This window comes from Macrosteles quadrilineatus, unplaced genomic scaffold (assembly GCF_028750875.1).
Source record: "Macrosteles quadrilineatus isolate MER2022 unplaced genomic scaffold, UCM_ALF_1.0 Scaffold_2__2_contigs__length_208266976, whole genome shotgun sequence".
Taxonomy (NCBI): Eukaryota; Metazoa; Arthropoda; class Insecta; order Hemiptera; family Cicadellidae; genus Macrosteles; species Macrosteles quadrilineatus.
This window is the reverse complement of record NW_026542595.1, coordinates 42,385,923-42,530,101: the sequence shown is the minus strand read 5'-3', so window position 1 is coordinate 42,530,101 and position 144,179 is coordinate 42,385,923. Positions and strand designations below refer to the sequence as shown.

General features: G+C 32.8%; 1 protein-coding gene and 1 long non-coding RNA gene across 2 annotated transcripts; both read right to left on the bottom strand.

Annotated features, from left to right (window-relative positions):
* Nucleotides 1-60,931: 60,931 nt before the first annotated feature.
* LOC128985590 (uncharacterized) lies at nucleotides 60,932-63,098 on the bottom strand. Its single transcript, XR_008490045.1, has 3 exons — nucleotides 62,993-63,098; nucleotides 61,505-61,607; nucleotides 60,932-61,030 (listed from the first exon to the last, which is right to left on the bottom strand). It is a non-coding gene; the product is annotated as an uncharacterized LOC128985590 (long non-coding RNA).
* Nucleotides 63,099-76,249: 13,151 nt separating this feature from the next.
* LOC128986679 (octopamine receptor beta-3R-like) lies at nucleotides 76,250-141,911 on the bottom strand. The gene is made up of 5 exons (XM_054407166.1): nucleotides 141,739-141,911; nucleotides 116,015-116,737; nucleotides 85,776-86,008; nucleotides 80,724-80,835; nucleotides 76,250-79,275 (listed from the first exon to the last, which is right to left on the bottom strand). Exons 2-5 carry the CDS (start codon nucleotides 116,674-116,676, stop codon nucleotides 79,056-79,058), a joined length of 1,227 nt encoding a protein of 408 aa, XP_054263141.1. The 5' UTR covers nucleotides 116,677-116,737; nucleotides 141,739-141,911; the 3' UTR covers nucleotides 76,250-79,055.
* Nucleotides 141,912-144,179: the final 2,268 nt, after the last annotated feature.

The following is a 144,179-nucleotide window of genomic DNA, read 5'->3' as shown; positions in this document are numbered from 1 at the left end:
TTTGATATGATAATCAGGAACATTTTTGTAAAGAAGGCGGCTAATGTTACCCACAATGTGTCCACGTTGCAGTGAGCTGGCGACCTTGAACAATAAATACCAGGTCTCAAGGTCGTGTCAAGAGCTAGGCACAAACAATACCTGATTTGATATGATAATCAGGAACATTTTTGTAAAGAAGGCGGCTAATGTTACCCACAATGTGTCCACGTTGCAGTGAGCTGGCGACCTTCCACAATAAATAGCAGGTCTCAAGGTCGTGTCAAGAGCTAGGCACAAACAATACCTGATTTGATATGATAATCAGGAACATTTTTGTAAAGAAGGTGGTTAATGTTACCGACAATGTGTCCACGTTGCAGTGAGCTGGCGACCTTCCACAATCAATAGCAGGTCTCAAGGTCGTGTAAAAGCTAGGCACAAACAATACCTGTTTTAATTTGTTAATCAGCAACATTGTAGTGAAGGAGGTGGCTAATGTTACCGACAATGTGTCCACGGTGCAGTGAGCTGGCGACCTTCCACAATCAATAGCAGGTCTCAAGGTCGTGTAAAAGCTAGGCACAAACAATACCTGTTTTAATTTGTTAATCAGCAACATTGTTGCGAAGGAGGGGGCTAATGTTACCCACAATGTGTCCACGTTGCAGTGAGCTGGCGACCTTCCACAATCAATAGCAGGTCTCAAGGTCGTGTCAACAGCTAGGCACAAACAATACCTGTTTTAATTTGTTAATCAGCAACATTGTTGCGAAGGAGGCGGCTAATGTTACCCACAATGTGTCTACGGTGTAGTGAGCTGGCGACCTTCCACAATCAATAGCAGGTCTCAAGGTAATGTCAATAGCTAGGCACCAACAATCCTGATTTGATATGTTATTCAGGAACATTGTTGTCAAGGAGGCGGCTAATGTTACCGACAATTGTACCGTATTTTTTTTTTACCCTACCGGTATAAATTTAGACTTAGAAAATTAAATTAAATGACATCCCAAGTGAAAAATTAATTTTTTAGAGAATCAAAAGTAAAACTAAACATCCTTCTGAACAAGACTTTTCACTTCATTATACCCTTTACAATTGAAGAAAAATATAAAACAATGTCTTACCTTATTAAATAATTGGAAATTGAGGATAGGATATTAAAAAAGGTATTGTTTCCTTCATTCTACTTGGAGACATCAGCCCTAATAACAAAACACAGTCTTCGCTGTAGAATTACATTTAAATTTAATTTTTTATGAAATTATACCGTTGAATGCCAAACAAAATTTATCTTTTACTATTACTCTAAACAGAACCTGCAAACCAAATAAGAATGTTAATATCATTTCTATATATTATTCTAATTCAATAAGATTATTACAGTACCTTCATGTGAAGGGAAGAGTTTTTCTGACCGTTTAAACAGGGAGCCGCCATAGGAATGAGAACGGGCCTCTCTGTGCTCAGCAGTGGAAGGGTTTACCCCCATCACGTTACATTTTTGAATTATTATGTCAACAACTGACTCATCGGTCCTTAACTTGTCCCTACAGGTTTCCTTCGTATATGTAACATATGACACCTTCTACTCAAACCAGGACCATGCAAGATCTGGGCCCTTCATTGAAGAAGATTCGTCTAGGTGAACCGAAACCCGAGCTCCAACAACAGCTTAGGATAGAGACCAGACAGGAACCTGCCCCAGCATACAATCCGCAAGTAGAAGCGAATTCCCCCACAGGGCCATCGGATAATGTCGTTGAAGACGCTAACTTTCGCTCCACCAAGGACGATCTCCTGCAGCAGATTAGCAAAGTCGACCGTGAGATCAGTAAGACAGAGTCTGCCATCCTCAAATTGAAGAAGAAGGAGCAGGAGTTGGCTGAGGCGGCCTGTCAGCCTGATGAGAAGAAGGACGAGGAGGAAGATCGGTGTAGGAAATAAACTTGGATGCTATTAAAATCGTGTTTTCCCTACTATTACAATAACTACAAGAATAAATATGTTACTGATACAATACTGCAATCTTTTCATAATCTGAATAAAAACTGTTTACAAAATTCTCACTATGTACAAAAGCAACTGATCCAGAACAATAGCAAATTCAAGATCAGCTGTCTGTAAAAAGGCAAAAGGCAAAATGAACCAACTACTGATTCCAACAATCGGTCTCAGCAGCCGAAGCATCAGTCCTTGGCTCAGAAAATCTACGCGGAAAATCGGAGAAAAGCCCAGAAAGCTCATCTGGAAATGGAAAAATTAGGCCCAAAAGTGGATTTGCCACTCTATACCCATGAAAATAAGAGAAGACACGCCGCATTCAGGAAGAGGCTGTTAGATCATCTGCGTACTACAAAAGAGGAGAAGGAAACTAGAGAGAAAAACCTCACTCAAACTTACTCAAGAATGATGCAAGAATGTCATCGAAAGATTGAGAAAATTTAAAACTCGGCAAAGAGAAAGCCGAAGGATGCCATAAATCGGGAATTCTTTGAGAAGGTGTTACCTGAGCTGAGGAAGCAGAGAGAAGATCAGGAGAGAGTCAATAGAGTCGGAAACAGAATAACGAGCGAGAGTCAATAGAGTCGGAAACAGGATAAAGAGCGAGAGTCAATAGAGTCGGAAACAGGATAAAGAGCGAGTCTGACCTGGAGGAAATCATGGACGGGCTTCAGGAACAAGAGATGGAGGACACAAAGATGAAATCCTACGCTGTGGTCTCCCCTCTACTTTTTGATGCCCGTCAACGTCGCTACGGCTACATCGATGACAATGGAAGAATCGAAGACCTAGCCGCAGAGTATAAAGAACATCAATTGTCGAATGTGTGGACAAAAGAAGAAAAAGAAATCTTCAAAGAATAGTTCCTCCAACATCCTAAAAACTTTGGTGTGATCGCGTCTTACCTAGACAGCACAAGTGCTTGTGAATGTGTCCAATATTATTACCACAGTAAAAAAGAGGAAAAATACGAACGCCTACGAACAAGGTCGAGTCGCAATCCCCACGGGAAAGTGAACAACGCGAGTGGAGCAGGAGCTAGCAGAGTAACGCATTTTTTGTACCGTATTTTTGTTTTTTCCCTACCGGTACAAATTTAGACTTAGGAAATTAAATTAAATGACATCCCAAGTGAAAAATTAATTAATTAGAGAAACAAAACTAAAACATAACATCCTTCAGAACAAGACGTTTCACTTCATTATACCCTTTACAATTGAAGAAAAATATTAAACAATTTCATACCCTATTAAAAACTTGGAAATTAAGGATAAGATATAAAAAAAAGTATTGTCTTTCTTCATTCTACTTGGAGACATAAGCCCTAATAACAAAACACAGTCTTTGCTGTAGAATTACATTTAAATTTAATTTTTTATAAAATTATACCGTTGAATGCCAAACAAAATTTATCTTTTATTATTACTCTAAACAGAACCTGCAAACCAAATAAGAACATTAATATCATTTCTATATATAATTCTAATTTAATAAGAATATTACATTACCTTCATGTGAAGGGAAGAGTTTTGCTGACCGTTTAAACAGGGAGCCGCCATAGGAATGAGAACGGGCCTCTCTGTCTCGGCAGCTCACGTTACATTTTTTAATTATTATGTCAACATTTGACTCATCGCTCCTTAACTTGTCCTTGCAGGTTTCCTTCATATATGTAACATGGTTATTCGTGGTAATATAATAAAAGATTGGAAAATTATACAGACGAACAAAATAATATGGTACACAATGTGTCCAAGGTGCGGTGATCTGGCGACCTTCCACAATCAATAGCAGGTCTCAAGGTAATGTTAACAGCTAGGCACAAACAATACCTGATTTGATATGTTAATCAGGAACATTGTTGTCAAGGAGGTGGCTAATGTTACCGACAATGTGTAATTTTACTGCTCAATTTATTCCAACATCATGATATAATACAGTCCACTATTTAAACTACGTAACTAATTCAATTCTCAAACAATCCACAACATGATTTTAAAAAAATCCTAAAATTATAGTACACAATAAATTTACAAATTACTAATAGAAAATTAAGAACCACAATCGAACATAGTTCCTGTAATCTATTATTATTGATGAACGTGAATACTTAGTCAAATGTCATATTTGTTCGATTACAAGAAACTCTATGACTTGTCAATCAATGCACGTGAGGGAATAACGTCCTCCTTGTCGTTACTCTGATGCAGATTAATGGAAATCTGATCTTACTTTGTGATAACGTTAACATTTTAAGCTTTTCTGGAAACATTATCACAAAATATTTTCGAAATGACGAAATTTCCATGTAGTTGGCATACACATTATGTATTTTAGGTTCCTCAGCAGACTTTTTGTCCTAAGATTGATAATTAATTAATATGATCTGTACATCTGTCAATTTTTTTTTTATTATTTAATAATAGATATATCCGTGTGGATTTGGTAAAGTAATACACTGCTTGGTGCTGCTTAACTACTTGGTCTCCATTGTTGTCACTGCGAGTCACATCTGTGACTTCCTCAGTTCACCACAGAACATTATTTGCAACAATCTCGCCACTCCACCCCAAATGTTCAATAATAAGTGTGCTAAATTTATTTTCCCAACTTTGGGTTTTACGACTTTTATAATAATTGATGGTAACACGTGTAACCAAATACAGACTTGAGTTTACCAACACAATAACTAATTATATCATCTTAATTTGTATATTTAGTTTTAAGAGTTTGCTATATTTTCTTTGCATTTGCGCCTGATTATTGAATTTTTTTACGTTGGCCACAGAGACCTAATCGTGGAACGTATCTAGCAAAGCAAGGTGTGAGCATGTACAGTACAAGGGGGAATTGTACTGATAAAAGGTAGTGACGGTACCAGGATCCGAACCAATGACATCACTGCCTTAGACCCGAAGCCCGTGGTGCTACTGACTGAGCCAACAACTCACCATGTAAATAAATTAAATAAATTAATCATAATTATGCATTTAGACATACATACTTGATGTAATAAGGCATTTCTTACAGTTAACGGATAAACGTTATGACAATTTCAGTGTTTTTTCAATAATACCAATAATTAAAACTAGCCAGGCACTATTCGCTGTTCATGTTGAATAGGTTTTTAATTAATGTATGAAAGAAGTACCATTTAAACCCTTATCATCAATTTTATTACCCTCTATTTTCATAAAATAAAATTCAAATACAGAAAACTCTCCGCTCTAAAAAGATTACAAGTGGGTTTCCATCCTGAACAACTTGAACTTTGTTTGTTATTCAACGGCTAATTCCTCCACAATTATTTTAATTATTACTATTTGTAAAATTTTTCAGCCTAAACAGCTAATTTTCATACATAAATTGTTATGTAATCGTAGTATGTACTTACCAAAGTTTACTTTTTGATTAATGCATTCAACTTTTCTAAAGCATATTATTATGTAATAAATGGAAATAAAGTAATATCATTAACTAAAGGGATGGGTTGACCTAGAGTCATGTTAAACGCCTTGTCGTTTGCGAGATGAACATATTATAACAAAAACCATTCACTTAACTGAGTTCTTCAGCTCAAGTAATACTTTTAAAAGTTAGCCGCTTATTAAATTAACACGTTTACAAAATTTCATTACTATTATATTGTCATAATTAATGGTCTTCAAATAATTGAGTACAATTTACTCATGTCGAGGTTAATGTATCTGAGTGGATTGTATTTACAATTTTCTAGGTAGAGTGTTATATTGTCAGTATTCTCCTGAATCTGGTTTCAATCAATAGTTGACAGTGTGAAGTACACTCGGCCTCCGATGTCTAGGACTTGTTGAGTCTCTTCACCTGACCTCTCCAACACTCGCCTTCTTGTCTACACAATAACACTCCTCGCATACATCAATACATCCATTTTTTTTGTTTCTGATATCATTTCATCAAAACAACTAGATGTATAATCAAATTAACATCAGCTTTCTAAACCTCCAGGTTCGATATGGCAAGGGTATTGGTCAAAAGTTGATACAGAGATAAAGGTGGGTTCCTAACTATCCAGTTGGATATTCTTACATATTACGAACAAACAAAACAAAACTAATGTTAGTTGAGAAATTTAGACCAAGTGTATTCAAATGTGCTGAGATGGTTAGATGATGTTAGTGTATTATTATTTAATTATCTTGTCATCAACACGCCAAACAAATTAAATCCGTATTGAAAACGGAAAAATTTAACTTACATCTTTAATGATTTTCAAATGATAGGCTCGATATTTTTATCTTACATTTGCTAACAATTGTAATCATAAATCAGTTTTAATAATATTAACCAGGGATACAGTAACCAGCTGCAAAATAAAGATTGTTTTAAGAACAGAAAATGTATTTCTCCAAACCCTCCTTTTGTTGGGATACAAAAGCACAGTGGACCGTTCTTACTACATCTCTCTTCGTCATTTGGCCTCCTAAAACATATTTACCTCATGTTACACTTTGTTGCTAGTTAACTACTTTAATGAAAAGTATGCATTACATTGATGAAAACAACATTAAAAATTATTATACCTTTACATATGACGAATAAAGATTAATCGTACGCACGTGGTCATGACGACACATATTTAGAAAGTCTTTTGCAATAAATAAATATGGGTTTAAAACATGACATTTATGAAATAACCAATAACTTTAATGAATTAAGTAAATAGAGCTTTACGCGTTTGAATGGAAGTCAAAGTAATTTGAAGATGGTTTAAAGACTGCGTGGGATCCAAGCAGCAGATTGCACCTTTCTCCAACTAAGGCAATTCAATCAATGGAATATTTACTTCGTTGGTAAATAAAAATAACACAATTTAATCCTTAAATTAACTGCAAAATAAACATAAATTCCTGATACATAAAACACTGTTGTAAATAAATATAATGAAATGTTATACTGAAAATGTTTTTGGTACTCAAAATGTAAACTTTTTAAAATATTTTTATAGATTAACCTTTTCTATGGCCAAAATATAAACGCTACAATGGTCTGGTTACCATACCGATATTACGAATGCTATGTTTCCTTTTGGTTCGTCACTTTTTATGAGTAAGTGATGCTGAAAAACTAGACGCAAGCGTAAGCTGATGAAAAATGAATACATGAAATGGAGTTTGAGGGGAAGAGTACCTTAGTTAAGGGGGGGGGGGCAACGTTGTTTAGTGGTAAGTGTCCTCTAGACTCTAGAGGACAAGGTATCTTTGTACAATGTCGACTTAATATAAATAGAATATAATAGGAAAAACTGTAGAGGGAACACAATTTTAAAATTGTTTTAATGTACCTGAATCAAAAAACCTAAAAAAAAATTAACAAAAAATAAATAAAAAAAGTGGGTTGAATAGAGCAAACGCAGTAATGGGTTGCTAAAGTTTAAATATCCTTACTAGGCAGCTGCCATTTTCAATCAGCCTGCGGTCTCTTCCGTAAAACAAAATATTCATAGAAGAAACTCATTTCACCACCTGTATATATATATATATATATACACACACATATATATATATATATATATATATATATATATTTGCTATATACCGCATTTATCATTTGATAAAAGTCTACCATAATATAAAATCTGTATATTTTATAACTAACTAGGTTATGATTTATGAACCTAATAGTTCAAATCAGTCTATAATAGTGTCATGGTAAACTAACTGTCATATTGAAAATTGTAGGCGAATTACTTAGATGGGATTCTTATAAAACTGGGTACTTAAATCACTGGACTACTTACGAATAGTTGGTACTTTCCTGTTAAAGGGAACATTCATTATTATCGATGATTTTTTCTCGGTATATCGATATTAACAAATTGAAACATATCAGCTGACAAACTACGATAAATAAATATTGTTCAGAATCAACAAGCAATAAATTTAAAAAAAATATATTTAAATGAAACTGTTCCAAACTAAACTTACAAAACTAAACAAACTTGCTGTAACATTTAAAAACTCCGCTTAATATTCTCCAATCGAATTTTTGTTATCAAACGGATTTTTTTAATGGAATAGCAAGTTTGGTTGGTTATGTTAGGTTAGCTTAGAACAGTTTCATTTCTTAATCCATATAATAGACTGTATTTTAGCTTAAAGATCAGCTGTAAATTTGTAATGTATCGTAAAGGAAAAGTAAAATATCGATACATCGAGAAAAAAAATCATCGATAATAATGAATGTTCACTTTACCAGGAAAGTACCATTCTAGTATTACCTCTAAAATACAAACAATGAATATATTGATGTATGCAAGGAGTGTTATTGTGTAGACAATAAGGCGAGTGTTGGAGAGGTCAGGTGAAGAGACTCAACAAGTCCTAGACATTGGAGGCCGAGTGTACTTCACACTGTCAACTATTGATTGAAACCAGATTCAGGAGAATATTGTCAATATAACCTACATAGTAAAAATGTAAATATAATCTACTAAGCATACATATAGCTACATAGTTAATACATAAGTGGTTGTTGCGATTAATAGACTGTAAACTTATGGTGTGGTTTCAGCTTTACGTTACATGTGAAAAATATAAAATGACAACTAAAGTGAATTAGCTCAGTATACTCACTTGGCAAAATAGTGAGAATTGGTGTAGCTACATAGCTACATAGTGGAGTTGGTGGCATTGGTTGTTAGTGAAGAAAATTAATACAAATAATGGCAGAGTTGATATCTTTATTACCTCGCATTAGCAGTGTAAAAAGTCTGTAAATAAATAACAAAAAATAAATTTTATTTTAGACATGGCTTGGTAAATATGGGTTTGAAATTCCTGGTTTCCTGTCAGACAATATGCGATTTTTACAAATGTATCCATAACTCCATAAATCCATTACTACATACTTACTACATAATTACTAAAGGTTCATAATATTATTACAGTATTTTATATGTTAGGAGTATTTAATATGTTATAAGGAGCTGTGTGGAATTGTGATTTAGACATTGACAGTTTGCTCTTTGCTGCCATGGAGACCAATCGGTATTTACTTTTAAAACTCTCCCTCAGACTCCTAGGTCAATATCGAAATCAAAGCGATATATTTTTACAAAAGTCCCTCAAAATCCCCCCGGTGCTATCCTCCCACCCCCCCCCCTCAAAGTCAGAAATTGCACGGTTTTACTAAAACGCGGTTAGTTTACGTACGAGTTGTCTAATTTAGTAAGATAATAGTATTTTACTGTATTTTATCAGTATTGTAGTATTTTATCCAACTGTCATTTTGGATTTTATACTGTTTTTTTTTTGGGGGCACTAAAAAATAAGTTATCTATAGGTTGTAGAGCGTTTTCTTTCGAACAGGATTCTGATGTAAATGTGGGCGGTAATGTAAATAGACGATAGTCAGAGCGCTCGTCGGACGACACCGCAGAGCCGCGCCACATGACCGTCGAGTATTTTTATATCAATAAATGTGGACAAACGCGATTACATGTTTGGGTTTATTTATTTATTTCATACGGAAACACCATTATTACAATGATATACAATGGCAGATTGCACTGCTTTGCATGACAATATAATACCAATAACAAAAAGATTGGAAAAAATAGCATTATACAATAACAACAAGAATAACAACAACAAACATAACGAGAATCAACAAGAACAAGAACAATGAGGTGAAAGTTTAACAGGTAATTATGCAGATGCAAGAATTGACTTTGGCAACAGATTAATTTAACATGGTAATCTGCAAGGGGTAGCGGATTTTTATCCCCCTGGAATTCTACCCCCTTGGCAAACGTGACGTCACAAACCAGGGGGTAAAATTCCGGCCGCGAACTTTTGAGTTTCGCGATATCAGCTCGATGGATTAAAAGCGGAATTAAACATATATTTTCACGGTTGTGAGTTTAATCAGAACACATCAAATTATAAAATCCTAGAATGTACGGCCCAGATTTTTACCCCCGGAATTTTACCCCCGGAATTTTACCCCCGGAATATTACCCCCAGAATTTTACCCCCGGAATTTTACCCCCCGGAATTTTACCCCCCGGATTTTTACCCCCAGAGTTTTGCCCCCTGGCTAGATATACAGGGTGATTGATATAAGTGTGCCAGCCGTTTTATTCGAAAACTATAAGAGATATCAAAAAAAGTTAAAAGGTAAGTGCCTTGGATTTTTTATTTAAAAAATTATAGTCAAGTCAAAAAAATTATTTTAGCCGCCATTTTTCCAATATGGCCACCAACTTAGATTTTTCTTATGGAATACCCTGTATTTTATGATGTATTCTGGTAGAAAAAGTAATTTTAAGACGATTTTATTCTTGTGACTTTTTTCATAAACCTAACCGTTTCAAAGATAATAATGGTTAAAGTTTTGAAATTTCTGCATGAGAAAGAGTTTCGATTAAGGCCTAAGCAAGCATGCCAGCTGTTTTGTTCGAAAACCATTCAAAATTTCACAACTTAAACCATTATTATCTTTGAAACGGTTAGGTTTATGAAAAAAATCACAAGAATAAAATCGTCTTAAAATTACTTTTTCTACCAGAATACATCATAAAATACAGGGTGTTCCATAAGAAAAATCTAAGTTGGCGGCCATATTGGAAAAATGGCGGCTAAAATAATTTTTTTGACTTGACTATAATTTTTTAAATAAAAAATCCAAGGCACTTACCATTTAACTTTTTTTGATATCTCTTATAGTTTTCGAATAAAACGGCTGGCACACTTATATCAATCACCCTGTATAAATTAGTGAAAATGATTAATTATCGTCATTCAGTTTTAATTTAATGGTAAAGATTTTATTATTAAGTAGCCTATTTTAATTTATATGTAACATTAACTAATCGAACAGGGTTTTAAAATTAATTTGGAGATTCGAGTGTCAGGATTCGATCTTTGAAGCCAACTAATGGTTAATATGATCAAAATAAAACAGCGAATTCTGTTTACTTAGTTGAGATTACAAAATAAATAAATAAAGATAGGTTACTAAATAATGAAATGTTTACAATTAATTTAAAACAGAAATGAGAAAATCAATCATTCAATTTCTAAAATCAGCCAGGGGGTAAAATTCCGGGGGGTAAAAATCCGGTTACGTGGCGCGAGCGCCGAGTGGTCCGAGCGCCGGGTGGCGCGGGCGCCGCGTGGATTACCTGCTACGTTGTGACAGATTTGACAGCGCTAATCAAGTATACTGTACACTTATAATCGCCAAATTATCCATTTTGTAGATTAATTGTGTCCGTATATGCGAGCTTTTGAAACCTTTTTTTAAACTTAGTGTTTTTAGAGCGTTCTTATTCCTAATTATAATAGCATAAACGTTTGCTATCAACCTAACCTAACCTAACCTAACCTAACCTAACCAAACCTAACATAACAGCTGGCTCTCCGAACTTGGACATGTGCCGCGGGGAACCCGAAGTGACCACCGCTCGGAGTTAGGATAAGCCCTTCCACAAAGGTTCGAGTTAACCTCGTCACTTCTGCTTCATTGATTAGTCCCTTACAAGATTTATGACTTCGGCGCTCGCACCACTAATTTAGCCGCGGCGCTCGCGCCACCCGGCGCTCGAAGCACGACACCAAAAATCCGGGGTTAAAATTCCGGGGGTAAAATTCCGGGGGGTAAAAATCCGGGGGTAAAATTCTGGGGGTAAAAATCCGGCCCGTACATCTTCAGTTGTCTAAACGCTAGTTATATGGACAGGGGGTAAAATTCCGGTTTTTATCGCTAATCTAATTAATCACGCTCTGACTATTTTCATTAGACTTCCAAATCCGCGGGGGTAAAATTCCGGCCGCGAACAAACTTTTGGCCACTCAGGTTACTACGTCATAGTGACGTCAGCTTTGCCCAGGGGGTAAAATTCCAGGGGGATAAAATTCCGGCGACCCATATGCAATAACAATAATAGAGTGGCAAAGAATAAATAACAACATATAAATAACAGCTTATAAATAACATGACGACAAGGAAGCTACAAGACACATAACAATGATAAATAGGGAACATAAGTATGTAATAACATAATAGTGTAATTTGAAAAAAAAACCTACGATCACTGATGAGATTGGCAATTGCAGTGGCGAAGGATAATATGCATATTCCACTCAAAAACATCTTTTGTGGCCCTTTAAAGGCACCACCTAACTCTCCACTGACACTACACCAGTTAAACACCTTCTAAATGAAGATGGGGAGCCGTGGAAGAAGCCTACCCTGGAAGCCACCTCGCTGCCACTCCTGAGAAGCCTGGAAATACCACTGTTGAGGGCATAGCTTGTAGGTCTGTAGCATCTTTGGAATGTTGAACATGAGCGCGTCCCACGGGGTACAGTGAAGTCTATGTCCTCAAGTAGGCTGGGGCAGTCAATATAACCATTTACAAGCTTGAAGAGAAAATGGAGGTCACTGACCTTTCTCCTCCAAAGAAGTGGTTGAAGTCCAAAAGCTTTTTCCACCTCAGATGTGGGTGTTTCAAAGTATGGATAGTTCAGTCTTACTCCAAGCATCCTCACAAAGCGCAATTGAATTCTTTCAAGCTTTTGAATGTCTCCAAGTTTGTACGGTGCCCAGATTACAGTGCCATACTCAACGACTGGTCGTACAAGTGTCTTGTAGAGTGTGACAAGAGTTAGTGGCGACTTAAGCTCTTTAGCTGTTCTAAATACAAACCCTAGCAGTGACCTGGCCTTAGAAGTTATGTGATCAATGTGTGGACGAGGGTCTAGGGAGGATTCCATAATGATTCCAAGGTCTCTAATCTTGTCGACTCTTCCTAGAACACTGCCTGCAATTTCATAGCCAAAGCTGAGCCCGGCAGTAAGACCTCTCTTGAATGACATTGCACTGCACTTGGTAATGTTGAGATTCATTGCATTTGCTTCACACCAATCTGCGATGTTATTCAGGCAATGTTGAATATTCAACTGATCCTCCAATGACCTTACACGAGCAAACACCTTCATATCATCGGCGAACATCAGGAACTTGGAGCTGATTACACTTTTTATATCATTCACGAAGAGATTAAACAGTAATGGGCCCAAGTGAGACCCCTGTGGCACACCAGATACTGCAGGGAAAGGAGATGAAGTGGCACCATCAAACTTAACAATAAGGCTTCTATCACAGAGGTAGCTTTGTAGAAAATTAAGAAGAGTGCCTGAAATTCCGTAACCTTTGGGGCCCAAGGGGCCGATGATTGATTCTGTCGAATGCCTTGGAATAGTCGAGATAGATACAGTGAACTTGTGATGAGGTGGTAAAAGAAGACATAACAAATTCATGAAGCAGCAAAAGGTTTGTGACAGTAGAACGTCCCCTGGTAAATCCATGTTGTTCATCACAAATACTGTTTTTAAGTTGAAAAATTAGATTATCCAGAACCAGACTTTCGAAGAGCTTTGCCAAGGAGGGTTGAATGACGATAGGACGATAGTTTGAAACATTTTTTTTGTACCTGACTTGAAAATCGGGACTACGAAACTTTTTTTGAGAGAGGATGGAAATACTCCTGCTTGTAATAGCTTCCTAAATAATATTGCAAGATGAGGAGCAAGAACTGGTGCACAAAATCTTAGTACGAGTGGGGGTATGTGGTCAGGACCAGCTCCCTTTGAAGAATCCAATGAAGTAAGCTTGTCGTGAACGCTTGTAGCACCGATCACGCAACTTGAGATTGTCTGATTGTGGCCAAAATCAAAGTCAGGTACAGTCACGTCTGCACTCTTGTAGACTGAAGAAAAGAAACTGGAGAACAGCTCACATTTCCCACTTGGAGTTGAAGAGTCCCTCTGATCAAAGTACATTCTGTCAGGAGCCACGGAGCTTGATTTTCTTGAGTTAACGTGCGACCAAAATGCCTTGATATTGTGAGGGATGTTCAGCTCAACATTTCTAAGGTAAACAGAGTAGCAGATGTTCGCAACAGCCTTGCATTCCCGTCTGAGACCCTTAAAAAGTTCATAATCCATTATTTCTCGAGTACGTTTATAACGTGCATGTTGACCTTTTTTTGCAATGGTGAGTGCTCTGAGTTCATTTGAGAACCACGGAGGAAAATTAGAACCACCAATTTTCCCAATTTTTGGGTTGATGGATTAATTTATGTTATTTGTGACGCTATAATATCTTTATTTGCAATCCTTGCATTCAAATGCGATCCCTTACTGTTCAATGAACTTAATAAGTAACCACAATTTAATGTTTTAAGAAAGCTGTATCGTGCAAAACGGAATGACAAGTTTGCCAGTTTTGGTTTGGGGGAGTTTCACTCCTACCCCTTGACAGGGTTTTTCATTATCCACCACCTAGGTACCCGCCGTGTCCCGGTCTAGCAAAATCGGTAGTTATGAATAAGTTGTTAATTTTTTATCTAATATTAACAAAATTCATAGCATCACGAACCACCCTCCCAGCCTTTAATGTACATATTATTATAGTGAATCAAAAACAAAACAAAAGAAAACAAAACAAAAACAACCTTAAGTTTTGTTACCAAATTATGAATAACCTAGATAAAAGACAAAAATCGCATACTAAATAGTTTAACCAAATAGATTTCATATTTTCTTCACTCATTACTGATTGACAAAAGTCCATGTATGTAATGAATGACAAACAAAGAGACCCAAATAGTGCAGAACGTAAATAGGCTATGGTTAAACAAACTGACCGAGCAATGAATGACCTGCTGTCAGTAATGACCAGGTAATGACATGGTAATGACTGGCTATTCTGACGTCACCGCTTATGACAAACTCCATCGACCGAAGTAATTATGTCATAGAAACTCTGTATGAGCGTTATCACATGTGTTTGTTATTAATTTGATTTGTGTATACAGCAATGAAATGAACCTTCCTTTATTCCTTTATTGAATGCCTTTATATTCAGTTTTTTTTTTATACCTTCACGAATCATAGAGTAAATGATTGCATTACTCTAGTTTATTCATAAGTTCATAAACATAAATTCATAAGTTAAACATTCGTATGAACCAACGACGAAGATAAATAAGTAATTATTTATACTAAAACTAAATAATCGGTTGCACAAAATTAGTTGTAAGTACAAAACATACGTCAAATAACACTTGTAATAATTTATCTACACTTATACTGTTTACTCACAAGATGGCAAATATATAAAAAGGTGGTAAGTGGTGATCGATTTCGATTGGACACTCCAATCATCATTAAACCCAATAGACGAATTCGAATGATAACTGGAGTGTTCAATCGAAATCACAACTTACCACTTTTTATATGTATTTGATTGAACAGTATAAGTGTAAATATATTTTTACACGTGTTATTTGTTTAGTACTTTCAGGTAATATAATAGCACTTACGATGCTGATCAAGAGTTTGCTTACAAAATTAGTGTACTTGTATAATAATTTTGCATACTAGTTAATAAGATTGTTTTCGGGGCAGTGGTTAATATTTTCAACAATGTGTCCACGGTGAAGCGAGCTGGTGACTCACAATTAAAAGCAGATCTCAAAACCATGTCATCAGCAAGTACTTAGAACACCTGATTTGATAGGCCTATAGTTACCACAAATTTAGACTTGTTTCCCAAAATGAAGTGGCTTCGACATGCAACGAAGTAAAATGAGTCAGCTTCACTACGAGATTTACTTTAATATAACGGCTTTTGCATATAAAAGTTAGTATTCGAAATAAAGTTGAACCCTAATATGCAATTATAGAATTGTATATATACCTAAAATTCAAGAGTAATTATATATTCTTAATAGATGAGATTACAAAGAACTCATTCACTTGACATGTGAATCCTTGCGCGTTAACTTGGATTCCGCTGCAATGGTTTTGAATTATCAATAATCCGTTTGTGATATGGATATATCTCAGCACATTTTAAGAGGATCTTTAATGAAATATGTAAGAATGACTGTAAGGAAACGAGAACTTGCAATCGCTAGCTTTCCCCGAGGGAACAAGATTGTTTCAGAAATATTTGAATATGCAGGCAGAGTACAAGTTAGGTTTCCAGCATTTGCAGGCAATTGAAAATCTGGCAGACATATTCTAGGAAGATTAACCTCATGCCAAAATCCCAATATTGATATAGAACTTTTGTTTCTATAAAAATCCATCTTTTCATTATTTCCAATATATTGTCAAATGTCAATTTATTACATCGATATGACGCGACTTGCAAAACATCGATTGTTTGATAATATAAAATTAATATTTGGTTAATATTAACACGTTTTCCCATGTTTAGGTTTCATAACAATATCTCCCATTATTACATTAATTCTAAAAATCTAGGTTATATTTTCACTGACTTTCTAAGATAATTTAAATCCAGCCGAAGGTTGAAATACATAAATCATATTTCCAAACATTTCCTTAAAAATATAACATGTCCATAACACATATGGCATGAATCCAACGTAGAAAGTTTCCCTTTAACTAAAATAGTTCTTTAATATGTACAATATATAATTTGCAGTAATTTATAACCCGGCACGATAAAAAATGAAATATTATACCCGAAACAAAAAAAAATACTCCAAAAGTATATAATTTGTGACAAACTTGAATATTTTATGAGAAGCTTCGGAAAGGTTTAAGAAAAACACGTGAGAGATGTCGAACCTTTTTATTATTAAGGAGCAACATCCTAATAGAAATTTGAGCATTCTTCATGATTATATGAACAATTTGAGCTTATTTCAGAAATATGAATCAAACAAGTTATTTGAGTAACAAGGTTATTTGAGTGAAATTACTGTTTTTTATGTGTATCAGGAATAACAATTTCTAAACCCGATTATTTTGGTCGTGACATGTAGTCTTTCCAAACGGACCAAATATTATGTCATGGAAATCCCATTGTATTTAAAATATGGTTAGCAGGATAATAATATTAAATACTTCCCACTGTAATTATTTTTATAAATATTTTAAGTGTTTTCTATAATTAAAATCAGTTAGTAAATCAGCGTAATTATCAACGGCATGCAACGAAGTTTAATGCTATAAATTATTTATTTAAATATAATTAAAAAAATATTTGGTTATAGGTAAACTGAAATCAAATAGAGCTAAACTTTTCGCTCTCAAATGAGAATACAAGTGGGTTTCTTTCCTGATCCACTTGAGTTTTGTTTAGTTATTCATCAGCTAACAAATCCTCTAACAGATAAATTCTCTCGGACTTTTTTATATTTTTTACTCATTATATTTGCCTTGTATTATACAGCTTATCATCAGTTGTTCATACGTGAATGACTTTTCAAGCCACTCCACTGTTTATATCATACATCACATTTATTAGACACGACACACTGTCAATTAAATTTAATTTGTTTGTAATTATGATTAGTAATAAAGTAATGCCGAAAACTAAAAAAAAAAAACATGTTGTTTGTTGTCCGTCGCATTTTTCTTTGTGTGAATGGTCTATTTTAATGAAAATAAACTTATTTATTCGAGTACTTATATATAAAATATTTCCAGGTATTCTCTTAGTAATAAAATGTAACGTTTAAAAATCTAATAATTTGTATGTTTTTAAATGATATATTTTTTAAAACTTTCAGAATTGTATTAATATTTATAAAACATATAAATATTATATATTCTATTATATAGATTAAAGAATGTTAACACTTATTTAGTATTGTTCTTCATCCTAGCAAAACATTACGTGAAAAAATTGCTAATTATTTTGGTTGTAGATCGAATTATAATATTCCTCCAATAAAAAGTATATTAAAAAATACGAGTAACTCAATAGATCAATCAATAAAAACTCATACTTGCTGGCTTGCGTGATTTTCCGGACCTTAATTCAATTGGATTTCAAATTTAACAATGCTATTGCTAAAAAGTACCTACTGCAAACAAATTTTCGTAGCTATAATAAAAACAATGATAATTCTCAAACATGAAAAGGCCAAGAGCCACTATATTAAGGCGAGGCTTTGGCCATGGCTAGTTTTAAATTTGAAATAAAAAAGCTCCTTCGTTAGGTCTATACTAAGTCGTTGAGTTTAAGCTTGGTCTATAAATAGCCTATTTCAAACTTTGTATCCCTATGATTGTCTGGCATTTGCATCTTATCTGACTACGAAATACAGTACCATATAAAAACCATGCAATAATATGTCTACGATAGGTTTGTCAAAAGACTACGTAATCTAATTTTTCAAGCCGCATGACTATTTTGAGTTTGGATTCCATTAAAAAGCTTGATCTTATTGACTTAGAAGGAATTGTCGTAAATACTTAATAAGTAGGTTATGACTTGATACGAGTCATATTTAAGTAAAATGGGCCGCACATGGATGGAGACATTTGTAATATTTTGGTATTTTTTCATAGGTAATTTTCACTCTGGTGAAACTAAGCACAAAGCCTCAAATCTTAGAAGATTAACTAAGACTTAAAGATATCATGTTTCTACTATCAGTATTTACATTAATAATTAAAACAAAGTAAAATGGCATGATTAATTACAAACATGATGAAAACCTCAAGTATCAAAAACATAGTTCAATGTCAAGGTACTTATATGTATACTACTATATCAAGGCGCCAGCTCAAAATTTTCCTTGATTTATGAATTAAGAGTTTTCAAAAAAAATTTCAAATTGTTTCGAAAAAAATTTCGAAAGCAGATAGTATGTCATAAAATGTTCCCCGGTGACATTAGTTTATTATTGTAAACACATTTGGAGTTGTAGAATACACAACCAGGCGAGTCTATTGTGAGCGCTTTTAGTATAACAGAAAATGTATTCCTCCAAACCTTCCGTTCCCTGGAATACAAAAGCACAGTAGAGTATTCTTACGACTTCACTCATTTTCTTCTAACCTGGGAAAACATGTTTTAGGCTGTATTACGCATGAATAATATATATTCAATGTGATGGCAATTAAAGATAATTATACATGACTAGCAACAGAGCCCGTTGTGGTTAAATACAACGGCCTCTAGTAAAATAATGGTTGTGAAATCCATACACCACTTTACTCACTATATGGTACAGATTAAGCACATAACATTAGAACTGCTTACTTAACATAAAGAACTCACTTTAACACAAATGCAAATTGTTAACAAAAACATTTAATCAAAGAAAAATCAATTAAATAACAATATAACAATAAGCTGTTAAATTATTAACACATGTTTCGTATGTTTAGAATGTCTTGGTCTTATAATACTTCTAAGGCTTTTACTTGAGATATTGATAGTTTTAATCAGTTAAGTTAAAGATATCCTGAATCGCATATATTTACTCAATTCTAATTACGTTATACTATTTGTTTTGACCTAAGAACATTCAGTGAAATACCAGCTTCCCTTTCAATTATTGATTATTAAGATCGGGCGTACCTAAAGCACACTGCTAAATCACGAACAACCCAAGTTTAAAAAAAATGGAGTTCTTTATCGTTGATTTATAGTCAAACGGTCTTGCTTGCAACCTCAACAGCAACTGTCAGACTTTGACGGGTTTCACTTAGTAAATAAAAACAAATAAAACTTTCATAACTTTTTGCAAATCTACACGAATTAGGCTTTCCAATGACCTATTATTTAATAAAATAACATCGGTTCAGTAGAGTTGTAATTGTACAAAATCTTTAGTTCAGTATTTTCTTACCATTATAAACTGGGAGTTGCTTAACGTTTTTGAAAATAACTTTGAAATGGTGAGAAAATCGACCAAAGTGGAAGGTGATATTCTGATAGAGAATAAAATGTCCTACAAATTACTATTATGTATTTCTGGAAAATACTCAATAAAGGCAGCCTAAAGTTGGCTACAAATATAAACTTGGAAATATAAACTTGGAAAAAAGGCGTTTTAAATGTAATATTGTTTATTTTTATTGTTTTACCTCAAGTATGTAATAAAATCAAACTTTTATAATTATTTGCAAACCTACACGAATTAGGCTTTCCAACGACCTATTAAGTAACAAAATCGGTCCGGTAGAAGTCTAGATTTAGTTGTACAAAGTTTAACAAAAATATATCTAATTCAGTATTTTTTAATTAACAGCTATAAATTTGGAGATCACTTAGATTATTGCCAATATCTTTTAAATGGAGGGGAAATCGACCAAAGTGGATGTGATATTCTGAAAGAGAATAAAATATACTACAAATAACCACTATGCACTTCTTGAAAATGCTTAATAAAGGCAGCCAAAAGCTGACTACAAATAGAAACTTGTAAACAGAAACTTGAAAAAAGCAGTTTTTAATGTATTTTTGTTATTTTTACTTTTTTACCTCAAAGATTTAATAAAACCACACTTTCATAATTATTTGCAAATCTACATGAGTTGGGCTTTCCAATGACTCATTAATTAACAAAATCGGTCCAGTAGAACTCTAGATTTAGTTGTACAAAGTTTAACAAAAATATCCCTAACTCTGTATTTTCTCATTACTATAAATTTGGAGGTTGCTTAGCTTTTTTGCAAATAACTTTTAAATGGTGAGGAAATCGACCAAAGTGGAAGGTGATATTCTGAAAGAGAATAAAATTTCCTACAAATTGATACCATATACTTCTTAACACTCAAAAAGACAGCCAAAAGTCCCACCCAAATAAAAAGTGTGAAAATACCGTTTTCAATGTATTTCTTATGGAAAACATGTTTTTTTGAAATTTTTCACCATAAATCATAACAAAAACCAACTTTCATAATTAATTGCAAATCTACACGAATTAAGCTTTTAAACGACCCATTAATTAATAAAATAGATCCAGTAGAACTCTAGATTTAGTTGTACAAAAATTTTCAAAACTGAATTATATATAGATAAGATTTAAAAGTTTATTTGAAGAGGAAGTTTTTGATAATACTTGATATTTTTATCAGATTCCCGCAACATAGTAATATGGATTTTAATACTTATTAAGTTGTTGTCTTCGTTACACATTTTAACTTTTACAATGAAACTTAAGTAGAATCTCATCAACGACCTAATGGTTATGTATTACTTGAATTGTAAATTTTATGAGGAGTAAAAAAACTACCTTTATTGTAACAATTCGTGTCTTTCTAACATAGTAATATAAGTTTTTCCCATAAAAACTATCATTATTAAAATAAATCTTAATTTATTTTTTATTCCTTTTTATTCCTTTTTTAAAACTTTGCTAGGACACACAATTACAGTCACTGTTAAATACAATTTTTACAAACACACACAAAACCCACCACATCAGAAACACAGTACAAAATACAACTATTAGGGAAGAAAATATCAAAGAAAGCTTCTCAAACATATTAGTTTTTTTTTATTTTTTTCTCCGCTTTTGTGTAAATAAATGCCTGCATGGGCATAACTTTTCTTAGTGAGAGGTTATGTCTCAATTCATCAAATTTTCAGGAAACAAGAAACAAACGACAAACAAACGAATACTTTTTTTTCTCCAGTTAGACACTGCCTCTTCAATATTTAGAAACCCCTGGTCTATGAACCAGGAGAACAAAGACTTCAGAATGAAGCATTGATTATAGTTTAGCAATTTTTTCAAGCCATATTAGAATTTTACATTTCTGCTGCCATTATTATGTACAACTTAGATAGGTGCCTGCCACAAACCGCCATGGAATTAGTAGTGCTAGAAATAATTATATTTTGTTAAAAAGAAAAAAGAAAAAAAAATGTAAATTCTGTTTGTTAAATTTTTGTGAATCAATTGGACCTCGCCGACAAGTTTTGCAAACTTGGCGAGGCCAAGATTTTGTATGATCGCAAATAGATATATTTGAATTTGAATTTGAATTCCTTTACCGTTGCAGTTGGGAATCTCAAATATATTCAATCACCGGTATGATGTAGTTTGACATGTCATTTCATTTAACACTTATGACCCGACACCCTGTATTAATATTTAAAAGCTTATAAAATAAGTAATAGCTCAAATACTCAAGTAAATGGAGTTTTGCATGGTTGAATGGAATTCAAAGTAATTTGAGGAAAGTTTACAGACTGCGTGGGATACAAGCCACAGAGAACGCCTTTCTCCAACTTATTAAATTCTATTACTAAGTTGTTTACTAAATTGGCAATAACTTTTACAAGTTTATGTTGAAAATCGTATACATTTCAATGAATTCGTTGAATCAATATATTATACAGTATGCAAAAAAACATTAGGCAATCTAGTTTGTCATTTTATTTAACTGAATTATATAATCAAATAGTTACGAATTTAGCTTAGTGTGATATTAAAGTAAATAAGTTAATTAATCACAACAACTGTCACATTTCAGTAATATTTTATTTTGGATAAACATCGAGATTAAAAGAAGAGTCAGCATGTCATGTTTTAACTCCGATGAAAAAGAACGCAATTAATGTCTGCCAGCGCCAGTGGGTACGTCCATTGTGCCAATTATATACCGCTCAACATGTTAAAACGTTTTGACTGAATTGCAGATTGTCAGACCTTTTCCTTTGATATCATTAATTCATAATCGCACTTTAGTAAAAACTATCTAGTATCTAAAAAGTGAAGAACTTTATGCCTATAGTTCAACAGGGTTGTTATGAATGAGAAGTGTCTCCTCATAAGAAGCCTCGGAAAGGTTTCATCAATACACGTGGGGAGATGGCGAACCTTTTTATTATTAAGGAGCAACATCCTAATAGAAATTCGAGCATTCTTCATGATTAGCTGAACAATTTGAGCTTATTTTAGAAATATGAATCTAACAATTTCTTTGAGTAACAAGGTAATATTAGTGAAATTACTCTTTTTGTTATGTGAATCAGGAATAACAATTTCTAAGCCCGATTCTTTTGGTCGTGACATGTAGTCTTTCCAAACGAATCAAATAGAATGCCATGGTAATCCATTGTATTTAAAATATGGTTAGCAGGGTAACAATAGTAGTATCCTATTTTTGAAAGACGTGTTTTTAGGCGAGGTTTATTATACTGTATTGATCAGTTTGTGGGCTTCACTCACCTTAATTTGTTAATCCAGGACTCGTCAGAATGTAACACAACGAAGACACACAACACACACAGTCGTGTGTGTGCACATAGTCGTGGATAGGCGTTCAGCTTGTGTACGCGAGAAAAATAAAGTTTTAATTCCCTGAGGAAGCGGGACGTTATCTTTGGTCCCGCGAAACGTCGGAGTAAATCCAAAGACGATTTTTTATGTGCGTGTATGTGTGTGTGTTGTGTGTCTTCGTTGTGTTACATTCTGACGAGTCCTGGATTAACAAATTAAGGTGAGTGAAGCCCACAAACTGATCTATACAGAATAGTAGAATCGTTTTTACGACTGACCTGATTTTAAAGCTATGAACCTTTATCAAACGAAGTGGTACGGTTGAATTATGTTGCAAAAGTATTGACGGATGTGTAAATAAAAAAAAAAATAGATGAAAGATGGAATGCTTCCATTTCGCATCCTCTTCCCGTTGTAAAGCACGTGTACAACAGCTAGTTGTAATATAATTACTTGCATATCGTATTTTAGGACTCTTAGTTACAACCATATTACTACCTTTTTACTTTATGTATGTAGTTAAGTAAACTCAGTTGAATATTTTATTTTGTTTTTTACATAGAGTTTTTATACTCCTTACAAAAATCTTACCTCCTAAAACAATACTGTGCTCAAAATTTCTCTCGCCAACACGAGTTTTGATAATTTTATTATAATTAAACAATAATAAATAACTCAATTTCAAATAATATACTAACGTTAAGTTCCTAATTCTGTCAAAAGTTAACAGGAACGGTGCGTAACCGGCTTGTATTTTAATGTCGTCACTTCAATCAGCCGAAATGTAAGGTTGGCCACAGAAGACTAATTATTGCAATTTTAAATATTATTTTCCCTTCTGATGAGATTTAAGACAGAAATATTATCTCAAGAGGCGAGATCGTAATTTGCATAATTGCTGGAGGAAACCTGTTGCAAGGATACACACGTTATCTCGATAACACCTGAGCTCCACTCTGTAATATTTCACCTCGGTTTGAATTTTAGCTTACAGAATATTTTCCCGACACAAAATGTAGTTTTATCGTTGTAAATAGAAGTCTTAAAAAATTTAACAATCTTTAGAGATTTAGTATGAATTTGCAGAATAAGCACACAATATACATACGAATGGTTTCAATCGTAGTGTTTGTCAGGAAAAATGTTAATCGTATGATTGAATATTGTATGTACTGATTACGTCTGCTTATGTACTTTTCTTGGTGCTCAAAAAGTATGAAAATAAGATTAGATGGTTAATGAGACTATTTTTAAAGTTGCGTTATAGCAGTTCATACTAAGTCGTTTCAAATAGGAACTCTTAGCTGTAAAACAAATTAAAACACTGAAAGTAATTAATAAATAATTAATTTAATTTTACAACTTAGAATAATCTTAAAATCAATTTCATAGCCTTTTCATTTTGTTTATAGGACGGAGATGCATAAATTGTACCTCTAATCTGGCCTCAAATTGTATTCAGGTGTGATTTCTTGGAGCAAATCAATTATCGTTTTATCGGTGTCAAAACATTGTCAACAATCATTCGTAATTAATTGTAATAGCCTACACAAATGAAGATATTTTCATATTATAGGTTGAATGACATATTAAATACTTTGCCTTCATATTATGTTCGGAAATATAGTTCTTGGCATGGGTATAGTACATTAAAACGAAGACTGTTTTGTGCTAAACAATCTTTATTGTTAAGTATAAAACTGAATTTCTTGTGCCTTTTTTGTTCACTAACGAGAGGCGACAAACAAAGAGTCTCTTGACTAACAATGGTCCACCCGACTCTAACTCTGCCCTCTTATAGTATATAATTACAACTGCTGCACATTTCATTTGCTTAACTGCTGTGTCGAGAAGCACTTGAAAATCTTGCATGAACTTACCATTAACACTATTGATTTCACATATTCATAATAATTGTTATATTTCATAAATTGTAACCTATGAACCTCTAACAAGAACGCTTTAAATCTGATTCTTCACTCCAATAGCATAAAATGTATTTGTTTTCATTATTTCAATCTTATTCCAATTATTCTAAACAAGTAAATCCAAATTTATGTATTAATGTTAATTTTTAAAGTTTATCATTATTACAGTTTAAATTACAACTCTTTTTCAATATTACAAATTATCATATGTTAATAAATACTATTCTTTTATATCACATTTATAACTTAAAGAAATTTTCATTATTAACATCGAATACCATTCATGTAAACAGTTTAGTTAAAGAATCCTCTAGAATAATTATTTACAATGAAACATTTTTAAAACAACCCATGTGACCGTGAAGATGTAAAGCCAAAATGAAGAACCACAAAGAAAAGTGTAACTCAAAATCAAGGCAAGAAAATTATTATAAATTGTGCATTTAACTTCCAAGAAGATATCTATAAATAGCAAGTGATTCATTTTATTATTGTAAAGGATGTATTTCAACAAATGCTCATTTTGGTTCAGACAATGTCATCTTGATCCTTTAATGTAAACAAAATTCAACAGTAAAAAGTTACAGTTTACCTATTTCAAAGTATTAATCCTTTTTCCCTTATGTATTTTAGTTATTGAGCAACTAGGTAATTTTTGTTACTTTAATCTAATTGAAAATATAATAGAATCAAATTTTACTGTATCGCAAAAATCAGTGTTTTTTTTTAATTTCAATTATATTTTTAAAAACTAATTAACGTTCTTCAATAGAGGAGAAGAACATCAAAGTAAAAATGTAGATATTTAAATCTATAGTAGGAAACAGTTAATTGTTTAATACTAATCCACAAAACTGCTGCTCTAATTTAATTGCTCTAATCCTTTAAAGGGTAGTGTTAGTTACATTTATATATTTATTTGTATATCTACCAGGTAAGCCTAGTTAGCAAGAAACATTATTTGTACATTTCACATTTCAGTAAGGGGTGGACAAGAAATACGACCTCAATATTTAAGAGTTATGGACCACCTTTCACAGACAGGTGCAATTCTGAAACACGTTACCTGCCTTATACTCTGTTGCGGCAAACATCGCTAAACGTTACCTGCCTTATACTCTGTTGCGGCAAACATCGCTAAACGTTACCTGCCTTATACTCTGCTGTGGCAAACATCGCTAAACGTTACCTGCCTTATACTCTGTTGCGGCAAACATCGCTAAACGTTACCTGCCTTATACTCTGTTGCGGCAAACATCGCTAAACGTTACCTGCCTTATACTCTGCTGTGGCAAACATAGCTAGACGTTACCTGCCTTATACTCTGTTGCGGCAAACATCGCTAAACGTTACATGCCTTATACTCTGTTGCGGCAAACATAGCTAGAGGTTACCTGCCTTATACTCTGTTGCGGCAAACATCGCTAAACGTTACATGCCTTATACTCTGTTGCGGCAAACATAGCTAGACGTTACATGCCTTATACTCTGTTGCGGCAAACATCGCTAAACGTTACCTGCCTTATACTCTGTTGCGGCAAACATCGCTAAGCGTTACATGCCTTATACTCTGTTGCGGCAAATATAGCTAGACGTTACCTGCCTTATACTCTGTTGCGGCAAACATAGCTAGACGTTACATGCCTTATACTCTGTTACGGCAAACATCGCTAAGCGTTACATGCCTTATATTCTGTTGCGGCAAATATAGCTAGACGTTACCTGCCTTATACTCTGTTGCGGCAAACATCGCTAAACGTCATATGCCTTATACTCTGTTGAGGCAAACATCGCTAGTAGCCCTTCTTTAGATTTTAGTGAAAAAACAAAATCAATAAAAACACAATTTAAATGGCGAGAAAAAATCCAATAGATTCTGATCAATGGTAATAGTCAATAGTACTGGTAATTTTTGATGAGTTAATATTTATTTTTTTTACAAAAAGAATATGCAATGCTGTTTCATCGCAGTGTGTGTAAGTATATAGTATAGCTAATGCAATATGTACTTCAATGCGTTCCGCACGAATGTGCCGTTTTATTTCAATTGAATACTCTCAATGGTTTAAGGATGCTGCAAAACTACCCAGGATCGTCAGATGATGAAACAGGTTTGCAAGGAGAATGTGACGGAGTAACATCGACGGACGGAGTAAGATCGAGAGCAATGCTGTTTAGTGGTAACTGGCCTCTAGAGAACATAGTCCGTTTCTTTCCTCCGTACCTTCCGCATGGGGACGTAGCAAACATTGAGTTGTCTGATTTATACGCAAACCTTTATGGTAGAAACTTCAATTAGACACTGATGAAGACAGACATGCCATTGACTATTGGATTGGTGTATCACTAGTCAAAGGACGTACCTAACGGATAAAAAAAAATGCTGTTATTTTAAATTAAGATTTAATTTAATTCTAATTAGGGTAAGACCAGAACAAAGGTTATTAAAATGGTTGAGAGATTTAAACGTGATAAACTTATTTTTATGCAATATTTATAGGATTTTTCTGTAGTATTAGAAAATTGTTAAAGTGATGAAGGGGAGAATGATATTTTTGGAAACATATATACACGATTTTCTTCATACTATGAATACAACATAATACTTATAATTTAAGTGTCGTAAAAATAAATGTATAAGCTAAAATAGAGAGGAATAGATTTGATTACGCACACTTACCATCTACGGTTAGAGCTTTCGGGACAGCTGTCACTTTCAATTAGTAGTTGGTCCCTCCCGTGAAACTAAATATAGCAACATGAAACCCATTTCGCCACCGAAAATAGTAGATATTTACATTTTAATGAAGGGCTATCTGAATAAAGAATAGTTCGAAAAGGTTTTAAATTGGCCCTATCAGTTTATGTTCTATCAGTTGTTATATCGTCTTTGTAGTGTCAAATCACAAATTATAGATATATTAATTAAGTAATTGTTTTTATCATCAATGTAATGTGTTAAGTCTGTAAAACTTACCCATTTTAATGCTTATACATCTCTTATATGCAACTAAAAAACCAAAACAATGGATGTATTGATGTGTGCAAGGAGTGTTATTGTGTGGACAAGAAGGCGAGTGTTGGAGAGGTCAGGTGAAGAGACTCAACAAGTGCTAGACATTGAAGGCCGAGTGTACTTCACACTTGTCAAATGTAAATCTAAGCTACAGTAATGGTACATATTCAGTATCTATACAGTATTGGATTTTAATGAAAAAATTGTAAATTAAAGGATATATATTTTGCTTCGTTGTAAAAACGGGAATATGAATCTAAGCAGTAAATATTGAAATTATTTGTAAGATTGAAGGGTTGACATAAAACGTAATTCACAGTAACATAACAATTGTAAATCTTCGCACCACTCAAGTCTGTGTGGAACAAGAGATCTGCTTTCTTCTTAAATAATTAATATTTGTGCTGGATTATCAACTACGTTTCTAGGTGGCTAGAAATATAATTAAATATAACGAGGTGTTAGCCCGTCCTACGTACGGGAGTAAGTCAGTTAAAACGGCGTAGGCCTATAATTCAGAACAGCTAGTTTACACGTATAAAAACAAATTTTATTGCAGCCTACAGTAGAAAGAGTAATTATCAATTGAGAAGTGTATAGGCCTAGTCAATGATATCACCTTCCATTGCATACCTACCTTTTACATAATCAATATCACCACAATACAATTACTTATACTATACACAATTTCCAGTAAGTCTGAATTGAAACACCCTAAAATAAAACGAAAACACCCAATAAAATTTACAGTACACATAATATTACAACGTTGGTGTCCTGACATCATTAAACGAATCGTCCACACACATCCTTATGCCAATTTCACTGCATCAATTGCTAAATTAATAAGTGTAAACAAAGAAAAGTAAACACAACAACATATTAGTTTGTTTTGTAAACAGCTGAGTCAAAAATAATATTCATTTGAACAAAATGGTCACATGTTGAAGGAATTTAAAAAGTAAAAACGCTAGTACAGCTAGTGACGTAATTAATTGTCTATGTTTATTATCCATTCCGTTATCAGTTCCAATATCCTTGATAATTAAACTCCTCATTGAATCAATGTACAACGGAATTCCCCATATTCATTTATTTAAACTATAAAATATTCAGCGCCTCCAAACGTAACCACAACTAAAAACACGCCAAACAACTTTTTTAGATTTCATAAAAGGATGGTTAGTCTAATTGCAGTATCCTAGGTCAATGATGACGTTGTGTTCAATCTATCTCATTCATCTGTATATCTTTGGATAACACCCGTCTGAGGTTGTGGCGGTAATTTAAAATCGTATTCCTGAGGATTCTTCATCTTCATCTTTATGACATCAATATTTCCGGGCCTAATCCAAACAAAGTTCAAGCATTCAAAAACATTGATTGTAAACAAAAAGCTGCCAAGATGAATTAAAACATATAAAAATTGTGATTTTCCTACCCTTTCCAAAAAAGTTGAGCAGTAAAATCATTTGCATATCTTTTTTATTTAACTCGTGTACAGAGCCTCGACTTGTACACATCGATGGTGTTACTTATCTCGGTGGTCTACTAATCTTACTTATTTCCTATAATCAATGACAAAATCAGAGTAAATAACCTCATAGTTCTATAGGGCATTTTTATAACTAACCAGCTGTTAGTTAAAACCAATTATATTGCTCTAAAACAAATCGAAGATTACAAAGATTGCTTTAAAAAATAATTTGAACATCCTAGTATTTTACTATGTGTATTAAATTAATCTGTCATCCTCTTACAGAAGAATTGAACTTATCATTGATTAGCATTACACATAGTATAAATAAGTCAACCCTAAGTATGTCTTCACATTTTTATCCAAATGCTGAATTTGTAACACAAAAGCTGAACGTTTACAGCTGTTATGTTAAGCAAATTATTTTATGCCAAAAGCTACTTTGGAATCTTAACGTCGGCTGCTAGACTTTTTAAAAATTAAAACCTAATTTCTAAAAAACTGGGGCCCTAAACTAAAATTATGGCTTCGACATTCCCTAGTTCTCAAAATTAGCTTTCTTTCAACACAAAAATCATGAAAATCCGTTGAGTGGTTGATTCAGAATCGTGAAATAAAAAAAACACTGTTTCGTTTTAATATTATAGATTATTATCAAGTATTAAACAATTATGGAGCTGGTGTATCTGGAATGTACCCGAATTAGTTTTTAATTGATATTAGGCCTACCTCGTTTAGTATTCATTAGTTCTAAGTGGCTTAACATAATTTCTTGCACGAGACTCATATTTATCAACACTTGTAATCAACTTTTATTATTTTTTTATCATAATAACTATTTAAAAAGTCTTGGGAAAAAGTAAGTTATTATTTGTAAAAAAAAAAAAAACAAAAAAAACACGCAACCTGAATTTATTGAATGATAGAACAAACAGTGACAAAAGTCCATGTGCAACCAAAAATATTTGGTTAATCTTGGTTAATCCACGTTTTTTTTGTATTTTGAAATTTGTATTATTGACGAAGATTTTACCATAAAACTTATATAATAACAAAAGAAATGCATTAAACAAAAACTGCTTGAATGATTTTGATCAAAATTTCAAATTTGAAACAAATTCAACCAATTGCTGGAATAATTATGGTTTCAAATTGACATAAGCTTTTGTGATTTCCCCCCTAAAATATCATAGTAACTCCAACTGCTAAGGGTTATTGACAAGCTAATGAGAGATTTTGCTAATACGAGCTTGGATGCCAGTGCATTCCACTAGAAATATTTATATTCAAGCCAAATCAATAGCCAAAATCAAGTTTTTCAGATTTTGCAAAGGTATAATTTCTTTACCTAATCAAAAGCACACCCAATACATATTTTGTTAGCTAAACATGTTGAATTAAAAGGGAATTATAAAGAATAAATTGTAAAAACTATGATATCGAACCATTTTCGAACAAGCCGGGGTTTTTCTAAAATAATTACTTTTGAAATAATGAAACTTGAGAGAAAACCACGTAATCAATGTCAAGAGACTGCCAGAACGTTAAAGAGCTTTGGGATTTATTATCCTTACACCGGAGAGAAAAAGGGTGACGGGTTTTGTTTGTCCCTCCTTGCACCGCTATCCTTAGTATCAGATTTTATGAGCTACGCTACTAGAATAATATTAATAATCGCAGTTTCCACGGTAAAAAAATGGTTCGGGAAGTTAAATATTTGTCCAATGGTTTAATCCTATTTGAATTAAGTTTTGACGTAATATCTCAGTAAACGTTTTACCTGCTACATCATATGGTTAAAGAATACAATTTCTATTTTGCCTTAAATCTTTTCGACCTACAAATTTAGATTTTACAATCGTGATTGCAAACCTTGTTAGACCAATACATATTATTTTGTTATGCTTTCTTAGACTTGAACGATAGTCCATAAACCAAAGTTCAAAGTAACAAGTTTGTTTACCTTTGACAAAGCAGTTGAGATTTGGAGGAGGATCGGTGGAGGATAACCTTATGAATAAATAAGGCGAACGAGAAAACTCCATCTGACAATGAATATTTGAGACCAAACACGCTTACACCTACCCTACTTGGAAAAGGGACAAACATATTCATATCAAAGTTTTCAAAAATAATTTGTTTTTAATAGTCTGTTCAATGATGGATTGATAACTTGGAGATTTAAATAATACGGACACCGACTGTTTAGCTTGTCATTTTTGCGAATATAATGATACATAATTAAATTAAAATAATATTAGGTAAATTGTTTTTCCAATACATATTATTGTTCAAAGCAACCCTTGCTTCTTATATGAACCGGAAAGTTTCGGTTTTTTACCTATTGTTTAGTCGATGCTGCTTATGCAGAGTTCATTTCCCCATTTTCCCCCATTAATACTGGGAAATTGTTCGCCTCATTTTAATGATCTTTTGGTGTATCCGGCTAAGGTATGTATGTAACAGCTCCGAAGGTGTTGTATTTGTAAATTCTAGCCACAGTAATTTATATTTCGTAAGTCCGTATGATTAATTACCAAGACCAGTATAGCATGAAACAAAATGGAACATTTTTATTTTTTAAATATCGCCTGCCTAGACCCAATAATATTTCAATCCAGTTAAGATTTGAATGCATAGATTAAATTTCTCTGTAATATTGAACGTTTTTTGCATTCCAATATTGGAGATTAAGTATGAATTCAAATTCATAACTGCTGGTTTGTATTATTCCAGGGACCAAAATACAAACGAATCTATCTGGCTGAGAACAAAATCAGAATACAGAGTACCTATTATCTTGATAAAGTAATAAAGGTTTTCCAATGTATTTATAATATCTAATAATATTTATTTCCCTACTTTAACTTATTTAGAAGTTGTGGTATAGTTGCTCTGAAACACTATTTTAATACTCTACTATCGCTTAAAATGTTTATCTTTACTACATTTCCTAAACAAAAAGGAACATATTGTAGAAATATTTAAGAATTCTTCATGCAATTCCCTATCTAACGATACTAAGTTCAAAAAGATCGAATAAGAAATAGCTGAAATATTCGATCTTTTTGAGCTTGGAACCTACTTAGGCTATCTTTTTATCATTGACTTCCAATACTGCAACTATTCGGATGTTTCCATTTAGATCTTGTTTTTGCATTGGTAAGATGTTCTAATATTAGTTTAAACAAGATTTTGAATTGATTAAACCCAAATGGTGGTTTCCATTACTTACCTGAATTAAAAGCCACACAGTCTTATCAAATAATGAAGTGGAACGGCTGAATTTTGTTTCGAAAACCGTTGTGGATGTGGTGGATGTGTTGGCCTAATTAATTTATACACTAGATGAAAAAACTAATTCTTCTCTCTCACGTCCTCTTACCGTTGCAAAGCATGGGTACAGCAGCTAGTATATACTTATTTCACTTGGACTCATTGCATGGGATCTTTCTCTCTATATTTTTCTCAATGACAAGTACTAGGGAACAAAGGTGAACTCATTATTATTTCGTGATTATGGGCAACTCTTACCGAATCAAGTTATGCAAGTGAAATTCCTTCTGCCACATTATAAAATGGTTATGTGTTGGCCATGTCAGGATATAATCATTTTCTTGATATTTCCTTATTCAATCTACATTTTTTCTTTTGGCTCTTTTGTTTATTTAAGTTTGTATCGCTGCTTTGTAGACCAATCACTATATTCTTTTAAAATATGCTTTCGCAATGTCTTTATTTTTTAGTGGATGAATTTCCAGCAAAGGGAATAACTTTAAGAAACATGTAATCAATTTATTACAACTGTTAATGACGAACTAAGCTAACTCTTGTGTAATTTTTATGGTATATCCTCTGGATCACTCGTTTTTACAATAAAAGATTTAAATTACCTGTATCCGTCAAGTGATCCTGGTATGTAGTTAGTTGACTACATCTGTTTCGTGTTGTTATAAACACATCTTCAGGTCAAACGTTGCATGGATTTATTCGATGGAATGGTCGTCATAAGGTTTAAAGTTCACAAAAATAACACATACGCGTACGCGAAACATGAAACATTAATTGGCCAAAACACAAATACGAAAAACGCGTAATAGACATCGGAAACGTACGGCGCCGGTAGAAGGTAGGTCATAACTGCCCTTTTCTTGCAGTCATGCGTTTTTTTTTTATTTGTGTTTTGGCCAATTAATGTTTAATGTTTCGTGTACGTGTATGTGTTATTTTTGTGAACTTTAAACCTTATGACGACCAGTCCATGGAATAAATCAATGCAACGTTTGACCTGAAAATGTGTTTATAACATCACGAAACAGCTGTAGTCAACTGACTACAAACCAGGATCACTTGACGGATACAGGTAACTTAAACCTTTTGTTGTACCTCTGGTGTTCAACCAAATGTAGACAAAATAAAATACATAACATAAATGGTACACTTACCACGATGCAAATAAATAAGCGAAAGTAAATCCTCTGTTACGGTTTTTTGTTATTTAAAGAGTCAAACAAAAGCTGCAGTGAGGCCGTCACGAACTGTCAGTCAAGAGTATTTATGGAACAACAATCAGTCTTGTATGACACGCGGATGGTATCGTGTTCCCACCGTATACTGCTAGTGCTACTGCAAGACTGTTATAGTAAAGGAGGACGTTCAGAGTATATATCCGGGACAGTTTCCGTAATGTTGGTGTTCCTCACGACAACAACATGTATTTCATTTACATCATCTTTAATTGAATTCAAAAAATGAAACAAACTCCTTGTCATAGTGCAACTAAAACGGTTTTTAAAGAGTCAGCAATATTCGAGTACATTACAGTACATTTTCCAACTTTAAAGTTATTCTGATGATTAGCCAGCCGATAGTAGCCCAAGGAAATAGCTCTGATGAATTTAAATGTTATCGTATAGAATTATTTTGCAACAATCATGGTGTCTCATTGTATATTCTTCTTCAATGTAAACCCTTTTATCGATATTCAGACTGATTAAAATTATGCAAATAGAGTTTCAGTAATTTTAATGTGAGTTTCTTATTGATTTTTCCAATCAGTATGTTACTTTAAGGTAGGTTTATGAAACCTATACTAAGGTTTGAACGTGTAAGGGAATTATAACAACATTCTTTGCATTTTTAATATTATATTTGTACATAAAACAGTTTACAAACGTATCAGATTTTCAGCAATTTCTGTGTAGGTTCTATGGTTAAAACAGAAGTTTGGTAGCTTAACTTGATGCTAAGTAGCCTACTAACGATTGTTAGCGGACCAACTGAGTGTCTATGTTGCTATTGAAAGCTATATTGTATTTTGTTGTATACTGTAGGTTTTTAAAATATCTATATATAATAAGATATGTTCTGACAATGAAAATAACTGAGTGATTTGGATGTGATTACTGTGGATATTTAATGTGTACTGAAAGTTCCACTTTAAAAATATTAAGTATCTATCAATACCATTAATACTAAAATGCTAAATTTTAATATTAAAACGAAACAGTGTTTTTTTTTATTTCACGATTCTGAATCAACCACTCGACGGATTTTCATGATTTTTGTGTTGAAAGAAAGATAATTTTGGGAACTAGGGAATGTCGAAGCCATAATTTTAGTTTAGGGTCCCAGTTTTTTTTTTTTTTATAAAGTTTTAATTTTTAAAAAGTCTAGCAGCCGACGCTAAGATTCTAAACTAGCTTTTGGCATAAAATAATTTGTTTAACATAACAGCTGTAAACATTCAGCTCTATATATAATAAGATATGTTCTGACAATTATAATAACTGAGAGATTTGGATGTGATTACTGTGGATATTTAATGTGTACTGAAAGTTCCACTTTAAAAATATTAAGTATTTATTAATACCATTAATACGAAAATGCTAAATCTATCTATAAAATTAAAACGAAACAGTGTTTTTTTATTTCACGTTTCTGAATCAACCACTCGACGGATTTTCATGATTTTTGTGTTGAAAGAAAGATAATTTTGAGAACTAGGGAATGTCGAAGCCATAATTTTAGTTTAGGGTCCCAGTTTTTTAAATTAAGTTTTAATTTTTAAAAAGTCTAGTAGCCGACGCTAAGATTCTAAACTAGCTTTTGGCATAAAATAATTTGTTTAACATAACAGCTGTAAACATTCAGCTTTTGTGTCACGAATTCAGCATTTGGATAAAAATGTAAAGACATACTTAGGGTTGACTTATTTAAAAGTCCTAACTTGATGGTTAACAAATCGTATACTTACATGATCTATTAATCAAATTGCAATGTTTGAAAATATAAGTAAATTTAAAGACTTAAAAATCTTGATTGTAAAATAAAAATCCTAACTTGATGTTAGCAAATTTTATACTTACTTGAGCTTCATAGACGTCTGGTGCTTCTTGGAGTGTGGATGTTACATCTTGTCCTACATTCTGTTCCAGAGACATTCTTTCTGTGTCTGCTAGAACTTCCAATTCCAACAGTTCCGTGTTCAAATTCGGTGCTTGTTGGGGAGACAAATACTCTCCCCCAACTGACGTAAAATTTCCCACTATATTTTCTTTGCGACACATTATTTCTGTGTCTCTCTGAAGTTCAAGGTCAAAAAATTGTGTTTTCCAATTTAGGGGTCCAAGGAGTCGCATACTCTCTCCCAAAAGTTATGAAAAATCTTGTGTCTTAATGGTCTTTTCGTTACACGTTTTAGCGGTGTCCCCCAAGGGTTCCAGGTCAAATAACTCTGTGTCCAGATTGGTGCATTTGGGAGTGACACGTTCTTTTTCCCAAAAACTGCTGTAAAAGGAAAAAAAACATATCTTGATGGATAACCTAAAATTGAGACGTATTTAAAATCCTCATTGAAACGAAGTGAAATTTAATTCAGTGAAAATGTTTATAACAATATTAGCACATACTTTATCCAAAACCCACTAACTCGTGAAATTAGGAAAAATAGAAGTTGTAGTTTTCTCTAATGTGATAACGTAATAGTCGAGTTAGTTTTTTGATTATAATACACCAAAGTAGATTGTTTTAAACCAGGTTTTTACATGTACACAAAGATTATCTGAGGATTCTAGGGGTTTCTGGTAAATTACAACAATGTTGTTTTTATTTTCCTTTAATATCTATTGCAAGAATTGTAATAGTGGTTTTCGCAACAAACAATTGTAAAATAAAGTATTTACGACACAAGTATACTTCAGGTTCAATCATCTCAATCACTTCATCAGCAACAAATAGTTGTTGAATATCAAAGTTTTCATCATCTGTGGAATCTTTAAAGGAAAAGTTATCATTATTACCGTCACTTTATGAACTGCCATATACATTTCTTAATTTGTATCGCTGCTTTGTAGACCAATCGCTATATTCACTTATTTAGCCATGTCTTTATTTTTTAGTGGATGAAGTTCCGGCAAAGGGAATAACTTTAAGAAACATGTAATCAATTTATTACAACTGTTAATGACGAACTAAGCTAACTCTTGTGTCATTTTTATGGTATATCCTCTGGATCACTCGTTTTTACAATAAAAGATTTAAATTACCTGTATCCGTCAAGTGATCCTGGTTTGTAGTTAGTTGACTACATCAGTTTCGTGTTGTTATGAACACATCTTCAGGTCAAACGTTGCATTGATTTATTCGATGGAATGGTCGTCATAAGGTTTAAAGTTCACAAAAAAAAACACATACACGTACGCGAAACATGAAACATTAATTGGCCAAAACACAAATACGAAAAACGCGTAATAGACATCGGACACGTACGGCGCCGGTAGAAGGTAGGCCATGACTGCCCTTCTCTTGCAGTCATGCGTTTTTTGTATTTGTGTTTTGGCCAATTAATGTTTAATGTTTTGTGTACGTGTATGTGTTATTTTTGTGAACCTTATGACAGAACCTCAGGACCTGAAAATGTGTTTATAACAACACGAAACAGCTGTAGTTAACTAACTATAAACCAGGATCACTTGACGGATACAGACAATTTAAACCTTTTATTGTAACTCTAGTGTTCAACCAAATGCAGACAAAATAAAATACATAACATAAATGGTACACTTACCACGATGCAAATAAACAAGCGAAAGTAAATCCTCTGTTACGGATTTTTTTTATTCAAAGAGTCAAAAAATAGCTGCAGTGAGGATGTCACGAACTGTCAGTCAAGAGTATTTATGGAACAACAATCACTCTTGTATGGCACGCGGATGGTATCATGTTCCCGCCGTATACTGCTAGTACTACTGCACTGCAAGACTGTTATAGTAAAGGAGTACGTTCAGAGTATATACCCGGGACAGTTTACGTAATGTTGGTGTTGCTCACGACAACAACATGTATTTCATTTACATCATCTTTAATTAAATACATAAAATGAAACAAACTCCTTGTCATAATGCAACTAAAACGGGGTTTAAAGAGTCAGTAATATTCGAGTATATTACAGTACATTTTCCAACTTTAAAGTTCTTCTAGCCCAAAATAGCCGATAGTAGCCCAAGAAAATAGCTCTGATGAATTTAAATGTTATCGTATAGAATTATTTTGCAACAATCATGGTGTCTCATTGTATATTCTTCTTCAATGTATACCCTTTTATCGATATCCAGACTGATTAAAATGATGCAAATAGAGTTTCAGTAATTTTAATGTGAGTTTCTTATTGATTTTACAATCAGTGTGTTACTTTAAGTTAGGTTTATGAAACCTATACCAAGGTTTGAACGTGTAAGGGAATTATAACAACATTCTTTGCATTTTTAATATTATATTTGTACATAAAACAGTATACAAACGTATCACATTTTCAGCAATTTCTGTGTAGGTTCTATGGTTAAAACAGAAGTTTGGTAGCTTAAGTTGATGCTAAGTAGACTACTAACGATTGTTAGCGGACCAACTGAGTGTCTATGTTGCTATTGAAAGCTATATTGTCTTTTGTTGTATACTGTAGGTTTTTAAAATATCTATATATAATAAGATATGTTCTGACAATGAAAATAACTGAGTGATTTGGATGTGATTACTGTGGATATTTAATGTGTACTGAAAGTTCCACTTTAAAAATATTAAGTATCTATTAATACCATTAATACCAAAATGCTAAATCTATAATATTAAAACGAAACAGTGTTTTTTTTTTATTTCACGATTCTGAATCAACCACTCGACGGATTTTCATGATTTTTGTGTTGAAAGAAAGATAATTTTGGGAACTAGGGAATGTCGAAGCCATAATTTTAGTTTAGGGTCCCAGTTTTTTTTTTTTTTTTTTTTTTTTTTTTTTTAATAAAGTTTTAATTTTTAAAAAGTCTAGCAGCCGACGCTAAGATTCTAAACTAGCTTTTGGCATAAAATAATTTGTTTAACATAACAGCTGTAAACATTCAGCTCTATATATAATAAGATATGTTCTGACAATGATAATAACTGAGAGATTTGGATGTGATTACTGTGGATATTTAATGTGTACTGAAAGTTCCACTTTAAAAATATTAAGTATTTATTAATACCATTAATACGAAAATGCTAAATCTATCTATAAAATTAAAACGAAACAGTGTTTTTTTATTTCACGTTTCTGAATCAACCACTCGACGGATTTTCATGATTTTTGTGTTGAAAGAAAGATAATTTTGAGAACTAGGGAATGTCGAAGCCATAATTTTAGTTTAGGGTCCCAGTTTTTTAAATTAAGTTTTAATTTTTAAAAAGTCTAGCAGCCGACGCTAAGATTCTAAACTAGCTTTTGGCATAAAATAATTTGTTTAACATAACAGCTGTAAACATTCAGCTTTTGTGTCACGAATTCAGCATTTGGATAAAAATGTAAAGACATACTTAGGGTTGACTTATTTAAAAGTCCTAACTTGATGGTTAACAAATCGTAAACTTACATGATCTATTAATCAAATTGCAATGTTTGAAAATATAAGTAAATTTAAAGACTTAAAAATCTTGATTGTAAAATAAAAATCCTAACTTGATGTTAGCAAATTTTATACTTACATGAGCTTCATAGACGTCTGGTGCTTCTTGGAGTGTGGATGTTACATCTTGTCCTACATTCTGTTCCATAGACATTCTTTCTGTGTCTGCTAGAACTTCCAATTCCAACAGTTCCGTGTTCAAATTCGGTGCTTGTTGGGGAGACAAATACTCTCCCCCAACTGACGTAAAATTTCCCACTATATTTTCTTTGCGACACATTATTTCTGTGTCTCTCTGAAGTTCAAGGTCAAAAAATTGTGTTTTCCAATTTAGGGGTCCAAGGAGTCGCATACTCTCTCCCAAAAGTTATGAAAAATCTTGTGTCTTAATGGTCTTTTCGTTACACGTTTTAGCGGTGTCCCCCAAGGGTTCCAGGTCAAATAACTCTGTGTCCAGATTGGTGCATTTGGGAGTGACACGTTCTTTCTCCCAAAAACTGCTGTAAAAGGAAAAAAACATATCTTGATGGATAACCTAAAATTGAGACGTATTTAAAATCCTCATTGAAACGAAGTGAAATTTAATTCAGTGAAAATGTTTATAACAATATTAGCACATACTTTATCCAAAACCCACTAACTCGTGAAATTAGGAAAAATAGAAGATGTAGTTTTCTCTAATGTGATAACGTAATAGTCGAGTTAGTCTTTTGATTATAATACACCAAAGTAGATTGTTTTAAAACAGGTTTTTACATGTACACAAAGATTATCTGAGGATTCTAGGGGTTTCTGGTAAATTACAACAATGTTGTTTTTATTTTCCTTTAATATCTATTGCAAGAATTGTAATAGTGGTTTTCGCAACAAACAATTGTAAAATAAAGTATTTACGACACAGGTATACTTCAGGTTCAATCATCTCAATCACTTCATCAGCAACAAATAGTTGTTGAATATCAAAGTTTTCATCATCTGTGGAATCTTTAAAGGAAAAGTTATCATTATTACCGTCACTTTATGAACTGCCATATACATTTCTTAATTTGTATCGCTGCTTTGTAGACCAATCGCTATATTCACTTATTTAGCCATGTCTTTATTTTTTAGTGGATGAATTTCCGGCAAAGGGAATAACTTTAAGAAACATGTAATCAATTTATTACAACTGTTAATGACGAACTAAGCTAACTCTTGTGTCATTTTTATGGTATATCCTCTGGATCACTCGTTTTTACAATAAAAGATTTAAATTACCTGTATCCGTCAAGTGATCCTGGTTTGTAGTTAGTTGACTACATCAGTTTCGTGTTGTTATGAACACATCTTCAGGTCAAACGTTGCATTGATTTATTCGATGGAATGGTCTTCATAAGGTTTAAAGTTCACAAAAAAAAAAAAAAAAACACATACACGTACGCGAAACATGAAACATTAATTGGCCAAAACACAAATACGAAAAACGCGTAATAGACATCGGACACGTACGGCGCCGGTAGAAGGTAGGCCATGACTGCCCTTCTCTTGCAGTCATGCGTTTTTTGTATTTGTGTTTTGGCCAATTAATGTTTAATGTTTCGTGTACGTGTATGTGTTATTTTTGTGAACTTTAAACCTTATGACGACCAGTCCATGGAATAAATCAATGCAACGTTTGACCTGAAAATGTGTTTATAACATCACGAAACAGCTGTAGTCAACTGACTACAAACCAGGATCACTTGACGGATACAGGTAACTTAAACCTTTTGTTGTACCTCTGGTGTTCAACCAAATGTAGACAAAATAAAATACATAACATAAATGGTACACTTACCACGATGCAAATAAATAAGCGAAAGTAAATCCTCTGTTACGGTTTTTTGTTATTTAAAGAGTCCAACAAAAGCTGCAGTGAGGCCGTCACGAACTGTCAGTCAAGAGTATTTATGGAACAACAATCAGTCTTGTATGACACGCGGATGGTATCGTGTTCCCACCGTATACTGCTAGTGCTACTGCAAGACTGTTATAGTAAAGGAGGACGTTCAGAGTATATATCCGGGACAGTTTCCGTAATGTTGGTGTTCCTCACGACAACAACATGTATTTCATTTACATCATCTTTAATTGAATTCAAAAAATGAAACAAACTCCTTGTCATAGTGCAACTAAAACGGTTTTTAAAGAGTCAGCAATATTCGAGTACATTACAGTACATTTTCCAACTTTAAAGTTATTCTGATGATTAGCCAGCCGATAGTAGCCCAAGGAAATAGCTCTGATGAATTTAAATGTTATCGTATAGAATTATTTTGCAACAATCATGGTGTCTCATTGTATATTCTTCTTCAATGTAAACCCTTTTATCGATATTCAGACTGATTAAAATTATGCAAATAGAGTTTCAGTAATTTTAATGTGAGTTTCTTATTGATTTTTCCAATCAGTATGTTACTTTAAGGTAGGTTTATGAAACCTATACTAAGGTTTGAACGTGTAAGGGAATTATAACAACATTCTTTGCATTTTTAATATTATATTTGTACATAAAACAGTTTACAAACGTATCAGATTTTCAGCAATTTCTGTGTAGGTTCTATGGTTAAAACAGAAGTTTGGTAGCTTAACTTGATGCTAAGTAGCCTACTAACGATTGTTAGCGGACCAACTGAGTGTCTATGTTGCTATTGAAAGCTATATTGTCTTTTGTTGTATACTGTAGGTTTTTAAAATATCTATATATAATAAGATATGTTCTGACAATGAAAATAACTGAGTGATTTGGATGTGATTACTGTGGATATTTAATGTGTACTGAAAGTTCCACTTTAAAAATATTAAGTATCTATCAATACCATTAATACTAAAATGCTAAATTTTAATATTAAAACGAAACAGTGTTTTTTTTTATTTCACGATTCTGAATCAACCACTCGACGGATTTTCATGATTTTTGTGTTGAAAGAAAGATAATTTTGGGAACTAGGGAATGTCGAAGCCATAATTTTAGTTTAGGGTCCCAGTTTTTTTTTTTTTTTAATAAAGTTTTAATTTTTAAAAAGTCTAGCAGCCGACGCTAAGATTCTAAACTAGCTTTTGGCATAAAATAATTTGTTTAACATAACAGCTGTAAACATTCAGCTCTATATATAATAAGATATGTTCTGACAATTATAATAACTGAGAGATTTGGATGTGATTACTGTGGATATTTAATGTGTACTGAAAGTTCCACTTTAAAAATATTAAGTATTTATTAATACCATTAATACGAAAATGCTAAATCTATCTATAAAATTAAAACGAAACAGTGTTTTTTTATTTCACGTTTCTGAATCAACCACTCGACGGATTTTCATGATTTTTGTGTTGAAAGAAAGATAATTTTGAGAACTAGGGAATGTCGAAGCCATAATTTTAGTTTAGGGTCCCAGTTTTTTAAATTAAGTTTTAATTTTTAAAAAGTCTAGTAGCCGACGCTAAGATTCTAAACTAGCTTTTGGCATAAAATAATTTGTTTAACATAACAGCTGTAAACATTCAGCTTTTGTGTCACGAATTCAGCATTTGGATAAAAATGTAAAGACATACTTAGGGTTGACTTATTTAAAAGTCCTAACTTGATGGTTAACAAATCGTATACTTACATGATCTATTAATCAAATTGCAATGTTTGAAAATATAAGTAAATTTAAAGACTTAAAAATCTTGATTGTAAAATAAAAATCCTAACTTGATGTTAGCAAATTTTATACTTACTTGAGCTTCATAGACGTCTGGTGCTTCTTGGAGTGTGGATGTTACATCTTGTCCTACATTCTGTTCCAGAGACATTCTTTCTGTGTCTGCTAGAACTTCCAATTCCAACAGTTCCGTGTTCAAATTCGGTGCTTGTTGGGGAGACAAATACTCTCCCCCAACTGACGTAAAATTTCCCACTATATTTTCTTTGCGACACATTATTTCTGTGTCTCTCTGAAGTTCAAGGTCAAAAAATTGTGTTTTCCAATTTAGGGGTCCAAGGAGTCGCATACTCTCTCCCAAAAGTTATGAAAAATCTTGTGTCTTAATGGTCTTTTCGTTACACGTTTTAGCGGTGTCCCCCAAGGGTTCCAGGTCAAATAACTCTGTGTCCAGATTGGTGCATTTGGGAGTGACACGTTCTTTTTCCCAAAAACTGCTGTAAAAGGAAAAAAACATATCTTGATGGATAACCTAAAATTGAGACGTATTTAAAATCCTCATTGAAACGAAGTGAAATTTAATTCAGTGAAAATGTTTATAACAATATTAGCACATACTTTATCCAAAACCCACTAACTCGTGAAATTAGGAAAAATAGAAGTTGTAGTTTTCTCTAATGTGATAACGTAATAGTCGAGTTAGTTTTTTGATTATAATACACCAAAGTAGATTGTTTTAAAACAGGTTTTTACATGTACACAAAGATTATCTGAGGATTCTAGGGGTTTCTGGTAAATTACAACAATGTTGTTTTTATTTTCCTTTAATATCTATTGCAAGAATTGTAATAGTGGTTTTCGCAACAAACAATTGTAAAATAAAGTATTTACGACACAAGTATACTTCAGGTTCAATCATCTCAATCACTTCATCAGCAACAAATAGTTGTTGAATATCAAAGTTTTCATCATCTGTGGAATCTTTAAAGGAAAAGTTATCATTATTACCGTCACTTTATGAACTGCCATATACATTTCTTAATTTGTATCGCTGCTTTGTAGACCAATCGCTATATTCACTTATTTAGCCATGTCTTTATTTTTTAGTGGATGAATTTCCGGCAAAGGGAATAACTTTAAGAAACATGTAATCAATTTATTACAACTGTTAATGACGAACTAAGCTAACTCTTGTGTCATTTTTATGGTATATCCTCTGGATCACTCGTTTTTACAATAAAAGATTTAAATTACCTGTATCCGTCAAGTGATCCTGGTTTGTAGTTAGTTGACTACATCAGTTTCGTGTTGTTATGAACACATCTTCAGGTCAAACGTTGCATTGATTTATTCGATGGAATGGTCGTCATAAGGTTTAAAGTTCACAAAAAAAAAACACATACACGTACGCGAAACATGAAACATTAATTGGCCAAAACACAAATACGAAAAACGCGTAATAGACATCGGACACGTACGGCGCCGGTAGAAGGTAGGCCATGACTGCCCTTCTCTTGCAGTCATGCGTTTTTTGTATTTGTGTTTTGGCCAATTAATGTTTAATGTTTTGTGTACGTGTATGTGTTATTTTTGTGAACCTTATGACAGAACCTCAGGACCTGAAAATGTGTTTATAACAACACGAAACAGCTGTAGTTAACTAACTATAAACCAGGATCACTTGACGGATACAGACAATTTAAACCTTTTATTGTAACTCTAGTGTTCAACCAAATGCAGACAAAATAAAATACATAACATAAATGGTACACTTACCACGATGCAAATAAACAAGCGAAAGTAAATCCTCTGTTACGGATTTTTTTTATTCAAAGAGTCAAAAAATAGCTGCAGTGAGGATGTCACGAACTGTCAGTCAAGAGTATTTATGGAACAACAATCACTCTTGTATGGCACGCGGATGGTATCATGTTCCCGCCGTATACTGCTAGTGCTACTGCACTGCAAGACTGTTATAGTAAAGGAGTACGTTCAGAGTATATACCCGGGACAGTTTACGTAATGTTGGTGTTGCTCACGACAACAACATGTATTTCATTTACATCATCTTTAATTAAATACAAAAAATGAAACAAACTCCTTGTCATAATGCAACTAAAACGGGGTTTAAAGAGTCAGTAATATTCGAGTATATTACAGTACATTTTCCAACTTTAAAGTTCTTCTAGCCCAAAATAGCCGATAGTAGCCCAAGAAAATAGCTCTGATGAATTTAAATGTTATCGTATAGAATTATTTTGCAACAATCATGGTGTCTCATTGTATATTCTTCTTCAATGTATACCCTTTTATCGATATCCAGACTGATTAAAATGATGCAAATAGAGTTTCAGTAATTTTAATGTGAGTTTCTTATTGATTTTACAATCAGTGTGTTACTTTAAGTTAGGTTTATGAAACCTATACCAAGGTTTGAACGTGTAAGGGAATTATAACAACATTCTTTGCATTTTTAATATTATATTTGTACATAAAACAGTATACAAACGTATCACATTTTCAGCAATTTCTGTGTAGGTTCTATGGTTAAAACAGAAGTTTGGTAGCTTAAGTTGATGCTAAGTAGACTACTAACGATTGTTAGCGGACCAACTGAGTGTCTATGTTGCTATTGAAAGCTATATTGTCTTTTGTTGTATACTGTAGGTTTTTAAAATATCTATATATAATAAGATATGTTCTGACAATGAAAATAACTGAGTGATTTGGATGTGATTACTGTGGATATTTAATGTGTACTGAAAGTTCCACTTTAAAAATATTAAGTATCTATTAATACCATTAATACCAAAATGCTAAATCTATAATATTAAAACGAAACAGTGTTTTTTTTTTATTTCACGATTCTGAATCAACCACTCGACGGATTTTCATGATTTTTGTGTTGAAAGAAAGATAATTTTGGGAACTAGGGAATGTCGAAGCCATAATTTTAGTTTAGGGTCCCAGTTTTTTTTTTTTTTTTTTTTTTTTTTTTTTTTTTTTTTAATAAAGTTTTAATTTTTAAAAAGTCTAGCAGCCGACGCTAAGATTCTAAACTAGCTTTTGGCATAAAATAATTTGTTTAACATAACAGCTGTAAACATTCAGCTCTATATATAATAAGATATGTTCTGACAATGATAATAACTGAGAGATTTGGATGTGATTACTGTGGATATTTAATGTGTACTGAAAGTTCCACTTTAAAAATATTAAGTATTTATTAATACCATTAATACGAAAATGCTAAATCTATCTATAAAATTAAAACGAAACAGTGTTTTTTTATTTCACGTTTCTGAATCAACCACTCGACGGATTTTCATGATTTTTGTGTTGAAAGAAAGATAATTTTGAGAACTAGGGAATGTCGAAGCCATAATTTTAGTTTAGGGTCCCAGTTTTTTAAATTAAGTTTTAATTTTTAAAAAGTCTAGCAGCCGACGCTAAGATTCTAAACTAGCTTTTGGCATAAAATAATTTGTTTAACATAACAGCTGTAAACATTCAGCTTTTGTGTCACGAATTCAGCATTTGGATAAAAATGTAAAGACATACTTAGGGTTGACTTATTTAAAAGTCCTAACTTGATGGTTAACAAATCGTAAACTTACATGATCTATTAATCAAATTGCAATGTTTGAAAATATAAGTAAATTTAAAGACTTAAAAATCTTGATTGTAAAATAAAAATCCTAACTTGATGTTAGCAAATTTTATACTTACATGAGCTTCATAGACGTCTGGTGCTTCTTGGAGTGTGGATGTTACATCTTGTCCTACATTCTGTTCCATAGACATTCTTTCTGTGTCTGCTAGAACTTCCAATTCCAACAGTTCCGTGTTCAAATTCGGTGCTTGTTGGGGAGACAAATACTCTCCCCCAACTGACGTAAAATTTCCCACTATATTTTCTTTGCGACACATTATTTCTGTGTCTCTCTGAAGTTCAAGGTCAAAAAATTGTGTTTTCCAATTTAGGGGTCCAAGGAGTCGCATACTCTCTCCCAAAAGTTATGAAAAATCTTGTGTCTTAATGGTCTTTTCGTTACACGTTTTAGCGGTGTCCCCCAAGGGTTCCAGGTCAAATAACTCTGTGTCCAGATTGGTGCATTTGGGAGTGACACGTTCTTTCTCCCAAAAACTGCTGTAAAAGGAAAAAAAAACATATCTTGATGGATAACCTAAAATTGAGACGTATTTAAAATCCTCATTGAAACGAAGTGAAATTTAATTCAGTGAAAATGTTTATAACAATATTAGCACATACTTTATCCAAAACCCACTAACTCGTGAAATTAGGAAAAATAGAAGATGTAGTTTTCTCTAATGTGATAACGTAATAGTCGAGTTAGTCTTTTGATTATAATACACCAAAGTAGATTGTTTTAAAACAGGTTTTTACATGTACACAAAGATTATCTGAGGATTCTAGGGGTTTCTGGTAAATTACAACAATGTTGTTTTTATTTTCCTTTAATATCTATTGCAAGAATTGTAATAGTGGTTTTCGCAACAAACAATTGTAAAATAAAGTATTTACGACACAGGTATACTTCAGGTTCAATCATCTCAATCACTTCATCAGCAACAAATAGTTGTTGAATATCAAAGTTTTCATCATCTGTGGAATCTTTAAAGGAAAAGTTATCATTATTACCGTCACTTTATGAACTGCCATATACATTTCTTAATTTGTATCGCTGCTTTGTAGACCAATCGCTATATTCACTTATTTAGCCATGTCTTTATTTTTTAGTGGATGAATTTCCGGCAAAGGGAATAACTTTAAGAAACATGTAATCAATTTATTACAACTGTTAATGACGAACTAAGCTAACTCTTGTGTCATTTTTATGGTATATCCTCTGGATCACTCGTTTTTACAATAAAAGATTTAAATTACCTGTATCCGTCAAGTGATCCTGGTTTGTAGTTAGTTGACTACATCAGTTTCGTGTTGTTATGAACACATCTTCAGGTCAAACGTTGCATTGATTTATTCGATGGAATGGTCGTCATAAGGTTTAAAGTTCACAAAAAAAAAAAAAAAAAAACACATACACGTACGCGAAACATGAAACATTAATTGGCCAAAACACAAATACGAAAAACGCGTAATAGACATCGGACACGTACGGCGCCGGTAGAAGGTAGGCCATGACTGCCCTTCTCTTGCAGTCATGCGTTTTTTGTATTTGTGTTTTGGCCAATTAATGTTTAATGTTTCGTGTACGTGTATGTGTTATTTTTGTGAACCTTATGACAGAACCTCAGGACCTGAAAATGTGTTTATAACAACACGAAACAGCTTTAGTTAACTAACTACAAACCAGGATCACTTGACGGATACAGACAATTTAAACCTTTTATTGTAACTCTAGTGTTCAACCAAATGCAGACAAAATAAAATACATAACATAAATGGTACACTTACCACGATGCAAATAAACAAGCGAAAGTAAATCCTCTGTTACGGATTTTTTTTATTCAAAGAGTCAAAAAATAGCTGCAGTGAGGATGTCACGAACTGTATGTCAAGAGTATTTATGGAACAACAATCACTCTTGTATGGCACGCGGATGGTATCATGTTCCCGCCGTATACTGCTAGTGCTACTGCACTGCAAGACTGTTATAGTAAAGGAGTACGTTCAGAGTATATACCCGGGACAGTTTACGTAATGTTGGTGTTGCTCACGACAACAACATGTATTTCATTTACATCATCTTTAATTTAATACAAAAAATGAAACAAACTCCTTGTCATAATGCAACTAAAACGGGGTTTAAAGAGTCAGTAATATTCGAGTATATTACAGTACATTTTCCAACTTTAAAGTTCTTCTAGCCCAAAATAGCAGATAGTAGCCCAAGAAAATAGCTCTGATGAATTTAAATGTTATCGTATAGAATTATTTTACAACAATCATGGTGTCTCATTGTATATTCTTCTTCAATGTAAACCCTTTTATCGATATCCAGACTGATTAAAATGATGCAAATAGAGTTTCAGTAATTTTAATGTGAGTTTCTTATTGATTTTACAATCAGTGTGTTACTTTAAGTTAGGTTTATGAAACCTATGCCAAGGTTTGAACGTGTAAGGGAATTATAACAACATTCTTTGCATTTTTAATATTATATTTGTACATAAAACAGTATACAAACGTATCACATTTTCAGCAATTTCTGTGTAGGTTCTATGGTTAAAACAGAAGTTTGGTAGCTTAAGTTGATGCTAAGTAGACTACTAACGATTGTTAGCGGACCAACTGAGTGTCTATGTTGCTATTGAAAGCTATATTGTCTTTTGTTGTATACTGTAGGTTTTTAAAATATCTATATATAATAAGATATGTTCTGACAATGAAAATAACTGAGTGATTTGGATGTGATTACTGTGGATATTTAATGTGTACTGAAAGTTCCACTTTAAAAATATTAAGTATCTATTAATACCATTAATACCAAAATGCTAAATCTATAATATTAAAACGAAACAGTGTTTTTTTTATTTCACGATTCTGAATCAACCACTCGACGGATTTTCATGATTTTTGTGTTGAAAGAAAGATAATTTTGGGAACTAGGGAATGTCGAAGCCATAATTTTAGTTTAGGGTCCCAGTTTTTTTTTTTTTTTTTTGTTTTAATAAAGTTTTAATTTTTAAAAAGTCTAGCAGCCGACGCTAAGATTCTAAACTAGCTTTTGGCATAAAATAATTTGTTTAACATAACAGCTGTAAACATTCAGCTCTATATATAATAAGATATGTTCTGACAATGATAATAACTGAGAGATTTGGATGTGATTACTGTGGATATTTAATGTGTACTGAAAGTTCCACTTTAAAAATATTAAGTATTTATTAATACCATTAATACGAAAATGCTAAATCTATCTATAAAATTAAAACGAAACAGTGTTTTTTTATTTCACGTTTCTGAATCAACCACTCGACGGATTTTCATGATTTTTGTGTTGAAAGAAAGATAATTTTGAGAACTAGGGAATGTCGAAGCCATAATTTTAGTTTAGGGTCCCAGTTTTTTAAATTAAGTTTTAATTTTTAAAAAGTCTAGCAGCCGACGCTAAGATTCTAAACTAGCTTTTGGCATAAAATAATTTGTTTAACATAACAGCTGTAAACATTCAGCTTTTGTGTCACGAATTCAGCATTTGGATAAAAATGTAAAGACATACTTAGGGTTGACTTATTTAAAAGTCCTAACTTGATGGTTAACAAATCGTAAACTTACATGATATATTAATCAAATTGCAATGTTTGAAAATATAAGTAAATTTAAAGACTTAAAAATCTTGATTGTAAAATAAAAATCCTAACTTGATGTTAGCAAATTTTATACTTACTTGAGCTTCATAGACGTCTGGTGCTTCTTGGAGTGTGGATGTTACATCTTGTCCTACATTCTGTTCCAGAGACATTCTTTCTGTGTCTGCTAGAACTTCCAATTCCAACAGTTCCGTGTTCAAATTCGGTGCTTGTTGGGGAGACAAATACTCTCCCCCAACTGACGTAAAATTTCCCACTATATTTTCTTTGCGACACATTATTTCTGTGTCTCTCTGAAGTTCAAGGTCAAAAAATTGTGTTTTCCAATTTAGGGGTCCAAGGAGTCGCATACTCTCTCCCAAAAGTTATGAAAAATCTTGTGTCTTAATGGTCTTTTCGTTACACGTTTTAGCGGTGTCCCCCAAGGGTTCCAGGTCAAATAACTCTGTGTCCAGATTGGTGAATTTGGGAGTGACACGTTCTTTTTCCCAAAAACTGCTGTAAAAGGAAAAAAACATATCTTGATGGATAACCTAAAATTGAGACATATTTAAAATCCTCATTGAAACGAAGTGAAATTTAATTCAGTGAAAATGTTTATAACAATATTAGCACATACTTTATCCAAAACCCACTAACTCGTGAAATTAGGAAAAATAGAAGTTGTAGTTTTCTCTAATGTGATAACGTAATAGTCGAGTTAGTTTTTTGATTATAATACACCAAAGTAGATTGTTTTAAAACAGGTTTTTACATGTACACAAAGATTATCTGAGGATTCTAGGGGTTTCTGGTAAATTACAACAATGTTGTTTTTATTTGCCTTTAATATCTATTGCAAGAATTGTAATAGTGGTTTTCGCAACAAACAATTGTAAAATAAAGTATTTACGACACAAGTATACTTCAGGTTCAATCATCTCAATCACTTCATCAGCAACAAATAGTTGTTGAATATCAAAGTTTTCATCATCTGTGGAATCTTTAAAGGAAAAGTTATCATTATTACCGTCACTTTATGAACTGCCATATACATTTCTTAATTTGTATCGCTGCTTTGTAGACCAATCGCTATATTCACTTATTTAGCCATGTCTTTATTTTTTAGTGGATGAATTTCCGGCAAAGGGAATAACTTTAAGAAACATGTAATCAATTTATTACAACTATTAATGACGAACTAAGCTAACTCTTGTGTCATTTTTATGGTATATCCTCTGGATCACTCGTTTTTACAATAAAAGATTTAAATTACCTGTATCCGTCAAGTGATCCTGGTTTGTAGTTAGTTGACTACATCAGTTTCGTGTTGTTATGAACACATCTTCAGGTCAAACGTTGCATTGATTTATTCGATGGAATGGTCGTCATAAGGTTTAAAGTTCACAAAAAAAAAACACATACACGTACGCGAAACATGAAACATTAATTGGCCAAAACACAAATACGAAAAACGCGTAATAGACATCGGACACGTACGGCGCCGGTAGAAGGTAGGCCATGACTGCCCTTCTCTTGCAGTCATGCGTTTTTTGTATTTGTGTTTTGGCCAATTAATGTTTAATGTTTTGTGTACGTGTATGTGTTATTTTTGTGAACCTTATGACAGAACCTCAGGACCTGAAAATGTGTTTATAACAACACGAAACAGCTGTAGTTAACTAACTATAAACCAGGATCACTTGACGGATACAGACAATTTAAACCTTTTATTGTAACTCTAGTGTTCAACCAAATGCAGACAAAATAAAATACATAACATAAATGGTACACTTACCACGATGCAAATAAACAAGCGCAAGTAAATCCTCTGTTACGGATTTTTTTTAATCAAAGAGTCAAAAAATAGCTGCAGTGAGGATGTCACGAACTGTCAGTCAAGAGTATTTATGGAACAACAATCACTCTTGTATGGCACGCGGATGGTATCATGTTCCCGCCGTATACTGCTAGTGCTACTGCACTGCAAGACTGTTATAGTAAAGGAGTACGTTCAGAGTATATACCCGGGACAGTTTACGTAATGTTGGTGTTGCTCACGACAACAACATGTATTTCATTTACATCATCTTTAATTAAATACAAAAAATGAAACAAACTCCTTGTCATAATGCAACTAAAACGGGGTTTAAAGAGTCAGTAATATTCGAGTATATTACAGTACATTTTCCAACTTTAAAGTTCTTCTAGCCCAAAATAGCCGATAGTAGCCCAAGAAAATAGCTCTGATGAATTTAAATGTTATCGTATAGAATTTTTTTGCAACAATCATGGTGTCTCATTGTATATTCTTCTTCAATGTATACCCTTTTATCGATATCCAGACTGATTAAAATGATCCAAATAGAGTTTCAGTAATTTTAATGTGAGTTTCTTATTGATTTTACAATCAGTGTGTTACTTTAAGTTAGGTTTATGAAACCTATACCAAGGTTTGAACGTGTAAGGGAATTATAACAACATTCTTTGCATTTTTAATATTATATTTGTACATAAAACAGTATACAAACGTATCACATTTTCAGCAATTTCTGTGTAGGTTCTATGGTTAAAACAGAAGTTTGGTAGCTTAAGTTGATGCTAAGTAGACTACTAACGATTGTTAGCGGACCAACTGAGTGTCTATGTTGCTATTGAAAGCTATATTGTCTTTTGTTGTATACTGTAGGTTTTTAAAATATCTATATAATAAGATATGTTCTGACAATGAAAATAACTGAGTGATTTGGATGTGATTACTGTGGATATTTAATGTGTACTGAAAGTTCCACTTTAAAAATATTAAGTATCTATTAATACCATTAATACCAAAATGCTAAATCTATAATATTAAAACGAAACAGTGTTTTTTTTTTATTTCACGATTCTGAATCAACCACTCGACGGATTTTCATGATTTTTGTGTTGAAAGAAAGATAATTTTGGGAACTAGGGAATGTCGAAGCCATAATTTTAGTTTAGGGTCCCAGTTTTTTTTTTTTTGTTTAAATAAAGTTTTAATTTTTAAAAAGTCTAGCAGCCGACGCTAAGATTCTAAACTAGCTTTTGGCATAAAATAATTTGTTTAACATAACAGCTGTAAACATTCAGCTCTATATATAATAAGATATGTTCTGACAATGATAATAACTGTGAGATTTGGATGTGATTACTGTGGATATTTAATGTGTACTGAAAGTTCCACTTTAAAAATATTAAGTATTTATTAATACCATTAATACGAAAATGCTAAATCTATCTATAAAATTAAAACGAAACAGTGTTTTTTTATTTCACGTTTCTGAATCAACCACTCGACGGATTTTCATGATTTTTGTGTTGAAAGAAAGATAATTTTGGGAACTAGGGAATGTCGAAGCCATAATTTTAGTTTAGGGTCCCAGTTTTTTTTTTTTTTTTTAAATAAAGTTTTAATTTTTAAAAAGTCTAGCAGCCGACGCTAAGATTCTAAACTAGCTTTTGGCATAAAATAATTTGTTTAACATAACAGCTGTAAACATTCAGCTTTTGTGTCACGAATTCAGCATTTGGATAAAAATGTAAAGACATACTTAGGGTTGACTTATTTAAAAGTCCTAACTTGATGGTTAACAAATCGTAAACTTACATGATCTATTAATCAAATTGCAATGTTTGAAAATATAAGTAAATTTAAAGACTTAAAAATCTTGATTGTAAAATAAAAATCCTAACTTGATGTTAGCAAATTTTATACTTACATGAGCTTCATAGACGTCTGGTGCTTCTTGGAGTGTGGATGTTACATCTTGTCCTACATTCTGTTCCATAGACATTCTTTCTGTGTCTGCTAGAACTTCCAATTCCAACAGTTCCGTGTTCAAATTCGGTGCTTGTTGGGGAGACAAATACTCTCCCCCAACTGACGTAAAATTTCCCACTATATTTTCTTTGCGACACATTATTTCTGTGTCTCTCTGAAGTTCAAGGTCAAAAAATTGTGTTTTCCAATTTAGGGGTCCAAGGAGTCGCATACTCTCTCCCAAAAGTTATGAAAAATCTTGTGTCTTAATGGTCTTTTCGTTACACGTTTTAGCGGTGTCCCCCAAGGGTTCCAGGTCAAATAACTCTGTGTCCAGATTGGTGCATTTGGGAGTGACACGTTCTTTCTCCCAAAAACTGCTGTAAAAGGAAAAAAAAACATATCTTGATGGATAACCTAAAATTGAGACGTATTTAAAATCCTCATTGAAACGAAGTGAAATTTAATTCAGTGAAAATGTTTATAACAATATTAGCACATACTTTATCCAAAACCCACTAACTCGTGAAATTAGGAAAAATAGAAGATGTAGTTTTCTCTAATGTGATAACGTAATAGTCGAGTTAGTCTTTTGATTATAATACACCAAAGTAGATTGTTTTAAAACAGGTTTTTACATGTACACAAAGATTATCTGAGGATTCTAGGGGTTTCTGGTAAATTACAACAATGTTGTTTTTATTTTCCTTTAATATCTATTGCAAGAATTGTAATAGTGGTTTTCGCAACAAACAATTGTAAAATAAAGTATTTACGACACAGGTATACTTCAGGTTCAATCATCTCAATCACTTCATCAGCAACAAATAGTTGTTGAATATCAAAGTTTTCATCATCTGTGGAATCTTTAAAGGAAAAGTTATCATTATTACCGTCACTTTATGAACTGCCATATACATTTCTTAATTTGTATCGCTGCTTTGTAGACCAATCGCTATATTCACTTATTTAGCCATGTCTTTATTTTTTAGTGGATGAATTTCCGGCAAAGGGAATAACTTTAAGAAACATGTAATCAATTTATTACAACTGTTAATGACGAACTAAGCTAACTCTTGTGTCATTTTTATGGTATATCCTCTGGATCACTCGTTTTTACAATAAAAGATTTAAATTACCTGTATCCGTCAAGTGATCCTGGTTTGTAGTTAGTTGACTACATCAGTTTCGTGTTGTTATGAACACATCTTCAGGTCAAACGTTGCATTGATTTATTCGATGGAATGGTCGTCATAAGGTTTAAAGTTCACAAAAAAAAAAAAAAAAAAACACATACACGTACGCGAAACATGAAACATTAATTGGCCAAAACACAAATACGAAAAACGCGTAATAGACATCGGACACGTACGGCGCCGGTAGAAGGTAGGCCATGACTGCCCTTCTCTTGCAGTCATGCGTTTTTTGTATTTGTGTTTTGGCCAATTAATGTTTAATGTTTCGTGTACGTGTATGTGTTATTTTTGTGAACCTTATGACAGAACCTCAGGACCTGAAAATGTGTTTATAACAACACGAAACAGCTTTAGTTAACTAACTACAAACCAGGATCACTTGACGGATACAGACAATTTAAACCTTTTATTGTAACTCTAGTGTTCAACCAAATGCAGACAAAATAAAATACATAACATAAATGGTACACTTACCACGATGCAAATAAACAAGCGAAAGTAAATCCTCTGTTACGGATTTTTTTTATTCAAAGAGTCAAAAAATAGCTGCAGTGAGGATGTCACGAACTGTCAGTCAAGAGTATTTATGGAACAACAATCACTCTTGTATGGCACGCGGATGGTATCATGTTCCCGCCGTATACTGCTAGTGCTACTGCACTGCAAGACTGTTATAGTAAAGGAGTACGTTCAGAGTATATACCCGGGACAGTTTACGTAATGTTGGTGTTGCTCACGACAACAACATGTATTTCATTTACATCATCTTTAATTAAATACAAAAAATGAAACAAACTCCTTGTCATAATGCAACTAAAACGGGGTTTAAAGAGTCAGTAATATTCGAGTATATTACAGTACATTTTCCAACTTTAAAGTTCTTCTAGCCCAAAATAGCCGATAGTAGCCCAAGAAAATAGCTCTGATGAATTTAAATGTTATCGTATAGAATTTTTTTGCAACAATCATGGTGTCTCATTGTATATTCTTCTTCAATGTATACCCTTTTATCGATATCCAGACTGATTAAAATGATGCAAATAGAGTTTCAGTAATTTTAATGTGAGTTTCTTATTGATTTTACAATCAGTGTGTTACTTTAAGTTAGGTTTATGAAACCTATACCAAGGTTTGAACGTGTAAGGGAATTATAACAACATTCTTTGCATTTTTAATATTATATTTGTACATAAAACAGTATACAAACGTATCACATTTTCAGCAATTTCTGTGTAGGTTCTATGGTTAAAACAGAAGTTTGGTAGCTTAAGTTGATGCTAAGTAGACTACTAACGATTGTTAGCGGACCAACTGAGTGTCTATGTTGCTATTGAAAGCTATATTGTCTTTTGTTGTATACTGTAGGTTTTTAAAATATCTATATAATAAGATATGTTCTGACAATGAAAATAACTGAGTGATTTGGATGTGATTACTGTGGATATTTAATGTGTACTGAAAGTTCCACTTTAAAAATATTAAGTATCTATTAATACCATTAATACCAAAATGCTAAATCTATAATATTAAAACGAAACAGTGTTTTTTTTTTATTTCACGATTCTGAATCAACCACTCGACGGATTTTCATGATTTTTGTGTTGAAAGAAAGATAATTTTGGGAACTAGGGAATGTCGAAGCCATAATTTTAGTTTAGGGTCCCAGTTTTTTTTTTTTTTTTAAATAAAGTTTTAATTTTTAAAAAGTCTAGCAGCCGACGCTAAGATTCTAAACTAGCTTTTGGCATAAAATAATTTGTTTAACATAACAGCTGTAAACATTCAGCTCTATATATAATAAGATATGTTCTGACAATGATAATAACTGTGAGATTTGGATGTGATTACTGTAGATATTTAATGTGTACTGAAAGTTCCACTTTAAAAATATTAAGTATTTATTAATACCATTAATACGAAAATGCTAAATCTATCTATAAAATTAAAACGAAACAGTGTTTTTTTATTTCACGTTTCTGAATCAACCACTCGACGGATTTTCATGATTTTTGTGTTGAAAGAAAGATAATTTTGAGAACTAGGGAATGTCGAAGCCATAATTTTAGTTTAGGGTCCCAGTTTTTTAAATTAAGTTTTAATTTTTAAAAAGTCTAGCAGCCGACGCTAAGATTCTAAACTAGCTTTTGGCATAAAATAATTTGTTTAACATAACAGCTGTAAACATTCAGCTTTTGTGTCACGAATTCAGCATTTGGATAAAAATGTAAAGACATACTTAGGGTTGACTTATTTAAAAGTCCTAACTTGATGGTTAACAAATCGTAAACTTACATGATCTATTAATCAAATTGCAATGTTTGAAAATATAAGTAAATTTAAAGACTTAAAAATCTTGATTGTAAAATAAAAATCCTAACTTGATGTTAGCAAATTTTATACTTACATGAGCTTCATAGACGTCTGGTGCTTCTTGGAGTGTGGATGTTACATCTTGTCCTACATTCTGTTCCATAGACATTCTTTCTGTGTCTGCTAGAACTTCCAATTCCAACAGTTCCGTGTTCAAATTCGGTGCTTGTTGGGGAGACAAATACTCTCCCCCAACTGACGTAAAATTTCCCACTATATTTTCTTTGCGACACATTATTTCTGTGTCTCTCTGAAGTTCAAGGTCAAAAAATTGTGTTTTCCAATTTAGGGGTCCAAGGAGTCGCATACTCTCTCCCAAAAGTTATGAAAAATCTTGTGTCTTAATGGTCTTTTCGTTACACGTTTTAGCGGTGTCCCCCAAGGGTTCCAGGTCAAATAACTCTGTGTCCAGATTGGTGCATTTGGGAGTGACACGTTCTTTCTCCCAAAAACTGCTGTAAAAGGAAAAAAAACATATCTTGATGGATAACCTGAAATTGAGACGTATTTAAAATCCTCATTGAAACGAAGTGAAATTTAATTCAGTGAAAATGTTTATAACAATATTAGCACATACTTTATCCAAAACCCACTAACTCGTGAAATTAGGAAAAATAGAAGTTGTAGTTTTCTCTAATGTGATAACGTAATAGTCGAGTTAGTCTTTTGATTATAATACACCAAAGTAGATTGTTTTAAAACAGGTTTTTACATGTACACAAAGATTATCTGAGGATTCTAGGGGTTTCTGGTAAATTACAACAATGTTGTTTTTATTTTCCTTTAATATCTATTGCAAGAATTGTAATAGTGGTTTTCGCAACAAACAATTGTAAAATAAAGTATTTACGACACAGGTATACTTCAGGTTCAATCATCTCAATCACTTCATCAGCAACAAATAGTTGTTGAATATCAAAGTTTTCATCATCTGTGGAATCTTTAAAGGAAAAGTTATCATTATTACCGTCACTTTATGAACTGCCATATACATTTCTTAATTTGTATCGCTGCTTTGTAGACCAATCGCTATATTCACTTATTTAGCCATGTCTTTATTTTTTAGTGGATGAATTTCCGGCAAAGGGAATAACTTTAAGAAACATGTAATCAATTTATTACAACTGTTAATGACGAACTAAGCTAACTCTTGTGTCATTTTTATGGTATATCCTCTGGATCACTCGTTTTTACAATAAAAGATTTAAATTACCTGTATCCGTCAAGTGATCCTGGTTTGTAGTTAGTTGACTACATCAGTTTCGTGTTGTTATGAACACATCTTCAGGTCAAACGTTGCATTGATTTATTCGATGGAATGGTCGTCATAAGGTTTAAAGTTCACAAAAAAAAAAAACACATACACGTACGCGAAACATGAAACATTAATTGGCCAAAACACAAATACGAAAAACGCGTAATAGACATCGGACACGTACGGCGCCGGTAGAAGGTAGGCCATGACTGCCCTTCTCTTGCAGTCATGCGTTTTTTGTATTTGTGTTTTGGCCAATTAATGTTTAATGTTTCGTGTACGTGTATGTGTTATTTTTGTGAACCTTATGACAGAACCTCAGGACCTGAAAATGTGTTTATAACAACACGAAACAGCTTTAGTTAACTAACTACAAACCAGGATCACTTGACGGATACAGACAATTTAAACCTTTTATTGTAACTCTAGTGTTCAACCAAATGCAGACAAAATAAAATACATAACATAAATGGTACACTTACCACGATGCAAATAAACAAGCGAAAGTAAATCCTCTGTTACGGATTTTTTTTATTCAAAGAGTCAAAAAATAGCTGCAGTGAGGATGTCACGAACTGTCAGTCAAGAGTATTTATGGAACAACAATCACTCTTGTATGGCACGCGGATGGTATCATGTTCCCGCCGTATCCCAGTCAGCATAAAAATTGTTGGAAAAGAAAATAAATTGTTTTAAAATTGTTTCAAAATTGTTTCGAAATTGTTTTAAAATTGTTTCAAAATTGACAAATTTGGAATTTTGTCTATATTAAAATAAGTTTAAAATTGTTGTACAACAATTTTAAAATTGTTATAAAATATTTTTGAAGTTGTTTTAAAGTTTTAAAATTGTTGTACAACAATTTTGAAGTTGTTTGGAAATTGTTTTAAAATAGACAAATTTGGAACTTTGTTAGGGTTAATTTCTATTTGAGTTCATAATAAGTACGCCTATAGCAACTAATTAAATATAACATTAATTGATTAGTTTACTATAAAAAACAATGGTGAATAAATAAAAAGAAATAAGTATACTGAAATTCTTCTATTTGAAGTAAACAATAATTAAAAAAGTAGAGAAATAATAAAAACACAGTCTACTACATTCTGGATTAACAAAGTAGAAATGGATGCATGGATATAAAAATAAAATATTCATGGACACAACTAAGTAACAAACAATGAGGTTATAATAGCAGCAAATTATCATCATTCTAGTTTATAAGATTTAGATTGCTTAAAGCATACAACACAATAAATAAATATGGGGAACAAAAAAATAATGAAACCCAAACAGCCAACAATATAAGTAAAAGATACATAAAATGCAAGGACATGATTTTTTGAGACCAAGTAGGCCTGTGTGATGATAAAAAATTAATGCAAACAACAATGCTCGTGGTTTTGTCAATTGAAAGATAAAATGTCCATAAAAAAAGATTTAACTTATAAAATAACACTGTATATTAATTCGAAGTTTAATATGAAACCGTAAACAGTTTTTAAAGGAGTAGGCAACAGCCAGCGGCAAATTGAATCTTCAAGATGAAAGTACAAAAGAAGTTAAATTTAACAGCTAATATAAAACTATTATTTCCATGATCAAATAGGTTTGGGATCTAATGATAATTACCCTAGTAATAAATAAATAAGTTGCCAAGGAATGACAGTGATACAACTTTTATGAGCTTTGCTACTGAGTCATAAGTTTTTTGAAGTACTTGACTTGATGTGATTGTCAAGATAAAATATTTATGGCTTTGAGACTGCTAATGTGGTTTCTATTGCATAATTACTCTATAGTGATAAATGATGAAAATGTAAGCAAACATTTGATAAAAAACCTTTTATGTTCCTAACAAATTTTTATGTCATACTTAAAATGGTCCACACAACTATTTAAGGACAATTACCACTAAAAACTACCCATATTTACTAAAAATAGTAAATTTCAGTAAAAAAATAAGTTCATTCCCGGATTTCCCGGTTCGTAGACACCCTGACAATACATTATTTACACATCATTCAAGCGTCGGCGGCTTCATGATCCTCATCTTCCTGTTCTTCAGGTGCTCTTTGACACCCTGCCCTAAAATTATAACACACAGATTAATATTATATTTCGTTACTAGGGACCCCTGAATGTTTACAGCTGTTACGTTAAGCAAATGGCATTATAGCAAAAGCTAGTCTAGAATGTTGACGTCGGCTGCTTGACTTAAAAAAATGAAAACTTAATTTCTAAACTGAAACCCTAAACTAAAATTGTGCCTTTGACATTCCCTAGTTCTCAAAATTATCTTTCTTTCGACACAAAAATGGTGAAAATCCATCAAGTGGTAGATTCAGAATCGTGAAATAAAAAAACCCTGTCAAGTATTAATGATTGTTGCAGTATTTGTCTGAGATAAAGAAAATCACCTGAGCTTTAGTATAACAATATACTATCGAAACTGAAGCATCCGGAATGAAGAGAGAAAGCTAGTAGCACATTGTTTTGTTAGCCTATGTTTTTAACCTCACTAAGTGAATTTTGTAATACAAATTATCACACTATACATACCCTTTCTAAGTCTTTGATTTTAATTGTGTCTGTGCCAGCCATGAAGCAACTGATTTCTCTATTTTGCTTTGTTCAATGTTGGCCCATCTCTTCTTCGTCATTTCTTCAAAAAACAAAATGCATTTAATAGAACATTGCAAAAAAAATTCTGCAATTTTTGTGGGGTTAACATTTCTCAAAAATTATATAATAAATGAATAGCCTAACATGTATGTTTGCGCTCAATATTTTTTTTTATAAAGTCTACAAATATTTTAAAATAGCCACTTTGTTCTAAATTTTATAAGGATTACAAAAATATAATAATATAAGGAAGTAAATTTGCAAATAAATAAGTTACGGGTGAAAAACAGATTTCGTACATTAAGCGTTAGTTAAGAATGCATAGCCTAACCATAGCTAGGAATCTGGCCGATAATTTACATCAATATCACTACCGGACTACCGGGTTACTTCTTCAGGATCATCAACCAGCCCTTCTAAATCACTTAAATCTTCTTATAATGCACCACGTAGGCTATAACTTATCACTACTTTTTATTTTTAACACTAAAACAATAGAAACGTTTAATAAAACACATCAGTCATCGGTACGAGGTTAACCAAGTTGTTTACAAATACGCAAGTCAGCTGTCTGCTAAAATATTTTCGGAACTAAAATGAAAAGCCTATAGAAACAGACATCAGGAGAAAGCTTAGAATCTGCTGAAAACGATGCCAATCTCGATCCAGTTCAATATGATTAAGGCAGTCCCAGAGCCTTCGCCATAAACAATGTTTGTGTGTCGCAAAAGCGACGCATAACACCACGGCGGGTGTGTTGTGCGTCGATTACGCGACGCTTAACACTCGGAGGGTTAAATTTTGAGTTAACCAAGTTTCAAGGTCTAGTAAGTTAACATATTTGTAAACTTAACTTAATAGAGTTTAAAAACCCCTGCAGCCCTTAACACAACAAGTTTAAAAATAGGCTAACTTAACTTAAAAATCAATCCCTAGCTGATGTAACTTAGCTAGGCCTAAGCCTAAATACCTAGTCATATTACTTTTAAGCAGTTACCGCATTAGGCGACAGGCCCTACAATGTCATTTTCTACTTGAGTTGGGGACGCCACCTAAGTGAGTAATTCAATTCAATTATGAGTTTATAAACTTAATGTTAGATGCCTTGTGTAAGTTAGGTCTGAGTTATTTTAGTTTAAGTTACTGTAAATCCAACTGTATCATTTAGCAACGACCATTTACTAAAAACCCAACAGTAACTTACAGTTTCAGTAACATAGCCTGTTATATTTATGAGAAACAAAAGGAAATTAATTAGAGTTTGCTCACATAGGCTAGGCCAATTCCAGAGATGGGCCATAATCATGTTACCTACCAAATACCTATCAAAGTTATTGGTTAACTTAGACCAGGAACTATTGGTCTATTTCTATAACTATTGGAACTATTTCATTTCAAGTTAGGCCTAAGTAAGTTATAGCTCACCTTGTTTGCTGCTTAAGAAGCTATGTAGGATAAAATCAGTAAACTTAATGCACCTAATAACTTTTCAAACAATCAAACATAAACAAAATGCCGTGATGCCGTCAGCCTGTGATCAAAATCAAATCAACAGACTGGAGACTGCTGTAGTCAGTGAACTGCGAAACTCTGGTAGAGTCTAGAGTAGATGATACTTGTAAGAATGTTAAAACTGATCCAGTATACTTATACAATTACAAATAATAAATAATTTATTTTCACGACTGTTAACCTGTTGTTATTAACCATTAAACTTATACAGGTTCCGCTTTAACTTGAGTTTGGCAGTCTGCCCCTCCTCCATGACTCTTTCACTTGATTTTACCACTATCGTACTGTACTCTAATCAAAATCGCGGGGAGCTGTCGTTGCATTGGCACATACACACAGCACGACACACTGACTATTATCATGATTTATCTATGCTATTATCCTACAAGTATAAGTGTCCCATAAGGAAAAATAGAAAAAATGCGCGAAAGATTTAAAATTTGGGCGAAAAAACACGAAAATCTTTTTACAAAACAGACCATTTCAAGATTATGGATGGCCATTGTAATTTTTGTAACTTATATTACTGAAAGGAAAGCCGCTTTCATAAATATAATATCCAGAACATTTTGGTTTTATAACATTAATTATTATTTTAATGATTGTTAGAAGTTGCATTTAAATTGGTTTAAAACAATTTTAAGATTGTTGTAAACTTATATCAATACAATTGTGATACGTGTTTTCGAAACATTATTAAAATTGTTTCAAAACAATTTTAAAACTGTTGCAAACTTATATCAAAACAATTTTGATATGTGTTTTCGAAATAGTATTAAAATTGTTTCCAAACAATTTTAAAACTGTTGTAAACTTATATCAAAACAATTTTGATATGTGTTTTCGAAATAGTATTAAAATTGTTTTAAAACAATTTTAAAATTGTTGCACACTCATATCAAAACAATTTTAATATAGTTACTAACCATCTATATTAAAACAATTTTGAAATTGTTTAAAACTTATATTAAAATTGTTTTATATCCAAACTTATTTTGAAATTGTTGCAAACTCTTTTAAAATTGTTGTACAACAATTTTTTTGGCTTTTCAACAATTTTTATGCTGACTGGGATACTGCTAGTGCTACTGCACTGCAAGACTGTTATAGTAAAGGAGTACGTTCAGAGTATATACCCGGGACAGTTTACGTAATGTTGGTGTTGCTCACGACAACAACATGTATTTCATTTACATCATCTTTAATTTAATACAAAAAATGAAACAAACTCCTTGTCATAATGCAACTAAAACGGGGTTTAAAGAGTCAGTAATATTCGAGTATATTACAGTACATTTTCCAACTTTAAAGTTCTTCTAGCCCAAAATAGCAGATAGTAGCCCAAGAAAATAGCTCTGATGAATTTAAATGTTATCGTATAGAATTATTTTACAACAATCATGGTGTCTCATTGTATATTCTTCTTCAATGTAAACCCTTTTATCGATATCCAGACTGATTAAAATGATGCAAATAGAGTTTCAGTAATTTTAATGTGAGTTTCTTATTGATTTTACAATCAGTGTGTTACTTTAAGTTAGGTTTATGAATCCTATGCCAAGGTTTGAACGTGTAAGGGAATTATAACAACATTCTTTGCATTTTTAATATTATATTTGTACATAAAACAGTATACAAACGTATCACATTTTCAGCAATTTCTGTGTAGGTTCTATGGTTAAAACAGAAGTTTGGTAGCTTAAGTTGATGCTAAGTAGCCTACTAACGATTGTTAGCGGACCAACTGAGTGTCTATGTTGCTATTGAAAGCTATATTGTCTTTTGTTGTATACTGTAGGTTTTTAAAATATCTATATATAATAAGATATGTTCTGACAATGAAAATAACTGAGTGATTTGGATGTGATTACTGTGGATATTTAATGTGTACTGAAAGTTCCACTTTAAAAATATTAAGTATCTATTAATACCATTAATACCAAAATGCTAAATCTATAATATTAAAACGAAACAGTGTTTTTTTTTATTTCACGATTCTGAATCAACCACTCGACGGATTTTCATGATTTTTGTGTTGAAAGAAAGATAATTTTGGGAACTAGGGAATGTCGAAGCCATAATTTTAGTTTAGGGTCCCAGTTTTTTTTTTTTTTTTTTTTTAAAGTTTTAATTTTTAAAAAGTCTAGCAGCCGACGCTAAGATTCTAAACTAGCTTTTGGCATAAAATAATTTGTTTAACATAACAGCTGTAAACATTCAGCTCTATATATAATAAGATATGTTCTGACAATGATAATAACTGAGAGATTTGGATGTGATTACTGTGGATATTTAATGTGTACTGAAAGTTCCACTTTAAAAATATTAAGTATTTATTAATACCATTAATACGAAAATGCTAAATCTATCTATAAAATTAAAACGAAACAGTGTTTTTTTATTTCACGTTTCTGAATCAACCACTCGACGGATTTTCATGATTTTTGTGTTGAAAGAAAGATAATTTTGAGAACTAGGGAATGTCGAAGCCATAATTTTAGTTTAGGGTCCCAGTTTTTTAAATTAAGTTTTAATTTTTAAAAAGTCTAGCAGCCGACGCTAAGATTCTAAACTAGCTTTTGGCATAAAATAATTTGTTTAACATAACAGCTGTAAACATTCAGCTTTTGTGTCACGAATTCAGCATTTGGATAAAAATGTAAAGACATACTTAGGGTTGACTTATTTAAAAGTCCTAACTTGATGGTTAACAAATCGTAAACTTACATGATCTATTAATCAAATTGCAATGTTTGAAAATATAAGTAAATTTAAAGACTTAAAAATCTTGATTGTAAAATAAAAATCCTAACTTGATGTTAGCAAATTTTATACTTACATGAGCTTCATAGACGTCTGGTGCTTCTTGGAGTGTGGATGTTACATCTTGTCCTACATTCTGTTCCATAGACATTCTTTCTGTGTCTGCTAGAACTTCCAATTCCAACAGTTCCGTGTTCAAATTCGGTGCTTGTTGGGGAGACAAATACTCTCCCCCAACTGACGTAAAATTTCCCACTATATTTTCTTTGCGACACATTATTTCTGTGTCTCTCTGAAGTTCAAGGTCAAAAAATTGTGTTTTCCAATTTAGGGGTCCAAGGAGTCGCATACTCTCTCCCAAAAGTTATGAAAAATCTTGTGTCTTAATGGTCTTTTCGTTACACGTTTTAGCGGTGTCCCCCAAGGGTTCCAGGTCAAATAACTCTGTGTCCAGATTGGTGCATTTGGGAGTGACACGTTCTTTCTCCCAAAAACTGCTGTAAAAGGAAAAAAAACATATCTTGATGGATAACCTGAAATTGAGACGTATTTAAAATCCTCATTGAAACGAAGTGAAATTTAATTCAGTGAAAATGTTTATAACAATATTAGCACATACTTTATCCAAAACCCACTAACTCGTGAAATTAGGAAAAATAGAAGTTGTAGTTTTCTCTAATGTGATAACGTAATAGTCGAGTTAGTCTTTTGATTATAATACACCAAAGTAGATTGTTTTAAAACAGGTTTTTACATGTACACAAAGATTATCTGAGGATTCTAGGGGTTTCTGGTAAATTACAACAATGTTGTTTTTATTTTCCTTTAATATCTATTGCAAGAATTGTAATAGTGGTTTTCGCAACAAACAATTGTAAAATAAAGTATTTACGACACAGGTATACTTCAGGTTCAATCATCTCAATCACTTCATCAGCAACAAATAGTTGTTGAATATCAAAGTTTTCATCATCTGTGGAATCTTTAAAGGAAAAGTTATCATTATTACCGTCACTTTATGAACTGCCATATACATTTCTTAATTTGTATCGCTGCTTTGTAGACCAATCGCTATATTCACTTATTTAGCCATGTCTTTATTTTTTAGTGGATGAATTTCCGGCAAAGGGAATAACTTTAAGAAACATGTAATCAATTTATTACAACTGTTAATGACGAACTAAGCTAACACTTGTGTCATTTTTATGGTATATCCTCTGGATCACTCGTTTTTACAATACAAGATTTAAATTACCTGTATCCGTCAAGTGATCCTGGTTTGTAGTTAGTTGACTACATCAGTTTCGTGTTGTTATGAACACATCTTCAGGTCAAACGTTGCATTGATTTATTCGATGGAATGGTCGTCATAAGGTTTAAAGTTCACAAAAAAAAAAAAAACACATACACGTACGCGAAACATGAAACATTAATTGGCCAAAACACAAATACGAAAAACGCGTAATAGACATCGGACACGTACGGCGCCGGTAGAAGGTAGGCCATGACTGCCCTTCTCTTGCAGTCATGCGTTTTTTGTATTTGTGTTTTGGCCAATTAATGTTTAATGTTTCGTGTACGTGTATGTGTTATTTTTGTGAACCTTATGACAGAACCTCAGGACCTGAAAATGTGTTTATAACAACACGAAACAGCTGTAGTTAACTAACTACAAACCAGGATCACTTGACGGATACAGACAATTTAAACCTTTTATTGTAACTCTAGTGTTCAACCAAATGCAGACAAAATAAAATACATAACATAAATGGTACACTTACCACGATGCAAATAAACAAGCGAAAGTAAATCCTCTGTTACGGATTTTTTTTATTCAAAGAGTCAAAAAATAGCTGCAGTGAGGATGTCACGAACTGTCAGTCAAGAGTATTTATGGAACAACAATCACTCTTGTATGGCACGCGGATGGTATCATGTTCTCACCGTATACTGCTAGTGCTACTGCAAGACTGTTATAGTAAAGGAGTACGTTCAGAGTATATATCCGGGACAGTTTACGTAATGTTGGTGTTGCTCACGACAACAACATGTATTTCATTTACATCATCTATATAAATAAAATTAGAGTTTTGTCTGTACTTTGCTCAGAATTATATACTTTTAGGTTATTTTTACGTTTTATACATTAAAGAAGCAGAAACGAGTCTTATCTCTATTTCTGTCTGTCTGTCTGTCTTTCCCTTTGTCTGTAACACTCAAGATGGCATTTTACGCAATCTTCTTCGTGAAAACCAGAGTACCTATCAAGATCCAAGTCATTTTAATGTATTCACTGGATTGGCGAGAGTGTCTTTAGTGATTTAAATATAGCCTCACTACTTTGTAAATAAAATTACGGACGTTCAAAAATGCAGTTTTGTGCGATTTTTGTCAAATTTTCGTTCAATTTTAATCACATAATCGTCTATGAAATAACGAACAGCTGTTCGGATCAAGATTATTTTTTCTAGCTGTCAATGATATGTTTACAAATGTTGTTTACAAATACCGCAACCATTTCGAATCACGTTTTGAAAGCAAATCCCAACCAAGTGAGATTAAAAACGTTTTTCTTACATAACGGATTTAATTAATCGCAAGTGCAATAATATAGTCTAATAGTGTAACCGTAAATGAAATTAAATAACTAGACATCGTCCAAATCGGAACCAGAAATTCTTTGAGTATAAAATGTTTCTTGAGTTTTGACAACCAGAAAGAAGACCTTGAATCAGTGTTGTATAGGGCTGGGACACTGAAATGATCGTCGCCAATAGCTTACAAAAAAGGTTTCCACTCATTGACGGCGCTTTAATGGCGGTTGTGTAAAGTGTAAAGTAAAAAATCACAACTGCAGTGGGTGATTGTAAGAGAGGTTTAACAGAGGAAGTGCTAAACTCGCTTTTCCAATGTATCACTTTCTGTTTCTACTCACCGTGTGATGCAATCGCTGGACCATACAGCCAATAGGCCCATAGCTCATATCTTGGGTACGTAAGCCTACATATTTATTCATAACAACCTTTTTGACTAATCATTGTTTAGAGAATGCGTAATCTATTAAATAACAAAAAGTTGTTTGGGTAAGGTTGTTTTTTTTTTCAAACTGACACCGATAAGTTTAGGTACGCTATAACTTTTTACGAGAAAATCCAAAAGCAAGAGATCAATAACCTCGGGACTAGATATTAACGTATTTAATTGGTCGGATTTAAACTATAGTTCTTAGGTAGGTTCTTACGTAGGTACTGGTTCTTTTCCTTCCGTTGGTAGCTGCTAGAATCATTTTTACGTAGGTACCAACACATCACTGTAGTTTACAAATTAGTTATCGTTGGTGTTGCACCTTATTTATTAGAGCCGTCCGTATTCAATTTAAGTGATGTCTTAACTCTGTATAAGTTTTGCTTTTTCTGTCTGGATTCCAAATCTTAGCTTACCCGGTATGCTAAGAAAATGATAACCTATTTGAGTAAAACATTTGTTGGGCAAACCATCATGAATTGTTTACGCCTTTATATTGTTTATGTATCAATAGTTCGTGGCCTTTTTTGGATTGTTGTGTATATGTCTGTTGGTAACGCATTAATGTCCTTATCTCTTAGTGTTTCACGGAATGGACAAGAGCACCTTTGATACTGAAAATGTCAACCGGAATAAAGTGTTAAATGGTGAGGTTGAGGTAGTACTTTAAATACGTTTAAGTTAACCGATGTGGAAAGTAACTTTCAATTATAGGCCTACTTTAGGGCTACGCTTCATGGATCTATAAAACATTTTTTAGTTTAATCATTGGACATATGGACCATAACGATCCGGGTGACATTTAATTGCGAAGCATTTATTTTGGCTTGAACTGTCAGATACTGTATTTGCGAAGGTTTATATATAATAGTTTTGCCAGCATATCTGCAAATATGCAAACTAACTGCTGTTCTTAATCTTAATATAAGAAGGTTTCAACTGACTACAATAAGATCCCCGTGCGTAGAACGGGCACACAGCTAGTCTTTAAATAAATACAAAAAATGAAACAAACTCCTTGTCATAATGCAACTAAAACGGGGTTTAAAGAGTCAGTAATATTCGATTATATTACAGTACATTTTCCAACTTTAAAGTTCTTCTAGCCCAAAATAGCAGATAGTAGCCCAAGAAAATAGCTCTGATGAATTTAAATGTTATCGTATAGAATTATTTTGCAACAATCATGGTGTCTCATTGTATATTCTTCTTCAATGTATACCCTTTTATCGATATCCAGACTGATTAAAATTATGCAAATAGAGTTTCAGTAATTTTAATGTGAGTTTCTTATTGATTTTACAATCAGTGTGTTACTTTAAGTTAGGTTTATGAAACCTATACCAAGGTTTGAACGTGTAAGGGAATTATAACAACATTCTTTGCATTTTTAATATTATATTTGTACATAAAACAGTATACAAACGTATCACATTTTCAGCAATTTCTGTGTAGGTTCTATGGTTAAAACAGAAGTTTGGTAGCTTAAGTTGATGCTAAGTAGCCTACTAACGATTGTTAGCGGACCAACTGAGTGTCTATGTTGCTATTGAAAGCTATATTGTCTTTTGTTGTATACTGTAGGTTTTTAAAATATCTATATATAATAAGATATGTTCTGACAATGAAAATAACTGAGTGATTTGGATGTGATTACTGTGGATATTTAATGTGTACTGAAAGTTCCACTTTAAAAATATTAAGTATCTATTAATACCATTAATACCAAAATGCTAAATCTATAATATTAAAACGAAACAGTGTTTTTTTTTATTTCACGATTCTGAATCAACCACTCGACGGATTTTCATGATTTTTGTGTTGAAAGAAAGATAATTTTGGGAAGTAGGGAATGTCGAAGCCATAATTTTAGTTTAGGGTCCCAGTTTTTTTTTTTTTATAAAGTTTTAATTTTTATAAAGTCTAGCAGCTGACGCTAAGATTCTAAACTAGCTTTTGGCATAAAATAATTTGTTTAACATAACAGCTGTAAACATTCAGCTTTTGTGTCACGAATTCAGCATCTATAATATTAAAACAAAACAGTGTTTTTTTTATTTCACGATTCTGAATCAACCACTCGACGGATTTTCATGATTTTTTGTTGAAAGAAAAATAATTTTGAGAACTAGGGAATGTCAAAGCCATAATTTTAGTTTAGCGTCCCAGTTTTTAAGAAATTAAGTTTTAATTTTTAAAAAGTCTAGCAGCTGACGCTAAGATTCTAAACTAGCTTTTGGCATACAATAATTTGCTTAACATAACAGCTGTAAACATTCAGCTTTTGTGTCACAAATTCAGCATTTGGATAAAAATGTAAAGACATACTTAGGGTTGACTTATTTATACTATGTGTAATGCTAATCATTGATACGTTCAATTCTTCTGTAAGAGGATGACAGATTAATTAAATATACATAGTAATATACTAGGATGTTCAAATTACTTTTTAAAGAAATCTTTGTAATCTTCGATTTGTTTTAGAGCAATATAATTTGTTTTAACTAACAGCTGGTTGAATAGAAACTATGGAACTATGAGGTTATTTTATTTTTGTCATTGATTATAGGAAATAAGTAAGATTAGTAGAGATAATTACAACACAGTTTTAACCACAGTAAAAATCGAGGCTCTGTACACTAGTCTTAATAAAAAAAAGGATAAATGCAAATTATTTTACTGCTCCACTTTTCAAGGAAAGATTAGAAAAATAACAAAGTTTACATGTTTTAATTCTTCATTGTAGCTTTTTGTTTACCATTAATGTTTGTCTGCTTTAACTTTGTTTGGATTAGGCCCGGAAATATTGATGTCATAAAAAGAAGATCAAGAATAATCAGGAATCACGATTTTAAATTACCACTACAACCTCAGCCGGGTTTTATACAAGGATAAACAGATGGATGACATAGATTGAACACAACGTCAACATTGACCTAGGATACTGCAATTAGACAAACCATCCTTTTATGAAATCGTGTTCAGTTGTGGTTATGTTTGGGGGCGCCTATATCAGCCTATTTATTTCAACTATGAATATATTGTAGTTTAAATTAACTAATATGGGAAATTACGATGTACATTTATTCAATGAGGGTGGGTAATTATCAAGGATAGAACTTATAACGGTATGGATAATAAACGTTGACAATTACGTCATTAGCTTTACTAGCGTAGCGTGTTTACTTTTTATATTCCTGCTACATGTGACCAGTTCTTTTTTTCAAATTAATGTTATTTGAACCAAACAGCTGTTTCAAAACAAACTGTTATTGTTTTTACTTTTCTTTGTTTACGCTTATTTGTGAAATTGATATAAAGGATAGGTGTGACGATTAGTTTTAATGTTAGGACACCAAAGTTAAATTATGTGTACTGTGAATTTATTGGATACTATCGTTTTATTTTAGGTCGTTTCTATTCAGACCTACTGGAAATTGTGTATAGTAGTTGTATTGTGGTGATAATAACTATGGAAGAGGGAGGTATGCTATGAAAGGTGGTATCGTTGACTAGGTCTATACACATCTAAATTGACTATTACTCTCTCTACTGTATGCTACTTATAATCAGTGCGCGTCTGTGCGTATCGGCTGCAAATCTCACTTCAACGCTTTTCACATCGTAAAGATTGTAGAATTGCTGTTTTATTGTAAAATTATCGGATTTAAAATGCAAACCGTATAGGCATATGATGGAATAAAAACTTATTTGGTCACACATTTGTTTACAAGATGATTTTTCACATTAAAACTGCAAGAAACTTTGTCTTTAAATGTGTAAACTAGCTGATCTGAATTGTACACGGTTTAACTGACTACTGAATTCCCGTACGTAGGACGGGCTAACATCTCGTTTGGATAAAAATGTAAAGACATACTTAGGGTTGACTTATTTAAAAGTCCTAACTTGATGGTTAACAAATCGTATACTTACATGATATATTTATCAAATTGCATTGTTTGAAAATATAAGTAAATTTAAAGACTTAAAAATCTTGATTGTAAAATAAAAATCCTAACTTGATGTTAGCAAATCTATACTTACATGAGCTTCATAGACGTCTGGTGCTTCTTGGAGTGTGGATGTTACATCTTGTCCTACATTCTGTTCCAGAGACATTCTTTCTGTGTCTGCTAGAACTTCCAATTCCAACAGTTCCGTGTTCAAATTCGGTGCTTGTTGGGGAGACAAATACTCTCCCCCAACTGACGTAAAATTTCCCACTATATTTTCTTTGCGACACATTATTTCTGTGTCTCTCTGAAGTTCAAGGTCAAAAAATTGTGTTTTCCAATTTAGGGGTCCAAGGAGTCGCATACTCTCTCCCAAAAGTTATGAAAAATCTTGTGTCTTAATGGTCTTTTCGTTACACGTTTTAGCGGTGTCCGCCAAGGGTTCCAGGTCAAATAACTCTGTGTCCAGATTGGTGCATTTGGGAGTGACACGTTCTTTCTCCCAAAAACTGCTGTAAAAGAAAAAACATATCTTTTTGGATAACCTAAAATTGAGACATATTTAAAATCCTCATTGAAACGAAGTGAAATTTAATTCAGTGACAAATAGTTGTTGAATATCAAAGTTTTCATCATCTGTGGAATCTTTAAAGGAAAAGTTATCATTATTACCGTCACTTTATGAACTGCCATATACATTTCTTAATTTGTATCGCTGCTTTGTAGACCAATCGCTATATTCACTTATTTAGCCATGTCTTTATTTTTTAGTGGATGAATTTCCGGCAAAGGGAATAACTTTAAGAAACATGTAATCAATTTATTACAACTGTTAATGACGAACTAAGCTAACTCTTGTGTCATTTTTATGGTATATCCTCTGGATCACTCGTTTTTACAATAAAAGATTTAAATTACCTGTATCCGTCAAGTGATCCTGGTTTGTAGTTAGTTGACTACATTGGTTTCGTGTTGTTATGAACACATCTTCAGGTCAAACGTTGCATTGATTTATTCGATGGAATGGTCGTCATAAGGTTTAAAGTTCACAAAAAAAAAAACACATACTACATGAAACATTAATTGGCCAAAACACAAATACGAAAAACGCGTAATAGACATCGGACACGTACGGCGCTGGTAGAAGGTAGGCAATGACTGCCCTTCTCTTGCAGTCATGCGTTTTTTACTTTCTCCCTCTATACCATAGTATATGGAGAAAGTATTGTTTTCGTCAAAATTTTCGAGTTTGAGTTTTGAGTGGATATATTCGTTTTGGGTCCCCCTGGACCCAAAAAAGTGGTTTTCGAAGTGATGTCTGTGTGTGTGTGTGTATGTGTGTGTCTGGATGTGTACAGAGCTAGAGACCACACCTGTGGTCCGATTTCGATGAAATTTGGTATGTAGGTTCTAATCCATGGTAGGCTATCTCCAGGCGTTTTTTTCATTTTTTTGAAATTTTCATTTTTAATGGTGATTTTCCCATAAAAACCCATAAAAAACCGGAAAGATTTGATTTTCTCAAAAATGGCCCCAACGATTTTGATAAAAATTTAGTATGTTGTAGCCCTTTAAATTCTGAATAAAATGGTACAAATCCCATATCTGTAAAAATTACGTTTCAAAAGTTATGGTCAAATATGTTATTTTCCCATAAAACCCCAATAAAATAACAAAAAATAGGATTTCAGAAAAAATCCGGTTTTAATTTAACATAGTATGTTAAAGTTTATAGGGTTTTGATAGTTTTTTTTTATTTTTTAGGAATTTTTATTTTTAATGGGGATTTCCCCATAAAACCCCATAAAATAACGGAAAAATATGATTTTCCCAAAAATGGCCCGAACATTTTGATAAAAATCTAATATGTTATTGTCCTTTATATTCTGAACAAAATGGTACAAATCCCATTTCTGTAAAAATTACGTTTAAAAAGTTATGGTCAAATATGTTATTTTCCCATAAAACCCCCATAAAATAACAAAAAATAGGATTTCAGAAAAAATCTGGTTTTAATTTAACATAGTATGTTAAAGTCCATAGAGTTTTGATAGTTTTTTTTATTTTTTTGAAATTTTTATTTTTAATGGGGATTTTCCCATAAAACCCCATAAAATAACGGAAAAATATGATTTTCCCGAAAATGGCCCGAACATTTTGATAAAAATCTAATATGTTATAGTTCTTTATATTCTGAACAAAATGGTACAAATCCCATTTCTGTAAAAATTACGGTTCAAAAGTTATTGTAAATTATGTCATTTTCCCTTAAAAACCCCATAAAATAACAGAAAAATCGGATTTCCCAAAAATGGCCCAAAACGATTTTGATAAAAATTTAGCATGTTACAGTCCTTTAAATTCTGAACAAAATTGTACAAATCCCATTTGCGTATATTTACTCTCACCACTTACACACGATAAAGGTTGTTGACAAACGTATGGGAGAAAGTATGTGTCAGAATGCTGATACCGTTTATTGTATTTGTGTTTTGGCCAATTAATGTTTAATGTTTCGTGTACGTGTATGTGTTATTTTTGTGAACCTTATGACAGAACCTCAGGACCTGAAAATGTGTTTATAACAACACGAAACAACTGTAGTCAACTAACTACAAACCAGGATAACTTGACGGATACAGGCAATTTAAACCTTTTATTGTAACTCTAGTGTTCAACCAAATGCAGACAAAATAAAATACATAACATAAATAGTACACTTACCACGATGAAAATAAATAAGCTAAAGTAAATCTTCTGTTACGGATTTTTTTTTATTCAAAGAGTCAAACAATAGCTGCAGTGAGGCTGTCACGAACTGTCAGTCAAGAGTATTTATGGAACAACAATCACTCTTGTATGGCACGCGGATGGTATCGTGTTCCCACCGTATACTGCTAGTGCTACTGCAAGACTGTTATAGTAAAGGACCACGTTCAGAGTATATATCCGGGACAGTTTACGTAATGTTGGTGTTTCTCACGACAACAACATGTATTTCATTTACATCATCTTTAATTGAATACAAAAAATGAAACAAGCTCCTTGTCATAATGCAACTAAAACGGTTTTTAAAGAGTCAGTAATATTCGAGTATATTACAGTACATTTTCCAACTTTAAAATTCTTCTGATGATTAGCCAGCCCAAAATAGCAGATAGTAGCCCAAGAAAATAGCTCTGATGAATTTAAATGTTATCGTATAGAATTATTTTGCAACAATCATGGTATCTCATTGTATATTCTTCTTCAATGTATACCCTTTTATCGATATCCAGACTGATTAAAATTATGCAAATAGAGTTTCAGTAATTTTAATGTGAGTTTCTTATTGATTTTACAATCAGTGTGTTACTTTAAGTTAGGTTTATGAAACCTATACCAAGGTTTGAACGTGTAAGGGAATTATAACAACATTCTTTGCATTTTTAATACTATATTTGTACATAAAACAGTATACAAACGTATCACATTATCAGCAATTTCTGTGTAGGTTCTATGGTTAAAACAGAAGTTTGGTAGCTTAAGTTGATGCTAAGTAGCCTACTAACGATTGTTAGCGGACCAACTGAGTGTCTATGTTGCTATTGAAAGCTATATTGTCTTTTGTTGTATACTGTAGGTTTTTAAAATATCTATTTATAATAAGATATGTCCTGACAATGAAAGAATTGATAAATAAGTTATGTTTCTCCTGTGTCGTATGAAATATTAAAAACCCATAAGCTTGTAAAAAAGTAATTTGAACTTAAGTTACAAAATTTATTTAGGTGTAATAGTTATATAATCAACCTATTTGTTAACAGTTTACAAGGCTACGCATCGCTAGTAAAATACATAGTAAAATCAGCACCTAAGACTATCAATAAAAACTTTATAAAAGTTCTAACTAAATATACAACAGTGGGGTTCTGTCTACATTGCTTTGCTTTGAAACGTACAATGTCCACGAATTAGACTAACAATACTTACATTTAACAACGATTTATTCTTCTCTTACATCAAAATAAACAATCTTACATTTAATAGCTCCAAAGTATAAAAAATACAGTTCCCTATTCATTACCAAAGTAAATATAGCTATAAATGTACAATAACTATATATAGTTCCTACATGATTATATTTATATAGTATCACAGCAGGGCAGCTTGTCTCTAAGTGCTAGGTTGGATTGCAAGTATGAAACAAATAATAGCAATATTGTAGTAACGGATCTTTAAATAGTAAATATAAATGTTTCGGCACAAGTAATGAATCTATAAAATAGTGTCTTTATTATATTGCTTTGTTCTTTATTTTCAACCGTCTGCAAAGCCCAGTGGTTCGGCTGGTAACTTTCAACTCCGTAGTTTGATGATTCGATCTAGGGAAGGATTTTCTCAACCCAGTTGCCATTTATCGTTAGGTTTTAGCTGTTGATATTATTTTATAACAACCAAATGACGTTAGATAGTAACAAGGTTGGGATCGGTTATAAAAATAACAAATGTGCTTTGACATAGTAAAATACAAAGAGTTACTTAGATTTGAAATCAATTAGATTCAAATTATTCAATTAGAAATCAATAGATTCGAAATCAACATAACTTAAGTAGGTTCCACCCGCTGACTGTTTACCACTTCCTTCAAAAATAACATCCTGGCATTATTAAAGTGTGAAATAAACTGTAAAATATTTACAAAGATCTAAACTATGACCTGGCTCAACTGAGACTTCGTAATATTTTCTTTAAGTACAAAATACAAAATAGTTTTGAAAATATGTAAATTAGTCTTTTTCGAATGCGTTTTTAACTACTAAATAATAGTTAAAACTTATTTTCCTCCACCCGTTGCAAGCTCTGATATGTTAAGAGCACAAGAAGCACACAATCATTGGAAACAAATTAGTTTTAGAGTGTTGAGAGCTTGTACCGTATCGGCATGTTTAGAAGAATTAGCATGTTTAGCCGCCATCTTGAATTGACCAGGTAGAACCCTCTTAATACGTATTTTTGAAAGACCCGTCGACAAAATATCTATAAAAAAAGAATTAAAAAAACTGAAACAGTATTCCATTTTTTTAGAGAAATGTTAGGTTAATATAAACTATTAAAAGTGTGTAGGCCTGTAAGTAAACAAATACTTTGGTCTGAGCTAAAGGAAGCCACACGCTTTAAAGTAAGTGTTTAAGTAACTTAATATACTGTTTAAAACTTAACTTACTATGTAGCTTAAGGTAAAGATAAAAATATTATATTATTGCATTTTATTGACAGTCATAGAGTAAAACCACAAGTGACAAATTACCTGTTTATCAGTACTAATAATCTTGCTGAAAAGGAGTTTAGTGTAATAATGAATCACTCTTCACGTTAATTTGAGAACAATACAAATCCCAACAGTGCTAACTATTGTTTCGAAATAGAATAATGGAAGCTTTTCATATACTGTCCATAATCCTTTTACACTGGGATAATTGAACGACAAAAAGATTTACAACTGGATTATCTTGACAGCGAGCTTAATGATTTGATCATTTGTTACAAGATGTCTGTAGTATTTATTGACCAGAAACAGATATAAATTACATAAAGGATGGTGTGCAATTAATAACTAAAATTAATAAGTTATAGGGCACCATACACAAGTTACATTACATTTAAGTCATATAAAAGCAAAACCGCTCTGTATGACGTGTTTGGAAGTGTACACTCAACAATGGAGCAAAGCCTCAACAATTATTTACATAGGTACTTGTAACGCGTATTTACACTATTTGCTGCTCTTTAAGAATATTACAATACTGTAAAACAATAATTAGCTACAACAGTTTTACGGTAGAAACTAGGCACTCTAGTTTCCGCCAATCAAAACTTAGCAATAGGCTAAAGCTTGATTGCACAACCTCACTCAAACACGCTTTGAAAATCGAATATGGATGGATACGTATGATTTAGATAGTTAATTTCAATGTTTAAAGATCGCATGATTATACGAAAACTGTAATTGTATACTGTAATAGTTGCTTTGATAGATATGTTAAATAAAATAGGGACAAAAAAGGCTTATTTGTTGATTACATTATTAAAAATTAGTTTAGCTGTACAATTTGTTGCAACTGAACAGTTAAATTCTTCTTACAAAAACAAACGGCTTTGAAGAAATTAATAAGAATAAATTCGTTCCAATTCAAAACTGCGTGTCGGCAATGGCAAAACTAGACCGCCCAATCTCTAACGTTGGACCATCATTATACATAATTGAGCGGGGAGTTAGTCTTTGGACAGCATGTAAAGCAACACGGAAACACACACTCAATAGTGTCTTTGAACGCCTCTCTGAAGTCACGGTTGAAGTAAGCGTAGATGAGCGGGTTTAGGGCGGAGTTGAAGTAGCCAATCCAGAACAGCACTGTTACTACAATATCTGGACAGTAGCAAGCGTCCCCACACAATGTCGTGATCACATACCTAGGTAACAAACAGGAGAAACTGTTATTAGGAACAGAACAGTAACTACAATATCTGGACAGCCCACACAATGTTGTGATCACATACCTAGGTAACAAACAGAAGAAACTGTTATTATGAACAGAACAGTAACTACAATATCTGGACAGTAACAAGCGTCTCCACACAATGTTGTGATCACTTACCTAGGTAACAAACATGGGAACCTGTTATTAGCAGATTAAGAAGAGCACCGTATCTACAATATCTGGACAGTAGCAAGCGTCCCCACACAATGTTGTGATCACATACCTAGGTAAGAAACATGAGAACCTGTTATTAGCAGATTAAGAAGAGCATACCGTATCTACAATATCTGGACAGTAGCAAGCGTCCCCACACAATGTTGTGATCACATACCTAGGTAACAAACATGGGCACCTGTTATAAGCAGATTAGGAAGAGCACAGCATCTACAATATCTGGACAGTAGTAAGCGTCCCCACACAATGTTGTGATCACATACCTAGGTAACAAACATGGGAACCCGTTATTAGCAGATTAGGAAGAGCACAGCATCTACAATATCTGGACAGTAGCAAGCATCCCCACACAATGTTGTGATCACATACCTGGGTAACAAACAAAAGAACATGTTTTGGCAGATTAGGAAGAACACAGTAACCAAAATGTCTGGACAGTTGCATGGGTCCCCTCACAATTTCGTGAACACATACTTAGTTCACACACAGAAAAAAATAGTACACATTGGGTAATAACGGCCCAGTTAGGGTCGTTTGTTTAATTATGTATGGTACATAGAAAACTGAATTTTAGGCTTTAACTCATATTTTAAGCCTAATAGGGGGCTTTTTTAAATTCAAGTTGGTAACACTGGTGTCTATGGTTGTTACCATAGAGTTTAATTGTGTTCACTTTGGTTGTGTGGGGGTGTTTATGTGTACTGTTTGTTTGCTGATTTGCTTGGGTATGGCGTTTTTACACGTTGATGTCCAAGAAGTTCTGTTAGCTGTGTAAGTTTGACTTCAAAGCAGACTGCAGTGGGTTTGGTCCGCTTTTCCTTAAAAGCGTTTGATATATCTTAGATATGGCAATCAAATATCTTAAATGGGACAAATGTACCCATTTTAAATATATTCATAAACATGTGTTTTTGTTTAACAATTTAAAGGTCTTGTGCATTATTTTTTAAATCACTCGAAGGAGGTTCTTAGATGTATATTTTAGGTTTTGGCTTTAATTCATTATCGTGAAACTGAAAAACTAAACATATGCCTACTGTATTAGATGTAGTCCTTTGTTGGGGAACCTGGCAAATGGTCGTCAACGGAAATCTACCTAGCAAGCAAACAAACAGCAGACTTTCTAGGGTCAGAATAATATTTGACGATGTCCCGACATTGGTGTACATTTTTATTCTTAACAATACACTTTGTCCCGCAACTTACCACAGAAAAAATGGTAGCCAGCACAGCATGAAGGCGCCCATGATGATGCCTAGAGTGCGAGCGGCTTTGTGCTCCGTTCTCCAGCTGCTGGACGACTGTTTCACCACTGTCCCTGTGTAAATACACATGACCATAAACACTAGCCTTAACACTGTAATTCAACTAGGCATGTATTTATGCTTAATACTGTACTCAAATACTAGGACAGACTATTTAAGGAAAGAAGTAAATTTATAAATGTATTTCAGCTTGAGTAGAGTAAAGTTTAAATGGCGTTTGTAATGTACTGTGTTAAATTTTCTTAAAGTAGCTTCAATTACATAATCATTACTCATCACCACACAAAGTTAACAGATTCTCCATTCTTCACCTTGGCAAGTTAAACGAACCATTTCGTAGTATCTGTTTAATCAAATTTTAAAATATTAAATGTATAAAACCATTTAGTCTGTATTAATGCCCAGCACGGTGTTCATTTTTTAAATATCTTATATAATTATTAATATCTTCATTTTTTTATATTTATTTAAGTTATGTAAAAACGCGCCTAGGTGGCATCTCCATAATCTCAAAATATTAATAATCTTCGTAATAATTGGTTAAAAATCTTGTTTTTTATTTTGATTGGGAACATAGTGCATAAACAAATGTGAAAAAGCAAACCAAAATATTGACTTAGATTAACACTTTTGTGTAAATATTGTATTTTTTATTAATACTATTTGAATTATTAATGACATTTAGAAAAGTATGAATATGAAGTTACTAAACTAATGTTTTTATTGATATATGACTTTAACGTAACTACAAAGCATATATAACTATAAAATATATATAAAACAGTCGTAGGCAATACAGAAACACCCTAATTATCACGAACTTGAAAAATACACTGCTCTTTTTTAAATATAGTAATAATAATTCTGTTATACAGTACAATGTTGAAATTCATATGCTACGAATTCCACAATCCAAGGTGTATTCAAGCACATGAATATGTAATGGGTGACCAAGCCGACTGTGCATGTGGGAGACCACCCACTCACTATTCACCACATTCACCACTTACTCATACCTACCTCTAGCTACATACGTCACCATCCACAGTCCACATTCACCACTAAATCAAACCCCTACTTCCACTCACCATTTGCCACATTCACCACTTACTCATACCTACCTCTACCTACATACGTCACCCTCCACAGTCCACATTCACCACTAAATCAAACCCCTACTTCCACTCACCATTTGCCACATTCACCACTTACTCATACCTACCTCTACCTTCATACGCCACCATCCACAGTCCACATTCACCACTAAATCAAACCCCTACTTCCACTCACCATTTGCCACATTCACCACTTACTCATACCTACCTCTACCTTCATACGCCACCATCCACAGTCCACATTCACCACTAAATCAAACCCCTACTTCCACTCACCATTTGCCACATTCACCACTTACTCATACCTACCTCTACCTTCATACGCCACCATCCACAGTCCACATTCACCACTAAATCAAACCCCTACTACCACTCACCATTTGCCACATTCACCACTTACTCATACCTACCTCTACCTACATACGTCACCCTCCACAGTCCACATTCACCACTAAATCAAACCCCTACTTCCACTCACCATTTGCCACATTCACCACTTACTCAAACCTACCTCTACCTACATACGTCACTCTCCACAGTCCACATTCACCACTAAATCAAACCCCTACTTCCACTCACCATTTGCCACATTCACCACTTACTCATACCTACCTCTACCTTCATACGCCACCATCCACAGTCCACATTCACCACTAAATCAAACCCCTACTTCCACTCACCATTTGCCACATTCACCACTTACTCATACCTACCTCTACCTTCATACGCCACCATCCACAGTCCACATTCACCACTAAATCAAACCCCTACTTCCACTCACCATTTGCCACATTCACCACTTACTCATACCTACCTCTACCTACATACGTCACCCTCCACAGTCCACATTCACCACTAAATCAAACCCCTACTTCCACTCACCATTTGCCACATTCACCACTTCCTCATACCTACCTGTACCTTCATACGCCACCATCCACAGTCCACATTCACCACTAAATCAAACCCCTACTTCCACTCACCATTTGCCACATTTACCACTTACTCATTCATACCTACCTCTAGCTACATACGTCACCATCCACAGTCCACATTCACCACTAAATCAAACCTCTACTACACACTTTATTCCACCCTTACCTAAAGCTATTTTACACATATAATCCCTTCTCATCACTTTTCCAAAACTATGACTTATCAATCTAAAAATCATCACTAACTAGGCTCATTTTGAAATAATATTTTTCTAAGTTCACCAATTATTAGATTTTTTCTCCATCTACAAAAATCTTTTCCCATATTTACAAACTCAGTATGAGAGACAACCCCCCCCCCCATTTTCTCACCCACCATATGGTACTACCACTACATTTCTCCACGGCTTACTGTAAATGAAACTGACATGTTAACACTACCTACCTAATTTGAATTATTTATGCTGCAAAAACAGTGTTTGTTAGAAAAGTACGATTATGGCTTTTTAAGCAGTTTCAACACCGTTGGAATACATTTAGTTACTTATAACTCATTTCTAGAGTATGCTTCTTCTATAAAATGTAGGTGATTTTATGGAAAGCAATTACACCCTCTCCACCTTACCCTACCATTGAAATAACAGTTGGACAGTTGTTTTTAAGCTTAAACCACAAATCAGCTGTAGTGGTGGTGAACCCAAAGACTTTCCCCTTAAATCGCCTAAATTTTGTGAACGGACTATCAAAACATCAGTAAACTATATACAAAATGTATCCTGAAAATTGCAATTGCAAAATAGGGATTTATAAACATCGAAATATTGCCTGAAAAATACAGAACCACGTAGAGTTATAAATCAGATGATCGTGCAGTTGCATCTATCGGCTTCGGATGCGGGATACGGCGGGAAATTGAAAGTAATAATTGCCGTTTAATCGTTTTTAACGGTTGAACAAATCCGATTTTCCAAAAAACATCATCATTTTCAGATTTATCCAGTTATTGCTTGATAAACATCAATTACATATTTTTTGCTGCAATTTTAAGTTGAATTTCAAAGAAAACAAGGTGTATTTAACACGGATTTTAATTTTAATTCACCTAAGTCACTCATTGAGACGCAATGTAAATGTAAGGGAACTTCAACTGAAAAGGTTTTCGTATCATAATAAATAGGTGAATAAAAGACGTAAACCAAATGTAATATCCCATATAGCTCTGCATACAATATACTGTATAAGTTATAAAAATACTTTAGTTCATAAGTTTAGGCAGCAAATAGTAATAGGTGAATGTGCAGCTCTTATGTTTTCAGACAGAAATGTATGGTGGCCATTTAAATATTTGCTACATAACCTACAGTTGTTACCAGTTTGGCATTTTTACTATATTATCTACAGACTGGTTTAAGCCAATCCTGTAAAATAATATTTGTAAAGTAAGGTTATTTTCAAGATAAATAGTTTATTGTTTCAAACAACACGTAGGATCAAGTTTCCAGTAAAAAATAAATAAAATCCAGAACCAATGTGATTAAATAAATTCGAAAAATACTTGGTATTATGAACAAGAATAAAATTGCCTTTAATCTTAACGGATCTGCCTGTAACATTTTAAAATAAAAGTTATTCTTTAAATTGTTATAGGTATAATCTAAAGAGGACAATTTCGAAGACAAGAATATACAGGGTGACAAAAAAGTCTGGAAACGGTTTAATATCTTTTTAACTAAATCCGTTAGAAAATTCAAACCTCTCACATCAACTTACGTGTATGAAAACTACTTTTTCCAAGCATTGTAATTTTTTTACCTCTACCAGGGGACGACCCATGAGGAGTAGGTACATAATCTTTAATGTAAGCATAGGTTGATATGCACACCATTTTAAAGAGTTAGTCAAGTGGAGTTCATTGCCGGAAACCGCGTCCAAAAAGGTTCATCCGTTACAAAATGGCAGCTGTCCAAAGTTCTTGTGAAATATACCTGCACAGGCCTTAGTATGGGCAAATACTCGTATTAAACATTAGCTTGAGAGCTTAAACTGTATTTTAAAGTCAACTAGCTCATAGACTAATAGTATTCAATCATCAAAACAAATTTAACCCGGTTTCAGATTTCCCTGCTAATGTTGACTATGAGTATTTACCAATAATAAGGCCTCTGCAGGTATATTCCGCAAGAACTTTGAAATGCCGCCATTTTGTAACGGATGAACCTTTTTTGACGCGGTTTCCGGTAATGAACTCCACTTAACCAGACCTTTAAAATGATGTGCATATCAACCTATGCTTACATTAAAGATTATGTACCTACTCCTCATGGGCCGTCCCCTGGTGAAGGTAAAAAAATGGCAATGATTGCAAAAAGTAGTTTCCATACATATAAGTTGATGTGAAAGATTTGAATTTTCTAAAAAATTTAGTTAAAAAGATATTAAACCGTTTCCAGACTTTTTTGTCACCCTGTATATAATATAACATGTAAAAGTGGTATTCGTATGTAATGTAGTAATCGGTCATACACAACATAGTTACTGATGTCATTGTCCGTTTAGTGGAACACTTATTGAAAAAAAAAACAAAAAAAAACTATTGGTCAAGTATATCTAGACTCGACCAATGTGACTTACTAGACACCTTAATCTTTTTGTTACATAACAGGTTTTAGAAGCAATCAGCCAAATATTAAAACAGATACTAAATTTTTTTTGCCTTGCTTGAATCACAGCCCGTGCCATTTGCGCGGCCAGCGGTGAACGGTTCTCGCGCATATGTTCATAGTTTATTTCCCTTTCAGCATTATTCAATCAAAGTCTGCACACAAGGACGTCATCATAATTTCGGGTACACCGAGTTTCGGGTCTATTTATGAAACCAGATAACTATCTTTAAATTTGAATTTGAATAACTTGGTCACACTCGTGGTAGGCTCTCTCACTCACCATTAGCATTGAGCTCTGCCTTGATCATAGCACCATATGTGTTGGAGCCTGCAGAGCTGTTGCGGCTGCCAGCCGTGCTGGTGGTGGCTGTACTCATGACGTCACCGTCGCTGGGGTGGAGGGTGTGGCGATAGTGCGGATGTTGTGTGCGATGTTGGTGGATGCTGTTGAGGATGATGTTGCTAGAAGTCCGTGACAACGCTTTCCGTTGCCGCACAGCCTCCTTGTATATCCTGCAACACGAACATAAGGTGTAATGGAACATTTTTTTAATGTTAAAATTATTGAGATAATAATGATAATTATGAATAAACAAATCAAATTTATTTGTATCTATTTATTAACCTCAATTAAAATATGTTATTTGTTGTAAGTTGGTTTACTAAGATAACGGTTCACTAAACAATGTTATTGAAAACTCCAAAGCAAGGCAGATCACCAGGAAAGTATATAACATTTTCAAGACACGCTCACAAAGAATTTTAATTAAAGTTTGGCCAAACAACTGTACAAAGTCGAAAGCTCATTACAGGTATGGACTTGAGGGAGGCAAGTATTCTCGTCTCTCGAACCCACGCAACCTTTATGGTCTACTTCAATTTAGATGTGGATTTACTTACAAATTGGCGAAACACTGTACTTCGTTTTTGACTGTTAATTTAGTTGATTTTTCCTTATTCAAGATGGTATTTAAGTTGTAGTAACTAACAAATTCTATAAAAACGTTTTTTAATTAAAAAGGTTTTTGTTATGTAGATTCTAACGCAACTAAAACATGATTTGATTGTCCTAAAATTTGTCAAGATCCGATGATTAGGTGATCGAGTTAGTTTAATTTACAAGTAAATTTATCATTTAACGAAATGATTTTATGATGCAATGTATACGTTTCCGATCCAAAAACAACTTGGAAGAACTGAGATCAATTCTAATTTTAATGGTTAAATAAATACTTTGGTGAACTTCCAAATAGGTATACAATCAAACCTTTGCCAAGAAAGAAAACATCAAACTTATAAACGGTGTACAAAGAAAGAATGAACAATTATAGTAAAGGACGTGAATGACTCTGTACTGAAATATTGTTATTGTAAACACCTACTTGAAGCTGAGGGAGGTGTTTGTAGTGTACAAACAAAGCCAACCTGGTCTCACCTAATTGCATATCTCAAACAATGCGGTGCACCGCAAACTAAACCTGGGATAATCTAACGTTACTGTTATTTAAATGATAATAATATAGTGATACTCGAATAATATGATTTTTAGCTTTTATTATCGATTAAATTCCACTTAAGTTAATAAACTATGGACATTTCTCTTAATTAAACACTTTTCGTGACAAAAGAAAAAATCTCAAGCTATCGGAAGGTATCTCACACTATTTATCTAAAAGGGGTTTAATCTACTAAGATTAATCTACCGTACGACCAGTTTATATCTGAATATCCAATTTTTGCACCACCCAAAAAGAAGTGAGAAAGAAATTTGGAAGTGTTGGATGTGTGTGAGTAATATTAGTAATAATAAAACTTCAAACTACTTCAGTGATCGAGTGTTTGAATCTAGTTGGGAAATAAATACCCATCATTTAAAGACTTTAAGAAAGTATCATAAAATAAAATGGTTTATTCTAAACAAAATAGGTTTGGTATAAAAAAATAGTTTTTTCTTAAGCCATTCGCAGAACTTAGCGTTAAAATTAGTGTAAATCAATCAAAATGAATACATTCTAGTCATAAACAAAATGTTTGGTATCTATAGCAAACATAATTGCTATATATTGAGCCTACAGGAGTCCGGCACTACTGAGAGGCCATTGAGCATCTCAGTGTGCATAAATGCATTTTTACCTCCTCCTAAAAAAAAAAGAAAGTAGTAAACATAATCAAAACTGTGTTCAATTAGTTCTTAAAGAGGATGATTTTAGTGATAAACATAATATGTAAAATACTAGATAATTAAATCTAAATAAATGCTCAATCTATACGAATTAAAATATAAGCTTAATAAATAATAAGAAGTGATATTTTTGTTTACAGCCGGTATTTATTTGCAACTAAAGACAAACGTGTATGGATGTCGAATTTGAAGTAAACTCTAACTTCACTGATCTACACAAAGAAATTGGTTTTATCAAGAGAAAGATTCTTAAAGATTGTTTTTGTTTTCCATGATTTCAATAGATCGTGGGAGGAAGGACCCAGGTGAGCCTCTCTCTCCCCCGCCAACTCCTGGGTCAGAGGTATTTAATATAGGTATCTTGTTTTATCTGCTTTATTATTATATAATTTACTGTTGTTATTCCATGAATTTTCGACCCAAACTAACCATCTAACTTACATTACCTATGATGAATTGTAAAATTGGTATATCCTTTAATTTTTAAATAAATATGTTGAGCCGAACTTCTATAAATTCTTTCATTTGAAACTAAGATGTGTAAATAAACTAAATAGTAATAATTCCCAATTTCTAGCAACAAACAAGTGCATCATTTTTTAAGAAACTGAGAATTTTGTCCTTAAAAAAACTATCAAAATTTACTTCGATGTAAAAATAATAAATAACTGCGATTATAAAACATACAATACTACATCAACGTGTCGGTAGATTAGGTATTATATTTTAAACATATCAACACAATTGTCGAGTATTCGCTTTGGTCGGTTTGGGGAAGTGAATTACTGATAAACAAACTTATAGGGATTGTAATAAATAGAAGACAATATTTTATACTGATCTTCCTTGTAGGTATAGTAATTAATCCTGGCAATAAAGAGTCATTTTAGAGTAGTCACATCGGTTTTAGAAAAAAATCATATGGAGTTGTCTCAGTTTTAACTACTCTGTAAAAAATGATGAAATGTGACATTTCGAAATATACCAGATTAAACAGTTAAATTCCCCTAAAGGCAATCCCCCAATTTTATGGCAGAAACTGGTAAAATTTACATTTAATTAAGACTATACTATTTTAATTGCAATAGTACTGCTATATGTAATATAGATGTATTTTTTATTTAGTATTTCTAAATTAGTCACATTCAAAATGTTAAATTATAGTAGTGCATACACCCTCTTTATTAGCCTTCATGAGGTCATAGTCCGTGTAGATGGTATTGATCTTTGTTACATGAGCTGACCTTGATTTCTACTCAATCATTTTATTGATCAACATTGTTAAGCCTCCTATACATTGTTGAGACTCTGTTTAAGAATGCACGAAGGGAAAGCAGCAGATTAGGCTTTCACGAATAATCCCCATCATCAACGGTAACCAATACAAAATACCACGTTCTCAGCTAATAAGCAATAAAAGTGAATCACAAGTCGTGTTTTTGATTCAATTATTAAAATACCTTAGGCTAATTTAATAGAATAATAAAAAAAAATCTTTGCTGCTAAAAAGAAACAGCAACTTTTGTTTTACATGGGCTTAGCTTATTGCGTAAATTTGCTGCTACGTTTAATAAAAAATTATTTTGTATTGTAAATTAAAATTGTGAGAGGAGAAAAAATTATAAAAGATCCAGGAATAAATTCCGAAAAAGAAATACAAAATTCTAGGACCTAAATATAGTTCTACGAATTTAAGTATTAATTTAGGTTACTGAAAATAAGATAACTACATACTTTTATAGTGATACATTGTAAATTTGTTTATAAAACCTTCATCATGATAGATTCTAAAACCCCTATAGAAATAATTATTTCAAATTTACTATTATAAACAAAATATTATTTTGAAATATGTGTAAATAAGTGAAACAGTTTTTAAAGGCTTTATGGCAAAATTGGTTTACCTTTTCTTGTTTAAGAACTAGACAACTAACTCATTTCATCACTTACAAGTATTGTTAGATGTAAAAAAACTCTGATATATGAATGATAAGGTATTTTATAACTAACAAGGCAGGAACAATATGTGGAATTGTACAATGTCCCAGTTTGTATTAAGCGCTTGACATTTCAGTCGCTGACGTGAGTGTAGTGTATTAATATGCACGACCTGGGTTTGTAAGTTTTGTCGACTTCAGCCAATATGTAGCCATTCCCATGATGTTTTGTGATGATTATTTTCACAATAATTTATGTATTAGCTTTTAAACTAAGGTTAATCCTGACGTAAGTGGTTCATTTTCTTAAGTTTAAAAGTTATGTTTTACTTACACTGTTATGGATGTAGATATAAACATCGTTGTAGCATCTCCTAGAACTTTACTTTTATCATTATTTGAAAATGAATAGTAAGGATAATTATGCTCCTTTACAATGTTTTGACCTTTTAAAGCAATGCCAATTTAAAACACGAGCATTTATTTAAGTCAGCTTAAAATATCTAAACAAGATACTGTGTTAATGTAAAATAGTAATTATATTTTTAATAAAAAAGGACTATGATAAACATGCAATTCGTTCAACAATATTATTTAACAATTTTTTATACGTCCCTGATCAAATAATATTTCATTAAAGTCTTACGCATCTTGTAGGTTAAATACTAAAAAAATACTTTTAGGACTCTACTCTTGTCCATTATAAATTCTATGGTAGTTTTAAATAAAAATAATTTTAAGACAACACAACGTTAAATAACAGATATACTTTTTCCAAACAGCAGATAATAAACAAATGTGTGCACTAGATTCAGGTTGTTGGTAAAATAATGTTTATTTTCAACGTCGAAGCAGAAAGCATAATTACCAAATAGGGGTTTGGAAATACGCAATTTTATACCGCATCAAAATTAATCTTAAAACGTAAAGCCTCTCCAGCTTTGTGCAAATATATTTTCTAATATCCTAAAATCCTATTGTAAATGAGACAACTTCCTAGACATAAGGAGAGGTGAAGAAATGAAGCATAGAAGAGTAAAGTCGGGCGGTCGATACCAGTCGGTCTGCAGCGCACATGGACTCGACTGCAGCATCGGTGCCTTCCCCCACCACTAGCGTTCCCTACCTCCCACCACCTCCCCTACAAACACGGAAGGGGAGGGGGGGGGGGTAAACAAAGGAGTCTCTTTGATTATGATCTTTAACAGACATCTACATCTCTACAAACAATGTATTTCAATGTATCGTTTCCCTATTTTAATTTTTACATATTAAAATAGTCATAATTAAAATCCATAAACAATTAAATATTTTTAACTACTGTATTTCGGTTGTGATACATTTTGATTAATTCTAGCCGTTTAATTTTGGTAACGATGGTATAACTACAATCTCAATAAGGATAGCTGTTTAATATACTGTAGTGATTTTGTAAATAAATCTAACATTAAATATGTGGATAGATTATACTTAAATGCACAATTAACTTTGCTCTTCCATACAATATTGAAAGCCATAGACGTAAGTCACTTTCCTTGGGTTTTCGTGTCATTGTCATACCAACTTACTTTTATTTCAAATTCTATTAATGCATTGACACCAAGACGAATACATTTATAGAACGTAATGACATTGATCGATCTGTTGAAGCTGCTATCCCCGGCCCTGTGTTGACCTATGGACTACGATTGTGGATCTGTTCCGCGCGGCGATCATTTAAACGAGTGCTTAGACACAAACACCAACCGTCCAAATCTTTTTAAATTCAAACCTATAGAGTAATTCAGAAGTTCTCGTTCTAACCTTGGAAATGTCACCACGTTGTTCCTTTATATGATGGAAAAGACAATATCTGCATTTTTAGTGTAATTGCTGTTCAAATCCATGCGATATTCAAGGTAGAGCTCATTTTGAGCGGCTCCTTTTCTCCAACCGCAAGAGTTGTATCAACTTTATAATTGCCTCCATAAGATATTCAAAATTTAGGAGGGTTGTCTTTGCTTTGAAATCAATTTGAGACATCCATCCTTGAATAACGATACGTAGTCAATGTTCATTGATACATCAGACGACCCTAAAATGAAATTTTATCTTAACGAGTATTATATTTTTTTAACATATACCGTTTCTATAATGCTAGTGTATAATAAAAATCCAAATTAATCAGTTTATACTAAATTATTATTAATCTGTTTTTCATTGATCAAATTTAATTTTCACGCTATGATACTAATAATAAAACTATAACAGTATGTAGCCTATAACAAATTTTTGGTCTTCTACGTTTGTTCAGCAAGGGAAATCTTCGTCAGTGGATTTCGTTCTTTTGTGACGCCCTGAATATTATATCCTGAATATTATATGTATGTTTTATTTAAATGTTTTCTAGTTATGTATACTGCATAACATGCACCTACGCTATGTATAATGAACTAACATAACAAAAGATGATTAATGCTTCCAATAGAATAGTTTATCCGGTAAAAAAAAATAGTTTGAGTCAACAAAACTTACACATCGATTTTTAACCGACCAAAAGTCACTATGTTTGCCATTGCAATGGGTTTTCCTATTTATTACTCTATAGATCTAGAGTAAGATCATGGCAGACAATTTCAATCTTTTTTCGATGATTTATTTTATTAAAAGAGATAAGAAGAAAATGATTCTACGAGTATTTCAATAAACAGAAACCAACGACATTCACTTTTTGTTGCCTTGTTTTTTTCTCGTCGGAATGGATGATTTTATAAAAGCATTTCTTAGACTCTGTGTTAAAATTAATTTGGAACAGGAACCTCTGAGAAACCCGTATATCTTCCGAATATTTAAAACTGTATTTCTTTTTTCTTTTCATTTCGTCTAGGAGACTTCTAGTTTACTGGGCTTATCTTTCTATCTTGTCAATCAGTATACGAACCAAGGAACGGGTTTTTCAGAGAGAATAAAATTATGAGCCCAATAACGTGTATTTGCCATCTTTAATAGAAAAAGAGTTAGTAAACCCTTATTGCAAATAGACACGTCTAGATTTATTTTAGAGAGACATATTATGAACGGCATGAATATGCTTAAATGTCTGGAGAAAAAAAAACCCAGATACCAATCTCTTTACTAGACCACTAAATCAAGTTAATTAAAAACTTGAATAACGCTTGAATTACCCTATTAACACTTAAATTACTAAATAAAACAATAAATCCTTATGCTATTAAAATACTGCCAGGTACTTGTGATAAAATGTTTGAATACAACATAACTGTATTTATCTTAACACAAATTTTAGCCTACAATTTTACTTTCAGTAGAGGGGGTCCTTCAAAGCCAAGTTCAGCCACCTCATTCAGATACATGTCAACCTTTAATAGATAAGTAATCCTACAGCTTGAGAAGAGCTCAAAAACACAGTTTAAGCCTTAATTGCCTAATTAAGAACCAATGGGTTTTAATATGCATCTAACATGTGATGCAGTGCTTTAAATTATTGTATCACTACCCAAGAGCATAGCTGGGTAACTCAGTGGTTATAATGCTCGCCTAGTAATTGTCGGTTCGATCCTGAGATAAGTGTGTAGCTTTTTGATGGTTCGAAACTGAACCAACGATATAAACAACTCAGTAGTTCCTTACATCGTTGAACTGGATGGACACAGCTGTTTGATTATTGGGCCATTACTTACTAAACAGCTGGTACTAGCTTGTAACAAAGCTACACAAGGCATGGCACTCCATTCTACACTCATACATAGCCCCATCTTAATTGGTAATAGTAATAAATAATAGTAATAGCGAGTTTAAAATTATTAAATTATATTTTACACAGCCTAAATTATACAGGGTGACAAAAAAGTCTGGAAACGGCTTGATATCTTTTTAACTACGAGTAAATTCGTTGGAAAATTCAAATCTTCCACTTTTTAGTATCTTCAAAAATTTAGTATCTGTTTTAATATTTGGCTGATTGCTTCTAAAACCTGTTATGTAACAAAAAGATTAAGGTGTCTAGTAAGTCACATTGGTCGAGTCTAGATATACTTGACCAATAGTTTTTTTTTGTTTTTTTTTCAATAAGTGTTCCACTAAACGGACAATGACATCAGTAACTATGTTGTGTATGACCGATTACTACATTACATACGAATACCACTTTTACATGTTATATTATATACAGGGTGACAAAAAAGTCTGGAAACGGTTTAATATCTTTTTAACTAAATTTTTTAGAAAATTCAAATCTTTCACATCAACTTATATGTATGGAAACTACTTTTTGCAATCATTGCCATTTTTTGACCTCTACCAGGGGACGGCCCATGAGGTACATAATTTTCAATGTAAGCATAGGTTGATATGCACTTCATTTTAAAGGTCTGGTCAAGTGGAGTTCATTGCCGGAAACCTCTTAAAAAATGGTTCATCCGTTACAAAATAGCGGCAGTCCAAAGTTCTTGCGGAATACACCTGCAGAGGCCTTAGTTTGGTAAATACTCATAGTCAACATTAGCCGAGAAATCTGAAACCCGGTTGAATTTGTTTTGAAAATTGAATAATATTAGTCTATGAGCTAGTTGACTTTAAAATACAGTTTTAGCTCTCAAGCTTATGTTTAATACGAGTATTAACCAATAGCCTGTGCAGGTATGTTCCACAAGAAATTTGGTCAGCCGCCATTTTGTAACGGGTGTAACCTTTTGAGCTGCGGTTTCCGGCAATGAACTCCACTTGACTAACCCTTCAAAATGATGTGCATATAAACCGATGCTTACATTAAAGATTATGTACCTACTCCTCATGGGTCGTCCCCTGGTAGAGGTAAAAAAATGATAATGCTTGGAAAAAGTAGTTTTCATACATGTAAATTAGTGTGAAAGGTTTGAATTTTCTAACGGATTTAGTTAAAAAGATATTAAGCCGTTTCCAGACTGTTTTATCACCCTTTATTATCTTTCAAACACTAAAGGGGTGTTTCATGGCTCTCTAACAAGATTGACCAACCGCAAACGTTATTATTATTTTTTAAATAAGGTAAAATTAAAATATTACGCTTACTGGTCTCTGCTTTCAGATTTGAAGTAAATTATTAATGTTTCAAGAAAGTTGAAACTAAAATACAAAAGGAGGCAATTTTTGGATCATTCTAGTGTGAGTGGTAATACCTCTTCCCATTAATCGATCAAACTATTTTTCCTGGTCTAGAACTATCAATGAAGAATAAATCCATAATTACTGTAACTGCAATCGTTCAATGGTAGATAAATAAACAATTTAAATAAAAATATATATTTAAAACCTTCATTAGTTAAAAATACAAATCGAAATGTACATAAAAACTTAGAGGTAAAAAATAGCAGAGCTGAATGCGGGAAGTCGCACTTTAAATTGTCGATTCCATTGCAAATTATGAGACTTTGAATTATTGTAATTGAAGTGAAATGGTCTAGAAAGATCGTTTGATTGATATAGTGTTTTATTTACACAAACATATTTTGCAGAATCGAAGAATTATTTTGTTTAATGATTTATTTATTTCTCTACTTAGGACTCTAGTAAAGAATAACCAATGTTTTAGTTATCACGCACTCTTAAGAAATGTACACTACATATCTTTGGATCATCAAAAATTAATTCAGTGAGTGAATATTCTGTCTATGTGTGAGGTCCCAACTTTAAGTAGAGTAGAAACGTACCGTGAGTAAAGAAACATTATGGATCCTATCATTTTACACCCGTTTCAGCCTACACTTTGGTTTATGTGCTAAACATAGTTTGACCGACAGGTAAAGAAACGCAGGCCTATGCTTAAACACAATAAAGGATAAACACACATTCACACAATATTTATTTTAATTGCGCTTCAAAACATATTAGATTACACTTCATTTCGACAAGATTGACACCATTTTACAAGCAAATATTAACCAACTAAAACAAAAAAAAACACTATGGCCATGATAACTAGATGATCAGAAGACGAGTTGCCGGACCGATGACTTAGTACGTAAGGGTGGAGTAATAAGAAGACCAAATTATTCCTACAAACACCAGTTAACAAGTAGCATTGCATATACGCCGTTACGCATCGTGCACGCCAATAATAGATGTTTATTCCGAGGGTTACTATTACAGTTGATATTTTTCAATTTACGGTCATTAATATTAACTCACGTACTGTCCACTCTATGACAATTCAAAATTTAAGTTCGTCAACGTTACCTAGACCCACATCTTTCTGCCTACACATAAACAGTGGCTAACGGATAAATTAATGTTTTTAAATTATAACCGGGACTAATTCACCTAATTAGTCCGACAAACATTCATGTGAAATTATTCTGATTAATGTGACATTCAAATACCCCAAGACTCATAATCAGAACTTCAAACCCCGTCGTTGCGGGTGATATTTGTAAAACTCTGAGATTTCCGAATCGAACAATTCCGAAGAGTAGCAATATAAAATGTATTTTATTCGCACAACAAAGAATTCTTCGTTTTAGCGAATTTCTCTATAGGGAAGTAGCTATTACCGTAGGTCTCATGGTAAGACCTAAGCCCGGGACCGATTTACTTTTTCATTTTGATGTCCCCAGAGGCCAAAAACACCATTCGTTCAAATTTTTTTATATATATATATATATATATATATATATATATATGTGTGTGTGTGTCCATCCGCACGATAACTTGAGTAATTTTTGTCCGATTTTGATAAAACTTGGTTTAAAGGTGTAAGGCGGGATAAACTTGAATGAGTTCGCGAACCAGCATGATCGGACTATGGGAACGGGGGTTTATGGGGGGTTTTATGGGGTAAAAATAGGTTTTTCCCATTTTTGCAGTTTTTAGGGTTTGGCCCTAAAAACACAAAATTTCACAATTTCTTTTCAAACCATTTTGTAGAACTTAAAAAAACAAATAATTTAGTATATTGAAGCGTTATTATGCGCCTAATTGTTACGGAGAAAATTCAAAAAAATTGTAATTTTAAAATTCCCATGTTATTCTTATGGAGAATAAGTAAACTGTTGTAGTTTGCTTGTTTATGAACATATTTTGATCAAATTTGGAATATACATTAATTTCTTACTAAACCACAGTACCTTTTAATATTTTACATTAAAAAAAACTTTTTTACCCTCCCTGTTGCAGCAAACCTTAGTACTCATTAAACTAATTCTGTTTAAATAGGGAATAAATGTGATATTTTTAAGGAGACATTTTAGTTTAAATCCAATCAGGCAGATGGAAATTCGCTAAGTCTGCAGGTTTGCTGCGGCGGGGGTATTATATAAAATTCTAGTTTGGTATCATATTTTTCAAGTAATTTACCTAACATATATCTTTCATAATAGCATTTTACTAATTAACTTTAAGTGTAGGAAAAGTAGTTTCATCAATTATCAACGTATGGTATAATACGTTTACGTATTACGTACGTAATAATACGTTTGTGCTAATTTCAGAGCTTTAAGCCTCATAGCTTTAAAACGTTGATTTATACGTTTTATACAGATAATAGATGGTCAAGCACTTGCGGTATAAAAAAATCAAACATAATACCCCTATTGCTGCAAACCTGCTGACCATGAAAACTTCCATTTGCCTGACTGCATTTTTACTGAACAGTTGCCTAAACAATTCGCATTTATTCTCAATTTAATAGCATTGTGTGAATCCCGTATTGTAGTAAGGTAGTAACTCTGTAACATTCGGTTAATGGAGTACTTAGATTTGCTGTTTCAGGGAAAATAAAAAAGTGTGTCATATGTGGCTATAGAAGAAGTAAACAGTTGAAGTTGATTTTTTTATGGATATATTTTTATCAAATTTTGCAGATTTAGGCCTATTTATTTCAAACTGGGCTAATAGAATTCATTAACATAGATATTGTAGGTTAAAAGTTCTATGGAATTTCATAAGTTCCTCCATGAGTTCATTTACTAGATGGATTTAAAAGCCACGCTTGAATATATTACATAATCTTTTAGGGTCTACGAAATGAGTTGAAAAAAATTTAAATTCTATGTTTTCATTATTGAAATTGGGGTAATAATGAACATTGTGGTTAAAAAACTCAAACGCATAACTCTCATTCTCTTTTATCCAATAGAAAAGTAAAACGAATACTATTTTTCAGGTATAAATAAGTATCACATTACAAAAAAACACAACACACATTACATCACACTAATCACATCAAGTATCACATTAATAAAACTACAACAAAGTAAATGCCATGTATGTTGGATGTAAGTTTCCAATGGTAAAAACTTATATTCTTTATCCAGAATATTCTGAAACTAATATTATCTTCATCATATGTGGTAGATACATTAGGTTCATGGCTGTACATACTTTTTGATACACCTAAAATTATTAATGTTCAGGTACTATTAACGCTATAGTGATAAACAATATCCATTCAAGAGTGGATAAGCCTGCAATTATTGAGCTTAGTGTGACAGCGCCAGTAAATTAATCCATATATAATTGAGAGGAAATACTAATTAGAACATCCCCTACAAATAAAAATAAAAGGGTATACAAATAAGCACAAAAGTAACTAGGTGTACAATGCAGTTGTCTGCTTGCAATATTGATCGGAGCCAGCATATTAATTCAATGTGAATGATATATTTGGTTCGCATTTGAAATAGAATGCCTATTTGCAGTAGGTATCCAAAGTCAATCATAAGTCAGGATTAATTGAATGAATTGTCTACTTGCAGGAACCATATTATATGTTTAATCTGTTTCTCATAAATTAAATGTCTACTTGCAGTATCCAATGGCAATGATATATTTGGTTCGCATAAATGGATTGCCTATTTACAGAATCTAAAGTCAATGGTACGTATGGTTCACGTACACGGATTGTTTACTTGTAGTATCCAAACTCAATGGTATTATGTAAATGAATAGTATACTTGCAGTATCCTAAATCAATTTATTTTGTTCACATAAATAAAATGCCTAATTGCAGTATCCGAAGTCAATGGTAGGCTTAGGCCTACTTCTGCTTCACTTATATGGGATGTCTATGTGGAGTATTCAAAGCCAATGATACGTCGGGTTCACGTCAACAAATTGTCTAATTGCAGCATCGAAACTATGAGTGTTATATTTGGTTCACTTTAATGGAATTCCTATTTGTAGACTGCAAAAATAGGAATTGCAGTACGTATTCAAAGTCTACATTAATGGCAAGTCTTGCTCACATAAACTACTGTGAAAGTTATTTACAGTATCCAAACGCAATATGGTGCATCAGCATAATTCCGGCAATCCTTATTATTGGTTATTCATTTTTTAGTAAATTATGCTCAATGCCATTAATCCGATTGTTCTTCCCTTTTCCTCTGTACGGTTTGTAGTCAGCTATTTCAGACGATTCGTTGACTAACATAAGTTTCGACTCTTGTTTACCTTTTTATTGTTATCTCGAAAATAATGCCATGGCAACCAACTCACCCATAAGGCCCATGTTAAATTTCTAAAAGTTTGCTTTCATGTAGGGAAAAGTCCTATGGTCCGATTTGCACCATTTCAGATTTATACCTTCCCATGGTTGGGTACTATGATTGTGTTAAATTTCGTGCAGATCGCTTCAGCCGTTCAGGAGGAGTATTTGTAAAACAAAAGCAGGAGTGTAGTATAAGAGCTTCGCTCGCTTCACTCGCTCCGCTCAAAAAATCTGTATTTAATTACCTAATTTTATTTAAACTTATTAAACACGTTTATTTTTTCAACCGCATTAGTTGCGTGTATTGACTATAAATAAGTTCGATAAGACCATCGATAGTAAACTACACAATTTATTCCATATTTAGAAAAGAACACGAAAAAGTAGGAATTTTCTTAACTAATGTTCTGATATACTTACTGTGTGATAAGGGTTTCATTAATACTTTATATTTGTCTATAGCTATACAATTTAAATTCTACTCACTGACTCACTGATCAAGGTATCATAAAAACCACCATAAGAACTCAGGAATTGGCATGAAGATTCTAATTGGCTCTAGGTGGGCAATAAGAAGCGTTATCAAGAAATTCCATCAGGGCTCTGAACCAGAAGATAACTTAAAGTTCCCATGTTATCCTTATGGAGAAAATATTTTTTTACTTTTGAAAGATGAAAATTCTTTAAATTTTGTAAATGAAGAAGTTCTCTCTTAGTTTAACTTGAGTCACTTTAATTTTCGTGAGCAAAGCTAGCTAAGGAAGATAGCACACATATATAATTTATCATTACGCCTGTTTTTAAGTTTTCGTACAGGTTGATGGGTACAAAAACTCACCAGGAACTTTACAGAAGAAGATCTTCAATGTCCATCCCAACGTAAAAAAATAACAATTTAAAACTTTATATATCCCCCGGTAAAACTGTAGCTTGGTGTTTAAAATTAAGCTCGGCATATTTAATCATTAACTATAAAAGTATGTTCTCTTAAACTTTATACTTTTCTTAGTAACGAATTATGACTTATTTTTTAAGAAAGAAACTGAAGTTTTGGAATAACTTAGTTTGAACACCCACGTAGTTCTTTCGTTGTTTATTATACCCATGTTTTCAAAGATTAGTGAGACTCATGCATTTAATCCAATTTTTCTGGTACTCTGGCCAATCGTTTAAATACAACGATGATAAACTTTACCTAAATGTTTCCACTTACAGGTTTATTACAGACAGGATGGGTGTTTTTGAGTTAATCGTATGGTTTTCTGGTACTCTGGCAAAATTGCTCTTAGCTAGCCACCGCTTATGAAGATCGTTTGATAATATAATTACAACCGAAACCACAAACTTAAAAGTGGTTATGAGAATCATTATACGTTCATGATAACTATAGAGAGAACGTGTCGATATGTCAAAGTGACAGCTTAGCATTGGCTTTGGTGCCAAAGGGTGACGTCACAAATTGATCCGCGTGTCATTGTTAATGGGATCATGTACAAACGAGGCTATTCAACTGTCCCCTTTAAAAGAGCTCTTGGAGACTCGTTTATTGTTTGTTAGATCAAGAATTTATAAAACATTTTAAGTAATTAAAACAAGAGCATAAGAAAAACATCATTAAAGATACATGATACATGATTAGTTTGTACCGTAAACGTTTTAAATATTTGGGTGAAACTTGCCCTTACAAACTTTAAATTACGTATTTAAAATATTTTTACAATGTATTGGTATTTTATTTACTGTTGTTTGCCATTACGAATGAATATGTAGGCCTATATACGTAAAAATATTTTTTACATTCCTAAATGTTTTCCTCAATTCACTTACCTTAAGCTGGTGAAAATAGTTTCCTTTCGAGCGAATTTCACTAATTTACAATCCATTCTTCATAAATATTTTAAAAGCATAGTCTACATGTTAACTTCGCTTTGTACTTGGCAACGATTTTGAAAGTCAATTGTGCATTCATCATTATTTTGTCTCTTTTTCTATGGTCTGATTAAGTTTTAATTTCGTAGAATTACTTATATGAGAAAACCCCATTTTCGTATTTTTAATCAAACATCAATACCACTCCCCATTGTTTTTTTTTTTTTTTTTTTCTTTTAAGATGTTGGCGGCCTCTTTTAACCTTGCATTTGCCCGTCCACTTAGAATAATCGCCCGTGTGTGGATCGTATACAGCAAAGCGAGGAGTGAGCCGGTACAGTACAAAATGTTTATGAGTTCCTCTAGCTCATAGTTGTTAATGTGTTACATCGTTGTGTTATTATAATATATCTCAACACATATTATAGCTAAACACACGATAAATATATTTTAAAAAGGCAAAACTTTGTTTTATATGCGCAAATGTTAATGTATATGTGATATGTGCAAATTAAACCAGAAAGAATTAATTTTGCTTAGTTTTATGTATAATTTTATTTTCATGTAGATTGCAAAGATAACTATATACTTAACCATTCTTCTCTCAAATAATAATGTAAGTTTTAAACCAACATGTGGATACCAAATCCTGCTTTGTTTTGACCGAACCATTTTAGGTATTCATAACATATCTAAATTTACGTCCTCTTGCAACAAAGTTATTCCTACGTAATTCATTTATATCTTTTATGATGGTCCAAATTATTTAAGCACTAAAATCGTAAATACGTAATTTACTGATGTAAAGTTTCGAATGCGTAAAAGTTCTGCTAAACGCAATATATCTCTAACTATTTGTGAAGTTACACACATAGTATATTGTATATATACATTGTATATATACATCACAACGGTTAATTGACATTCACAAGTGTAAGTGTTTGTCGAAACATTGAAAAGGGATTGAGCGTGATAACAGTAAATACTTGATTTTACTATTTACATATTAATATATATTGCATTGAATTGCGTTGTTTATGCGAATTTTCAAATTATTAAGAATAGAGATGAAGTGAAAGAAGAATATTTTATTTTTGACCATATTCGTAATGCAGAAGTAACACTACACTATGGCCGTTTCAAGGATTACTCAATTGAAGTGAGATTAGTGGTAGATTAAGCTATCTCATTGTCACTGTTGTTGGAGTAATCGCCGAAACAGCCGTAGTGCAATATTACTTCTGAATTGCAAAAGTGGTAAGACATTGTACTTTATACGCAAATCTGCTTTACTAAGGAGTCATGAAGTAAAACGTCTAGTAAAATTGAGACTGATGGGTTATGAATGCCAGACCACGTTGACAAATAACATTTGGAAATAATAGGACAGAGTATTAAAAATTACTAAGAATAAGATTCAAGAGGCTAGAGTAAATTGTATCTGCAAATTTATTGTTTAATGGCCGTGGTTTCCTTTTTAATTGGAAGTAAAAAAAATATGTAATTTTTTTAAGTTTATTTTTGGTGATGGTAATTTTTTTGCCGTTATTTTACCTCACGATCACTAGTTATTTTTTCCGGATCCCGTCGAAACCATTATCTTTTGCAGATCGTCCGGATGACCTTAGACTCTTTTGAGTAACCCTATGTGCAGACGCGTTCAATTGTGTTCTTATTTTGTTGTTGTTATGTATGTGATTCTGGCATTACGTTAATGTCTTTGTTTTAAATTTTGTTTTTATTTGTGTTTAACTAATTTACTGTTCTGTAAGCCGTTTTTATTGTTTCCCAGCTTCGGATGTAATGTTCTGATAATTTCTCTCCTGAGAACGAGATTAGACACCGGATCACAAAATATAAACATTTACCAATCGTGATATGGAATGTCTGCAAACAATCTTTTGAATAATGAAAGTGATGTGTTCAGTGCTTATCAATGAAATATTACCTAATAATATACTTAAATTATTAAAACAAGACAGCATTAGGAGGGCTTGGTCTGCCGGGCTACCACTAGGGACATGCTATTGTATATGAAACTGCTGCATACCACGCAACCTTGTAGGGCTGATATACAACTATCATTGACACAACGGCAAAGGGGTGCTACTTAGTGAATACTAATATTACACATTCTCGAGCGACTAATATACGACTATCGTTGACACCAAAGATGTTTCTGATAATAACAAATATTTTCGCTTTTTAGATCTTTTTGGTGAAATGAAGGCCTTTACAACTAAGTAAAAATTTTAATGTTGGCTTACATTTTTCTTAGCGTATAAGTGTTAAATATTTCATTCACTGTTAATATAGCTTTTTACGCACTGTTGTTATTCTATTAACTGGCTGTCTATCATGTTATAAACTCATACATTATATTTCTTTTTTTATTGTAGAGTCTTCAATATTACCCACTACCAACTACAATAAAAAAAACTCCAAAATAGCTTTAAAATGTTGTCTTAAGTTCGTTTGCATAGACAATATAGGAGAAAAAGAATGCACAAAATAAGGTAATGATATAGCAGTTTCCTTCTGATGTTGAAGCAAAAAGGAAATACACATGAGCCGGGTAAAGCCAAACGTTCGCTTCGGCTTAAGTTTGTAATGACGGATAAAGATAAACCCGTCCAAAAATAACTGGGCTGAAGTAACATTTTAGCTCAAAATCATTTTGTTGGGCTTACAGAAAATATAATGTTTCATTTGGGGTGGAATTAAATAATATTTTTTCTTATCCAGTCTCAATTAATGTGGTTTGAACGTTTGGAATTATGTCAATCCTTCTAGAGTATGTATTTTATATTTTCATTTACAGCTAAATTTGAATTATAAAATACATTTAACTGCATTCAAATGTTTCATGTGTTTAATACTTTAACACTAATTTACAGCTATAGGTTCTACTCACCACAATTCTGTTTGTACAAAACTAACTCACACTTAATCGTATTATAAATAGACACAAAGAAGTTCTTCAAGGAGCGTCCCGATAAATAACACAATTCAGTCCAAACAGGTATTATCCATGTATAAAACCCAAAGTACCCATGAACTTTTGAGAAAACTACAAGTCACACCCCCATAAATCATATACTTAAAATGTTCGTCATTTCGAGAAACCTTGCGCAAAACATTCCATCCTACTAATATTATAAATGAGAAAGTTTGGATGTATGGATGTATGTTTGTGACAAGTGAACGCGAAAAATACTGGTCGGATTGGGCTGAAATTTGGCATGATGATAGCTCACATTCCCGATTAACATATAGGCATATTCTTATTTCAAAAATCCTTACGGGCTCCGCCCCAGTGGCTCTGGAGTTTCCCATGTTAACCTTATGAGAAATGGAATTATTGAATCTTAACAGCTGTTTCAATTAAACAAGTTGGTTCTGTTCTATGATGTTCAATAGCATTAAAGTTACAAGGATTACCAACAGGATGCAGCACTATTATTTCTTTTACATTTATGAAAACAGCTAATTTGCAACCAAAAGGTGAGTGAGCGTAGCGAACGAACTTCAACCTGGAGGCGAGTTAGCGTACTGAACGAGCTAACCTGAAGGCAAGTGAGCGCAGCGAACGAGCTCCAACCTAAAGGTGAGTGAGCGTAGCGAACGAGCTCCAACCTAAAGGTGAGTGAGCGTAGCGAACAAACTTCAACCAGGACGTGATTGAGCCATGCGAACGAGATAATCTTGAAAATTAAGAAGTTAAACGGGGGTTACAGCTAGTTATTTCATAAATTGCCATTTAATGTCGTTATTCCTTTCCACATGGAACTTTCCATATACCTAATGTTAAAATACCTCAGCTGTACTTATTTGTATGTTATTCTTTTAATTTATTACCTTATTAAAGTCATGTGTGATTATTTGTTTGTATTACTGTGTTCTGTTTTGTTTATTTCAGCATTAACCATTCAAAAGTTGTATTAATACTTATGAAATCAAACTGTGTGAAGCCCGTGGGTAACAGCTAGTTAGTGTAAAATACATTTAATATTAGTTAACGCAATCGTAATTAAATGTTATTAAATAATGTTTGTTTATATTACAGACAACTCCTCTTTTTTATATTAATATTTAAAGGAAATGCAGTTTCTGCAAAACGTAATATCTGACATGAAGTCATCTATGAACGTTACTCTCGCTTAATTAATCGAGATAAGAGGAATGTTTTTAGTGTTTTGGTACTTTCCCTTGGGACCAAAACTGAAACAAGACCACAAGTGCTCTAAAGATGATTAAAATCCCTGCTCTGAGGAGATACGGTTACAGAGTGAGGTTATTTGATGTTAAACTTTTACATTTAGAGTCCCATGAACAAAATATTTATATTCAAACTCCTGCAAGCCGCATTTTTCTCGGAGTAAACTTTGCATACTGCACAATATTAATAGTTGAGGATTTAAATTAGTTGTTTTAGTATGAAAATTGTATAACAGCTTTTATGGTGGTATCAAAAATATTTATTAAAGTCTAAAAAAAAACTGTTCGTCTAATCTTAACGATAGTGTAGGCATTCAATAAGTTTACATAGCCTCTAAATAAAATACATTTAAAAAGTTACCAAGGTGTATTATTTATAAATAAATTGTCTCTCCAACCTCACTTACTTTTGTTAGATTTTAGAATGTGTTTTTCTGTGGATACAACTACCTTAAAAAAATTTTGATCTGTTTTAATTTTTTGAGAAACCGTATAAACTAATGTAGTTTTGATTTTATATACATACGCCTTAGCAAACCTGAATTTTAACTAAAATATTCCATAAAGAAGTCATATATATTTCCCATTCATGCGAAAAATATTTTGTTAAGATCTACACGATGGTGGTAATGAGAATCGGGAAATGTTAAGCTTAAGGGGTAGAAATAAATAAATACCCCGCCGCAGCAAACCTGCAGACTAAGCGAATTTCCATTTGCCTGATTGGATTTACACTAAAATATCCCCTTAAAAATATCACATTTATTCCCTATTAAAATCAAATCAGTTTAACATATACTTAGGTTTGCTGCAACAGGGAGTGTTAAAGTGTTTTTTATGTAAAATGTTAATAGTTAGTAAGAAATAAAAACATTAAATTTGGGCAAAATATGTTAATAAATAAGCAAACTACAACAGTTTACTTATCCTCCATAAGAATAACATGAGAATTTTAAATTTACAATTTTTTTGAATTTTCTCCGTAACCATTAGGCGCATTATAACGCTTCAATATACTAAATTATTTGTTTTTTAAGCTCTACAAAATAGTTTGGAAAGAAATTGCAAAAATTTAAGTTTTTTGGGTCAAAAATGGGAAAAACCCATTTTTACCCCATAAAAGCCCCCATAAACCCCCGTTCCCATGGTCCGATCATGCTGGTTCGCGAACTCGTTAGAATAAATGTAGGTTTACACGTTTGTACCAAATTTCATCAAAATTGGATCATTTTTGCTCGAGTTATCGCGCTAACGGACATATATATATATATATATATATGAATTTGAACGGATGCTATTTTTGGCCTCTAGGGACCTCAAAACGAAAAAAAAATCGGTCCCGGGTCCAGGTCTTACCATGAGTACTACGGTAATAGCTTATTCCCTATATGGGAAATTCGCTAAAAACTATTTTTCAACATTCTACAACGTCATAACACTTTGCTCCCATGACTTGGTCTTGTGTGTTCTAGAACTCGCTTAAGTGTTCAAGCGTGTCAAGCTATAAGCTTTCATGTCAAATTAAATTAAAATCGGACCAAAAGTACTCGAATTATCGTGTTCACGGGCAAACAGATTATAATTTGAAAAAAACAGCGCTTTTAGACTCTGGGGGCATCTTTAAAGTAAAAATGTCCCGAGGCTAGCTACGTCTCTCCATACCACCTACTGTAATAGCTTCTTCCCTATAGGGTAATTTGTTAGGAATACGTTTGCTCTGTTACCAGAAGATTAACAACTTGTTTACCATCTTGCATAAAAGATTACCAGAAATATTACATTTCTTATACCATACTGGCCTAAGATCTAAGTGTTCTATTTTACTAAGATCTAATACACAAATACTTATTTTTAGGATTGCTAGACAATATTCGGTAAAAACCGCTTCTTACACTCAACACTAATCAACACTACTTAATCATGTTTTGTCTTTACCTATGAGACTCGACATACTCAAGTGAGATTTTCGGGAGTGAGGACTTAGGATTACTGCTATTAAGGGATTTAATTTCCGGACTTAGTTTTTTATAAAAGTCTTATAACGGGAGGACAAAATAGAGAGAGTGAGGGAGAGAGAGCGAAAGAGGGATTAACTGCCTTGATTGCTTCTGAAGAGCGGAGCTTTGGTTGGGACAGCGGAAATTGATACGAACCGCCCTTTGTTGTGTCAGCTGTTTCATCCTCAGATATTGTAAGTTTAGTTTTGTTCAGTACAGATGTACTTAACCTCAAAGATGAGGAAAGATACTCTATAATCCCTCTACGACTTAGTTACTAATTATTGATTCAAGATTTTAAATGCATTGAGTATACTTGTTAATAATATCACTTATGATTTAGTATGAAAAGTCATTACTTTTTGTAAGAGCTCTCCAAGGAACGTTTAACCCTTGGAGCAATACTGAGTCCAATTACTGTTGAGGAAGGAGGCTGAGACGGTGGGATTGCTGCCAAGGGGAACACTGCGATATTGGAGCTACACTCTATCTACGAACTGTATCTAAACCCTCCACCAGGAATAATTTTATTTCCAATAAATGCAATACTTTTTACTGTTAGTACTCAATGAATATTCAAATTCGTAATAAAATTTTAAATTGTATTTATCTTAATCGGAAAATGTACGAACTTACTTGAAGAGGGTGGCAACGATAACAGCTCCTCTAGATAAAACGCCTTTACGTATACATTTCACTGTCAATAGTATATAACGAAAGGATTTAAAATATAAATTAGTATAAAAAGGAACATAATATCTTAAACCGGAATATAATGGTTTAATAGCTTGCGGATTATTGAATTTAGGTATGGTTTAAATTACTTGGCTCAGTCAAGTAATCTTGTGTGATTATTACATTTCTATGATTTTAACTACAAGAGTTTTGACTACCAGAATCTTATCCTAAAGTGTAAAAGAAGCCTAGTCATCCATCAAAATTGGGTTGAACTGTCAAAAAAATAGGTCAAATAAAAAATTGCCAAACCAGGATGTAGCTAGTTGGTCTTCACATGTAAGGAAGTACTCTTATCAAAGTACCATACATGGACTAAATTACCTATCAAAAAATAAAAAAGCCACTTGAAATATTAGGAATGATGTGCCAAGTTAACACGCCTTTACTTGTAACCACATAAAACAAATAAACGCCACAAATGTTGATGTATTATATTCATGGCGATTGTAGAATGGCCTAAAAACCAATTTACTTAATCAAAACTGTATTATACGATTTAATTCGTCTGTTAAAACGAAATGAAAACAGTAACTAATTAACTTATCAGGGTTGTACATCAGTAGTCAATTATTCTCAGTGAACCATGATATTCTGATTTCCTTACTTCGCGTGACCATGCAATGTAAATGTTCTCGCGTGATGCCGAGGAATCGAGTGGCTGCTTCGTAATCATCTTATTTATCTAGAATTTAAATTTGGAAAATATTTTTACAAAGTCCTCTTACATTTGAAGGGCCACGGGGAAAATTGATCATAGTCCTACAACAATTCTTTTTCGGTATTCAAATTTTTAAGTTTCAAGTTGAATAAACACTTAAAAAAAAGGATAAAAATGAGTTTTTTGAGCATTTTAGCGTATAATATGTCATTTATTTCATACTGAATATCATAAAAATATTTAATAGTTATAAAAACTAAGTACAAAATTTTTCAAACAAAAACATACCAGGACCTTGATCGTTTTTGCCTGTTAGCCTATTCTGCGTCAATGGGTGGGTCATCAAGGTATTCGATGTCATTTTCATCTTGAACAGGTTCAGGGTCAGGAATCAGTGACTCGTAGAAGGCTTGTGATGCAGCATTTGTCAAAAATTGTTTCAAATGAAGAAGATCCTTCAGTTTTGCTGGTTTGATTGGTAGTTTACCGTTGTAAAGGTTCCCCAGTATCTTTGGTTCACTTTGACTTACAGCCTTTCTTGATTTTTTCTTTTCTGTGCCTTGATTTTGAACGAAAGCCGCCTTTAGATAGCTCCCGAAGTAGTTTTCCTTGTGAAGTACAAATCTTTTCTGACTTTGTTCAATTTTCAAAATCCGTATTGGTCTTGTAGGCATAGGGCATTTTTTAACATAAAGTCCCGATAAATAGTCCGTCCAAGTTTCAAACTTTACTTCTGTAGAACAATTTACTACAGTGAAAGGTGATGGCTTGATTCGACTATTTCTGATGACGTCCCTCCAGTCGTCAGGTGTTTCTGTGTAAGATTTGGGATTTATAAGACTCATGTCCTTGTCCCCCTCCATATAAGAGTGACCCCTTATAGGGAAAACCACTTTTACGCTTTCAAATCGCTTAAGTGTATGAACTGTGTAGTGCAGAAAACGTATGACTGTAAAGTTTTTATTCTGCCCCCCACATGAGTCGCAGAAAATAACAATGTGCTTTACTTTTGGGCTCAGAATGTTTTCAAAGAAGTGTTTCAGCATTGAGCATACGTCATCCGCCCCTTTTCGAGCGACACTTTCATCATATGTGTAAAATACTGAGGTTGAGTCTGACAGTACATGAATATTGAAGGAAATAAAATTCAGTTGACGTCGGTAGTACACATCAGATGTAGTTATATTTGGGGTTGGTAGATTTTTTTGGTAATCAATAGTAAATGCCTCAAGTTCTTCATGTTTTCTTGATTCTTTACGAAACTTTTTCTTTATTGAATAAAACTTTTCACTTCTTGCCAAGTGTACTTTCTTCTCCTTTTCCTTAATCCGCAACTCCTTCTCTAAAGATGTTCTAGTTTCCTCGTCAGTAGGATTAAGCATTTTTCCTTCGAGCACAGATATTTCTGACTTTAATACGTCACAGTTGCTGCAGGTATCTTTTCTCGGGTATCCAAAGCTAATGTTAAAATTGGAATCAAAAATTTCACGGAAAGTTGTTAAACCAATAGTGTGCTCTTTATTAGAATCGTTGTACATTCTGTGTAGTTTGGCTTTATCTAGTTCTGCAGGTAAATACACCTTAGAAGTGTCTTTTAATGAATAGTGAGATTTTCTTCCTTTCAGAGATTTGATGAAATCTAACACTTTAACTCTAGTTTCCTCACTTAATTGATTTGGTCTATTTTGGTGTTTACCTCGACCATCTGTCTTAAAATTGCCAAATTCAGTCAAATGTTTCTTAATAGATTGCACACGGCGGTTTGTGATGCCGTGCAAGGCTATGAACCCTTTGTGACAAACAGTAATGTCTTGCAATGTATCACTACCATTGATCCGTGCACGTACACGATAAGAATAAGAAGAAACATGATTACTTGCCTCTGCATCATCCTTTCTGTTGCGACGCCGCTGAACTGGAATAACACTGATTAATCCGCTCAAATACTGATTCTGCTTGTTGTAATCACCCAGTGCATTAAATTTAGATATAATTTGCTGCCGTTCCTCGGGCGAAATAACCTTAAAACATTTATGGCGAAAGCACTTGCAATCCTCTCCTAATTCATTAGTTGAAGCTCGCAGCTTCTTCATCACGTCTTTCATTCTACCTGTACTCTTCCTTTTCTTCACATCACTTCGGAAACTAGTCCCTTCTTCACTGTCTGTACCACTAAAATCACTCGACATTTTAACTGAAGTAGGCCTACACCAACACCACACACAATATTAAAAGTTTTAGGTTAAAGAAATGAGGTTATGTTTGCACATGTTGTTATTAAAGCACTGACAAAACAGACAGCTAAACACAGCTGCAGGGCAGGAATGGGACTGTGAGTGGAGGGGGCATACTGGACATTGATCCCCCTTGCCCGTCGGCGCGAGGACTATGATCATTCTTGCCCGTTAGCCCCTATCTTATTGTTTATATAACTTCGTGACTATGATCTTTTTTGCCCGAATGATATCACAGATGTTTTATATCAATACTAAGCTACTGGTTTCCCTTGGAAACTAATTTTGTCAAAAAATTGGACTTTGATCGTTTTTCCCCGTGGCCCTTCATTTGCGTGATTAAACTTATTTTTTCGATATCGCATTTCACTTATAAGATCGTTATATACTGTTCACAAGGTGTTAGTTGTCAAGTAAGTCATCATGGCATATTAATTATGACTACGATAAACAGTTGATGTTAGATTGAAAAGTAACAGCTATAAGATTCATGATTTAATAAATCATATAAGTATATTAAAAAATAGGTTACCATTTCAGCATTTAAAATATATTTCTAAGATATTTTGGTATTTATTTACACTGGAGTATATAACTGTTGACTAGCTTTACTCTTTTGCTTAAGAACCAATCTATATGTTTAAGGTATTTAAAATATTCGTTTTAGGAGTATCGTTTAGGATAAGTGTAAATAGACTTCCAAACGAAAACTTAACCTTATCTAAATCACCCGGACAGAAATATAATTAGTTTAAAAAGGAGCTATGATGTTTCCAAATCAAATACAAACTTATCATTGCCCCCCCCCCCCCAAAAAAAAAATGTCATAGTGATTAAGATTAAAATATTTGTTCCTATTTTAATCGCTACTTCTCCAGCTATAAAGCAATACATTCATAAACCTAGGAGTGTGATGCTAGCCGAGAAGTTTTCAAGTTAACATCTTGGGCTTTGCTTTGAGAGGGGCGCGTTTAATACTCGGCAAACTCAAATAAATAATCTAAAAAATGAACCGATAAAAAATTAATGAAAATCAAATATAAAAAAATACAAACAAAACTCTCAATCCCACATGTTACCTGTGGGTGTAAATCTTTTTAGACTGTATCATATACTAACCAACACAATGTATGTTTTATCTATGACTGTATTAAACAGTATGTTTAAAAGCTTCATTGAATAAATGTGTATTGTTATTAATAGGATCTGTTCGTTAAACTTACTTTTATACGTAAAAACAGGGACTTCAGACCATCAAGTCTCTAATGAGCTCGGGAGTTATGTGTTACAGCAAAACAACAAATATTTATGATACATTTAATTCAATTGTTAATATAAACCGTATAACAATGGCAATAATTGTAATGATTGGTTAGGTTTAGATTAACTTCTAACCTACAACTTCATGTATAATTTAAATTCATTTTCATTTAGCTCCTAAGCTGTTATATTCAATATGATAAATATATTTACTCAGAAGGTTGTTTACATGTTTCGGCTTGTATCCATCATTGAAAAAACATCGCAGATGCATGGTGAAATCCTTGTCATTCGTTTGCCACTAAAATTACATACACACGAACATACACGGACGGGACGAATACTTAAAGGAATCGAATAAAAATTATTAGTAGACCTATTAATTAAAATAAATATACGGTCAGGACGCGCACCATGGTGAAGGTCAGGATACAGGTCAATAATCCTTAGGGGTTTTGTTGAGGGGGGCAGGATTAGGGGGGGAAAGCATTGTGTCGTGTGATTGTTGAGAAGGTCCTGTGAGCGGAAATTAATACTGAAATTACCTGGATTTGCACTTCTGATTAAAACAGTCGGGCCCGCTGCTTTGAAATAGGTAACCTGTTTGATATTAAATGCTTCTGGATTATTGATCCAACAGCAATAGATAGTTTGTAATTAAACATGGAACACTATAGGACTGCCTTTATTCGCACCTTATGAAAGTAAGGTTTACTGTGTTAACTATTTTGTGTAAAATAAAGTGATATTCAGCAAATGTCGAGGTTTTGTTTAAATATATAAATAAATAATAATTCAAATCAATAATATTGCACAAAAGTGTATCTTCAAATGTAAGATTATAACCGCCAGGTTATATGATAAAAATATATAATATATATAACAAATTCCTGCCGAAAAGCTACGAATTTTAAATCTTTGGTAAATATACTTCGTATCATTCAACAATGGTCTAATCATTAAATGACCATTATTTTTATTTCCTAACACCTAATTATGAAATATCCAATAAAGTTAATTTACTGCTTAAGAGTATGCTAATAATAATATAAACTAAATAAATTAGATTTTTATCAAATGCTGTTCAGTCTTAACTTTTAGTATATCCTCCCTTTTTGCTTTCAACTTATAAATTTATTTTTTTATTCATCAACGAATTACACAAAATCAGTTTTGACATCTGAACTATGTCTGAACAATGTATTCAGTTTTAACAATAAGAAACATTTTTAATTGACAGAGAATTCAAACTCAAAGCAAAGTATTGGCACTACACAGTGTTTTCCTAAGATTGTGTTGTTTTTGAGATTTGTTTACTACCTCAACATATTTTAGGAGGCAAAACGTAATATAATACTGCACTTTGTAATACCTATAGACTTAAAACCAAGCAAATGACTCTATGAAACCTTACCTCACACGTCCATTGATAGAGCTTAGTAATTGGCAACTTAGAATTGCTAAACACTAGCCTTAGGTGACAAGCAATCCTGACTGTGGCAGCACATCAAAGCTGCATTAACAACCGCAGTGCTAGTCAATCAGCTAACTAATATTCAAACTATGTAACAAATATTCAAACAGCTTGGCATTCCAAATATCCACTATACTTGTAACGATACTCGTATAGTTTTTGGAAATATATTCACAAAGTGAGATAGAAGTTTGGGCTAAGTTGAGTTTACCACGTAACTAATGTTGTGTACTGTATTTGTTTAGTTGTTTTGAAATTGATAATTTTTGACGAAATGGAGGATTAAATAAGCTTATTATAGCAATAATTGAGATTAGCTTATTGATAGTTTTCAATCCAATATTTTTTTTATTTTTTTTACTTGGCTTAGTGTTTATGCCCTAGAAAAGATCATTCCATGGATATACAATAGTATGGATTAAAATTGTATTAAATAATGTAGGCAATTTTAGTTACTGCAGTTTCACTTCCTTGTTATTCCTCCGAACACTAATTATTTGCTCATTCTTGCATTATTCCAGACGAGAATATAGATTTATGACAAGAAGAGGGGGACCTTCCTACAGCAAGATAACTAATTGGCTCATAACTCTACGCTAGTCAGATGAGAGCCCCATTAATTGTAATATAGGAAACTTTGATAATACTCTCTTTGTCTTTTATTTAGGATTATAAGAGATTATATTACAATCTTTAGAACTGACAAAGATATATTTTATTTGTTTAAAACTGCAATATTTAATCACGTACCATAATTAACAAAATATAAGTTTTGAAATAGTATGTCTTACGCCAGATTAAATCAAGAAACTTTATCTATCTTTGATTCTAGGGTGTAATTAAAACTATCTAATATTGTAGGCTCTGTTTTTTTCTGTGTTTTGAATCTGTTATTATCTACTGCAACTGTACTAGGAATAAGTCAGTAATTGACTCTGTGATGTATAAAAATGGCGATTCAAGCGAGTTACCGACATTCTCAAGTGTAAGAAACAACTAACAACTATTCAACAAAGTGATGGTTATATATTAAATATTCAAATTGACATTTTAAGGATGCTCTTGCTCATGCTTCCTGTGTTAAAGAATCAATATTGGTTGTGGATTGAATTGGCATAGTTTTTGTAACATTGACAGAGATATATCAACAAAAATACCGCAGAGAACATGGATACATAAAATACATTTAATAATTTCATTTTAACAGTCAAAACAGTCAAAGTTTTAGTATACATTTTTTTTAGTTAAATGAGACTTTACAGATACAGGCAACTGGTCACGCGTGTGTGTATGTTTTAACCTTGCGTTGGGTTGTAAATAAAATAAATGGTATCAGCAATCTGATTCATACTTTCCCCCGTTATTTTGTCAACAACCCTTATCCGCAAATGGGAAGCAGTGTCAGCAACTTTGATAATTTATTGGACAAATCACAACAATAGTAATAACTTTTATACCGTAATTTTACTTTAATCGGGGTGGTACTACCACGTTTAAAGTTAAATAGGCTTTAACATACAATCAATTTCAATCAAAATAGAACAAATATTTTTTTTTTCATTTTATATGAACTTATAGATTTTTATATAGAAAAATCACAAAAGTTGCAATCACTTTGAACCGTTATTTTTACAAAAATGTGGGTTATCACAATTTGTTCAGGGTCAAAAGGAGTTTAATATACAAAATTTTAATCAAAATCGTTTGTGACAATAAAAAAAGATATATTCGTTAATTTGTTGGTTTTTAAGGAGAAAACAAGCAAAACACCAAATTTCTAAAAAGATTTTACGAGCGTGTAGAGATACCGCGATTTTTTACCCGCGTACCAAGTATTATCAACATTCGACCACAGTCTGTAGCTCTGTATACATCCACAGACACACACACAGACAAGGGGACAATGTTGAAGAAAACAACAGTGTCTTCTTTTACTATGGTATAGGGAGAGAAAGTATAAATGACTAAACGTCATCTTAACATATGATTGGTATGCTGAAATTAACACGAAAGAAGACCTTCAATCAGAAATCGTTTGTTTTAACAGACCACAGAATAGAGTTTCCCGTTTTAATTTAACTACCTACTTTACAAATTAATAATAACCGCAAATGTAGAGAAAAAAACGGGGTTTTGCTAAAAGATGTACTGTATTTAAAAAGACTTAAGCTAGCCAATATTAAAATTACCCATAGATATATTTAAATATTTAAAGTTATGCATTCAAATCTGATAAACTCACTATGATCTATACGATTTATTAATAAATTATTTTATTCATAAAATTACAGTGTTCTTTATTTTTTTTTTTTTTATATAGACACCTAACTTAAATGATGATTTGATTAGTTTTTTATTTAGATAGCTCTTCTCTTTTAAACTCTATTTAGCAATAGTTTTAAGATACTATTGGGACTAATCAGCTAGAATTATGTACGCAATTTGTTATAGTATAATGTAAGGATAGTACTGTATGCTGCTGTGATTACCTGTAGTACATGGTAATCATGACGATCCCAGGAATCCAAAAAGAGACAGAGGAAGAAATGATGGCATAGTAGTCGTTGACCACGAATATACAGACGGATGGATGAGCGAGGCGGAACTCTTGATGAGCTGCAGTGGTGTACCAGCCCATGAAGATGGGGGTGAACGAAATGGCGGCCGGCATTAGCCAGACGTTGGCGATCATGAACGAGACAGTCCGGTGTGTCATGGTGATGGGGTATTGCAGCGGCCGCACTATGGCGTAATACCGGTCTACACTAATACAACACAGATGTAGGATGGACACCGTGCAGAAGTACACGTCCAGAGAGTTCCATACGTCGCACATGAACTGACCGAACATCCACTTGCCCGTCAGCTCCACGCTGGCGTTGAACGTCATGGCGCAGAGAGCGACCAGCAGGTCCGCTAACGCGAGGGAGACCACGTAGTAGTTAGTGATGATACGTAGCTTGCGGTGGCGGAACACGCTGATGATGACGAGCGCGTTGCCGAGCACGGCGCCGAAGATGATGGTGCCCATGATGAGACCTCGGGCCAGCAGAGGCCCCAGTGACTGTCCGGGCACCTCAGTCTGCGTTGCAGGGGAGAGTGACGTGTTGGTGGCGATGAGCGCTGGGAGTGAGGCCATGTCACTTAGCATCTCCCGCGGACTCTGCGGCGCTCAGCGGACTGGCGCTGGTGGTGACGGCCACTCGCTCATCCTACAATCAGATAAACTATGTCAAACACCGATAATGCAGATAACTAAACAAATATTGGGCGATGTTCGACTGAAGATCTACTAATATATTAGACAACAAGTCCTATCTTAATCTATCTATACTTATTTAATACGCAAGCAGCTTTTTTGTGACAATTACTCCTCCGAAACTACTGAACCGATTGACGTGCTTTTGGCGTCATTGGAAAGTGCGTAACGAGAAGTTGTGCAGGAAACCTTCTTTTTAGGGAAATAATTAGAGAGTGAGGCCCTGTGGCCCTTTAAAGTTTCGTATTTCTCCATAAGATTGACATGGGAAACAAACATTGTTATGAAACTCCAGCTGTTGTCAGAAATTAAAAGTGAGAAGAAGGACATTATGTTAATTGTAAACAGTCAATACGTTTGCTAATTTAACAGTTTGCTACAAACACTTACTGACTTGGTTAAAATGAAATATTTACTATTTGAATATGGGTTGGCGTAGATATTACAATGGAAAAAATCGAGAGAGCCTGGATAATATGATATACAGGATATACTAAAACGAAAACTGAATTAACACTGTGCACTGCGTTTCTTAGTAATCATTGAAAGAGCCGGTTTGCAAACTATGGAAACATAGGAAAGTCATAGAACACCACCAAGGAGAAGAAATAGAAGTAATGCTTTTTACAAGATCAGCTTTTGAAAAATGATAAGATATTAACAAGAAATTTTGATTATATCGATCTGTTATGTACATCTTGAGTATTTCCATAATCTTTGAGTCGAATCTTTTAAAGTCATCATAAATTATTACTGTTATTCGTTTTAAAATAACGCCTGTGATACTTAGCAATTGCTCGAATTCGAGCAACAGGTACACTAGTAACTATTATTCCTTTATAAGTGTATGAAGGGTTTCTAGCGAGAGCACCACAACATGATCGAATTTATAAAAATATTTTGCCCATCAGCAAAGTAAGAACATGCATAGCCATAAGTCACCACCCTAAATACTCCACTCGTCTCACTCTAACATTGCGGATCAGAAACTAGTTAATTAGTTACGTTTTCTTGGCGTTTTGCTAAAAGGTTAGACTTACATGAACACATACTACTGTATTTTTCTGCTTAAGTTGGGAATTAATACCGTTGGGAAATAATAGTGCTGTAACTTAATTTGAATAACTTCCAAGTGTGTGGGGGACTTACAGTAAAATGTAAGCAATGGCATAGTAACAAAATGTTTCATTTTCAAAAAACAAATTGTACCTGGTAAAAAGACATTATCCAGTAGCTTCGCACACCTTCGGGTTTGCTTACATTTCAAATTCAGCTCAGCATAAGACCAATTAGTGATCCTGTTCAGAGAGAATAGTAAAAGGATATTCATATTCAAACCACTCGCTTGCTGTAACATTTCTCGCTTTATGGAATCTTATATTATAATACAGTATAGGATTCCTCATAGATATTTTAGAAAAAAAAGAAAACCATACCACTTTTAGATCGTAAAGCAAAAAGCTTAAGTGATTTTAAATCAGGTTAACTAACCGGATAAGCAATTTAATTGACTTTGGGATCCTATATAAGTTTCAGGAACACAACCTCTCTTTGTTTAGAGATAATTTCAAAGAAAATGAAAAATAGCATTTCCGTTCCTTATCTTCCCAAACTTTTGAATACTGCCTTGCAGGCATCCTTAGAAAATTCGTTTTTCATTATCTGGAAAAGATTTTTAATCATGTTGGCGAGTACTCGGTGAACAAAATGTTGCATGGTAAAAATAATAAGTTTTCTATAACTTAAAGTTGTATTATCAGTCTTGGGGTCGGACATTTTTTAATATTTTTAACAATTAAATGAATAAAAATAACATTATGATGAAAAATCGAGCAAAATAACATTTTTTAAAGTTTGTAAAAAAAAAAAACTTTTAGTGATCAAAATGCCTGACTACCACAGTAAGTTAGCAAACAGTAAGTTGGCAAAGCAAATCCATGAACCTAGTTCGAAATCGATTTTAGATAAGCCCTGTTTGTTTTGATGACTACGGAATTGATTGTTTTACTTACTCATTAATATTCAGCCTAGTAACTGTTGGTTTTGAAACAAACACTAATACAGATTCATACTTATTCTAGATTTGTAAGGTTTTAATTAAAATGTTCTGTCCCTTAACTCAGATAGATGAAATCGATAATAATTGAATAAAAGCGAAAAAACTAAAATGAGTTTTGTGTAAATAAACGTCAAATTACCAAATTGCCAACCGTTATAAACTAAGGAACAAATAGCTTTTTACCCCTGCCTTGGACTCAATTACAAATAAGGAGTAGTAATTTAAGTGGAAAGGAATAGTAAATTCGATTAGTTAAATTGCAGCCTCCAGTCAGGCTTTGTAACATTAAAGGTTCAATTATTCTGGCATTTCTGACATTGTTTATTTAACAGAGGTCGAACATCAAAGACATGCGTTGGGTGGATTAAATGGACCAGCGTTGTGAAAGTTAATATAAACTTTACTTTTCCTTTATAAGCGTTTAATGAGACCCGGTGGAAAGCCCCGTCTCTATTCTTTTACATGTGTCCTTACACATGCATTCATAATTTAATTATTTCCTTAAGTAATAAAATGTCAATTAAAGTTTGTATTACTTATTTATACACACTCTCACATCATCAAATATATTTTACACCTTCCAAGTCATTTGCCGGCATAAAGGTTACAACATTTTCTAACAGTTTGTAAATAGCTTTGTTATTAAGTTATAAAGGGTGGCGCAGAGAAACGGGAAATTTTGAAGTCGTTGTTGGTACACCCGTATGTCTTGTAGGATTGAGAAACGGAAGTCATGACGCCAAGTAGTAATGGATATTTAGTTGAGATGGAGCAGTGGAGTGGTGCGGAGCGTGCAGTCGCCGTGAGAGCATACTACAAAAATGGTGACAGTGCAATAGCTGAAAATGTTTGGATGTCCTTCTCTTTCATTTAAATGGACATGTCAATAAGCAGAACATGCGTTACTGGGCTCAACGAAAAACGTTTGTTACACAGTCCCAAAGTTACTGTATGGTGTGCAGTGTCTTGTCTTGGTGTGATTGGACCTTACTTTTTCGAGGATGAAGATGGTTCCACTGTAACTGTCACATTTCAACGTTACATTCATACGATAGAAAAGTTTTTTGCTCCACAGCTTCGTGCTTTTCCAAATATTGAAATCCACCAAACCTGGTTTCAACAAGACGGACGGAGCCACCTCACACACTGCCAATCTGTCAATGGCTGCATGGAGACGTTTGTTTGGGGAGCGCATCATTTCAAGGAACGCTAACGTCATTTGGCATCCACGGTCTCCAGACCTCTCAGTGTGCGACTTCTTTCTATGGGGACATATAAAGAGCGTTGTGTACCTGACTAGGCCAAGAAATCTTATTGGGCTCAAGACTCAGATCGAAGAACACGTCACCAACATCCTAGAGGACACAAAGTCTTCGAAATAGATTGAAGAGTAGGCCCAAAAGACAGCACTTAACTGATGTGGTTTTTAAAATGTGATTTTTAACATTATTCCTATTTCCAACATTTCTTATGTATTTTCCACACTTGACCAACACATTTTCACCATTAAAGATTTGTTTGTAAAATTTTCTTGTTTTATTATGATTAATTAAACATTTTTCATTTCTCTGCGCCACCTTGTATTACTAAATTCAATTCACTTTCTGTAACACCTCACTACTTATTTATTATGCAAAAAACTATCTTTATCTAGTTTATTATGTTAAAAACTATCTTGTTGGGTACATACATTTACACATTTCCTTAGTAATGGCGAGTATGGAATATGATAGCAATTGTAGCTTATCTATTGTGTTTTTTTAGTTGTTTTAGACCACCGAATATCTATAAATTCAATAACATTGTTTTTCAAAACAAGTTAGGCTATAGGCACAGTAGGCTACATTGACAGCGGAGAAGACGAGAGAATCAATCGATAATCCATTTACTTGCCGTGTCGAAGGCTGTGGTGGAGGGAAGGGGGATATTTTAATATCCGACTACAACGAGAACCGTGTTTACAAAAACAAATTAACAAAACTTAATATCAAACAAGTATTCCATTTAGAGACTTAAGCTTTGCTTTTTATAATACCTCCCTGTGTGGCTGCATAGTATCACAGAAAACGCAAATGTTTTCATCGTATTATTGTATTGCTGTCCATTAGTTGTTGATGTTCTATCTTGATCCACACAGCAGAAACATTCCTATCTTGCTTATGTAATATCAATTTTGTCATCTTTGATGACACACTCGTGAAATTATATCTCATTCTATAGTTCAAAGCTTATAGCTCTTTATTAGAGAAAAGAATCTTCGTCATGCCTTTTGTTGCTGGTCTCACATATAAAAACAAAATTTCTTGAACTTTTTAAATGAAAAAAGTTATAATGGAAAAGGCAAAAATACTTTTGTTTCTCAGAACCAGACAAAGATGGATTTTACAAAATTTGTGTTCATTGTTACTGTACAGTTAAGCTGAAAATTAATTGGTTTTCACTCAACACTTTCGACTCTGAGATTCAAATCCTCGATCAGCAAGACGGCAACCCCGCTCGGATATAGATCCACCAACAATGCTTCTGAACCCAAAGTTCCTGTTTTGTCATAATCTAGTCAAGGATGCATGTTAGGCGCGCAGATTTCATCCGTTTATTTTTTAGCTATGCTCTCAACTAAATGTTTGGTTATATTGCTCTTATACTGGCTTTTAAATTTAGTCTGCTGCTGAAGTTGAGAAACTTTAATGAATCAAAATATTTATTAAAAGTTATTAACAATAGTTAGTAGCTAAAAATTAATTTTAATCATTGTAGTTAGTAGTATAGTTGCTGTATTAGTATTTGTGAGCCAGGCTACATTTTTGAAACGTAACTGATCAGTCTGTAAAGCTGTGCGATTGTAAGTGAACACTGATACCTTCATACTTAGATGAGTATATATTTAGGGAAGAGTATTACAACATTTTAATTACTTGTAAGACGGATATATAAGGGAATGAGAAGCCGGAGGCATCCAACCGATTCCTACCAAGTACGTCGATTGCCCGAAGCAGAACTCTTTGATGTGGCATCTTTATTGTGCTCAATATCATATGAGGGAACGTGCCTTTGATTCCTAACTCTTTCAATCTAAATAGATTACTTTGTCGATCATCGTCCTACAGCCATATCCTAAGTAACGATATTACCTCAAGGGCTCTTTCAATTGTGACCTCACAAAAGAGCTGCATCGTATATATTTTACTTAATTTATTTGATATACAGGTCGAACACTTTTGTTGGAAAAGGTCTCCAATTATTTTTAGATCCTTTACTGTTTACTGAGCTGGTTCTTCTTTTAGCGAATTTCCCTATAGGGAAGTAGCTATTACCGTAGGTCTCATGGTAAGACCTAAGCCCGGGACCGATTTACTTTTTCATTTTGATGTTCCCAGAGGCCAAAAACACCATTCGTTCAAATTTTTATATATCTATATATAGAGATATATATATATATATATGTGTCCATCCGCACGATAACTTGAGTAATTTTTGTCGGATTTTGATAAAATTTGGTTTGAAGGTGTAAGGCGGGATAAACTTGAATGAGTTCGCGAACCAGCATGATCGGACTATGGGAACGGGGGTTTATGGGGGGTTTTATGGGGTAAAAATAGGTTTCCCATTTTTGACCCTAAAAACACAAAATTTCACAATTTCTTGTTGAACCATTTTGTAGAGCTTAAAAAAACAAATAATTTAGTATATTGAAGCGTTATTATGCACCTAATTGTTACGGAGAAAATTAAAAAAAATTGTAATTTTAAAATTCCCATGTTATTCTTATGGAGAATAAGTCAACTGTTGAAGTTTGCTTGTTTATGAACATATTTTGATCAAATTTGGAAAATACAATAATTTCTTACTAAACCACAGCACCTTTTAACATTTTACATAAAAAAAACTTTTACCCTCCCTGTTGCAGCAAACCTAAGTACTCATTAAACTAATTCTGTTTAAATAGGGAATAAATGTGATATTTTTAAGGAGACAATTTAGTTTAAATCCAATCAGGCAAATGGAAATTCGCTAAGTCTGCAGGTTTGCTGCGGCGGGGGTATTTATTATTCCCACTAATAAGGTTTAAATTACCTGGCTTCTGTCATCGATCCTCGGTAGTTTTATGAAACTACAGCTGTTTCATGCCTATCACTGGCACATCTTCAGGTTTGTTGAACGCCAGCTTCTTTATAAAACATCCCTCGGTGTTGAGTTCGTCATGGTTACACAAAAAACATGTTGACATTTACACACACGAAAACACGCACGAAACATTTAAACATTAATTAAAGAACGACTGCGAAACGTGATGCGGCGCCGGTGATGGATAAGTCGCGACCTATCCATCACCGGCGCCGCATCACGTTTCGCAGTCGTTCTTTAATTAATGTTTAAATGTTTCGTGCGTGTTTTCGTGTGTGTAAATGTCAACATGTTTTTTGTGTAACCATGACGAACTCAACACCGAGGGATGTTTTATAAAGAAGCTGGCGTTCAACAAACCTGAAGATGTGCCAGTGATAGGCATGAAACAGCTGTAGTTTCATAAAACTACCGAGGATCGATGACAGAAGCCAGGTAATTTAAACCTTATTAGTGCTAATTTTAACGATCCAGAGGCCAACCATCATGAAATTTTATTATTCGATCATTTCGATGTAGGTATAAAAACCTTTTATGATATTGCCGAAACTAGCAACAAATAGTCTTAGAAACTAATGTTGTCAACGCAGCGAAATCGATATAGACAGTTCAACTTATAATTGCGTAAGAATTGATTTAATTAGTCTAGTCTTAATACCGGCTCTTACTAATAAAAACTTGACTGATCTTCAAATACATATTAATGAAAAAAGGTATATTATAGAAATGTTACATTACATGTTATTATTAGCCAGCCAGCCACACTAGTTATTTTGGTTTATAATTTTTCGTCATGCTGCAGCAAAAACAGCCGAACAGGATGTGCTTACCAAATTGTGTTAGCAAAATTGAAAACAAATTGGAAGTCGTTTAGGGGTTGCCTTTACATTAAATGTATTTTTGTTTTCTAACTGAGTTTGCTTGAATAACAGTGCAATATGACGAAAATAAAGTTCATCACAAGTGAAATAAGTGTTTGAGTCGTTGATTTTGAATCATTGTCATTGCGTGAAACTTTAGCTCGGGTCGAAAAGAGTCACTTTACACAGTGATGAAATATATTATTTCCTTCTATAACATTTAAGGGATTTGAATTTACAATAAGTATTAGGTTGTTTCAATTATTTAATCATTACATAACTATTCTATGCTTTACACTATAATATTTTAATGCTAAAATGCAATTTCTTTTCATGTTAAGCCTAATACAAATCATTTGGAAATAGTTAGTAATAATTATTATTATTTACTTGAGATAAACAAAGTCAGACTACATCACGATCTTGTTGGTAATTAATGCTTGTGTTCGATAATCCAATACCACAATGTTGCTCCTTAAATAAAAAACCACATCGTGTTCAAGCGGATAAAACCAAAGGTATAAATCCTTTGTACTTGCAAAAGGTAGGGGTTGTATAAAGGCCTCAAAGCAATGAGTGTTCGCTCCAATAGACTGAAAGTTGTGGTCATATTGTATCACGTTATGGACATATAAAAATATCACAACTAACTTACATAACTCTAAAGTATATTATTAGTTTGCGTAATCCTGTGCCAGCAATAATAATTTCAATACTTCCTGGAGAGTTCAAAAATGTCAAAAAAGGTGTAGGACTACGTTTTTAGCTCTAAATGACTAGTCAAAATACACAAAAATTCTTTAATTTGTAAATAAGCTTTATACAAAGGATAAATTTATTGTAACATTTCAACCTCCTTGTGGGGATAAAAAACAGTAATTAATTTTCATAATGCAAGTTAAGGTGTTAAACATTTAAAATATATTCTCATCATAAGGTGCATACATATAATTTTTATTAAAAATGACATGCATATTTACACAATTACAAATTTGCATATTACAATAGTCAATTTAATTATATAAGCAGTGCCAGGCTATGTTTACTGTTGACACCTCAAAGTAACCCCTATCCGATTACAATTACAAGCTTAGAGACAATGTAGATATCGCTTAAGGCCACAGACACTGTCTTGATAGTTTAGGCAGTTCCAGGTTATGTTTACTGTTGACACCTCAAAGTAACCCCTATCCGATTACAATTACAAGCTTAGAGACAATGCAGATATCGCTTAAGGCCACAGACACTGTATTGATAGTTTAGGCAGTTCCAGGTTATGTTTACTGTTGACACCTCAAAGTAACCCCTATCCGATTACAATTACAAGCTTAGAGACAATGTAGATATCGCTTAAGGCCACAGACACTGTATTGATAGTTTAGGCAGTTCCAGGTTATGTTTACTGTTGACACCTCAAAGTAACCCCTATCCGATTACAATTACAAGCTTAGAGACAATGTAGATATCGCTTAAGGCCACAGACACTGTATTGATAGTTTAGGCAGTTCCAGGTTATGTTTACTGTTGACACCTCAAAGTAACCCCTATCCGATTACAATTACAAGCTTAGAGACAATGCAGATATCGCTTAAGGCCACAGACACTGTCTTGATAGTTTAGGCAGTTCCAGGTTATGTTTACTGTTGACACCTCAAAGTAACCACTATCCGATTACAATTACAAGCTTAGAGACAATGTAGATATCGCTTATGGCCACAGACACTGTCTTGATAGTTTAGGCAGTTCCAGGTTATGTTTACTGTTGACACCTCAAAGTAACCCCTATCCGATTACAATTACAAGCTTAGAGACAATGTAGATATCGCTTATGGCCACAGACACTGTCTTGATAGTTTAGGCAGTTCCAGGTTATGTTTACTGTTGACACCTCAAAGTAACCCCTATCCGATTACAATTACAAGCTTAGAGACAATGTAGATATCGCTTATGGCCACAGACACTGTCTTGATAGTTTAGGCAGTTCCAGGTTATGTTTACTGTTGACACCTCAAAGTAACCCCTATCCGATTACAATTACAAGCTTAGAGACAATGTAGATATCGCTTATGGCCACAGACACTGTCTTGATAGTTTAGGCAGTTCCAGGTTATGTTTACTGTTGACACCTCAAAGTAACCACTATCCGATTACAATTACAAGCTTAGAGACAATGTAGATATCGCTTATGGCCACAGACACTGTCTTGATAGTTTAGGCAGTTCCAGGTTATGTTTACTGTTGACACCTCAAAGTAATCCCTATCCGATTACATTGGCAGGTTCAGAGGCACTCTAGATATCACATATGGCCACAGACACTGTCTTGATAGTTTAAGCAGTGCCAGTTTATGTTTACTGTTGACACCTCAAAGTAACCCCTATCCGATTACATTGGCAGGTTCAGAGGCACTCTAGATATCACATAAGGCCACAGACACTGTCTTGATAGTTTAAGCAGTGCCAGGTTATGTTTACTGTTGACACCTCAAAGTAACCCCTATCCGATTACATTGGCAGGTTCAGAGGCACTCTAGATATCACATATGGCCACAGACACTGTCTTGATAGTTTAAGCAGTGCCAGTTTATGTTTACTGTTGACACCTCAAAGTAACCCCTATCCGATTACATTGGCAGGTTCAGAGGCACTCTAGATATCACATAAGGCCACAGACACTGTCTTGATAGTTTAAGCAGTGCCAGGTTATGTTTACTGTTGACACCTCAAAGTAACCGCTATCCGTTTACATTGACAAGTTCATAGACCCTGAAGTAATTATTTATGACCATAGCCACTGTGATTCGTTCAGAATGCCTCGGTGTTTATAAAATGTTTAGAATAAAAATCAATGATTGTTGTAATAATGTTTGTTGTAATGATTGTCACCCCCAGCATTATTTGTTTTCTAACACTTTATCACACATTTTTCCTTTATCAAATTATACATAAAAATGTGCCACATATTATGTTTAAGTCGAATAAAAGGTTTTCATTCTTTTTATATAAAACATTTAATCATAAAAGAGAATGATAAACAATTTAAAATAAATTAGCCACTGGTCATCGAATGTGATTGAAAATTAATCGAAGCTAACAAGTTTTCTGTGTGCTATGTAATCAATAACGTTTAAACTCTGACCTTTTCCTATTTACTGATGAATTAAGCGCATTTAAACTCGATAAAATATACTTAACTGAAGTATTTTTGTTATTTTGTAGTTTTGTTTTGTAAATAAAATAGTTATATATAAATTAAAAGGAAAGTCACAGAGTAAGATAACTTTTTAAATTTTGCAGTATTTAGGTTTAGTGCTGTATTCATTGCCAAAAAAAATTTTAAGTAATCAAAGCATTGATAATAAATATACAATTCTACCTTATTTAGTTAAAATGGTTCTTTACGTATAACAAACTTATGTTCAATCAAGGCCAAAAGACACTTTTTTATTTTTTTTTTGTTTTTTAATTGCAGACTTATTTTAGTTGCTCTTTTCTGGTTGTAAATTTGAAATAGTTAATTTTAAAGGTCTTTCCTATCGAGCTTATAGTGTATACAAAGGGATTCAGACAAGGAATTTATGTATATTGGGGAATTAAAAAAAGGCAGTGAAAAGAATTCCCTTTAATGTCAGTGCTCTGTAAATTATAATTACACTGTACACGATACAGTGTAATTGATTGCACATTGATGTTGATTGTGTTTTAATTGACATTGATTGTACACAAATAAAAGTTCATAAGGAATTATAAAAGCTGCTAAAGATGTCAGTGGATAAACATAAATCATAAATATGTCATAATGACACTGTACAGAGAAATTAAAAACCGATATAAGTAGTAAAACCTGCAGTGAATAACTAGAGAGTTTGTCTGGACACTCTTGTACATTAGCAGTGCCATTAAAGCTACAGTTGTAATTAGTGTACTTTGATCTGAGTAAATGTGCGGAACATCAACCTCAAAGACAACGAGCTCTGCAATAAAATCAATAAGCGGAAATTGCCCGCTTTCATCCTGTGTATGTAAGCACTTTCTATCACAGTCACTCTGTTTTTCGATTTAATGTAAGGAGTTTAATAGTTTTTTTGTTACTTCTCAATTCTTTCAGAACAATTTATTTTGTTTATTAATATAGTTTCTTTTAGGCTGTTTAGTGTTCAAACCGATTTGATACAAAGTGTTTTTTAAGTGCGTAAAATTATTTATAAAACAATTCATAACTTTATACCCAACACTAATAATAATCCTATAAAAAAAAAAATGGTTTTACTTTTTCAAATTTGTTTGGCTCACCTAACGGACCGATTTTCGTGAAAACACTAATAATAATATTTTATAGAAATAAGGTTATTCGATTGAAATACTAGTGATTTATAATTGAGAATGGACATTACTTATGTTTCTCTAAAGTTATAATTGTTGTTTACTGAGGTTAATTACAATCAATAGTTCATAAAACCTCTAATTTAAAGAAGCATTATTTTGTCTGCACTAGAAGGCTGGAAAAATTGTTTTATTTGATATTTTTAATCTCGTTATATTTTTATTGCCATGTGCTTTATAGTCCAGGCAAGAAAAGGTTTAACCTCCAAAAAGAACCAAAAGTTTGTTTAACTGTGCACACTTATTTCTATTACTTTTTCTTATTTTTTTTCTTGTTTTTTATTTATTCATTTGGGACGTAGGGAAGATTATACTAAAAGTCTCCATAAATATGAGGCTAGCTCTAGCGGATTTTTTCATAGGTTGGGAATATTAATTTATATATTTTGACTGGACTAAAAAATCACTTAAATTATTTTACTTTTAACTTTTTTTATGGTTGATTTTAATAATAACCATGAGGTGTTATACTATAAGACGAAAGTCGTCATACTTTATTATTTCATATAGTGAGAAGTTTTAATTTTTTCCTCCTATACACCAACGCATCCAAATAGCCTAAGTTTTAATCAGTAACTAATAAAGAGCATTGAAACAAAATAACAACTAAGGGTATTTCAGTGCATGTATGATGGTTTATATTTTATTCTAATTCAAATATAGACATTTAAACTACACGTAAGTTTTTGAAGCGCAAAATAATGAACCGGTAGACACATGTCTTGTAAATAATGATGTTATGACACTTCCTCCTGGAGGATAATATAAAAATGTATTCTTATTTTCTTCACGATAAAATACAAGCCAGATATTCCAAGCAGGCTCTGGCTGCGTAACAGAATAATGAAAAGCGTAAAGGGCTCTTGACTTGTTGAAACACGCCGGAATGTGGTGAACCTTGTTACGGTTGAGTGTGTGTTTATTACACCTCCCTTGTCTACAAATGTAGCAAATTTACCTTCAGCAGAAGAATTCAACTTCTTTGGTAATGTTTTTAGAAACAAGGTCATTGTATGCTTTATATATATAGCTAAATTTTAAGTATAACAGTATTCTTAATGTTAATGTTATTCATTGCTACCTTTGGTTGGAATATGTTATTGATAAAATAACAGGATTACCTTATCCAACCACAGTTGCTAGTATGACAACTAGTTTCGTTCCTTAGAACTTATGCAACCACATCATCAATGTATTAATACATTGTGCTATGTCAAAAGATTCTTTAAAACACTGTCAAATTCACAATAGTAAAAACTAGTCATGTTGATCAAATTATTAAAATGCAATAAAAAGTTATAAAACTGATTAAAACTGTAAAGGCTAGCCAGTCTTATCACTGTCACTGACTAAATAAAACTGACTGAATCATGAGGTGTCTTCATCTCTCAATGAGGGATGATTAATCAGACATGAAGATATTCTCTAAATCAATTATCTCTTTTCTTTCGAATCCAAAATCTAAATACCCCCGCCGCAGCAAACCTGCCGTCTAAGCGAATTTCCATTTGGCCGAATTGATTTTCAATTGATCTATTTAAATAACATTAGGTTTAACGAGTACCTAGGTTTGCTGCTACAAGGAAACTAATAAAGAAGTGTGTTTTTAGTAAAATATTGATAGCTTACTATAAAATAAATAAATTTGCCAAGTTTGATCAAAATATATCCATAAACAAGCAAACTACAACATTTTACAATATTCTCCATAAGAATAAAATGGGAATTTTAAATTTACAATTTTTTTAGTTTTCTCCGTAACCAATAACCGTACAAAAACACTTTGATATACTGAATTGTTTGTTTTTTTAAGCTCTTTAAGAAGGTTTAGAGAAAAATTGGGAAATCTTGTGTTTTGAGGGTAAAAAGTGAGAAAAACCAATTTTTACCCCATAAAACCCCCCATAAAACCCTGTTCCCATGGTCCGATCATGCTGGATCGCGAACTCATTCAAGTTTATCCCGCCTTACACCTTCAAACCAAATTTAATCAAAATCGGAAAAAAATTACTCAAGTTATCGTGTTCACGGACACATATATATATATATAAATCTATATATATATATATATATATATATACATATATAAAAATTTGAACGAATGTTGTTTTTGGCCTCTGGGGACATTAAAATGAAAAAGTAAATCGGTCCCGGGCCTAAGTCGTACCATGAGACCTACGGTAATAGCTACTTCCCTATAGGGAAATTCGCTAAAAGCTGTACCACACGATTGTAGTTAAAAATTATATAACTTATGGATATTTTGCCACTATAACACACGTGTCAAAGCTATGTACTTGAGATGAGATATTTCCTCGATGCGAGAAATAGGAAGTTGGAGAAAGCAACAGAAAAGGAATCAGCAATGAGAGTGCTGGTGTGTGGTGGTGGAGGGGGGGGGAGGGACTACCGTTTTCCAGAATTGCCTTTTACTCTACCATCGCAGTTGTGTTTCTATTTACTGATACAACACACAGATTCCACATAAACAGTATTGCCTACGCTTCTTTGTGATATTGCTTTTGTGTGTAAGCAATAATTCACCAACAAAAAAACCAAATTAAATATTAGTCTATTCACAAATAATTGCATTAATTATAACCATTATTATTTATTAAAGAATGTTCTACACAAACAAATGAAAACTATAAGAAATAAAGTATACGTTCAGGTCAATGTTTTTGGACCTGAAGTTAAAATGATTGAGTAATACAGACCACATGCTGAAGAGGAGTGGAATTTTGTGGCATGCGAGGTACATACAATTTCTTAACATTTTTGTTAAATGGAATTTTTTTGTGTGTAGCAATCTATTTTTTTCAAATTTAACCTTTATGTAAAAGTAGGAGAGACATATGTATAACTGATTCAAGATTATTTATTTCCAATAAATGCACACTTATATTACAGTGCCATTTCTAAATTAAATTAAATATTATTTTACACAAAAGTGCATGTCTGTGAGTGAGGAAGAGTTCAAGGCAATAATTGAGGTCACTTAGCATATTTTAACCAAAAATATAAACTGAAAGGAAAAATAAAATTTGCATTTAACAATAGTATACGTTATTCATTTAAAATTAAGCTTAAAGGTAACATATCTTAGTCCAAGATCCTATGAGAACCATCGAATATACTTAATTGGAAGATGAAAAGTTTAATAAATTAAATAAAGCTAATCTATTAGTGTGATACTTTATATATAACAAAATTTATCATAGTTATTATTCCTAACAAATGGTTTACAAAAATCAGTCTGAGTGAATAATTTAGAGCAATTTTACAAAAAACTGCTGTACTGATACGCTCTTCCTCAATTATATGATTTGTAAGGTTTCGGTACAATCGATGAGCATGAATTTTGAAAGCTCTATTCTGTAGTCTATAATAATATTGGTGGCTGAAACTGTTTTAATATTGTAATCAACTATTATAATATTATCAATATTTAATATTGATACTAACTCACACTGAGATAAAGAAGACATTTTTCTACGGAAAGAAAATACTAAAACTTTTAAATTCTTATTGTTTTATATTCTGCCCTAACCTTAACAATATAATATTTCAATAGCCTGGTAATATGTTTTTTATTAAATGGAATATGTGGTATAAAGCAACATTAACACACTAACAGCCCCAAGGAGGCTTTAGAGATTTTAAAGCGTTAAAATCTGGCCAGCAAATTCGTCTCGCAATTTTATGAAATCTCGTGTCATAAACCATTTTTGTATTTGAATTATTTCAAAAGATGTGTTTTAAACCGGTATATAAATAATTGTCAGTTTCAAAAGCACGCGTAATACAAAAGCAATGGGAGCAGTGAAAGTGGCATAACATAAATATTTGTAAGAACCTGCTGACATTGATGTGCCCTTTATTACATTTTAGCAGCCCCTTTATACCTTGAGCCCGTCCACATGAGCCACAGATGCCTGTACGTGGAACTATCTAGCATAACAAAGGGATAAGCCAGTACAGTACAAGAGTGAACGGTACTGATAAAAAGCAATGGGTGGTAGCAGGATCCGAAACCACGACATCGCTGCCTTGAGCCGGAAGTCTGTGGTGCTACCAACAGAGCCACCGACTCACACCACTCTTCAGCAGACGAACATATATTAAAACGACAAACTATATATTTATTTTATTTATTGCAACGTCTTTTCTTTATTTGATTTTAATATTTGTAAATATATATATACTAGTGTACCTGTTGCTCGAATTCGAGCAATTGCGAAGCATTACAGGCGACTCAAAGATTATGGAAATACTCACGATCTACACAACAGTTAGATATAATCAAAATCTTTTGTAAATATCTAGTCTTTTTTCAAAAAGCTGATCTTGTTTTTTTAGGGTTTTTAGGGTAAAAAAAACATTATTTCTATTTCTTCTACTTGGTTGTGTTCTATGACTTTTTCTATGTTTCCATTGTTTGCAAATCGGTTATTTCAATGATTGCTCAAGAAATGTAGCACAGTGTTCAATTCAGTTTTATTCAGTTTTATTTTTAGCCTATATCAAATTGTCCAGGATTTCTCGCTCTTTTCCATTGTAATAATTACACCAACCCAAGTTTCGTCTACACATGCAATATGCCAAAGAATATCACCTACGTACAATCTCCAAGAAGTGGTAAAAAAGGCAGAAACCAACCCATACAATAAGTTAACTCCATAAAAAATAATTTTAAAAGTTACTGTGATATTAGGATTTTCCACTGATTTGGTAATAGAACATTATATTGCAAAACATGACACGATGCAGAAGAAAATCAATTTTAAAATCAGAAAAATCCATTGCAAGTACTGTACTTTATTTTGACAAATTCAATAAATCACAATTTAAATATTAACAGCTGTTGCATTAAAAAGTAGTGTAGAATTATGCATATGGTCGTAATGTTAACAAATCTGAAGAGGCAAATTTAAAGGCTTCTGGGGCAGAGCTCCAAGGGAATTTACCTCTTTCCTCTTTTGGTGGCTCATCTACAGACCAAGACCTTTCTTTAGAGATCCCTACCAAGTTTCTACGCCCAGCCGTTCTCTTAAATTAGCTGTGACAAAAACCCCGTTTTCCTCCATAAGAATAACATGGTATGGGAATTTAAAGGCCACGGGGGCAGAGCCCCAAGGGAATTCACCATGTTTCTCTTTTGATGGCTCATCTACAGTCCAAGACCTTTCTTTAGACACCCCTACCGAGTTTCTACGCCCAGCCGTTCTTTCAAAATAGCTGTGACAAAGAAAAACAGTTTCAAATTAATATATAGATAAATATGAACGTCATGGAAAGAATAGTAGTTGTACGATATACATTGAAGATACAATTACAAACTATTTGGATGGTATAAGTTTTATGCCAATTCAAAAAAATAACATGAAGTGGTCATTTTTATAAGAATGGAATACCGACATATTAGGTAATTTTTATTTCTTCTGAATACTTTATTAGTGGATAGTTAAAAAAATATTAATATTCTGTAAGCCAAGCCGTAGCAAAAAAGTTTCAGTCAGGTCATGCACGTGTCTGTACAGCTGGTGACCTCGTCTCATAACTTTTGGATATCCAATAATACTCTCTAAACAATAGCCAGGTCGAACTTACTTACTATATCAACTTGGCTAGCGAGCAATCTCCATCTTTAAAACAAAAAAATGTCTTGTGCTTTGTACCTGCTTAACTCGCTCTTTTTCATATAAACTCCTACTTTGATCATAGTGAATTTTGCAACAACCATAGTAATGTCTCTTATATTATTACAATTCAGCTTGAGTTAGTAAGGTAAGCTAAAGCCTTTATCGAGCTCAGCTCATATTGGCTGACATAATTTAAAGTACATTAATAGGTCCATGGGTCTCGTGGATACAGATAACGTTTACAGATTAAGTGGGATTCTTATATTGATATAATTTGTGAAATAGTGGCCAAGGGTACAGTGATTAGAAATCTTGGACCTTTTGTTACATGTGTTGAAATCCATTTATTTTGCTCACATTCAAAGTCGTATGTCTTATAGTATTGTTAATTGGAGTCATTCTCGTACTAGTAAAAAGCTGCTACTGTCGCAAAAGAAAACTGTTAGAGCAATATTAAATGTTTACAGTGAATCACATTGTAAGCGATTATTCAAGGATCTTGGAATTTTAACCGGTTTTTTTAAGTAGAATTTAGATTGTTTATTCTATATTAAAAATAATAATATTAAAAATAATAAAGAGTCCCCTAAAAATTATTCAGTTCATAACTATTTTTTCAGATAAAACACTTTTCTTCGTCCAAACCAATGTAATTTTATGGCCACAATCAATAACTTTAGTGAATTCGGCAAAAGATTGTATAATATGTTACCTGCTCACAATAAATATCTTTAAACACAAATTTTAAATGTTCTATTAGAAATATTTTGTGTGATTTATGTGTGTTTAATGTCGAAGAAGTTGTAGAACATATCAAGGAATGAAACATATTGTGATGAAAATTGTACGACGTTGCTACACATTTGTTTAGATGCAATAAATGCATTTGATTTGATTTAACTGTTGGCTAATAAGCCATAATTGGCGGGTTCGAGACCAGCTGCGTGCAGAATCTCATTGATACAGTAACCGCTTCATAGTCTTAAGACTCTAACATGAATTGAAAATCAATGGTCACTGGATACTGAAGTATTCAAATAAGTTTAATATTTAAAGGAAAGTAATGCAAATAAAACTGTTGAACTGCTGTTGAAACTGTTTATTTTTGTATGTAATACAACTGTGTAAAATCTATACAATCTGTAGGCCTAACTTAGTAAACGCTAAACTAACTGATTAAACATAAATATATTTAATAAAAAGTCACTTCAAATGCGAATGAATACAAGCGTGTGAATTTAATGACGCTGAGATCCGTCAAGTTGATTCAGCTTGGACCTGGCATTGGCTGAGCACTCTCATCAATTCCTTCTAACCGTCAACGTTGTCAATAGCGATATTCCTTTTAACGATATTTGGCCAGATAAATTTATATGCATATTTTATCGATGACAAATGGAAATCTTACATCTAGCTTTGCAAATAAATCATAATTTTGAATCCATGTGATTTGTGTAATTTGGTTCTCCTCGAACTTATGTTTAACTGAATTGTGTTACATTTTAAATATGTCGTTCAATCGTGAACAAATAGACTCTCACCCCCCCCCCCTTTCCTTTACTTTAAATACGACCTTATTGGCACGGTGTTCGCGCTGATAAGACGTCACGTCATCCATCAAGTTCTCTCTACATTTATCACCACTTTAGCTCTTAAGGAACACTTTAGCAGAGGTACATAAATTGTCTAACATGTGGCAAACATCAATCCCATCAATCTGCAACACCGACCTTTACCAATATAGTAACCCATTAGCTGCTGGCCCAATATACCATGACTTTTTTATTCAAATGGCACTGCACGTTAATTTCAGGAAACTAAAAAATAACTTGATCCGTTCAAAGCCCTACAGAAAGCAACTATAATAGGTACGGGATATCATTGAGCACAAGATATAAGCTAGCTTACTCTTTTATAAAATTCTTTAATACGTTTAAATTAGGTTTACAGCAAATTGACAATTTTATATTCTAAAAGTACTATTATTAATAAAACACTTATAAAAAGTAACGATGTATTACATTAATTTCAACGACGTATTGAAGATTATCATTAACATTTTCATAGATAAATACGAAACAATTTATTTAGTATTTCATATTGCTTCATCCCTTCAAAAAGTGAATAAAAAGAGTCTACTTCAGTTGTCCAAGCTTCTAAATCCATTGTTAAACCTCAGTATTTAACAAGTTTTCTACCTAACGTGTGTAACTTCTAGATGTACAAACAGGAAAATTGTTATCACATGTCCTACATTATTTTTTTAACAAATTGAAAATATTAGTAAAAGGTTTAATTTAATTAAAATTATTGCATCCTGCAACGAGTTAAAGTGAAATTTTATAAGATTTGAGGGTATACATAAATACAATAAATATTGAACGTCACCTATCTTCTTATCACTAACAGTGAGTGTAGTTCTAGCACTTCTATACTACATTCCAGGAAGTTCTAGGACTAGAATACACTGACATTCTGTACATTAGTATATGATTTTTGGAAATATGTTTTGACTATTTAAACTTTATCTTTATATTTATCTTACCCAACTATTATAATGCCTACAAGTTTAAAAGAATTCCTGAAGTTCACTGACACGGTTTGAAATGAACAATTTATTTACAAAATTATTCATTGATTTTGTATAAAACTTTCTTAACTTAGAAACTTTAAGCTGTGACATATATTCAAGTGTTTTTCTTTTACTTAAAAATATAAATTTATATGTATGGAGATCTGTTATGATAAACGTTAAGATATATTTAAAAAAATACAACGATAATGCTATGGAGCCAAATGTAAAGTTATCGTAATTCAAGCCTATAAATTTACTTAAGTGTCATGCACCTAATCGTTACTACAAAACTAACTGCATATTTAAAACTATAAAACTAATCATAAAACTGACACTTGGTCGGGGAGGGCAGGGAAACGAAAAAGACTTGGATAAATTACCCGTCACCATGATTGATTAACTAAACATCTTCAAAAATGAACATTTGCAGTTTGCCCTTTCATTGTAAGAGTTTGTTAATGTTGATCTCAAATCAAAACTGCATTAATCTTACAGCAATCCCAAACCGAATCTTGATGAGGGTTTTGCCCAAATATTATGAATAAACTGCTCGGTTAACGTTTTATGACTCTCCTGATTAGTTTTTATTAATCTATCTATATCTATACTTATTATATAAAAATCTAATGGTGTCTGTCTGTATGTGTGTTACTAATAGGTGCAAAAACTACTGAACCATCTGGGCTTAAATTTTACAAAAATATAGTTACCATACCAAGGACCATTATAGGACTATCCACATTTCGATACTGACCGTAGGCTTGTTGCTTGACCGTTGGCTGACCCCTTTGGCTTTAAAAGTTCTGAGGAAAACATTTTAAAAGTAAATATTGATTGGTCTCCATGACTGCGATTAGAACACTAATGTTGTTTGTTTACATTTGCTTTGACATTTAAATGTAAACAAGAATAATTGCTAAACTGCATATTTCACAATTTTAGACAGCTGTTACAAAGAAATTAAATATAATATTTTCCATAACTACGTAGGATTATTTTAATCTACGTTAATCTACTTTTATCATGGATTATTTATCCTAAAACTATGTCAATGATTATAGAAAAAAAGATTTTATAACCGTTGCTGTATCAACTCCGGCTCTGTTTTGGATTTTTTACAGCGTCTAAGTTATGAAAATGATGTAATTGATATGTTTTCATGGAAACAGTATGAAAATTACAATGTATAGATGTTTTGCATGAATTTGAAGGCTACTTAAAATAAATTCTAACTGCTTAACATGTGTTAGATTAACATAACTTGCACATCACATTGTTTTTTATATGTATATTTAGGTAAATTAAGTTATTGTTTTTTGCTAAACCTGTGCTTAAATTAAACTAAAGAATATCATCAATAACTAAATTGTACGTCTTTGATTTTTGTTTTCTTAAATCTGTTGTATATGTGTAACTAAATTTAATTATCAAATGGTAATACAAAACACTCTTATTTTATCTTAACATTGCTTTCAGTTCACATTTACTTTATTTGATACATTTATTATTTGTGTTTTGCCACACCACTCATTAAATTAAACCATGGAAAATATCATACAACTAAACAGTACACAGTGTTCTTTTGTTTCTAAAATCAATGAAATATCTGTTACTATGTTTACTTAATGGTAAGTGTGAAAATGTAAAGGCACTGGACGATGGAACTGATTAAAAGAACTTTCTTGTATACTAAGTTGTTTGTTGACATTTTTGTAGAGTGGAATCAGAGATGCAATGAAACATATACTGTATTTGCTATTACATTTTTTAGTCCTTGATGCTTTGATAATCATATTAGTTTTGTCTTCTGTATTTAATGCTAAATGATTTGTTTAAAATTAATTATAGTATAGGTACTTATAGTAGATATAGTTTCTTTAATATATCAAAAGACTGAATTGATAAGGCACAGCAATAATTTTAAAGTTTATAACAGCTGACTTAGTTTTGCTAATGATTTATTGTGAGTGAAGAAACTGAAGATTTGTGATTTAATATAAAGAAGAGGGAAATAAAAAAATTTTTCATTTAAATTTAATAATTAGTATTTTTGCAGCTTCAAAATTATTATATTGAAATTTAAAATGTCAATTTAAAAGATATGTAATTAAGGGAGATTACGGTAAATCATGTATGTTAAATTTTTATTCTAAGATTTGGTCAGTTTTTCTCATATCAGCCCACACAAGATTTTAAATAATTAATCAAAACCAAAATGGTGGTATCCACTACTTACCATATTTTAAAGTCATAACTAAACGTTTATATTAAGGCTATAAAAGTTGAATTTTGTTTCCAAAAGCGTTTGCGGATGTGTAATTATTATATGCAACAGATGTAAAGATTAAAATGTTTAAATTTTGTGTCCTCTTCCCGTTGCAAAGCACGGGTACAAAAGCTAGTTTTTAAATAAAGGGGACATTTTATAGTACAAGTAAGGGTATATATTTGAATAACATAACAATAATCTTATTAGTAAAAAGTTGTAAGATAAACTTCAAATCATAATTTTATTTAAAAGCATAAAATATACAATTTCTAAACATCTCTTCTCCTTTAAAAAATTAGACTTTTCTTTTTCTTATGAAAAACGAGGTTCTCCTTATTTTATTAGTTGTTTTCCATTTTTATTTTGCGCTATCACTACTGTATACTAGAACTATAACTTGCGTAAAACAGCGAGGGATTTTTTTTACAAAATTATTAACCAATTACTGTATTTCCAATCTAAAACCGTTCATTTAGTAGGTATATTTGTCTAATGTGTATAAATCACCGACTTTATTTGTATTTGCAATGCTGTATATTCATAAGAGAGATGTTACTAACCACACAGAATGTAATACACAATGTGCAAACACAACTGTTAGCAGGCTGGCGCCACTACCAGCACCGCCATGTACACAGTACACAGTTGCAGCCAATTTAGTCTGTCATATAGAGCAAAGTAACGCTACTGACGAAGCTTACCATGTTAGTAACTGACAAACCTGCAAATCGTGATACACGGCCATTGGTTAAAATTTTGTATTAACCTGTTCGTAGACAATCTTCAGAAACCACGCAATATTTGAAAATGTTTCAATGTTTCAGATTGTTGAACAGTTTTGTCCCGAAATATGTTTTAAATACACGAAACTACGATCTTGTGAGAAAATTAGAAACCACCTACGTGATAATAGTGTCAAGATTTAACAGAAAGAATAATACATATTGCCTTTTACTATTTTCAACATATGGATAAGTACGAGTCAATGGTAAGGAGAGTATCTTTTGAGGCATACTATTGTCTTTAGCTTATGTTATTTTGTGTAAATTGAAATGATCGAATCGACATTTACAAGCTATCTAATGTATTATAACCAAATACCAACGCACGCGCTGTAAAGTCTATATTGCTGGTCTACATCATATCACTTCAGTAGAACTTGTAGTTAGTACCACCTAGTAACCGGAAAAGAAACTCACAAAACATGCTTCGAATTGTACAATAGCAAGTTGAAACCCCTTGAAGTATCGTTAGTCAATAGTTTATCTTACGTTTTCAACCCTTAATTTAAACAAAAAATGATTGATTCTAAATAAAGAATAAAACAGCGAAACACGATCGTCGTTCTGCATTGCAGCAACATAAAGAATTTAAAATCAAAATTCTCAAGTATTCTACAGTGTCCTTGTCACTTCTGTCCACTACAACCCCTCAGTATGTGTCAGTGATGTCAGGGTAATGTCGGTATACCGTAGACAAACCACAACTCAAATAACATAATTATGTCCATGTTGAGACGAGCGTCAGGCATAAGCGATGCCGTTTGATCATTCTGGGCTCAATTAGCTTACCCAATTAGCTTTTCATTGGTTAACCATGCGATCAATCGACTAATGATTGGCTGTTCCTTAGACAATTCTGAATAGAATCAATAACTGACTGGGAGTATTTCTGTTTTTAGCCAGTAAATTATATTTTATATTTGTTTTAAAGTTATTGAATACGAACAGTAAATGTACATTTCCCCGTATACATGACAAACATACGTACATGTGTATACATGTAAAACATATGTATATGTTTTATTAGGAACTAGTGAATTAAAAAGCAACAATAAATAAAGTTTAACTTTTTACACACCAAACTACATATTAGATTCTTCAATTTATATTCGTTTAATCTGTAAAAATTGGAAATAACAAAATACAGTATCGTAAATCTTCCATTGTGTGTCAGTATAAAGACAGTCTTAGACCCACTGAAATGCTAATGGAAAAGTTAACTTTAGCAGAGTTGCATAAACTCATTATGCTCAATATCAGATAGGGGTTAAACAGATTTGAAGATTTAGTATTAATATGGTTTATTCACAAGGTTTGTCAATGGAAATGGTACCATTAAACCTGCCATACTCTTTAAAAACTCAAACTTTAAATTGATTTAAATCATTAGTAATCCCAGATAGAGACTCGTGATATTAGCTCCTTCTTAGTTTCAGGAATCACTGAACCATTTTTTTATTATCGTTCAATTTATTTGAGGTTTATGTATATTGATAATATTGTTCGTATTTTAAAAGTACTGAAATTGATATCCTTAAAAGACTATGACAAAGCTGAGTAGACTAGCTCTTGATAAATATTTTATAACAAAACATTTGTATTAAGAATACTACTCTAAATTCATCATGAGATTAAATTAATTTATATCTTAGCTTTGACGATTTGAAGATATTATGTAAACAACCTTGTAGAAGAATTGATCACTCAGTACATCAATAAGTGTCGTTGAACTATATTACGTAACAATACAATAATTGTATTACCTAAAAGTACAGCGGGCAATTTTTGACTATGTTTTAACTATGGGCATTGTAAAACTTTCTCATTGTATTAATGATTGCTGTCTTTATCTATTATATTAAAATAGTATAAACAATTTTGTCGTTGAAAATAGGCTGATAACTATTTTGATAGTTATATATATATACTGTATACTGGTTGTATGTCTGCTAACAATATTTGTATTACAAATAAATATCTCGCGCAGACCATTTTAGACAATTCATCTTGTACTATACGCAAAACATAGTCAACTATATAAGAGTTGAACAAGTTTGATGATAATTAAATGTCACAGTTTATTGGTTCAATACGTTACAATCCAACTGAATTCATTTCGTTGTAAAACATGTTCCATTAAACGTAACTTTAACTAAATTTCGTTCGCTTAAACTAAAAAGCGTTTAATTGGTGGATTCTACTTAGCGGACCAAAATATCGCGCTTTGGATTGTAATCTAATTATCGATTACTAAAATTACCTATGTAGTTTGATGTTTGGTGGGGTTTATCCTTATTTAGCAGTGCAGTGTATTGACAGTCGTCCTGATGATAGGCATCGTGTAGGTCGAGGTGACAAACTTCACCTTCACCTCACCAACACTACACACAATGACTCACACACGCACACACACAGCGTGCCGTCCCCGCTCGGCTCGGGGGCAGCAAGGCGACTGCCGCCTTTACAGCACCGCCTCCAGGGGTGCCCGCCCCCACCGTGCCACCCCTTAACGTACCTCAAATGTTACTGTGTTCGACCGAACCTTCCATGGGATAAGTGGATTTCTGTTCAAATGTTGAAAATTAAATTATTCTATTCAATGGCATTGAACTAGAACATATCATTGTTCATACTTTTATCATTCACTGCTGGATACTGAACCTCAGAAAAATGGTATCCCTTCTTTTGATATTAATTTGAGCCAGAAGTTTAGAAGAGGAAAAAGAAAAGTAGCTATGTAAACATAAAATAAGTAGGCGAGATAAAATCTATTACCATGTTCAAAGATTATTTTGGTACGTCAACGATAACATAGACTGGCTAGGTAGGAAGACTAGGGTTTACAAACTCTATAAACTAAGGCTATTCGTAGTAAGGCACAGCTTCTATATACATTGTTTTCAAATAAAAAAATCTTAAAGTACAGTGCTAAAAGTAGATTTCTATAGACAACTGATAAACCAATATAAATTATGAACGAATAATAAAAGCACTAATCCTTTACAAAAAAGTTAAAGAGCGTGATGTCTAACAGGATTGAGAGGGATTTAAACATTATAAAAGAATCACAAATAAGGTTCATTTACACAATATAGCGAAATGTTTAATGATAATAGGCTCAAACAATTGAAGATAAAAAAGGAACAATATAGATCACTCACTATTTCAAAGGCCAATATTGTAAAAGTTGTACCGTAACTGACAACTGGAAATCTTATGTGACATGAATATACAAATAAAGTACTGCACAAGCAATGGATTTCATATGGGAATCAAATTAAGCTTTAGGTTATACAGTATAGCTTATCAATCATTTACTTTGCCTTACCATATAAACGTGCTGCAAAGTGATTGATTGGCGCACTAACCTACATACCTTTAAATTAGGGTATGAAGATTAATTTGTTTGATATTTTATCGTCACATCCAATGTGGAATCAGCCCGAGTTTTCTTCTTTGACAAATATGTTCACTTCTTCAAGATCTTCCACAGGAGAGGAACAACATGCGTAGTCTATTAGCATATCATCCAGCATGGACAACTGTGTCATTCTGGGGTCACAATGTCCATCGGGTACATAGATGAAATTTGTCTCACTCTTTGCAGAAAATCAACGACAACATCCTCAAGACTGTGTGCCTAAAAACATGTTCGTATCCTCAAACATTAAATATGTACTTATTCAAAGATACTACTTTATTGAAAGACCAACAAAAGTATTTTAAAGGTCCATTTCCATCCAATACTAAGGATGTTAGTATCTACTAACAATATTTTAAGCATTTTCAAGATTTCCTTTTGCTTTTCCTTGTCCTGACATGACATAAACTACATTAATGGAAATCAAAGTGGTCTGTTTGGGTTTTTTACTGTCTTCCTATAATTATAACGCTAAAGTTTCATCCCTCGTGTATAAAGAACTTACTAGGAAGGTCTTTCTACTCTCAAGAGGCGTAGCTACTAGAACAACAACACCACACAATCCGTAAGGCAGTGGCCAAGAACGGTTCTATGAAATAATATCAAAATCGTTACTTTTTAATCAAAACTTCGTAATACAAAATAGATAAAAGTACATATTACACTTTCCTTAGATCATTATTCTGCCATGTTATGAATTTAATGCCAAATGAACGAGTGTTAATTATTTCAAGAAAGTCAAAGAATGATCAATCTATTCTATCCTGGCTACTAGAATATTGATTATAGAATATAGAGATGTTTTCTTAAAAGATGTACTTTCTTTGATTTATGACAGGATGTGCTAATAGTAGACATCTAAGGCAGCTGACTCCGAAAGATGATATTGACGTGTTACCTGAGGTAGATATTTCCAGTTGTAGAAGAAGACCAAGAACCATGTTAAAAACCTACCTATATTTTGATTTGTGTTATTTATTTGGGCTTAAATTTAACGCTCAAGTTTACAATAGGTTACAATTATTTTTCTATTAATAATTTTGATATTCGACATACATAATTGACATTTGAACATTCCGTAGTTGGCTAGATTTAACTAAACCTTTATTTAAAATCTGGGTACAGCCTGAACATATGTTTTGTGTATTTCTATCAACCAATAACCAGTGTATTTAGGTCTAAGCTATATTTTCACCAGACGAGAATCCAACTCCAATTAAGTAATGTACTAAGTTTTAATGAGAATAAGGTTTACAACTGAAAACCTACTCGTTTAAGGA

Excerpts from the sequence above, each read along its gene's own strand:
- LOC128986679 (XM_054407166.1), bottom strand. The coding sequence starts at position 116,676 with ATGCTAAGTGACATGGCCTCACTCCCAGCGCTCATCGCCACCAACACG. Across the intron at positions 80,836-85,775 it reads GGCAGAGCTCAATGCTAATG|GGACAGTGGTGAAACAGTCG; the intron begins GTGAGTGAGAGA and ends GTATTTACACAG. Across the intron at positions 79,276-80,723 it reads TGGCTACCATTTTTTCTGTG|GTATGTGATCACGACATTGT; the intron begins GTAAGTTGCGGG and ends TTTGTTACCTAG.